Genomic DNA, 142,822 nt, shown 5'->3' with positions numbered 1-142,822 from the left:
TTTAAGTTCACCCCGTGGGAAGGCTGCCTGTGCCAGGATGCCCTGTGTTCTAACACACTAGTGCAGCCTTTCCAAAAGACATTAACCCGAGAGCCTAGCTTCAACAGTCAGCTTAAAATTTCACTGATCATCTGTAACAGAATCTCTCTAACTGGTTTTCACAGATGAGTAAGACCATAAGACCAGATACTGGTGCTCTTTTTTTTTTTTTTTTTTTTTTTTAATTGCTACCATCAAGCTTAATTGTACTTTCGAGCTGAATGAGTGTAAGTATACACAGATGGGTGTGGGAACAGGTCCCAGATTGCACCCACTGCATTCTTCTCGTCTCCTCTGGAAGGAGATATTGTCATTATAGTAACCAGCCTCAGCCACCTCACAGGTTTGGGGCTGGATGGAGCCCAGAGCCTCCCTTCCCACCTGTGCTTGTCGGCCAGGGACAAGGTGTGGGAAGCTGACTTTGCCCCCACCCCATTCTTGGGTCTGCGTGCACACAGCAGCCTCTGTCATTTTGATTTTTTTGTCTTTCGCCAGACCTAAATTCACAGACAAGCATCCACCAGGAGCAAAGAAACCTCTGTCATGGAGAAGACTGCAGTATCACAGGGGCACAGGGAAGCAAGGGACCCTGTGCTGGGGGTCAGCAGCATCAGGAACAGACCCAAGGAGCTGCTCCTTGCCCAGCCAGGTGCTGTACTTGCCAGGACCACCATTTCCCCCCCCTGCATCTTACAGTGAGTCCATCCATCAGCAGGTGCACCTGTGGGCTCTGCAAACGTGTGCAGCCATCCGTCCTGGGCAGGAAAACACCACAAGAGTTGCTGAGCAGAAGCAGCCTCTAATAGGAAATCACCTCGATTGCTCTTAAGTGGAACACGCACTGCTCCGAGAGGAGCCTTCCGGTTCTGGCCTGCTGCATTGTGAGTTGTTTTGCAGATGAATTCCCGAGGGAGAAGGAAAAGTGTTTAGTTTGCTTTTATCAGCATTTCTTCTGAAATTCTTTCAGTTCTTGTGAAAAGATAATAACAGGTAAAAAAAATAGAGAGTCCTGGAAGAATCTCCCATGGGAAGTCATGGATGTTGTAATCACCTCTTTTACCTCCTATTATTCCAGGAGATTTGAATCAAAATTGCCCATGTCACAGGGGAAAAAGGACCCCAGAGAAGGCCTTTCTCTAAATGCCTTCAGAGAAACACTCATGTTACTCTTCTTGCAAATCTCCCTGGCAGGAAGGGAGTAGGGCATGCCCTGCACTTCTTGTATGACCCCCAGCTATCCCGTAAGGAAAGTCTAACCGACCAAACCAGGGACAGGGCTGTGGTCAGACCCAGGACGTGTGCCTGGGAACCAAGAAGTGGTTGCTGATACAAACTAAGGGCTGCCTAGCTCCTGGTTTTCTCCAGGAGTGACCACACCACAGCCAGAGAAACAAGACCCCCTCCTCAGCCCCCTGTCTCCAGACACTTCCAGTGCAGAGAATTTCCCCAGCCTGTTGTGAGTTGTGCTTTTAACAAACCTCATAGGATTTATCTTCTGAGTACTGTCCACTTTGGCACTAGTAAACTTTAAAAATGTTATGAACAGTCAAGGTGCCTCTTGAAGGGGATTTTGGGTGCTGCAGCTCGTGGTGTGTGCTCAGGGATGCTGGACACCACACTACTTGCTTCACAGAGCCCTTACTGGCCTTCAGTCATGCATGAGCAAACTCACTGAAATGCAGACATTTCATTCTGTCCCACCCTTGATACAATCCTTTATTTATTTATTTATTTATTTATTTTCCAGCTTGGAGCTGTTTGCACAGCACCTGACACAGCTAAACCCAAGCCACTGATCGGAGGGGCCGGGGAACGACGGTGTTTGTGCGATCCTGGAGGAATTAGGGCTAGCAGGGCACTGATGGGAAACTCTGCCAGTTCACAGGCAGCCTGTCACTGCCCCTTTCGCACAGTACAGATTTCATTATCCAGGTGAAGAATAGGAGGAAAGGGAGGGCTAAATTCTGAAAACCAGGACACAGATAAGCAAGTTTGTCAGTATTAGGAGGGGGTGAACAGACTTGGACCAGGTACTTTACGGATCAGCTTGAATCCCCTCCAAAGCCCTTATGTTTGGGGGCCCAAGCAGACAAAGCCATGCAATCCTTCAAGTATTCTCAGTGTTGACACACACTGCTAAACACTGTGCATGCCAAGATAAAAAGAGGCAGCCTCCACTAGCCCATTATTCAGTGCTAGACAACTTGATTGTGATGGAAACAAAATACACTTTTGCAATATTGACATTGTGATCTAGGGTAACAAACAAGTCCTAAGAGGCCTGTTGCATTTTGAGCTACTATTATTTCTGTAATTGATGTTTTTAACTCAATCTGATACACCTGACCTGTCTTCTTTGGAAAAAGGTTCACACAAAATGTGGTTCTATCGCTGCAGTTTTTGCCTGCTCCTAAACAGGGGTCATGATGTCATCACATTTCAAAACTGGCCTGAATCTGGTTCTGGGGAAAGATTGTAAGGAAATTCCTATTAAAGCATGGTGGTGTGGTGATAAGAGCTGCTCTGGGTCAGGAATAATTCATGCCTTTAGCAGAATTAGGTGTGTGCAAGGAAAGGCTTGTCATTTTTCTGCAGCCTTGGCCCCTGCCTCCAGTAAAACTCCAGACAAAATCTTAGCTATTTTATGTTCCAGTTTCTGAGAAATTCTGCAGAAAGCCTGTGAGCTTCGCTGGCCTGCAGTGCCCTGGGGCTCACCAGCACTAAAATCATGGTCCTAACCTACCACCCCACATTCCTATTTTGCCCCTGAGCTGAGGGGTCTTAGCCCTGCTCCCTGCCTGGGGTTGCTCCAGTCACCATCATCCTATCCAGCACCCCGAGCCAAGAAACTCATCATCTGTAGAGGAGGAGGAGAAGCACCAGCAAAGACAACAGAAAAGCTTCAAATCCTCCTGGGTCTGCAGGCACTTCTCAGGGGTTTAAGGTTTGGGGCTACAGTTTGCCTGCTGCCAACCTGCAAGCAGCATGTACACATCTCCTGCACTGCTCAGGAGCTGCATGATGAGGAATTAAGGTGTGCAGATAAAACATAAAGAGCCAGTCAGTCCCGTGGAGATAAATACTCCATGTTGGCTTGTATTTCAGACAAGTATTTTCTCTGTCTGCAGGGCTTAGTCCTGTAGGCTTACCCTGCAAAAGGAAGCAGGCAGCCTGGAGCAGTCCCAGGGCTGCATAGGTGTAAGTAATTATCGATAACAAATCTGGTAGGCAAATGGGGAGGTATGCTTGAGCCACGACAATGCTGTATCCCAAAGCAGGACTGGCTGACAGTGCAGCAATTATTCTCTCTCTGCCTGGTATCTGTGCGAGGTATATTGCCATGGCACCCCGGTCTGTGCCTTGAGATCATTCACTGCTGCTCTCACTGTTATTAACTATATAATTGCCATCAATATCTGGAATCAAAAAGCAGCAGTTAGGGGACAGGTTGTAGGCGGGGGCTGGAGCTTTGCTTTTTGATGGTATCACCAGGTTTTGGGGCCAGTTCCAGAGTTTTGGGAAATATTGCTTGATCCAGTGCTGATACCCTGGATCTAATTAACCTGGGCAGTAGCTTTTAATGAAGATCCAGCATTGCTGCAGCAGGTGCCAGGATGGCATACACACTGCCCGGCCCCGGAGGGCTCAGCAGGCTGCTCCTACCTCCAGGCAGCCCTGGTAGCTCAGCTCCAGCCCAGTTCCAGCCCCGTTATTTTTGCAAGGCTGACCCAGCCCTGGCCCAGCCTGTTGTTGTTTTTCGTGCTGATAGAACATAGCTCAGCTCCGATGTGAGCAGGCAGGTTAACATCAACAGAGCCTTTTCCCCAAGCTAAACATATTACGGCATCGGCAAATTACAGGGCACTGTAAATCAGACTCCCTCTTGTGCAGACTGATCGCATCCCTCCCTGAAGGAAGGCAGTGACAGGGGGGTGTGTTCCTCCTCAATCCCATGTGTACCCCCAAAGGCCTTTATTGTGCTGCGTTGCGCCCATAAAAAATGCACACAGGGAGGGTCTGGCATCCCCATGCTGTCCCCTGTTTTCTGAGCACCTGGAGTAATGGAGGGCTCAAACAGCCCCCCACCAGAGCACCTGAATCAGGTAAACAAGTTTGTTGCCTGGCTGACAGGCGTGTTTCGGCGGATATGATTTTACCAGGCCTTTTCCAGGGAAGTGCAAAGTGTGGAGAAATCCTATCACAGGTCTCGGAAAACAAAAAACAAAAAACAGAATAAAATTAAAATGAACCCTTGAGCTCTTTTCACTGGAAAAACAACCAACACAGCCCACACTGTCCCATCCCCCTTGCTGGCAGCCTTGCCTGAAAGAGCAACCCGGGGCCACCAGCTCCTGCTCTGACCTGCGGCTGGTGGCAGAGCCCTGCACACACACACGTCCATGTGGCTGTCTGCATTTAAGAAAAAAAAAAAAAAAGTTCCCTCTAAAAAAGCAGCAAAAGGGGAGCACACGCAGGTAAATGATTATTTACAGCTGCAGCGTGGGAAGCGTTACACAAGTGGAGGGTGGAGTGCGTTCCAGCGCCTGTCCAGGGCTGTGGGCAGAAAAGTCTATCACGGCTGTGTTGTTCCTACTCCCCCAAGACAGAGTTAATGCTGTTTACCTTGTAATAAGAATGCTATTTCTTGCCTTTTTTTTTTCCCTTGGCTGAGCTTGTTTTCACGGCTCCCCTGCTGCTGTCCTGCTGAGGGAGCTGGCTCTGGAGGCAGGCAGGAGTGCGAGGCTGGGAGCACCAGCATCCCTCCCCTCCCACCTGCAGAACCGAGCTGTGCAGCTCTGAAATTAAAAATAACAGCCCTTGCCCTGCAGCAGGAGGTGAATCCATGGCAGGAGGAAACAAGAGGCAGCACTGGGCAGCTCTCGGATAGCTGAGTCTCTCCCAGGACAAAGGGAAGTAGGAAAGCTTGGCACGAGCTGCTGTGTGCTATGCTTCCCTCCCTGCCTCCTGCAGCACAGCCTCAGCTCTTTTTTATTTCTTTTTATTGTTATTTTTTTCCATGGAAAGCTGCTTTAAAGCTGTAGGGCCTAGGTATGCTGGTTTTGTACCCCTCAGTCCTGGAGGTCATTGCTGGAAATGCCAATGTAGGTCCGTACCTGTGATGTTTTGTTCTCAGCCCTGATGTGAAAACACCGCCCTTTTGTCATGGCAGGGACATCCTCCACCTTCCTGGGCAAAAGCTGGTGATGTACCTTCCACAAGCATGGTGTTTGGTGATGGGGTAGGGGAAGTACATAAACATCAGGGTACAAACAGGACTTGTGCAATGACCCAGAATGTGCCAGCTGCTGACATGGCCCAGCCTGGCAGCTCTGGCCAGGAAGAGCCTGGTATACTCAGATGGAGCTGGTGGTGCCAGGGCTTTGGAAAAGTCATTCCTCAGGGAGGGCATGGGCAACTATAGAGAAGTTTTGGAGACAGCTGGAAAGTAAGGGGTTTAGAGAGAAAATCCTTTTTTAATAAAATGATTATGGTTTGGAGCAAGGGAAAAATGATCACACAAAAATACTGTAACATGGGAAACCTGACAACAAAGTTCTGGTTCCTGATATGAAACATCCTTCTGGGCCTGGCTGATGGACCAGAAAGGAGCAGAGGGCAGCTTCTGTACCCCAAGATAAACCCGGCAGGGACTGCCTGGTACTCAGCCCCTGGCTGCAGCTTATTGCAGCAAAGCAGAAGCATCCCCAGCTTCCCATGGCCAGGGGCTCCTGGGGTCTCCAGCAGGCCTTTTTAAGAGCTGTAGACCCTAAAAACACCAAGTCCCTGACGCAGTATGCTAGGAATCCAGGCAGGGCTTTTCTGAAAAAAGCTGTAGGAGTTGGGATGTTTTCCAATCAAGCACATGAGGCTCAACAAAAGTGTTTTTCACTTTCTGCTCACTGATGCAGATGCCATAGTGTGCAAGGCTTCTGCAGGGACTGCAGGCAGGGCTGGAAGGAACGTGCTGCAGAAGAACAAACTCTTGTCACAGGCTGGGCTTCTGGAAGCAAGGAAATGGCAACTAAGCACACTGAAGAGCCTGTGGGGTTGAAGGAATGAAGAATCTAATAAATGAGGATAATGAGGAAATCCTTGCGACTCCGTGTTGCAATCAAAGGGCCAGTTTTCTGAAAGCCCAGGTCAGTTGCCAATTTGTATGCAAAGTCCCGGATGAAACGTAGTTGTTGCGATTCTGTGGCTGGTGGGGTGAATTGTAGCCCTCTCTGAAAAATGGGTGCACTTGGACCAGGCCTGTGAAAACAATCATATTCCTCTGGGACTTCTGCAGGGGCACCAGACACCTGAGCAGAATGACTGAGAAGGGGAATTTTACTTGAATTCAGTGGTGGGGCTTATGGAAAGCTTAGAGAAATTTTGTGAGAGGCAAAATCTCATGGATAGGGTATAAATATAGGATATATATTTATCCTCATGGATAGGGTATAAGACTCATGCAACTCAAAGGGGAGGGAGGAACGAAAAAGCCTCAAAAAGAGCAGACATGCACAGGTAGCCATAAACACTGGAGATCTTAGTCTAGGTCTGCTGTCTGAGAGCAGCCGTTCCTGGGGGCAGGGAGGGAGAGAGGACCTATTGCAAGCACCTCTCTGCTCTGCAGGACACCTCCATCTTCTCACTGGATGGTGGGTGTGAAGGTAAAGCATGCAAGCAGCCTCCAACAGAGGAAAGAGACCTTGGTGGCACACGCACATTGGTGTGACTTGCTGGCAGGACCCTGACTACTTGAAAGGTTTTGCACTGCAAGGGTTGACTGCCTTTTCAGGTGGACACTGGTGTAAAACCCTGAAAGAAGGTGCTGATACTGTTGGCAGCTTCTAGAAGTCTTTTGCCAAAACTCTGAGACAATTTTACAATATTCTCATGTCACCATCTGCCCTGAAGTTACTCCATGTCTATGCATTCAAGACAAAGGCTCTAGCTTTCAGTCTAGTTCCCCACCTAAATTTGTAAAAGTTTGTTACTTTTGAGCATCTTCAGGAAGTTACTGGCACTTCTGGGATTTGATCTTAAGAAGTGATACATAAACCTCTTTTCTTCAGTAACACCTTCATTTCTGCTTTGGCCTCATTAAAAAAAGATTCTGAGCTTGTATGAATATTTCACAACCATTTACCACCAGCTGTTACCAGCTCTATTGGCTATTTCTGGGATCTCCATTGTCAGAGTTTGGAACGCTTTAATACACTGCATATATGCTCAGAGCAGTACAGAAGACAAAGGCAGATTTATTACAAAGAATGCTTGTGTAAATCAGAAATTGAATCTGATAAACGGCATTAGCACAGACAGCTTCTGATTGAGTTGTAGAAGCCCAGAAATCCAACAGTATGGTGCTATTCCAAAAACATCTTGAGCTCTTACTTCTTTGAAATACCCAACCGGTACAAACAAGCATGTAATTCCCTCACGTGATGTTCCCAGCATAGCATACACAGCTCCGGCACCATGTGAGTAATAAATATGGCATGGAAGAAGACATTGAGAAGCAGTCAAAGTTCCCATTGTCTCTACAGACAAATGCCATCATTTACTACAAGATGGCCTTAGCAGCAGGAATGCCAGGGTCGCATGCAAGGATTGAAATCCAATGGGAAATTCTCACCCAACTCCCAGTGTGTCACTCCTTTTTTACAAAACCTAGAGCAAAGATTGCCAAGGGACAGCAGAAAATGTGACAGCCAAGCAGAACTGCTTGATTCAGTGAAATACATGAGAAAAGTGTTGGAAAGCACCTTTCTGAGCAGGGACAGCTCCTGACACTTCTGCCCTCCAAGTTTGTCTCCCTTCCTGGATAGTAAGGGAAAAGATACTGCCCCTTGTCACCACTCAGTTGGGATTAGGATTATAAAACATGGGATTATTTGCCCCCAGACTTCACCCTGTCTTTTCGGCCAACCTGATGGATCCCACAAACCCAATGCCAATGAAAGTTTACCTGCAGACTTTGTGAAATAAGAAGCACAGCAAGTAAACAAGCCAGCCTCTGTCTCTTCCTTGTGCTGGTCTCACACAGATATGTCTCCCACAGGGGCCTGTTTGTGCCAACAGCTGAGACATCTTGACATCTATTTATGGGGGAGCACTTTCCTTCCCCATTCTCCTGCTCAGGCCCTTACTCCTATACAAGGAACTTCAGACTGAAACTTGCAAAAGTCCTCAGAGAGGGAGTAATCACAAAAACATGGGAAAAAATTAATCTCAATGGAAATCCTTGACTAATTGACAGGTTGGAATAAGAATGACCACAGATCCCAAACTATGCCAGGCAACCAGTCTGCTCCAGGCACTGCAAGCTCACTCAGCCACATGCCTGCCTGTTTTGCTCTGCCAGCTTTACAAGGCCTAATTAGCTCTATTCCTTTTGTTTGTATCACAAAAGCAAATAGCCCTTGGAAAGAGAGGGAACAGAGGAGGCAGCTCCTTGACTGAGTGTAAGAACAGGCTTTAAATAAAGTTTGCCTCTCACCACATGTACTTGAAGTGATGAAAAGGACGAACACAAGAGCCTCAGTGAATGGAAGGGTTTCCAGGCCAGGCAAAAGCAAGCAGGGGGCTCATCCTTGCTGCCCTGGGGACGCATCAGTACAGACTAGAAGAGACCATCCTCAGCTGGAACCACTTTTAACTGACCTGCAAAACTTCACACCTGGCAAATCATGCTCCTTATCATAGCTGGGAGAAGCATAATAGCCTGAAGAGGGGCTTTAAAGTAAGACAGAGCCTCCCAGGGCACATCTCTTCATGACCCTGTTAACTCAATTGTCAAGGAATTCCACAGAAAAAAAAAATCTTCAGAAGTCACATCCAGATCATCTTGTGTGGAAACTGCAGCCTGTACATAGCCTTCCTCAGATAAAGCTAGAAAGCAAAGCACTACTGCAACACAGAGCAGCCCTCCCAGGAGGGCTGCAGCTCCACACCCCATCCCTTCCCCATTCCTGCAGCTCCTTCTCCCCTCCAAGGGATCCATCTGCCTTCTCCCTGCCCCTTCCTGCTCCACCCAGGGTGCAGCCTGCCTCACTGAGGAGCAGACCTTCTGGTTCCTGGGCTGCAATCATAGCAGATTACTGGGTGAGTTTGTGCCAGAGGCCACAACTGCCTGACTCACTGAAGAAGATCTGTCCCCACCTACATCTGCTGTAGATACACAGCTAAACAAGTTCCATTCTGGCAGGCAGACTCCCAAAAACCCAATTGCCACTCCTGTCTTCCATGTACACTGTCCAAGTTCTCCTCAAAACAAAAATGAAGCAACGCAGTCTGATTTTCCTTAAAAAAGTCCATTTATTGAAATTGTTTAAACACTTTATACAAGTTCCCAATACAAGCATCTGCTCCCTGGCTCAGGGTTAACGCAAATACACGAGCACAGACCTCAGCAGCTCTGATGTGACCTGAGCTGCCACCCCTTAAAACAAGGTCTCAAGAGGCAGCTCCTGTGCACAGGCAATCAATCCCCCATGGAGAAGTGGAAGCCTTGTGACCCAGCTCAAGTACAGGCCAACATCAGACCAAGCCTGAAGAAAATGCTTTGGTTGGTTTAGTAACTTTGATTTACGTTGCAGAGAGTCAGGTCAAACAGAGGTACAAGGCTTATACGAACCACTAATGCTGTGGTTGTACATGCTCAGCCCTAGAAGCTCTCCCAGTCTACAAAGGAAATCAAGAAACCTGATGCCTCTGAACATGTACACCATCGCAAAGCCTGGTCAGAAGCAACCAGCTTTCTTCCTTAGAAAAATCAAGGTTGAGCTTTGGAGAGCTGGTACCATACTTCTAGGAATATGAGACTTAATTCCAGCCAGCCTCACTTGTGTTGGTCAGACACTGGTGACAGACTGGGTGTTTCAGAGGAAGGGGTGGGAACCTTTGAGCTGCATTTTTCATGTAACTTCATATGCAATGATGGCTTTATCTTTAAAATGATGTGTTTCTTCCTCTTTGGTGAGCTTGGATTAAAAAAAAAAAAAATGCTATAACCTTTGGGTCAGTTTCCTTGGAATTTGCCTTCATATCACTGAAAATGTTTGCAGGAGTAAAGACAGGGTCAAATGGCAGCACATGAGGTATCTGTGGGGAAACATCAAGGAGTGGCAGTGCATTCTGTTTGGTTTAACATTTTTAGCTGCATAAGGCAAACAGATCAGTAACTTGTAACTAAGCCCAAATGGGAATGACTTAAAGGAATAGGAAAGAGCTTACTAGAAGGCAACCTGTAACAGACAAGGGAATATAGATTCGAGCTCAGGTAGGTGTTAAGGTGAGAATATCAGAAACAGCCACTGGCAACGCTCAGTGTCTAAGGAACAGCAGCAACAGCCCCACAGAGACACCAGCGAGAGCAGAGGGAAATGTTTCTCTGCCTCTTCCCTGGCACCAGGGAAACCTGCAGCTGCTTTGGGTGTTTGCTAGCTGCTGCAGTTGCAGTGTTGCTGCCGCTGGCCCAGACACAATCAGCTTATCAGATCTTGTCAAGAGTGATGACATACAGTTAAGCCGAGCGGCCTTACGCACTACATCTTGGCCAACAGCACATGCATGGACAACTACGATATTTAGTTTAACTCACAGCAATTTAATTCTCTGACCCTTTGTCATGCCAATCTGCACAGAAAAGAAGGTGCTGAATATGATGCCAATAAAAAAAAGTACAAAAACATTTTAGATCTCTTCAAACATTCCCACATGTAAAGTCATTTCCCCAGATTATGTTTCCCCCCAAGCTATTGGTTTTCTCTTTGTATATATGCTCCTTTAATTTCTATACACACCACACTGGGCTCTAACTTAATGGGGTATGGGACTGAATTGTTACCATCTATTTAAAAAAAAACTAAAAAAGCACCAACATCCATCTAAAAACAGTATCATTTTCCCTTTTACTCCCAAATACTAAACTCAACCCAAGCTTGGAGGCTTCATCTTTCAAGTGGCAATACCTACAAACCTAGGCTTAGCCTTCCTCCACAGGCTGGGAGAGAAAGGAAAAGTTATGTCCAGTAGCAAAGATGATTACAAAAATATACACATTTCTGGGAGAAGAGGAAGGCAGAACCTAGAGTCTGAACTCTGCTCAGGACAGCGGCATTGTAGTGTCCTCTCCGAAACGCTTTCACTACTAGTGCTGGTGGCTCCTCATCCTCATTCCATTATACGTAATCCTTCCCTGTGGAGGGGGCATTTTTGGGGTAGCCTCGGGTGGGTGGATAGGAAGTTTCTCTCCGCGGGCAGGAGCAGCAGAGGAAGGCTCCCCCCAGCATGGCCAGTGAAGCAGCTGCCCAGCCGATGAAGAGGGCTGATCCAAATTCAAATCTGGGGAGAAACAAGGAAAAGAGTTACAAGTAAGGCCAGGCACATCCACACAAAGTAGAAGGCAGCAGAAATCTATACAGAGTGGCTTCCTGCAAGGGTAAGGTTTGAAGCTTCCTGAGACCCCACTGACTCTGAGACCCGGAGCTTTGCCCATACCACCCAACTAACCGAGCTCTGCAGACTAGGCCTTAAGTGTTTAGTGGAAAAAAACTATAAGACAGCAATTATTTCTCATGCAGTACAAGTAGTGTTAAATCAAATGAGTCTGTACCTGGTGTTAACAGGCGTGAAAGGGTCATAAAAGGCCCGAGCCACTCTGTTGCCATACCACGATGTGGCCACCAACGCTGACAAACCTGCACGTGAAGGGAACACAATGCCATGCCTTATTATTAGGAATAGAGTAAATCAACAAAATCACTACAAAAAGCAACCACATAGCAGAACCAACATCTGAATGACACTGATATGCTGCTACTTTGAGGAGATGCAAGCCTTCCCCTGCACTCACATCCTATGCAGTACAAATCATTTAGGTACTGGCAAATTTTAATATTAACACATTTGTAAGTTACCAACCTGCAATTATGAAGATGACCCCACCAAAGACAGCCATCCGCATCTTCTTCACCTGGTCATCTTCCATGCACTTCATGCATTTCATGCCAGTCACGGCAACAAATACGCCAACGAGGCCCAGAAGTATCGCAGCCACCATCAAAGCCCGTGTGGCCTGTAGACTGCCTAGAAGACAAGGCATAAGGACTTGAGTTACCACAAAGAAAACTCAAGGTACGAATAGGAAATTCAAATCCCTGGGTTCAGCAATCACATCTCAAAACACCGTAGTGTGTTGTACAGGATACAGCCAGATTTCTTTATAGCTTTAAGCTCCAGGACTGTCATGCATGAGGATCAGAGGACTTTCAACCTCTTCTAAAAATGCATGGCAAACAAGGGCATGCAGCTCTTTGCAGGAAATGACCTGGGAATTGCCTTCAGACATCTTTTGTTCCCTGGTCATTTGAATCCCAATTGGAAGGACATATCTGTTTATCAAAAGGAGTATTCAGATTTAGGTTCCACCTTGACAAAGCATTTAAACATGTTTTAATATGAATAGTACCATACATATGAATAGTCCCACAGCAGGCCACAAACACCCTTTATTGCTCAACACTTCCAAAACCTGTCTTTTATACAAATACCTCAGTGCTGATTTAGATATTTTCATTTAGAGTCTTCTGTAGGAGCCCCAGAGGGCTTTAAAAAGTCACAACTGCAAAAGAAACAGGATTTTCCCAGCCAAATTAAAAACTTTTTTGCCTGAAATATTTAACTTAAACACAGATAAACAAATGTTTTAAGAGCCTCTTGTGGTTTTTGAAGAATTGGATCAAGGGATGATGCCTTCCCACAGGCAAAGGTTGTCTTAACCCAGGTTCTCAGCAGACAGACTCAATATACTTCCTTATCCAGGATTTGGCTTTATATTGACTCACCACGCTAACCCGATGTACAATAGCTACTGAATTCAGATTTTCTTGATAACAAAGGAAAAACAATGACAGAAATTAAGCCATTACTGATAAAAATTTTCAGGTGACAAAACACTGTCAGGAAGAGTAAATAACAGTGAAATGAGCCTGAGCTTTATTGCCTGGCAAATCAGGCTTGTTTGAACAGCACGCATTTTAATATGCAGTCCTATAAAGACGTGTGAACAAACAGGACTGGATAATGACGGGAACAAGCTCCCAGGAGCATGCCGTGACCAAGGCAGAAGTGTCCCCTGACACAGAGGATTATCTAGCAGTAAGCGTGACACGCATAGCCTTAGCAAAGTATTGCCAGAATCTACTCCCCAGTCTGAAGCCCAAATTCTGTAGACCTGTGTGTACTTGGAGCTTGAACAACAGCAGTTGCTACTTGACTATGCTTTGCAGGAAAATTCTTCTGAAGCACAACAGCCTACTGACCTCTAGTTCTGCCTTAAAATCTGCACTAGCCGCTACGCACAACAACTGCATTGTTCTAGTAGTTCATTAAAAAAAAGAACAATACAGTAAAAAGGCATTATTTGGAGCAATTAGGAAGTGACACACTTTCTTAAGAAGAGTCTTGGCTTTCTTAGGAAATATCCCACAATCAGCTCAGCCAATTGACATCTCACTTCCTTCAAAGGGGAAGGGTGATACACCTCTGCACCACCCAGCTGTTAGTCAAAGCCCATCTACTGCTTCGATTGCAGAAACCCATTTACAAAGCCATTTGTCACAAGTCACAGCAGCAGTATCCAAACACATTCTTGAAAAGATTGCCATCCCCGGTGCTGGGAGAGCACACTAAAACTTCTAGCTTACAGAATTTATGCCAGTTATTCAGAAGTGCTTCTTCTGATGGGTCATCACCTACTGCCATACATTTAAGGCTAAACTACATTACAGCAGCAGCTCTGGAGAGGCTGATGGCTGAAGACATCAGCCCATCCTTTGCATGGGAAAGTACACATCCTACAGAGATATGAAATTATTTCAAGTCTGCAGTAAACCAAGCTTAGTTTTTCTGCAAAAGTTACTCTTCCAAATCTTCTACAGAGTTTCCATGAAGCTAAACAGCTTCAGAATGTTATCTTAAAAGCAACTACAAAATTAACCAAGAGAGAGATCTCCCACCTTCGAACATGGGACAAAGAAGTTTAAGCGTGGCTTCATAGTAAGATGTGTGAGAAATTTATATGACCTCAGGAGTCCTACCTATGAAATCAGCTCAAACATTAAATATGCAAGTATTAACTGGATGCATGCCATGACAGCTCTGCAGAAGCAGTTCAACAACAACAACAAAAAATAATCTTCCTTGAGGTAAGAAAACAGATTGTGAGCTTTTCCCAGAGCCACCCTCTTCCAGCATGGGACCCTGTAGGAACATCCTTGGTGCTCCTCACCCCCCAGTACACAAACCATTCCCTTATCCATGGAAGAGAACAGAGGCATTTAGAAAACTTGCAGCATTAGCAGAACAGACTGTCCCACTATCTGAAGAAGTTTTAAATGTGACACCACTATTAGCCATCCGCCCTCCTCTTCCCCCAGACTGGCTGCCCTGTGCTCTGGGAGGCAGCATGTTTGCCTGTGGTTAATGATAAAACAACTGATTAGTTATTCACTCATTAACAACTGCATTAATGGAAGCTGCAGATATGGAGGATGAGGGAACTAGTTTAGTATTACAGCACCATGTGAGCAACAAAGCAAAAGTCCCCAGATTACACAAACATGCAGAATTGTCTTAGGCTGCTAAACTGGACGTGACAGCAACAGCAGGCAGAAGTACTCTACAGCAATTTAAACTTATAACTATATTCTATTAGAGAAAAACAGTTTTTCCTCTGCACTCCTGACTGCAGCAGCCACCTGAGGAGCAGGACCCAGTGCTGCCATGCAGAGCCTCCCACACCAGACCAAGGCTGCCGCAAAGCCCAGGCTCGGAGGCCCTTGGGACAGAGCAGCCCTGCATCACGCTGGACAAACTGGCTGGACACCTACCAACAGATGTCAACAGTGTTTTGTCAATATTACCCACTATTTACTTAGAAGCCAAGCCTTTTTATTGCTAGTTAGCTGAGACCCGGCCTGAAAATGCCTGTAGCAAGAAAGCAGTTAAGTAAAGAGTCTTGAAACTACTGAGAAAGGTTAATAGCAAACACGAATCCTGCAGGCCATTATAAAATACCATACAAGTCCTTGTAGGTGACATAGCAGCTCTCACTAGTTCCACACAGTGAAACCAACATTTTTAAAATTTGCTAACAAACCTGCTCTGACTTTGGGGATTTGGACACAAACTACATGATGCAGTTTTATCTGAAGCCTAAATAAGATTCCCACTGTCATTACCAGACAATGAAGCAACCATTTAGTTACAGAAGAGAACTTTATCACCACAAGTTTGGGTTATTTTTGTCACCACATTTCCTTATTTATTCTATCAACTACATGATAGAAAAAAAAAAAACAATTGGCAAAGTGCCACTGGATTTTTGTAATGCCTATTTGTAATGCAAAATTGCTGTAATGGCTCTGTGTGGAGATTGTTTTCTGATAAGAATGCTCATTGACTGTCTCATTTGCATATTTTATATGGACTTTTCCTTCCTTTCCTATGGGCCTCCATGCAAAGTGATGACAGAAGACAGGTGAAGCATGGATGCTGTACAGCTCCCGCTAATGTGTGTGTGGCAAGTTCCCTGGAGTTACAGGCATCCCCATAGCACAAGGAGCATGTTATACCATCCACCTTGAAGAAAAGTCAGCCGCCTTCAAAGCCTTCCCACTGGGGTTTCATCAGAAAAGCTTGATCTCATTGAAGGAGCAGATCTGATATCCTGCTGCTCTGCCATAACAGTGTATAAGCACAACTTTTGGGAGGCTGGCAAGGGACTGAAGGTCTGAGCAAGCAGTAAGAGCTTCAGAGGCAATTAGCAAGGCTGACACACTGCAACAGTTCTGGATGGACCTAAAAGCCTGCTGATGGCTTGCAGGTGTTATGAATCTCAAATCCATTACCAGCCCCTGCAAAGACCCAGCACACCCCTCACTGTCAGATATCCCAGCCTGGACTCCTCCAAAGCAGCTCCCCACAAGTCTAAGAGACCACACAAGAGAATCTAGGCAGGATGCAGACTCAAGCAGGGCATGGGAAGGCTGGAGAGCCCCCACTGCACATCCAGAGCAACAAAAACACGTTCAGCAAGCAATAGTGGCCTTGTACTCTGCCTGCCCCAAAGCAAGCACAGTTCAGTGCCCTCCTGCAGTCACTCAAACAGCAGAGAAAGCTTATGAGTGAGGCAACCACCATTTCCAGATTAGTGGTCAGAGGAGACCTGGGCAGTCTGTTTTTCTACAAAACCTGGAAATTCCCTTGCTGAGATTTAGTGAGGGACTAACACTAACCACAAAAGCTGCTTAGCAGAAGCTGCTTGTAGAGCAATAAAGCCAGTGTATTGCAACAGACTCCTGTCCCCTCTACAGAGGCAACACTGCACCGAACAGGAACAGCCTCGGTGGCATTCCAAGTAACCCTCTACCTTGTCAAAGCACAGCACAAATGAGACTACTTTATCACTCGATCACAATTTTTCATGAGGCAGGGAACAGGGATTGAGAAACACTGGAGCAAATTAACCCTTAACCCACATGAAAGAACACATACTATCAGGTTCTACCTGCTTACTCCAGATGAAGGGGGGTGACAAGTGATTAGGACACATTTGTCCCTCCTGATAACTGAAAGACCAACCTGCCAGCTCCCCCCACCATCACAAACAGCAACCTGAGGATGAACCTTCCTCCCTCCCCCTCGCTCCCCCATCCTTTCCCCAACTCCTGGAACAGGCTCAGCCAGGGTGGTAAAAATGTAGGAGGGAAGATTTCATATTTCCATGATGTTGTTTGACCCAGAGGGCATCCAAACCCTTGTTTATTTTCCAAGCTAGGGCACAAAGACTCATTGTGGATGTACTAGGTTTGGTGATGAAGTAGTAGATGAGTCTCAGCTTGTTTCAAGCACGGAACATCTCCAACCAACACCATCAACCACGGCAATGAGTGTCTGCAGGTGAAACAGCCTAAACAGAACCCTGAACAACCCCTGCTTTGAACACAAGTGAATGGTCAGACAGATGGTGCTGAGAACTTCCAAAAGACAGACACCAGGAGCCCCTGACCCTCCTGGCTGGTCCCATTCCCGAGACTCTGGAGGAGCACAAAGCTGAGCTAGCTCCATGGACGATGCTGGAGGGCTACAAGAACAATGCTGAGGCTGGGCAACAAAGCCTGGTTGCAAGGGTGGCTTTTGTGCCTCTATGCCTGCATGTGGCCACGCTTTTTTCCCCCAAGCCAGCAAAACACAGCTTGAATAGGAGCACGTCCCGGCCTGACATAAGCCCTCAGCTGAATGCAGCTGTGGGAGAAGAGCCAGCATGGGTGCACTCTAGCAGCATGGTCACACAGGGAGCCAAAGGCCCCTCAGGTGGCTAACGGTGCCTCTCAACCTTGTGCCAACCCCATCTCGGACATGCAGCATCAGCCCAAGCCGAGATGGATGTATCTAACAAAGTGGCAATAGATAATAAATATCCAAGAGCTCACTGGCAAAGTTTTTCACCATTCCCATGGCCATGAATTACTGCAGGTGAGGAGACTCAGCCCTTTCTATGGGGACTGAATCATTGCAGGATCTGTGTGTGCCTCTCCCATCTCTGCACAAGGCTCAGGGCACTGAGGGCACGTGAAGCCCTGGCAGAAAGGCACAGCCAGAGAAATTTCCCTGCCCTTGTAGCTGTACCAACACAACCTAAACCAAAGCAGTAAGGGAGCTCTTACTGCACAGCTGCACCTGTCCCAGGGCACAGCTGCTGAATTGGGTAAAAGCTGGGGGGTGTCACACCTCCAGCCAAAAAAGCATTACTGTCACTGCTCAAGCCTTTATGGCTGCACAAAGCCCTTGAGGGGAGGACAGGCTGGGAAAACAGCAGAGGTGTATGTCAGGAGGCACGAGTGCCTTGAATCGGAAAGGGCACAGCCTGATGAAGCAGGGGTGCCAAAAGCAAAAGGAGCATTTAAAAACTTTTGCTGACTTTCCCAAGCAGGCATCCCCTGCTACTTCCATATTTCTTCTGGGAATTTTCAGCCCCCTGAAGGGCCAAGGGCTCCATAAGGGGATAAAAGGCCATTAACAGCTCAGCCTCAGTCCCCAGCACCTCACACCTTCCCTGTAGCCTTGGAGGAGCCTTCATTGTCCGCAGAACAAAGGTGAAGGGAGCAGCTGCTATTGAGCACTCAGCCCTCAATGGGGCAGGTCTGGAGGTCCTCGGGCAGGTTTTCGGGAGCCGGGCAAGGCTTGGGTCTGGTTCTACAGGCAGGTTTCATTTACAGCACAATGGGCTGCAGCCACAGCCCCCCAGGCGAGTTTACCTTTCGCAACTGATCCAGGGGGTGGCTGGAGATTCCTCAGCCCTGCTGGCATCTTGGCCCCCCACCCCCAGAGCGAGATAAAAGGCTGGAAGCTGAGCTTACACATAATTACCACTCCACCACCCCAGAGCCTGTGCTCAGCCCAGCCCTGATTATCCACAGCCCCGCACCCTGTCGGTGTGAAATGGGCGCACCGTGCTCCCGAGGGAGTAATTTGCACCTCCAGCCGCTGCTGCAGGGCCCACGGGGGTTGAACGGGAGGGACCGATGTGGGATAGCAGTGCAGGTGGGGCCAGGGCGGCCAGCTCCGCTCTGACACTGGGAAAGGAAGGGCTGGTGACAATCGGCCTTGGGGACACTCCCAATGGTCCCTCTGCGGCGTATGCGAAACTGCATGCTCGTTCCTTCGGGAAAGAAGGTGACCAAGCTGATAATTACTATTTTATTAATTAGGGAGGGAGAAGGCTGATGTTCCAGGACACACTGACCTCACTGGTGTGTCCTTACTGGACGGGGAATGAAGGGAGGGAGATTGGTAAAGGACTTATTTTTTAACCCTTTTGTAAGTTATGGTGTGGAACAAGTGCTGTAACACTGCAAGCGCTGGAACCAGCCGAGATGGGGGCAGCTCAGTGCAGACCCCCAGGTACTGCCCCAACAGCAGGGCGCAGCTCCTGCTTTGCCACCTCTGAATGGGAGCAGAGCCCCTGCGATCACCTGGATGGGCCAACCTGCCTAAAATGTGCTGGGGTGGAACCCAGTTCACCTGCCAACCCTTTGCTTGAAGCAATAATAATAATAATAAAAGAAGTATCACAGGAGCAGAAGTGGCTTTCCCAGAGAACAAAATTATTCCGTACAGGACTGCAGCAAAACTTAACAGTCAAACGCCAAAAAAAAAACCCACAAAAAAACAAAAAACACAAAGATACAAAATTTAAAAATAAAATTAAAAAAAATATAAGGATCCATGCCAAAAAGACAACTTTAGCGCTGTTTTCTCGAGCTTTGCTCGCTGCTGAGCCATACCTGAACAAAGACAGCCCCTGCCTGAGTGCCTTGCTAAAGCTCTTGCTGTCACGGCGCTTCCCCGGACACGCGTGGAGGACCCGATATCCGCCCCAACGCTTCCCCGAAGTTTTTTGGGGGGCTGCGGGACGGCCCCGGCTCCCCCCCAGGTGCTTTCCCCACCGGTGCCGGGCGCTGTGGAGCCCCGACGGGGAGGGCAGCGGGGACGGAGGGGTTCCTCGGCGGGCTGGGACACCCCCAATCCCCGCCGTCACCCCCCCACCCCAAGGGACAGGTGGGGATGTGGGGGCGCTTCAACAGGGCAGAGACACCTTGAGACCAGCCCCCGGTCGAGAACCGGCGGCAACGGGAGCCGAAGGGGCGAATCCGACGGCACCCCACAGGGCGGGCAGAGAGTGGGGGGACCCGACAGGACTGGGGTCTCCGGTCCAACCGCTTCAACTTGAGCCTCGACAAGACCAGAAAGGGCTTAAGAGGGGGAAGAACGACCCGATGAGACCGGCACCCTCATCCCCTACCGGAGGGGCATAGGGGTGCCGGGGGTCACCCCGACGGGACGGGCACCCCGCAGCTCCTAAACGCCAAAACCCCGACGGGACGCGGCCGAGCAGCCCCCGTACCCCCGCCCCGACTTACTCTCCAGCTTGAGCAGCGAGTCGTACACCTTGCACTGGATCTGCCCCGTGCTCTGCATGGCGCACGACATCCACAGCCCCTCGTAGAGCGCCTGGGCCGTCACGATATTGTCCCCCGCGTAGGATGCCATCTTCCACTGGGGCATGGCGGTGCTGATGATGATGCCGATCCAGCCCAGGAAAGCCAGCACGAAGCCCAGGAGCTGCAGACCCCCGCTGGCCATGTCTACGCGGGGCTGCTCCGCACCTGCGGAGGGTGACACCGGAGGGGGGGGGACACACACAGGAGAGCGCAGCCGGCTCCGCGCAGCGCACTGGCACCCGCGCAGCGCCCCGCGCAACTTTTAAAGCCGCGCAAAAAGCGCCCCCTGGCGGCCCCGCCCCGGCCCGGCGTGGGACACCTCGGCCATACCCCCCACCCCCCACCCCCAGGGGTGCATTGGTTGTGTTCGTGGGGGTCCCCATCGCTTACTGCTGGGGGTCCCCGGGGAGTGAAGCCGCCTCCGGTGCCCTCCACAGTCGGGTGGTTTTGGTGGAGAATGGGGCAGGGGGAGGTGGGCTGTGCGGCTCACCCCACTCGTGTCCCATCCCCGTGACACCCCAGTGCTGCCAACGTGATGTAAGGGTGGGGGGAATTTCCCACCGGGGTCACAGCACGCGTGGGAATAAACTGCTGTAGGGGAAGCACTGGAAATTCTCTGATTTTAAAGGGTTTTCCAGGAGGCAACTCACCAAACCCTTGTCATCTGGGTACAAATGCACCAAGACCCTCAACCCAAAGTTTGGGATCTGCCATCTCAGTGGGGACCATGTGCTGTGCCTCTTGGCATTACTGGGTCTCTCCTAAAGCAGAAATTTCACTTTTTGAACGCCTCAGTGAGCCCAGTGGCTTAAAAAGGTTTATTGAACAAGGGGATTACAGACCAGGAAGGAGTGTCCTCTTTCTCAAGCATGTATTTGTCTGGCTGCTAGAGTTTCCCTTTCTCCTACATGAGTATTTGAATATGATCGCTCCGTACTGAGAACAGGTGGGGTGAGGAAATAGTGTCTCCTTCGGAGAGGAGCACATGGCGGGGCTGGGTGGTGCTGCCTGCCTTTAACCCTGGGCTGGACGGAGGGCCCGTTCAGCCTGGACCTGCTGTAATTCGGGGCTGTGAAATAAACAGGTGATAATTACCGATAAAGGTCCTGCTGGAGGTGGGGATGGGGTTGTATTGTTTTGACACCGTGGTTTAGTGCGTTCTGATGACTTAGGAGATTTTGCTGGAGCTGCTTCCTGGGGTTTGCAAACAGACAAACAAACAGGCTCGTGATTACCTGACCAGTACTGCGCAACGATGGGGGGGGTCAAAGGGGAGAAAAGCTACTGCAATCTGACCGCACCGGGCAGGGACAACGGCAGGCTGGCTTGCTCTCAAAGCACTTGCGGCTGCCGGTCCCCGGCTTCCACGCAGCAGCAGCACTGCTGTGATGAAATCGAGCCTCGTTACTCGGTAGCAAACTTTTCCAGTCCTGTCGTTTTTCACTCGCAAAGGAATTAGGCAGCTATGAATCTGTAGCTGAAGGAATGATGTTTTTCTGGGTCTCTGTGGGCCCCGGTTTTGTAGGTACGGGAGTGAAGAAGAGGGAAACAGCAAAGTTTTCTTTGGCAAAGAAGAGAGAACAAAGTAGCTGCATCACTCTGCACGTTCATCAAAAGCCTGCTACACGGAGCAGAAAACCCAGGGTGGTGCTGGCTCGTGGAGCTGCTCCCTGGGAGAAGCAGCCCCTTGCCTGATGAAGAGGCACGGCAGAAACCCACGCTACCCTGAGGAGAGCAGGGTTAGAAGTGTCTGGACCTGATCATTGATGTCTGGGTAGTCATATCAGCCTGATAACGTCCGTCTGCAAAGGAGTGTTCAGTGTTCCTGGGTGCTTCACAGCCCTGAACTGACTCACCCCTCTCCTGACCATCCTGCCACCTCCCTGCTGACTCCTACAGCACAAGGGCAGCTCTGGACAGGGAGATAAGTTCCAGAGGTGCTTTTAACAGGTTAAGAACCTTTGGCTACAGGCTCCAAGCGGCTCGTAGGAAGTTTTGCGGAGGAAGGACTTGGAGTTTCTACTGGAGCTTATAGGAACACAAGGGGAGGATTCCTGGGTGGCAACAATCAGGCTGCACTTGCACCAGGAGGGACAGTGTGCATACAGGCATGGGCTTTGTCAGGTAGCACTCTGACCGTGCTGCTGCCTCCCTGAAGGACTGCAATCTGTGCCCACCCTGTACTTGGGAAAAGCTGGGCTCAGTGTGTGTCCTGATGGCACTTTTGGGCCACTTTGTGCCAAACCTGCCTGTAGCATGAGCCTGACTGCTTGGACGTACAGTAGGACACCATGAGTCCTCATTTTTTCCCCCTTCCAGAAGCCCACAGAGCTTAGATTGAAGACAGCTTTACTCTGCGAGGGGGGCTGTGGGTGTTAGAGCCTGCAGCTGCCTGGAGGTGGATGCCTGAGGGGCTGTGCAGTGGTCCCATTGCACCTCCATCCCCAACAGGTACTGCACTGGGCAGTGCTACTGGGTGAATGCAAGACAGAGTTGGGTCATAAAAAGCTGATGTAAAGCCATGCTGAGGTATAGCCATGTGCGCTTGGCCTCCTGATTTACAGTTTGTTTTCCAGGGTCAATCTGAAGTTGATACTTCTTAGTCACATTTCATGAAGGATTTCAAAACCCAGCAACTCTTTCTGTGGACATCACAAGGAATTTACAGATCAAGATAAAGCATTGAAACTGTGCATTTCCCCTTCATCACTCATCAGTGTTCTCAGCACTCTGGAATTTGCTGAGAATTTTACAGCATTGCTAAAATCATCAGGTCTTCTCTCCTGGCCTTCCCTTCTTTGTTTGAGGCATTAAATATCTTCTTTCTTCCTTTTTATTCAAATGATTTTCTGCAGTGGTTCAATGGGCAAAATATACATCCTCTTTACTCAGTAGTCACTGTCTTTCCTCCTCTGCCTAGGATTATTTTTTTTTTTCACTGAAAGTCCCTAAGAGTTTTCACATGCTAGCACCAGTTTTTTTTTTCTACCTGGCTTCTAAGGAAATACCATGCCTTCACATCCTTAATCTCAGCTGAAATACCTGGTTTTATCCAAGATGTTGCAATATCCTCTGTATTCTCTAGGCAAGAGGTATTTCTGCACTGATGGTCTTTAGTGACTGATCTTTTCTTAGATAAACAGGTGAGTCTTCATTCTTTACAAAAGCAGCATCAAGTGAGAAGATGCTAAGGTGCATGTATATAGCTACTGAGATCCAACTGCAAAGTTTTAGTCTGCGAGTAGACAGACTACACTAATTGTTCATAGAGATTTAGAGATTTTCCTCCTGCTACATAGGTACTGTGTTGTTCTGCGCTGAGCAAATGCTTAGCGCCGTGGCCATGTTTTGTTCCCTTGGGTGGTGTCGGGCAGAGGAGCAGCCTCACATTCATGCTCAGCAGAGATTTGTGCTCTGTGGGTAGTTAATGATACCCATTTCCTCTGCTGGCAAAAACAAGTTTTAACGCTTGCCAGGACTTGCAGGTGAGAAGCCTGGTTTCCTTTTCTGCGAGATACTTCTCGGGGAAGGACTTGCAGGTGTGCAGAGCAGGCACAGCTACACAGACCAGATTTCAGAGCAAAGATCCACTTCTGGATCAGAAAGTGAGAATGACCAGACATCAGCCTGTATCTGGTGACAGCCAGTGGCAGGGCCAGGGAACAGCACAAACACATAGTGACCCTTCTCCAAAATGTGCTGCAGCCAGCCTTGATTCACATCTCAATGTATCCCGAGCCATTGCTGGTACTTTTAATTTTAGCTGTGCTCACTGGAATTTTTTCTCTATAAATTTGACTGTTTAATTTTTGAAATTTCTGGCCTCTACAGCATCCTGCAGCAAGGGGTTTCACAGATTAATTCTTTGTTTCATAAGGAAAGTACAACACTTTGTTTATTTTTAATCCTAACTTGGTTTTTCATTAGTTGTCCCCAAGTTTCTGGGAAAAAAGGGGAAGACTGGTGGGACCACATGCATTTAGTCTGGGTTCACATTGCCTAGAAAAACCTCCAGCATACTTTGCAGTACGTCTGCAGGCAGCTTTTTCTCCTCTCTCTCCCCACCACTCCCCCATCCACCCATCCACCCAGGAGGAACAACCCTGCTGAACCCTAGCTCCAAGCACTCTTTTGCAGCCAGCACTGCTGTGTTGTCTTTGCCCAGATGTCAGGAGGATCAGAGGCTGCTGCAAACCTTCCCTGGGATTAGTCAGGGATCGTGTGAGAATGCGTCCAACCCAGTCTGCAGTGAGGGGCAGACGTCGTGTTTGACCATAGGGGCAGCTGGAGCAGCCAAAGATCACAGCTAGCAGGGCTGGAGAGCACAGCAGCACACGCACACATAAAAGCTTAACCCTTCATCAGCTGCTCACTGTTGCAGGACCGCAAACTCAGTACAAAGTTTTAAGGAAGGTCATTGGAGAAGACCAGCTCCAAATGACTCACTGCCTAAAAGGCAACAGGATAGCAACCAGCACCAAAATTGGAGCTTTTCCCTGCACACCCAAGTTGAAATTTCCATTTCCAGTAGGAAAGCTCAGATTTCCTCTTTGGAATTAAAATACGCAGTTGATGAAGGAAGAGTCAGATGGATTGGCTGTACTTCTTTGACACTGACTACGCAGGGGTATTGTGAAAATTGGATTTGAAATGGGCTGCAGGAATTATTCCTTTTCAAATTCTGAGGGTCAGAAACAGCCTAAACCACCCAGTGTTTGGTCAGCAGACACGACCTGGAATTTCTAATCTGCTAGAGATAAACCAAGCTAATAATCAACCCTCTTCTCGCAGTCATTCAAACATTTGTGTTTCCTCACTGGCTGTAATAAAGCTGCAGTTTTGGGAGTAGTTTCACTCTGCTCTTCACATGATTGATTTCATCTGGCTCTGGTTAAAATGTGCTTATATGCCACGTACTGAGGTTGCAGGAGGCTGGAGGCTGTTTGATTGCTGGCTTCTCCAAACCACCCTCTGGTGAGGGCTCTGGATGGGATCATGCCTGTTCCCTGTCTTTTTGGTTTTCACCTGTTGCCGTTGTTTTTCCTCCTCTCCTGAATCAGCAGCCCACAAATGACCACAAGGCCTGAGAATGTTCCTCAGAAAGCCCCAAAACACTGAAATCATTCCCATCTGTAAACAAGTGGTTTTGGCATGTATAAAGCTGCATCGTGTCTGTCATTACCCGCAGTGCTCAGCTCGTAGGGCTTGTCTGTGCAGGGCAGCAAGCTGCTGAGACACAGACGTGGTCCTGCACCCTGCCACTCATCTGTTGTTTTCCAAAGTGATACTGGAAGCTCTGATAAAGACTCCATGGCATGAAACCTATCCCATGGAGGCCAAGAGATTTAACCCGTACGGTAGGATTTGTTTTGCTTTGGATTTTTCTATTTTAGGATTGTTCTTTTGCTGGACGTTCTGTACCAGAGGCCAGAGAGAAAACAAAAGTTGGACACGGCCAAATTCATGGAAAAGATGAGCTTCACAGTACTAGAGAGGTAAGGGTGGGAAAAGCAGGAAGTTATTAAACTGGCTTCTGCATGCTGTTGACAGAAGGCAGCTCTATGCCACATCACCAACAAATGCCTTTCGCAGATTGTGAGGAACCCTAATCATGGTGTCAGATGGTGGGACAGGTGTGGTGGACCATCCAGGGTCTCAATAGGTAAGTGACAGGTGGAAAGTTTGCCTTGTTGGAAGGGTCAAGCAATAAAAATGTGGCTGTTTTCTGCCTCAGTGGGAAAACATGTGCCAAAAGGTGCAAGTGGAGCACAGCAGCTTATGGTGTTGCAGTTCTGGGGCAAGGGAGGCGAGTAACCTGTGTGAGTGAGACTCAGAGAGGGAGAGAGAGGCAGATCCATGCATTGCAAGTGTCACACTCAGGGCATGAGTGCATGAGATGTACACCAAGGTCCAAACAAAATAAAATTCATCCCTGGTACCTGCATATCCAAAGAAGAGTTTTCTAAGAGCAGTTCAGAACACATCTCTGAGGTCCTTCAGAGAATGGGCTCTGTAAAGATCTAACCCTTGGCATGCAGCCATCCTCCTTGCTCTCACCATGTTCCTGATGCCTGCAGGGTCCCAGTTCTGATCCACCAGGAACCAGCCATAGCAGGGACCCCCTTTCTACCTATATCTCCCCAAGCCTCCACCAGAGGCTCAGCAATGTCTGTGCTCATGTATGAGCTTGATGGATGAGCTATGGAATGAATTTCCTGAAACTGGCACGTGAAACATCTGATCCCTTCAGAATCACCACTGAAAAATTTTCCTCATGTGGTTCTTCCTGAAATGAGATGTAGGAAAGAGGAGGAACTGGAATGGAAGAAAGGTATAAGAAACAGACAGGAGGCAGAAGAGAAGATACCTAATGCAGATGCCTAATGAGATCTGAATGTTCCTGCAGGAACTGCCGTTAAGCCAAGGTTGGAGACAAAGTCCTCACCATGAAGCCAGAATTACCACCCTTTATGTTGCTCACCCAGGAGAGTACCTGTGAGTCTGGTTTCGGGGCAACCTTTATGTCAAGGAAAAGCCCAAGCTGTAGTCAGCATTTTAAAGATTGCTCAAAGATTCCCATCCCAATGTATATCTATGTCTCACCTCTTTGTACCTGGACCACATCCTCTTTCCACTTCCTCAGACTTTATGACAAGTCAAATAACTGACGCTAGGAAGATAAAGTAATCCAGGGCCCTTCCTAGAAAGGTTGTGCCATGAACCTCTGCCAGGGTTGTAGATCAGACTGTTCAAGCTGCTCATGTGCAAGGTAAAGGCTAGGGCACAAGTTTACAGGTATATTGGGATTTCTGAACCCAGCCAATTACACATATTGCCGTGAATTCCTCTGGGGATCCATCAGGTGTAACGCATTTGGGATGTGTTTGGATATTGGAATGATTCAAGGTACACAGATTATTGTGTGGTAGAAAATTTTATGAGAGTCTGGGGCTGGTGAACAATTGCTCAGCATCCTCACAGTTATGGTCAACCTGTACAACCATCCTCCAACAAGCTGTTGCCTCTGCAATAAATGAGCGGAACATTATGATGGGATTTGTAAGCCCCGACATTCAATACGCTTCAGTCCCTCACTGAAATCAGAGCCAGGTATTTCTGAAGCACTCAGCAGCTGCCGCTGTGGCACACACGGCTGGATTTTCCAGCGGGGAGCAGGGTCAAACCTGCAGAAATCTTTAAACGTACACAGTTATTCTAGTGCCTACGTGAGAATGAAACACTTGAAAATCCTTTGCTGACTGCAAGACACATCTGCCCGGGAAGCAGCATGTGCATGCCCGGGTGTGCAAGGAGGAGGAGGAGGAAGGAAGGAGTGTCTCGCCTGGACTTGGTGGCACACCCGTCCTGCTGTCCCTGTTGTTAGGACTGGGAGAGCACACTGGCAACCAAGGGTCATGTTTCAGTGCCTCGAGGGAGTTGAAAGCCCCAGCTACCTGGCTGCAGGCCAGAGGCTGTAGGTGTGTTCCTCACAGCTTTGCCTCTCTTTGTTCATGAAATCCCTTCCAAGGTCTGTGTACACCAGAGGTTTGGGACCTGCGGCCTGTGGGGTTGACAAAGGCCTTAATGAAGCATGAGTAGAAGAAGCAAAGCAGAGGAACTCCTCGTGGCTGGTGAGACGAGCTCGAAGCAGCGGGACAGCCACTGTGAGCTGTGGAGGCAGGGGCCTGGTGGGGCTCCCACGTGTGACACATGAAGTGAGAGGAGCCCTGGCACTTGGGAGGACAGGAGAGGGATGAGAACAATGCCTGGTGAACGGGCAGGTTGGTCCAGGTCCCCATTAGGAAAGAAAAGTGAATGCCCTCCTCATTTATCTGGGATGCATGTAGGATGCAGGGAGTCGGCAGTCTGCCTTGGGAGAGCTTAGATGAGAAGCAGCGCACCTACAATAAAGAACAGAAAGGGAACCAAACCCTACCTGGACAGCCAGCTCTGGGGTACAACAGGGACAGAAGAGGAGAAAGAGGAAAAGAGCATGCCATGGTCTCCTCTCTGAGTGCACAGAGGGACTCCAGCGCAGAGGAGAGGCCAGGGCAGGAGAGAGAGGAGAGAAGGCCCCTGCAGACACTCCCTATCTAAATGCCTTGGCCAAGATGAGCTCCAGAGGCTGGAGTCACCACTGCCATCTCCTATCCTAGGGCTGGGGCTGCAGCTCTGCCCCTGTGGTACCCATTCCTCAGGGAATTTCCGTCAAAGATTAGCCTGTCCTCCCCACCTTCCATGCCCCCACTGCTCCCTCCAGCCTGCAGCAGGGCTCTGCTCTCAGGTGCTAGCAGAGGGTGCTGGGCTGAGTGTGAGCCACCAGCGGCTCTGCTCAAATTGTCAGCTCGGCAGCACAGGCAGGGGCATTTTTGCCCTGTCCCCTCCTGTGCAGGGACAGGGCTGGAGCCAGGGCACAAGATGCTCTGGCTCTGATCTGCAGTACAGGAGCTGCCAGGGTGCACCAAAACCTTGTGGTGATGACTGACAAGGGGAAGGGTGCCTCTGGTGAGGGGGCAGGTGAGTCCCCAGGGTGTCTGCAGGTGGCTCTCCTCCCTCGCCAGAGCCCACTGTGATGGGCAGACCTGGGGTCGCTGCTGTATCTGCTCTGGGTAGTGTTGGATGCGCAGCAGGGATGCTTGGTGTTAAACTAGGGGACAGAAAACAGGTAGCAAAGGACCGGTGCCAGGCAGGTCAGTAGGCACTGACCCACACTCACCCAGACAGCTCCAAAACCTTTCCCATGCTCATGGGCCATGAATCACGGCCACAACTGTTTTCTCCCAAGCTTTAACTCTTGCCCTTCTTGCTTTTCTATAGCAGATCAAACATCCTGAAGCCAAGCCATTTCTAACTGAGCAGTCCCTTTTATCCCCCCTTGGTGAGTCTCCTGGAGGGTCTTTTATCATTCTCTGATAAGAAGGTCAGCTGAATAGGAGTGGAGGGGGGTACCGTGGCCCAGAGCGGATGCTTCTTGTGCAGTGAGTCACCGGAGGGGCTGGGCTGCAGCAGGGAGCACGGCAGGGCGAGAGGCACGCACACAGCTCCCCTCGGTGCCGTGAACGTGAGCCCTGTTCCTGAGAAGCAGAAGCCGGAGAACAAGCACAATGCAAACTCCTTCTGTGGAATGACTTCTCTTCCTTGGCTTTTCCCTGAAACCATGGAAAGAGTGTAAATATGCTCCTCACTCTCCATGTCCTTCCAGTATGATTGCAATTAGTGGCACGGACCTTGTGTTTCACTTGCATTTTATCACCTTTGCATCAGGGTGCGGGAGACTTCAGACTCATGCTGGGAAACCTGTGCTTGGAAGAGGATGACGACGATACAGGGAAGTGGCAAGGCATCAACAACCCCCAGGGTGCCTGGGGACAAGGGCTATTCACGGGATCTAGTGACATGCCGAGAGAAGGTGTGTCTGATCCACTGCCCTGCTCCTCTGTCCACACACGCCTGCGCGAACCTGGTATGCAGCGCCGGCACTGTGTGTTCTCGGTGGCTGCTTTCAGGAACCCGGAGCTGCTGTCATGCATGTTTTGGCAGATAAGGATCTCACCACTCCCATGCAGAGAGTGCAGCCACCGTGCTACAGGAGGAGCGGGGCTGTGACTCCTCGCTCTCGATCTAAGTCACTTGCTTAGTCACCGCCTCAGTTTCCCCGCTCTAAAATGGGGTTAGTAATACATCCCTGAGATCATGTGTTTGTCAGCTGTGGATTTACTATGCTGCTATAAAAGAAAATGTATCTTACTGAAGAGAGATTACAAGGCATATCAGAGCCTGAAAAAACTATACTGAAATGCTTGTTTTATTATTGTTGCATTGGAGTGACTGAAAATACTGTTTCAAAGGAGTGTATGCAGGCGTCATATCTACACGTGTATTACTCATACACACACAAACACACACACAGTTTTTACTTACTTTTAAGCCCAACTCTAATAGAAAATGCATTTATCTTCTTACTTTCATTTAATCCTGTATATTGCCTGCTTGAAAAGCAGCAGGTTGCTCAGAAATTTTACTGCCCTCCTTGGGGTTACCCAGCTAACACCAAGCTGGCTCCCAGGGCTCTGTGACCACATGAGCACAGCAGGACAGGTATGTTGCAGCTGACACGCACTGCCCAGATCTCTCCATCACCTCTGGCTCCCACACTGTGCCTGTCTGACAAGCCCCTGGCCCTGAGCATGACAATTGCTCCACTGACGGTGTGCTCGCTTGCAATTAGATCTGTATTTCAAGTATTTGATGGGCAGCATCAGAACATCCCTCTTGCTCAAGGTCCTCTGCTACACTGTGTGTTAGATAACATGGCAGCAAAGGGAGGACACACTTTTTCCTGCTCATGGGACTGCAGCCCCACTGTGGTGTTGTTGCAGGAATGATTTTGTGGATATGCAGCTGAAAACCAGCTATGATCCTCCCAAGTGTGGCAGTAGTATCTATCACTCTCTGTAAGTACATCCATAACAGAAATGAGACCATAATGGCTTGCCTTTGACAGGGAGCACAGACCACCTTGTATTAATGGAGTAATAAAAGCAATCGACCTGGAGTGCACTCATCTCATTGCTAGGAGCATGTAGACCAGGTGATAAAGCTGTTGCCTTAGGGAAGTTGTGCTGCATTGATGCCACACAGTTTAAAAGCCCTACTAAACCAAGCTCTGATAATTATTAGGATACCCCGATGCTTTTGTTAGTGTTAAAATACTGCAAATGTTAGATTAGCTGACAGAAAACGATACAGTTTGTGTATATACTGCAGCCTACAGATCCACTTGAAAGCTATACTGAATCATGTCAGCCTGGTTTTAGGCTATACAAAGACATCTTGAGATATTTTGAGAGAGCTGATTTCCAAAGATGAGGGGACATCTGCCATGCTAAGCTAGGAACGCAGTATATAATGAGAAACTGCCACAGACTTTGCTTCATGAAGATGTGGATTTGTTTTAAATAAAGACTATTATATATTTACTGTCAGTTTCTATTGTATAAGAATTCTGCATTCTTTCTAATAACTCCAGCAGTTTCCATGGGACTGTTTAGAGAGGTGAGCCTAATGAAGGAGCAGATACTGTGCTGGTCTCTCTGTCAGGTGAAAATCACAGACCATCATATTGCACGCTCTGGAGCACTCTTACACCAGGGAAAACTGGAGCATCTTGACCTGCTCTGCCACCAGAGCCAGGATGTTCCTGAGCCCTGAGTGAGATGCAAATAGCTGGTGTGAAGCCACTTCATGTCCTTCAGTGACTCATGGCCAGAGAAGCACTGGCATCCTGCTCTAGGAAGGGTCATTCACATGCCCTGCCCTACAGGAAGGGGACACAGTGAGAGAAGATGGAGCTGGAACAACAACACGAATCACTGGACATGCGGAACATAAACGAGATGTTGTTAGAGCTATGGAGAGATGGAGCAAGCCACTGGGAGCCCTGCACCTGAACACGCTGCCTACAGCTCTTTGTGGAGTTTGCTCCTTGGGCTGACAGGCACAGACAAGTGGTGTGCTAAGCCAGAAGAATTGAGTGTGATGGGCTCATGACAAAAGCTTAGAAACTCCACTCTGGCTGGTAGTGTGGTCCTGGTATTTTCCTGGGAGCTTTTAGCTTTCCACCTCATGCTTGTATTGGGAACAATTGCCCATTCTCCCCAGATGGGATTTTGATTTGATTTGATTTGATTTGATTTATTTCTGAAGGAGGCTTGTGTCTGAATTCAGGACAGAGTGAGAAGGCAGGGAGATACATATGGCCATAATACATTGTTCGGTTAGTCCAAGCTCTGCTACTCTCAAGCTCTGCACTTGTCCTCTCTAAGGATTCAGTTCTGCTTGTGGGAAGGCTCACTCCAATTTTCCAGGTCTTCTCTGAGCTCACCACACCACTTTTTCTGAGTTACTACTAATAACAGTTAGCCACAGTACCTTACTCTGAAAACTGGTGCAGCCACAGGTTAATTAACATAGAAGAAGGCAGGTACAGGAAGGTTATGCATATGTCAGTACCTGTCTCATGTCAGTGCAATCCATATACATGTGGCTAATGAAAGTCATTACCCTTTATGAGGCCGTGTGGCCAATGCCATGTCCCTGTGGGTCAGAACTGTTGGAAACACAAGCTTGCCCTTGTCATAGAAAGCGATAAAGTGAAGATCATGGTATTTTTTTTGCCTTATATAGGCACTTGGAAGCAAGAAATTTCAGCAGAAAGCTTCATACCCACACAACCGTATCAAGACATGCGTCTGGCAATGAAGGAAGAAAAGTTCCTCGGTGCTCAGCTTCTAAGAATGGAATTAAAAAACACAGCAGGAAAGGTAAAGCAGCCCAGAGCCCTACAGACCCTGCCTTTTTGACTTGGGCACTTTGTTCTTTATCCAGTGTCTCCCAGCAGCACATACTGAGGAATTCTGCAGTGCGTCCTCTGAAGCACCGAGTGATCCTGGGGTAGAGGCAAAAAGATACCTCTGACAGTAAAACTGCCTCGTAAGGTTATGAGAGGAATTCTCCAGGTTATATACTGCTGTAACAACAAACAAGTTATTGCTATTATTTTTGGAGGGAATTCTTGTAGAAGAGAAAGCAAGCTTTGAACAGCTCTGTAAAAGTACAAACTGGCTCCATCTTCAGGTGGCAGATGAGGTGACAGACACGCTCGGTTTGGGAAAGCAGATTGCAAACAGCAAGAATCTGCTCCTCAGCCCTGTGCTGAAGACTTGCCCACTAAAAGTAAATCTCCATATTTTTTTTTTTTTTTTTTTTTTACAGCTTCTCTTTCCAAAAATAAAGATTATTGAGTATGTGATGGTTCTGTACATATGGACCTTCAGGGTGGAAGGATTTTCTAGTCCTTCTCCCCCTTGGTTTTCCTGGAAGCTGGCCCTGTGGCCTAGCTTGAAAAGTTCCAGATTTCCATGTGTGATCTGCAGTAAGGCCATGAACGGGGCATGAGAAGTATGTAGGTTCGGCTTAAATGCAGAGTAAAGAGCTCCATATCTGAGCTGGGATAGTTGTTTGTGGTTGTTGGTGTTGGCGCTGAGGGTCCATGACTGCTACCCTTTCCCTTCCCTTCCTGCATTGAACTGGATCATCAGGGTGCTGGAGCCCGACAGGGTAACCAAAGGGCCTGGAATCTTCACCTGTGCACGCTATAGTTTGTCAGTACCGAGGCATGAACTAGTATGGAGGAATAAATATTAATGTGCTGCATGGGTGTGCACATGGATGCACTTGTGTATTACACGTAGTGGTGCTCAAAACTTCTTCCCTGAACAAGTTTTGATCCTTTTACAAAATCTCTACTTTGCTAACCCCTGTGACGATACCTTTTCCTTCCCTTGGAGGCCCAGGACTCCAGCTATGTGTGTGTCACTTCTGCACAGCCCCATTTCCCTTCAGCCAGGCATGACAAGACCTCCAGCCGTGCAGGGCTGATTGGCTGCAGCAACTCCACGTTTGGTGTGGGCTCCCTCCTCCTGTCCCTGCTTCGGCTCTGCTTTTGCAGAACTCAGGAGTTCCCACTGTTCATGGCCACTGGAAAGGGCAGTGGTGACCTGGACATGAAGGCTCTGCTTCTATTCCAGCTTTAAGAAAAAAGACCCGGGCACTGTTTTTCCCATGCCGCTGGATGTGCTGCAGCCTTCTGGGATGAGGTTTTTCCTCCAGTATGCTGGCTGTTTTTTTGCTTTTTTTTCTACTGGGTTTTTGATAGTATCTACCTGGACAGACTGCTGGATGGTGAATGCTGATGATTCCCTGGAGGTAAGATCTTTCAGGGTACCAGATCTCCAAATCAAATGTGTCCTAAGGAGACCGTGGCATCGTTGCTCCACTCTCATCTACATTTCCCTGGTTGGGCTGGATGAAAGTGGATGAAAATGAAACAAATGACTCTGGCAAGAGCAGGGGAAAAGTGGTCATTTTGTGTAATTCTCTCTGCTAGGCTCTGCTCTCAGGAAAAGTCTAAAGACTCCAGATTTAAATGTGCATGAACTGGAGCACATTACCCAGCATCTCCAGCCTGCACAAAAATTTTGGAGGTGTTTCTCGTTCTGTAGGTCAGTCTTCTTGGTGAAGAAATCCAATATATACATCTGTGCTCCACAAGCATTTTTCTTAATAGCCATTGAGCTCTAGGGCTAACAGAAATGTGTGGGGACCATGGGGACTGCTGTCAGATCCAGCACGCAAAAATATTTTCTTGAACTTGTGCAGACATTAGCACTTTCATGTTAGAGAACGGTTTTGGCAGAAGTAAGTTGAAAGAAATGAAGGGGCAGAATGGCACATATTTGCAAGCTGTGCCCCAGACTCCAGACCCTAAATCATCCCTATTTCCCTAGGATGTGGTACTGCAGTTTTCTTCCCCAGGCAGGCATCATTTTCTGCACATTGAAGGGCTGCAGGGCCACAGTGTGGAAATCTGTTGTCTGGAAAACTGGGTGCTTTGTGCTGAGGTGAAACACTTCCCAGGACAGAGACTTCGGCTGAATTTATCAGGAGGAAACTTTCTATCTGCAGGCTAGCAGAGGAAATCAGAGGAGCTCCTCTGCATTCAGTGACGGTAATGGGATGTTCAGCAGTTTGAAGGAAGCACAGTTGAAAGGGCGTAACAGGCTCAAGGCTGCTGACTTGAGAGGAACTGCCAGTGAACCCCCAGCAGGAAAAAGAGTGTGGACCCACTAGTTCTGGCTGGGATATCGCTCTTTGTTTGTCATCCTAATTTGGGGGTTATTTTAGATTAATTTCAGGAAACCGTGAATCATTTGGGATCAGCTGAGAATATCAGTATGTTCAGAAAAGCCAAATGGATCCCATATTGAGGCTTCATTTCCGAGCAAAACAGAGGAGGGACACCCAATCTTGAATAAAGTGAGTCCGGGAAAGAACTCAGCCCGATACCCCAAGGCTGTGTAACCTTGTCTTCTTGCCACAAAGGCACCTGTGCTGGGCTGTCCCTAAGTGCTCCATTAACACCCAGTGTGGTTATTAGCAGCCTCCACTCTCACATTCCTGCTCTGAGTGTGAATACTAAATACTGGAGCAAAGTGCCCCCAGCCTTAATACCTGACCAAATGACCTCCCTAATGGCCCTAATGACTCATTGCCTCTCACAATATGGGAATGCAGGGAAACTGTCCATGGCCAGGAAAGCCTGGAGTGCACAGTAACTCCTATTTTCAGCTAGGAAAAGGGTTATTCAGACAACTTTCAACTTCAGGAGAAAGCACCTCCATCCTCCAGCATGGAAATCCCTCTTGCCTTTGACCTTGGCCTACAGCATCTCGTCTCCACTGCAGAACTCTGGATCCAGCAAGATGCAGCACCACAGAGCGGGGCTCAAACTCTTGCACTCACTGTGAGCATTAAGGCAAACCTGGGCTAGGTTTGGCAGTGGTTTGTGCTGGAAAAAGCCATAAACTGCTTCCCAGCGAGCACTGTTGTGTGCACTCAGTCCCTCCCTGTTGTGGATGGATTAAAAGTCTCACCACCACTGTTAAACACTGCCTGGTTCACTCTCGTGCTAGGCTCATCATCACTGTGTGCTGGCACCTTTTACAGTGCGGTAAAACACCATGACTAACGTCTCTCACATGTTTGTCTTCTGTGCTTTCCCCAGAAGGGTAAGCGTGTGCTTGTTCTGTCATTTTTTATATTAGATTTATTTTAGTAGTAATTATACATCATGCATAGGATATGATTATATATATTACAGTCATTATGCAGTTTATGTTTTACATGCATACCTGTGTTAGGGAAAGCAGGTCGTGGTGATGTGTTTCATAATCAGAATGGGAGATGAGGAGTTCTGGCCAGAAATTGCAACTCCTTGGGGAGTCCTTGGCTGGGCTCAGGAAAGCTGGAGTGGGTTTGCTACAAGAAGAAAGAGGTGACGGGGTGCTAACAAAATGGTGCATGGCTGTGACCATGGGATGACAACATCAGTGTTGTGTCCCCATGATGGCCCAGGTGGCCTTGACCCCTCCATTTGCAGCAGCGAGTTTCCACGTGCCAGGTGTGTGCCTGCCCAAAGGCAGATGCCCAAGGCTAGCTGAGGAGCAGACTAACAACCAGAAGGACAAACAGAACACAAAGCAGAGGGGAGAAAGGGATGTCCAAGGAAGTTAAGAAACTGATAACAAAATCTGGAATAGTTCAGCAGTGGCTCAGGCTAGCCACAGGTCTCCCCCTCCGACATCTGTTCCCATCACTCTTGCATCAAGAAATGAAACTTTTATCCCTGGCTGTGCATGTGCTGCAGAATTCCTTGGTTATGCTCATCTTCTGTGCTAGCAAGAGTAGATGACAGGTGGCACATCCCAAGAATAAAAAAAAAAAAAATCTTTTTTTTTTTTTTTTTTTTCCAGTCTAGGAAGGAGGTAGGTTCACAAGCTAGATTATGATGAATTTTTTACCTCTAGGACCTGCCTCTGTTTTACCTGGAAGCAAATGAAGCCTGGAATGCCATTAGCCTCTTTATAAATAATTTAGATGAGGATGCTGCCTGTAAGATTTAAAAAACAATACTAATGTGAGCAAGTGCATGAGAGTAGTAGCTGAATATAGAGTAGTACGAATAATCCTACAGAGATTTGAGATGAATGTGAAATGGTATAAACACAAGTGGAACAAAATGCAGTTTAATAAAAATATGTTAATTTCAAGCACAGCCCAAATGCTGATAAATAAAGACCAAAGAGGGGCTGCAGCTGTATTGAGGGCCACAGTAAATGCTTACGCCTATGCAAATTGGTTAACATGAAACTGTTCTCTTGAAAAATAAGAATCAATGAAAACAGCTTTTTTTTCTTTGTTTTTTTTTTTTTTTTTTTTTTTTTGTGATATTTTTCATTTAACTTGCCCCCAAATTCTGAGAAATTGTAAGTAGTTTTCATCTTCATAAAACAAAACATGTAGATTATTTTCATTGAAACTTGAATAACAACTTTTTGCCAGCCTGAAATAGTGAATCATTTTTAGTCACCTTTAGTCCACCCTGCAGTATCACGGAGAGCTTGTACAATTTGTACACTGTGCTGTGAAGAAAGTACTGTGGCTGGCTACAGGTTTCAATACATCACAGATTAGACTTTATTAAGCAGCTGAGATGTGTTATTATCTGCTTTGAGATTTACAAAGCATAGGAAAAATGAATTTTTCACATCACCCAAACCAGCACGGTTCCTGTCCCCTGTGTGAGACCCATTCCCCCTAAATTTCTCTTTCCACTAGCAGCAGTAAGGTGCCCCTGGCAGCAGCAGGGGTAGGCTGGAGCCCAAAGCTGCACCCACATTATCTCCGCTCCTTGTATGAGCAATCCCAGGAATGTTTTAGAGGCGCTCGTTGCCATATTTGCATTGGTAATTAAAATGCCTCCCATATTAAAGCGATTTATGAAAGGCTGGGCTGGGAATGCTATCTAAGGCTTCGGGAGGACAGAAAGGATGAGCCATGATGCTACTGCAAGGTCTGCGAAGTCTGGATGTCTTGGCGATGAGTGGCCAGGTGCATCGGTCCCACAGCAGCACAGCGGGAGCCCCAGGGCCAGGATTAACGCTGGCTTCCTCTGCTTTTCCAGCCGGTGTTCAGGGCTGAGTCACTTGGGGCAGCCCTTCAGAAACATTTGGGAAGGGGCTCACACCTTGCTCTGCAGCAAAACACTCCTGTATTGCGCCAAGGCCAGCTCTCCTGGTGTGAGGCTGGTCCCTGTGAGTCACGAGCAGCTCCGTCCTCCTGAGCCTTCTCCGCAGGAAGGTGGGGGAAAGAGAGTGTGATGGCAAACCCATGGGTCGTCTGGTCCACAGCCCTGCCCAGCTCAGCCTGGGAAAGCAGCTGGCAAGGCTGCAAGAGCTGCAAGTGCTGCAAGAGCTGCAAGGCTGCAAGAGCAAACATCACCTACCCCCAGCTTCTCCCAGACATTCCCTTCAGAATTTTTATCCTTCCCAAAATGATGGTTTTGTGCCCCAATGTCTCATCTGAATCTATTTCATTCTAATTTAAAATCATGAGCAGGGACATAGAAAATTTCTTTCTTTCTTTCCATCCTGACCCTTTTTCAGTTCTTCATACTAAACAAGTCCAAAGAGCCATTGACATAACTGGACCAGGGTTCCTGCTGAACAGCCTAGCTGCCCGTCTGCTGTGTTGGTGGATATAGTAATTTATGGTCTTTTTTTCTCCTCTTAACCTGTAGGTGAGTACAAAATGCCGTGGCCTGTGGTGGGAATGTGTCACAAATGTTTTTGATGGGATCCAAACTTGCGATGAGTACGACTCCATCTTCGCTGAGCACCCCGGTACGTAAGAGATAAAGGTATTTCTATGAGCAGTGGGGAGACCTGAGTGAAGAACAGGGAGACAAAAAGAGCAGATAATTTGGTGTACCCATGTATTGCAGCCATCTTTCTTTTCTCAGTTGAGTATTATTCCCAGGGGAAGCTGGAGAAAGCTTCACTCCAGGAAAAAATATTTCCACAGGACCTGACCCCATTACCCACCCACATGGCCATTCCTCACATGCTAGAACAATCTGCTTCTCTCCTGCAGTGAAGCTGGTGCTGACCCGAGCCATGATGATCACAGCAGATATCCTGGCAGGATTTGGATTTCTCTTCCTTGTCCTGGGACTGGATTGTGTGAAATTCCTTCCAGACGAGCCACTCATCAAGCTGCGCATCTGCCTGGTGTCTGGAGTTACCTTGCTCATCGCAGGTATTCCACTGCACCCCTGCCCTGCACAACACCCTTTAGCAAAAGGGGAAAGCTTTAAAGCCTTCCCTTATTTGGGGACAGGAGTTGGTGATTTTCTAGAGGGTAAACACAGGAGAAGGATGTTTATTTGCTTTATTTGTGCAATATAGCTTCCACTATTCACCACCTGCCCCTAGCAGCACATAGTTGAGTTTATCTGCTTTCATTTCATTTATTGGCCAGATGCCTTGGCTGCTGTGTTGACTGAGTTCCATTTACTGCTGGTTTGCTGTGAGGAACTCAGTGTTGTTGATAGAGCAAAGAGGCAGAATTGCTGAAGGATTAGAAATGCCCTGGCATCCTGGTTTGGTTCCTTGTTCTGGCACAGACTGTGTGACCTTGGGCAAGTCACTTAGCCCCAAATCTCTGCAGTTGATTTGTAATAAAAGGATAATAGCACATCTCTCCTTCCCAGGTGATAAGTACCTGGCTGACCTAGGTGCTTTGCTGTTACAGCCAGTGGGAGGATTTTAAACACAATATAAATAGACAGCTGACTAGGTACCAGATCTTTTCATTTGACTTTTTGCCAGTATTAACCATCTACCTCTACTTTAGCATATGCTGATTTAACATGTAACTTACCCCAGCTACTGGGAGCACGTGTACTTTGGGAGGTTCTTTTAAACATCCTCTGTGTACCTCACAAAGTTGACTTGAAAAATGCTGTTAAAGTTCAGAAAGTCAAAGGAGATTAGAAAATTAAAATCTCAAAGCAACTTTACAACAAGCTAAGAAAGAAGGAGCTTTCTGCCTTTTAATGCAAAACTCTAAGTGCTACCAACTGGAGCTTATAGTGGCTGGGGCCATGAGGTACAAACGTTGTCTGAAAGGGCTCAAGCTGACATCAGTAGGGGCAAGGATAAATCAGCCAAAGTGACTGGGCTGAGACAGAGCAGGGGCCAAAACCTCATGTTCAAGGAAGTTCTTCCTATCCTAAAGTCTGCCCCAAAAGAGAGCAGGCTGTAGCTCAAAATTTTGTATTTGTGGTCGCTTTGATATCACTGCAGCCTGTGTGGGAGCTCCGTGTGGCACCTCCCTCCCATCCTGCAGGTCTCCCAGGCATTACTGGCTCGGTGTGGTACGCCGTTGACGTCTACGTGGAGCGCTCCTCTCTGGTCTTCCACAACGTGTTTCTGGGCATCCAGTACAAGTTTGGCTGGTCCTGCTGGCTCGGCATGGCGGGGTCGCTTGGCTGTTTCTTGTCTGGGGCCCTGCTCACCTGCTGCATGTACCTCTTCAGAGGTGAGGAGCTCTTCTAGGGCTGAAATGCACCAAAGAGACAGATGTTTCTCAGGGCCTACTACAGGCACATGGCATCAGGAATGTCCTTCAGGCATGTCCTTCAGGATGGCTGCTCATCCCCTGTTGCAGCATCCTCAGCTGTAAAATGGGAATAATGCTATTTCAGCAGCACTATGAAGCACATCAAGGGCTTTGGGTGGGAGCTGAGGTGTAGGTATGACATAAAATGTGTTATTACATCATATCTTTGAATGCTTCTTTCTCTGTATTTCGAGGCTTTACAAGCTGAAATTCACCAAGCACTCATTAGCAGATCCTATTTCTCTCCTCACAGAGACCAGCTCTGGAAGGCTTCACCCTGCTTACTCCTTGAGGAAAGGCTATTCCTCAGCTGGGACAGTTGTAACCAATGTGCACCTGCCATCCTCACAAACAGCTACTGCCAAAATGTATGCCGTGGATACGAGAGTGTGAGGAGGAGGCAAATGCACCAGAAAGAGCTCCACTCCAGTGGGTTGTGCAGGAACCTGAGCTCCTGGGGTTGTGGTATAGATGAAAAGTTGAATTTTGACGATGTACTGTGTGTTACAATATTTGCATTATGACAGCTTCACAAAAATTGCCTTCAAGAAAGTAATCTCCAGGAAGACTTTGCTTCAAGGATTCCAGTTTTCTCGAGTACTGGGGCTGCTTGCATAAGCACAGACTGAAATAGCCAACACAAAATCTTCCAGCTTTTGGCTCATCACTATCAGTGCGAGTGAAATAAATCAGCTGCTCCTGGAATCAGCCACCAGTGTTCAGTGTGAAGATCCCCAGACTGCAAGGTGGATCTGCTCCCTGTCTGGCAATGTGTTGAAAGAACATACAAAGCAGAAAATACATGCTCCTGTGGAGAGAGGGACTGATCATCTGGCAAACATCTGGGCCCCGTGCAGCCAGCACGGGGGATGTTGCTCCTGAAGGTAGCTGGGGAGCTCAACAGAAGATAAAGAGCTGTGTTAAATGCCTGGCTGCATTTTTTGGCCCATAAACCTCTGCACTGAGGAAACACTGGAAATTCAGGTGCATTCTTTCCTGTAAAATACAGATTTTCTCTGTAGGTGCTAAAATGTACATTAGGGATTCACTAGATTTCACTGAGATCTGGAAATTGCCAGCTCCTTTCTGTTTAGTAAAAGTTTTGCCTGGACAGACAGTGAGTGAAGATCCAAGACCTGGCCTTGTGCATGACAATGAACCTATACCAGCTAGAAAGCAGGATAAAGGATTGTAAAAACTTCTCCCTCTTTCCATCAAAGGGTATTTAAATCCAGTTCAGGACTGCTGTCTCCTGCTGCAATCCAGGCTGCCTTCAGCACATTCCCTAAGGATGGGTGCAAAAGCACTGACAGCCCTTCAATACCTCTGAAGGAAAAAGAACTTGAGACATGGCTTTGTTAGGTTGGGTGGGACCTGCCCAAATCCAGTCCTTTCTGCCATGAGCACCACTTTATTCAGTGATGGGCACTTTTCTCACTGAGAGTGAGAAAAGGCTTTCAGCACAGAGAGGTACCTATCTGGGGTGGTGGAGAAACATCAGGGGTTTCATTAGGGGTGTGCACACCCTTGAGAACAGAGGGCCCACCAAATGGAGGCTTCCTCCACTAACCACTTGGTGGACTGGAAGGAAAAACTCCTTCCTCTGATACAAAGTGAAGCTTGATGGCCACAGGCAGATGGGATGGAGTGGGTTGAGTCTCTCTGAGAGCCCCTACAATGGAAGATGAGGGGCTTAGTCCTCTCATGGGTTATCCATGGGTTATCTTTTTTTTTTTTTTTTCTGGGATTTTTTTTTCTTGTTCAGAAGAGGAGGAACAGTCGGGTATCACCTGCTAATACAGGTGTGCTGGCAAATCTCAGGCCATTGATTTCTCCTGCTCTTTTTCTGGGGTATGCTGTAGCTGGGGAAACTTTTGGGCCTTTGTCTTGATGGTCTTCAGTTTGCTTTAGGATGCCAAGAAGTGTTTTGTGACTTGCAACACATGGGTCACAACAAGCAATCATTCAGTAGGCACTTTGGGATTAAACGTTTAAACTCTGGTCAAGGGTAAATATAGAGGACTGATCTCATTTGTTCCTTCAGCCTTGTGCTCCTCCAGGGGTACCAATAAGGCATATGCATACCCCAAATACTGTCTTAACTCAGGGTGCACATTCCTCAAATATACACGTACACAGAGATTGTTGCATAAACATTCACGAGACTTTCTTTTCTTCAGTATATGTGTGGAATAAGGGTTAATTCTGTTCTTCCTGTGCTATACAGTAGCTTTTGAAGATCTACATCCTGCACAAGAGGGCTAAGAAAAGGTCACAGCAGCCCTTAGGTTTGCTGGGTTAATGTTTTGTAACAACCATTCCAGTGCTGCATTGGTTCATTCAAATCCCGCTGACACTCCATCTGATGTTTTGATCAGTTGTTAATATTTAATTGTTGATTCACTGATTGATTGAACTCTGATTTCATGACTGCAGCGTGAAGTCTTCCTTAGCTTGTCATAATGCCACAATGCCAATCTATTTCAGTATGGTCATTTACTCATTTGCAACAAATTCCCCCAGAAAGTACAGAGGTCTTCCTTTCTCTTTCAAAATCACAACCAGTTGCCAAGACCTGAGGCATTGCAGCTGAGCTCAGGTATTAATGTGTTTCTTTAGCTCTTCCAAATTCCTATCTGCATCCTACTCAGCTCACAGGAGGAGTGGGGCAGGATATAACAGACCACCCTTGCCTTCCTGACAGCCACTGGTGGCTTCACAAGACTGTTCAGCTGCACTTTCCAGACGAGGCCCAACATTTAATCCTTCGGTTCCAACAGGTTTTTAGCCTTCTCCCACTTTTCACTGACTCCTAAGGAGTGTTTTTGCCCATTGGAGCATCTAGTCCACTTCAGTTTCATCGTTTAGTTTCTGAGGCCGCAGACAGAGGTGGGGACTGAGCCAAGACCTCCCTTTCTTCCTCCCTGACATCTCCTCAACTGCAGCATCTCCTCAACCCTGGGGCTCCCCATTGCCCTCCCTACTCACACCACGCAGCCCAGCACAGTCTGCCAGGCCTCCAGATGGCCGCAGGTTATGGAAATCAATAATGTCTTGTAGGTAAGCTCTTTACAAAGCTGATTTCATACCCTACAAATAGGTATTGATTTCCCATTTTGATTTATGCAAGCAAGAAATAGCCAATAAAACGATGACATCTGCAGTCATTGTCCTTCTCTGCCTGCAGCATTTTGTCCTCTCACCGTCTCAATGAGCCTTGTTCACAAGGGCTCTTACCCCAGCACTAATGAGGACTCAGTCTCCTGTCCTTGTGAACTAACATCTCCTCATGCAGGTACACGGATATGTTCCAAAATATGGATTTCCCCACTTTTTGCATGCATTGCAATGTGTTTTTTTTTTTTTTTTTTTTTTGTGTGTGTGTGTGTGTGTGTGTGTGTGTGTGAATGCCATAGATCTGAACAATTATTTTCATTACATAAGAATGTTACTTCAAAAATCTTTTTTCCTTACAGATTGCCATATTTTTGAGATAATATAAATGCAGTTGCCATTGAGTGTCAGCTTCCTCTAACACCACTTCCAAGTTTCACCCATAACGGTGTTTTGCCCTGATTCCTGGAGGGAAATCATTGTTCTGTTGTAAGGAAACCAGCCTCTGGGACAGTGGGGTGGATTCCAGAGGCTGCCCAGACTTTCACCATTACCTGCAGATGCCAGACCCCAGTGCACACCAGTAGCAGCAGCTCTTTGAGAGTTGGCAGACTTTATCTCTCGCCACATCTACTTGTAGTTATTTTTTTTTTAAACTTGCAAACAGAGAAAAATAAAATCACACCAAGAAAACCAGGCTTTCTCTCTCAGCTGGGGCTGGGACACCACAGCTTGCTCTTCTGCATCTTTTAACTACTGTGGGCAAGCAACTAATGACCGAAATATTCTGCCCAAGCACTGCTACAGGGAGCAGAGGACAATTTTGTCCGTGTAGCTATTGGGTTCCTGCTGTAAGATGCCTTTGAGCAAGAAAGAAAGAGCCAGAACTTTCCTATCTAGTGACCCAGAGAGAGAGAGAGCATCTGCCCGCAGCCTCATCCTCTTCCTTACACAAAAGCCTTCAGATGACAATCATAATAATAATAATAACAATAAAACACATAACAGATGAAAGAATATTTCTATTTTTTCACATCTTTTGTTTGCAGCCCTCCTGGCAGCCCTGGCCAACCCCCCATTATGACTCAGCTGCCTTTCTTTTTGCTCTGTTTTGCCCGAGAGCCAGTTTATGACTTTATTATTCAGCTGTTGACGTGTGGAGGTGAAAGTCCAGCCCTTCACCTCCCCACGTTCCCTTTGTCTTTTGCTTCCAGATGGTCACCAAGCAATTATCTCCTCTGCTCTGCTCCCATTTCCCCCTGTCAAGGCTTGCTGATGGGTTCCCTCACAAATACTCCTGCCTTCCAGAGTTCTCCGTGCTTTTCTAGAACAGTTTGCTGTTTCCTCTCAAAGTCAATGGGAAATATAAATTACAAGATGTGTGGAAGTCAGAGGGTCACAGCAGAACAAGTGCATTTCCAAAGTAGACCCAACTCCAAAGGTGATGAATTATAAAGAAATGGCTCATCTTTCCTCATAACTCAGGAACCATCAGCCAAACTGCAGCAACTGACCTTGTTAAGGGCTGAGTGCTTACAAAAGCAGAATATGCCAAGCAAAGCTGCTGCTGTTGTAAGGATGGGAACAGGGGGCTGGAAAAACCTCGCCCACTCTGCTGGAGCACCGGGGAGTAGGGGAGCGGGCTGGTAGAGGCAGCTTTAGTGGGGCAATGTGTGGTTGGTGTGGCCATCCCAGCTACATTGCCTGAAGGAAAGAACTCATCCCTTTCTCCATTTGCATGGCCAGGAAGCCAAGGACCAGGTCAGGTCCTCATGAACTAGGCTGCCCTGCCCAGGAAGCCATCAGCCCCCCCTCGGGGTGCTCTCCATCTCCACCCCAAGCCAGCAGCAAGATGGGTTTATACCAAAAACCCACCAGCTTGCCCCCAAACAATCCCACATGGACCCTTTTTGGAGATGGCTCCTGGTCATCTGCAGATGCTGGAATTCCTCAGGGCTCCTGCTGTGTTGCACAAGTACTGCAGTGCACATGCAGGTGCTCCATGCTGGTGGCTGCTGCTGGAGCCTGACTTTGTAACCACTACCTCACTTTACTGTAAGCCACTTGCTGTGATTTTGATTGAATTATTTCATTTCTTTTTTAATAATTAAAGCACCTCAAAGATGAAGCAGAATGCAGTTGAAGGCATGCTAGTAGCGCGGGAACAGAAACCTGCTCCCGGGAATGTTTCTGCAAGAGCAGCAGCCGCCTCGGAGCACTGCTGAAAGTCTCGCTTGCCCTCTGTTGGGTGGCTGGGGAAGGATTTACCACCTCGGAAACAAATGCTGAGTGCTGGACCTTGTGAAAGAGGGACTCAGAGTGATGGAGGCACTGCAAACAGATCAGTCCTTGCTTGTTAGCCTCTCCAGTCATCTGATTAGAAGGTGACATTCAGTGAAATTAGAGGTGGCAATGTATTTAGAGCCGAGCAATTAATAAGCAGGAGACAGCAGTGTTTTATGCAGCATGTAATGCAGACAGCCTGTGGAGTTCACTTCCACAAAAGGGTCACTGGAGCAAATGCCGGGTGGAGGTTGGAAGGAAGTGGTGGCTGATTTAATGCCCACGAGCAGGCTGAGCAAGCTGAAGTGACAAACATAATCAAATCTCATGCTTCAGGGCATAAATTGAAGGGGTTGAGTGGTGGAAGCAGTTATGTATGTAAGAGGTCTGATCCCGAGAGGTGCTAATCACCTGCAATTCTCACTAAGTTCAGCAAGCGAAAGGAGACTCAGGAACTGCTCGACTTCTCCGCTGGCTGACTCCGTACTTGCTAATTTTCCTTATTAATAAACCCTGCAATATTTCAGCCTGCTGGCACAAACATTCATTTTGCTACAGTAACATTTATTTCCTTTCACACAAGCGTCAAACATTAAAGCTGCTTCTAAAATAAGATTTTATGGAGATAATTTGTGGTGGTGCTGGCAGAGAATTTGTCTCTCAAAATATGCTATTATTCTTTATCTAGCCAAGGTACTTATATAGTCTCATTATGAGAATATGTGAGCACTTCATAACCTTTACTGGATTTATCTTCCCAGTTTCCTTCCTGAGCAGGGGAACTCATACCACCCCCACTCTACAGGTGGGGAGCTGCTCTACCAGGCAGGCTGTGGGATTCAATTTGTCTTTTGTGGTGCCTAAGATGGACCCAGGTGCCCACTTTGACATAGAGCTCACAGTTCCCTAGGCACACAGTGTGCACTAGGTGTGACATTTGCCTAGGTGACTCTTAATGCAGCCCCCAGCCCTCTTCAGTGAGAGAGCAGAGGAAGAGAGGTCAGGCTGACCTGAGGCTTCTGTGGCCACCTTGTGAAAAACAAAGGAAATCTTTGCTTTTATCTGGAATCCAGCTAAGGGGGAAATTCTACATCTTTTCTCTGTAATTTGAGAAGAAGGCAGACCGTGCCTCCTAGGAAGGGCCCAGGTAGAGCTGATCCCAACTGAGTATAAGGCAGTCTGGATGGCTTCTTGAAGTCTCTCCCCATCTTGTCTGCAATGGCCACTTCAAAGAAAAAGACAGTCTTTATCCTCATAATTTTCTGTAACTGAACACCAAATCTCTGACCCCGTAATTCCTGTGTGTGGGGAGTGGCTGTGTGGGTCCTGGGCCATACAAGGTCTGCAGGCATGCTAGGGCAAGAGAAGTGAATTGGGGGCAGTCACCATGAAATTAAGAACAGCTCAAATGAGCAAACTCGCTTTTTTTGTTGTTTGTGTTTTGTAGCCTGCTCCTGCTGCCAAAATTGTCCCTATAACCTCCAGCCCTTGCTTTCCTTCTTCTGGCCTTAAATTCACTGCTTTTTGGATTAGACAAATCTGATATGCTGTGCTAAATATTTTAAATGTGGCAAATGATCCTTCATCGCAGAGTGGCATGATTGCATTACAATGTATTAGAACATCATGACTTTGCCAGAGGGTGTTTGCTGGCACTGTTCCGAGTGAAGGAGGCAGCCCAAGCTTGAGAAGTAACTATCGAGTCATTTATCAACATCCAGTCCTAAAACACATGGGGTTGCACCAGATTGAGCAGCCTTCAAGAGAGAAACCCTCAACACAGACAGACCTTTGAGGGAGTTTCTCAAAATTCAGTCGTATCATAATGTCAATCTGAACCCCTGTGACAGATTCAACACGTGCTTTTGGTATTTATTCTCTTGCATTTTGGCTCCCCTTTTAGGTTCAAATGAAATACGTGCTGCTTTTCAGTCTCTTGGCCAACTTGTGGAAAGGGCTGGTCTGCTCCCACACTACTGCGTCATCACGGAGGGTCTCCGATGAACCAAGTGGGATCGCAGAAAGCCAGCGCGTGGTGTCTAGAGCTTGTCGATGACCTTGAGGTCTCTTCCAACCTAGAAATTCTGTGATTCTGTGATTCTGTGTGTGATAATATCCTCATAGGATGGAGGCAACTCAGTTCCCCCAAGGCTGAACCGGGGGGCAGGAGGAGAGGACGTCTCCATGTTCACACAGGGGTTCGGAGATCTGGAGAACGGGCACTGAGGGGCTTCATTGGCTGAGGAAAGAGCAAAGACGAAACTGTAGAGCAGACAGTGAAGAGCAGACGTGGGGGTGAGAGGGGTGAGCTGGGGAGGAGCTGCCAAACCACTTGGGAACAAGAAAGGCATGGATGTAATTTTTAAATCACAAAACCTCTCACCACAAACTCCAGATGCAAGAAGTGAGAACAGAGGAATTTGGGTGGGTTTGGGTGGGTCCTCCCAGTGGAGACATTGTTTGTGGCCACCCAGAAAGCAGGCCGTACTTCCTCTGGGAAGGGCTCAATGCTGCCTAATGACAGAACTAGCTTTATTTTTCCTGGGGGGCTGTTGTCTGGCCCAGCCTGCTGGCAGTACTCCAGGTCAGTACTGAGTGCTGCACACAGTCATTATAGTCCTGTCCTCAAAACTGTGGGTGTTTCTGGGGGAATGCTGAGAGCAGCTACTGTGATGAATAACATCCACTGAGACAGCCTCCTGACAGACCCCAGTGTGCATCATCCAGGCCAGCTGCCTGCTGGGGTGGCTCAAGTAGACCAGTGTGGTCTTGTCTGGGTGAGAAATTCAGGTCATGTGTTGGAAAGGGCTGCCTGACCCCTGAGTATGTTGGGCTGCCAAGTGCCCTAATATCAAGGAGAAGGCCCCACACACCTCTAGTATCAGCGTGGCCAAGCCTAGAAGGCATCTTCGGGACATATGGATGCACAGGGACAGCCACAGCCCGGCTCCCACTCAAACCTGGCCACCTCTCACTGGGTTTTGGATGGGCCCCGTGGGACCTTGCAGAGGGCAGGGAGAGGACTAACCACAGAAAGCATCCGAGCTGCTGAGCGCGAAGACGGCCAGGGTGCGTGGGTGAAGGAGGCAGCTCCGCCGCTTCAGCCAGCACTGCAGGCAGCAGCAGATCCCGCAGGACAGGAGCAAGGCCAGGAAAAACAACATCAGGAACCTGAGGCAGAGGCAGCAGAGGAGGAACGGTGCCATCACCATCTGCGGGCAGCACCGACAGATGGCCGCCTGTCTTCAAATTAACATATTCATTAACGTATTTTGCAAATAGCCGTTAAACGTTGCGGTTCCCCCATCAGCGTGCTGGACATGATCAAAGTCCTGGGAAACCAACGTCTCAGTGCTGCGTGCTGGCTGGAAATTCTAACATTTCTCTCTGAAATCATTCATCAGGTCTGCCCAGCTCAGTTGTCAGTGTACAGTGAGGATATGGATTAATGATTCCCATTAGTCAGTAAAGACAGAACACAGGGACAGCCCAGGAGCAATGCTCTCCAGCTATCAGTCTCTCTTAATGCTTTTCTCTCCATATATCCATCAAAGAATATTATTTGCCAGTTTTCCCTCTAAAACAGAGCTGAGCTGAAACTTACCACACATACCAGCTGCTGAAGTTTTCATCGTCCTGCCCAACGCACCTAAAAAGGGAGAAATAAAAGGAAGCTTCAGTCCAGTGAGTGGGGACCAGACTGGCTCCAGCACACATCTGTCAGCATAAAGAAAAACATCATTGGTAACTACATGATTGAGAAGTTTTCCTCCATCGAGGGAATCTGATCAGAAGTTTCTCTGGATGGGAGCAGATGCAGATGATGTACAAAGCAGCGTGCAACTGGTTTGCTTTTCAACACCAGTACCCACCACCAGTGTTTCTTCTGAAAACCCAGAGGAACAAACAGCTGCTAGCTTCCCCTTTGGGAAGAAAAACCAGGCAGCCAGTCCCTGAAAGCCCAGTGTGGGAGCAGCCACGGCCGCCTGCCCGTCCCTGGCTGGCAGTGCGAAGGAAACAGGAGAGACACACTCACCTCTCACCAGGCTCACAGTCGGACTCGGAGCCTGCTAACTGAAAACACACATAAATCAGAGAGGGCAAGTTGTGCTTTCTGTTGTTTTCGTTGCTTTGTTTTAAGTCAATATAATTACTGATCTTGTCTTGGAGAGGAAGAGCAACAGAGGTACTGGCTCCTGCAGGGATGAAAACTGCTGCTCTCTCCAGGGACTGCTGCATGTGTATTGTGCTCTGAGCTAGCCCATATTAAAATCAGCCGATAATCTCCCTGACAGCTCAATAAATTCAATAGTTAGCAGATGAAAGCTAAACCAAGGGGGAAGCATTTCATTTTATGTGAAAAGAGAAGGCTGAGAGCAGGGAGATACAAGCAGGTATCAGAGATCTGTTTACAGAGCTGGACTTTACTCTTCAGAAATGTCTGCTGAAGAATTTTTCATGATTAATTCTTGGTCTGTAGCTATTTTCCAGAGGCTAATTGTGAATGTAGCTGTAAATTGGAGTTGTTTTGACTGAATATGTGCTATACCCAGCATTTTCCTTTTTTTGGATAGTAGTAGTGCATCATTCCCAGAGTCAGGTTTCAGGTATGTGTATTTGCAACTGCAAATATGTGAACCCGAAACTTGTTCTTCAGGTCTATTTCCTACTCTCCACTAAAGCAAGTTTGCTTTTGCAAGCCTTGTTGATCTTAGCCTCAGTTTCGTATTATCTGGGCACAAAGTAATTGGAGTGGTTCATCAACAAGATTGAATCAAATTCGTTAGAATTTCTGGACAACTCACATTAGATGTGTTTTAACACTTGGCCATCTTTGCTACAAAAAGAAATCAAGATAGGTATAGAATTGCGATAACACCAGGAAACGGAATAAACAAGATGGAAGAATGCAAGTGCATTTCTTGGAGAAAACTATTAACATAAGTCATGTATCATTACTTTACTTTGGATTTCCTTGTCTGTATACCCAAAAGATATGGAGATTTCAGACTTTGAGTGAAACTAGAAAGCTCTAACGAGTATTAGAAATTCGTATCAAATATGTATATTCGAGAGATCTTATATAATAGCTCTTATTAACAAGACTTCTTGTGTCTCTATAAGCTGCAACAAATGACTCCACAAATCAGTCTGATCCTGTGCATACTGCTTTTCAGTTTAATGGGGGCAGGATCAGTCCCTAGTTTCACCAGAAGTCTTTAGGTATAACTCTTTCATTATCTATGAAATTTCATGAGCAGTTGAAACTAGAATGAGGAATAGGGAAGAAGAAAGAAGCTTCAAAATGAACTCTTCCAGACGTGTCCTTTGAAAATTGAGCTAATTTGCCGTGTCACACATGTACCCTGGTGCAGAATATTTAAGATTTTTTTTCCACTTCAACTGATTATTAGAATAACAGGTCAAAACCAGACAGCCAATTGCTGTGATTACGTGTGCCCTGAGTATTCTTCATGGCTGAATGACAACCTCTGGGCTCTCCTTTATCATTCTTCAAACTACTTCAGCCCAGCTACCACTGCATGGTTAAGCTGCAGCAAAGAGCATCTGCTCTGAGGCAGCAATCCATCAATGCAGCCAAACGCCCACCCTTGCTGCAGAAGACTCACGCTCTTCCATTTCAATAGCCATAGATAGAATAAAAGATTAAGGCAGTCATGCTTTCTTTACCCCTTAGCTGGAACTGTTGTGAATATTAAACACTCCCCAAATTTACCAAGTAAAAAAACAAAAACAACCAACCAAACAAAAAACCATGTTGAATAAATTATATAAAAGCTGAATCTTTCTCCCACCTCCAATTCCCTAGAATCCCAGTGAAGGGTTTGGTTACCTGGAAGAAGGTAAAACACAGGACCCCAGCTTCTGTGATCCATGAAGTGAAACACAAAGCTCTGGGTCTCTGCATCACTAACTGGAGAAACGCGGGAAGAGCTGGGTTTGCAGCACTGTTTTACCCTCTGCAATTTGAAGCTTTAAAAACTTCTCTGCATATTTAGCCACAGAGCATGCTACCCAATGGTTTCCCGCCCTTTGGAAATTACAACTAACCAGGAGGGAATGAACTCAGGTTTGCATGGACACACTCAAACAGCTGCTACAAGTTAAATGAACATTAGCCTAAGGTCAGCACTTTGCAGGTGTTTCAGCATTTTCATAGCTGTTCACAAATTCCTGTTGCTGAATTTCAGTTCCACATTAACCAACACCGCTATTTAACAGGATCTGCTACAAATAAAAGATCACTGGAGACCATACTTTGAGGCTGTGCTTTCATCAAATGTTGCCTTCAGCTGCAATTCCGACATTGCAGGAAAAGCATCTCTGCCTCCAGCCACCTCCATGCCCCATGCCTCCGGCCTCAAACACATGCATCAGGGATGAAGGAAACCCTTCCCAGCCTGAGGCCACCTCCACCAGCACCACCACTGCTGCACACAGCTGCTAGGGGTTGACTGGAGAAGAAAATGACACATCAAGAAAAGACATATCCTGAGTAGTTTTCATAAGGGACACCAAATTTTGCTGCAAGCACCGATTTCATCCCGACTGATAGCTATACCAAGATGATGAAGTTAAAACTGGGGTGGAAGACCACTTGCACCGTACCTCTGATCACCACGAAGTGGGGATGATCTCAGTGTGTTCAGCAGTCAGTAATAGATTGTCACAGAAGTTTACAGCCCTTGGCAGAGATGCATCATTAGCTACGGTTCTTCCAGGTTTAACACAAAGGGTGTTGCTGTGAATATGTTTAGCCGTCGCTCCAGAAGTTAAGCATTATGTAGTGGTGCTATTAATTCAGTAATGATTGACAAAGCTAAGTTGATCTGGAGGCATGTCTCCACAGTTTTTCTTCAGCTAAGAGGTCAAGAACTCTAACCAACTAGATACATGCTCAAGCCAGGTTTCTTATTTATCGTTAAAGTTTTAAATAAACACAGTCCTAACACTGGTCTTCTCAAACGTGTATTTCAGCTGACTGCTAATTAAAAGCAAGTTTCTGAAATGATGCCTTCTGAGAAAGCACTTCTTACGCTGTTGCTAAGTGGATGCACTACACAATATAAATGGTCTGAACATGTTGGTGTCCTGGTTCAGACCAGTCCTTTTCAATTTCTTTCAAGAGCGAAATGCCAAAACAATTTCTGAGCTGTTTTCTTAAAAGAAAAAGGTCCTGCAGTATAAAAACGTGCACAGCCTTGCTGGCAATCTTGTGACTCTTACAGTTTCAAGCTTCAAAGAGATCATCCGTCAGTGAACTAATTTCAGATTTCTTCCTCTCACAATTAATTCCCTTGAAGCTCCCTCCTGTGCTCCAGTGAGATGCTTCTATCCGTGCACCGGTGCCAGCACCCAGAGAGCTCCCAGTTTACTGCTGCCCCATGCATTATCCCCAGTATTTAGGGAGGAAGTTATCATGATGAGCTCTCAGTACTGAAAAATAACGCATAGCTGCTGTTTGGGGCCTACTTCTAGAATAAAAAGGTGAGAATTGAACTCTGCCACTACTCAGCTTCCTGGCCCAGGGGCAAACTTTGCAATTTTCTGTTGGTTGGTCCCATACAGAGGTTTCAGATGAGCAGACAAGGACCTGACACAAAGCTGAGAGGAGCTCTGCACTGAAATTCATAGGAGGCTGCAACCCGTCCTGCCTCATCCTCTGCCTTCTGCCTTGGGGGCTTTGCAAAGCCCAGAGACTCATCTTCTGGGTAACCTTGTGTCTGAGGGTTATTTCTCATCTGAGGGATTTCTCCAGACTTTTTGTCATTTCTTGAGGATGTATATACCTATACATGCATATATGTACACACACATATATATGCTTATGAAGGCAATCCCTACTCCCTTCTCCTTGGGTTGGGTTTCACCTTCTCAACCAATTGCAACCACCCCCATCAGTGGACTTTGCAGGCTGGTCTCTCTGATAGCTGTTGACTCATGGCCATTAGATTAAAAATCTGTTATTTCCTCATCACCTTGTGTCGTTGCTAGGTGATAAATGCATCTCCCAGGCAGCAAGAGGGACTCCTGCAACATACGGCAATTTATGACTGTCCATTATCCCTTCTGCTTAATGGGCCTGGTCCTTTCGATGGGAGGAAGACGTGCAACTCCAGGATCATCCAAAGGGTGATTTTTAAAGTTGCCACAGAAACCAGCTCCTCCAGGGTCTGGCTCTTGCTGGGTGCCACGAGAGGGGATGCAACAGTGGGAGATGGGGAATCTGGGGAGGACCAAGACTGGGTTAGGGGTCTGCATTTCAGGAACTGAGCTTATTCTTGCATGTACATACCTTGTTTGCTTGAGTGTCATAAGACAATTTTCACTTGTACTTTTGGTTTGAGCCAAAATTGCAGGGAATAAGTTGAGGACCTCTGGATTTTGGTGAGAGTGGGAGGGGATTTGCCAGCAAGTAGGAGCCCACACAGAGCCCCTGGCAGCTGATAAGCCCAGCTAGCAGTTTAAATCAATTTAAAGCTCTTCTTTACTTGTCTTCAGAACATTTGGTGGCTGTTGGGGATGCTTTTTGAGACAGCAAACACATTGCTGAGTTCTGACCAACCTTCCAGTAGAGTCCAGCATGGGGCCATGACTTTAAGAGAAGAGAGGCAGGACAGGCATGTCTAGGATGTGAGAAGGATATGGGTCAGGATGGAGAATGTGGAGAAATGTGATGTGGAAAGAAGATGAGGAAAGGCGGGGCAGCCTGATGTTGTTAATTAAACATAGGTTCATAGGTTGGCTTTTTTTTTTTTTTTTTTTTTGTCTGTGTTTTCACATAACCACCACTATCAGTTTCTCTGTCCAGCACATGTCTGCTGGGAGCTCCCCTCCCTGCTCGACCCCTCTGCTGTGGTTGGCTCGGCCTTTGCTTTTGCAGCTGTGTTCTTGGCACCTGGGTTTGGTCGGACTGCAGTCATCCTCCCAGTGTGTCCTGGGAAGGCTTTGGGCAGGTAAATTCAGTTCAGTCCAAGAGAAGAGAAGGATAATGGGAAGACCAAGGGATGAATATTGCCTCTCTGTGACAGGAGAGCTAAAGGAGCATGGTTCTTGTTCCCACAAAACGAAAACTGCAAGGAGCTGATTGCTCTCTCTAAAAAAAAACAAACAACATACCGGGGAAACTGCCTCAGTCCATCCTTAAACCCCCAAACCCATCTGCATATGCAGAAGTCAGCAATGACTGCTCTGGGCTTGTGTGAGCAAGGCAGCATGAACTCTCTAAAACAAACCTTGGTGGAGCTGGCACAGCTTGTTGTCTTTCAAAAGGATTATAACTAGTTGCTGCTCACTGATGAATACGGCCCTTTGTGAGCCTGTGCGGGGGACGTGCTGCACTGGGGGAAGGAAAGACTCCGGGCACTAATTTAAATGAGTGCAAACAAGGATAACGTTGTTCTGCTGCATCCTCCCCAGGAGCAAGGCTCTGCAGGTCACTCTCACATCTGAGTCAACTGCAGCTCGCTGCTGTTCCTGGCAGTCCAGGGAGCCCTTCTGCCTGTGCGGGTGTTTCAGCAGGGAAAATCCAGCAGAGAACAAGGGGTCAGAGAAGCCTTTTGCCTGGCAGAAAGCTAACGGAAAAGGAATCTCCTTTTAGGTTAGTTATTCATAAAAGGGATTTCTCCTCTATGTGAGTGTGTATCACGGACTGAGAAGTACAGAAAACTGTCTTCAGCACTTACGTGTTCACAGAGTCATCAAATCCCTAAATTGCACATTCGTGGGAAGTCCAATCTCTAAAACTCTTCAAAATAAAAAGTCCACTGAGCAGTTGTGAGAAATTGCTGTGAATTGTCCAAAATACCCCCTGTTCCAGCCCCATAATGAGCAAATGAAAAATAGCTACTGCAACAACTGAAATATTGAGCATACATAAAAGGATTTAGTCAGGAACTTTCTTGCTCTAATTTACCAGGGGAAGCAGCCTTGATTAGTGCACCTTTGGAGCAAGTGCCTTGTGTGTACTTACAACTCTGGTACCACCTCTGATCTCACCATGAAAAAAAAAAAAAGGAAAAAAAAGAAGAAAGCCATGAACAGTGTTGCAGTTTTGTGGAGGGCTGTGTTGTGGTGGGGCAACAGCAAGCTGAAAGGATGGAGAAAAGTGTTTCTTTCTCCTCTTGCAGTGGTTTCATTTTGAAAACTTCAAAATCAAGTTCTTAAAGAAAAAAAAAAAAGTGTAAAAATAATGTAATTTGAGCTAAACCTAGATGTTGTTTGGTTTTACAGAAGGTGGGAGAACTCAGAGCTCAGAATTACTGTTTAAGATTTGTTGCACCTGACGAATGAATGGTAGTTTGGCTTCTCTTATTTCTGGCTTGGACATTAGGACTTGAGATAATTCCCAGCTCTGTCACCAACTTCCCATATAACCACTTCTCTGTATCAGAGTCCACCTGAAAAAAGCATGTAAGAGACCTTTCTTCCAGCTCGCTGGCTCTCTCTCCCCTAGAGCATGTCAGAAATCAGTTCAAAGGGTTGGATAACTCTTGAGAATTGGTAATAGAAAAGTACAATTAGAGATAAAGCTGATAAAATTAAAAGGAACTTGAATAAAGAGAAAGATAGGGTATACCAAAAATACATGCAAAGTACTCACCAGCAGAAATTTTCCCCTTCAGGTTTTTAATGTGAAGTTGAAGCTGATTATGGCTACTTGAATCCTGAAGCCTGCTGCTGTCTCTTTGTGTTCCAACAGGTCCTCTTACTTTTAATCAGTTAAAGTTGTATTTGTATTTTAATCATTAGAAATGGTATTTGCATTTTAATTCTTTTTTTTTTTCTTTCTTAATTTCCTTTCATTTTTTGTTACTCTGTTGCCAGGAGCTAAGAAATTACAGTTAAAAAATTAAATGTCTTTTGTATTTTAATCCCTGTAATTTACTTAGCTGCTGGAAGTAAAAAGACAAAAGGGGAATAAATTGCTTGAAAGCAGATAGAGGCTTCATTTTCCCCTGCCTTTGAGTTACTGATATCACATTGGACACCACATGGGAGGTTTTGGCTGAGAAATTAGCATGAGAATATCTGGCACATCCTGAAACACATTTTCAAGTCAATCTTCTAGGCAGAACCACTTAGCAATGAACACTGAAATACATCACGACTGCTGGTCATTATCAGCTGGCACATGCGCTACATAGCCAAGAAACCTCCCAGCCTGGGGCTTTGCCCTGCAAGAGTGGCCACACAGGCACAGGGCCACCCCGATGTGCCTCTTGGTGCAACACCCAGCACCCAGGCTTGATGTGCTGTGCCCTTCAATGAAGATAACTGCTGCCTTTTCCAGCTTTTCCCAGTATCTATTGACTGTCACCACAGTCTGTTGCTGAGCCCTACATTGCATCTTGAATTTTTGCAAAGTGTCCTTATTTATGGGCTTATTTAGAGTTGCTGGAGGGTCTCAAACTGTCAAGTGCCCCCAGCCCTCCTGAGCAGGGCTGAACAGTGCTTTCAGGGCCTCATTCCTCACCAGCAGAGCCAGCTCAGGACAGGCTGCAGCCAAATAGCTGCAAACCCAGAAACTGGGAGGACTCATGTCAGTGCTTATGCATTCAAGAAACGCAGCAGCAGCAAGCTGCTCTCTAACTTTTCTCTTGTTACAGGTGAAAATTCAAATGTTCTGCCTGGGAATATGGTGTGGGGTGAGATGCTGAGGAGCCACCTGCCTTGTGCTCCCCATGAGCTGTGTAGGTGGTTTCAGGGTGAGGATGAACCGAGGGAGCTCTGTGGGACACCCCCCTCCACACCAGACTGCCCTCCAGCAGCTTATCTCCTCTTCTTGCCTGGTTGGTGTCAGGCTAAGAAACGTGGGCTGGAAATACAGATGGAGAGCTCTTGTTTTCCTCCCTACTCTGCAGGAGCTCACAGCACATATACACAGACAGACACAGATGGGGGACTCCTCCAGGGCAGACAAGGATTGCAAGTAAGGCTGCACAAGGGGCTCACTTGGTGTAGCCCTTTCCCCTCCTCACCTTGCAAACCCCCTTCCAGCTTTACTGTTTCCCTTAATCTCACAGTTTTATAGCTATCCCCGGTAATATTTCTGTAGGATGACCTCCTGTTTTTAATTCAGCACGTTCAAATATACTTAGACTGCTGCAGCAGCTCCATCCTTTACCTGCTCACCAGCCAGGCTCTGCATGCTTCCTTTTTCAACCTGCCCCTTGAAACTCATCCTTTGATTTCCCCACTGACTACTCCTGGTGCTACTCCCTGAATTTCCCTCTAGCCAGGCAGCATCTTCCTAGCAACATGAATCTTCCCAAGCCTATCTCCCCTCCCTGGAGATCTGGCTCAAATTCACCAGAAAGCCTCAGTTTTCCCTGAAGCAGGTTTTTATAATTCCCCCATATCTCACAGCCTTTGCAGCTCAGGAAGAAAGGGGTGCAAACACACAAAGCTGCTCTTAACACAGGTGAGGGCTTTTGTACAGGACCTCTTCAATAGGAATGGAAAATGATCTCCTCCACCCTTTTTTAATGATTTGCTCTCTTCTAGAGTAAACAAACCACAGCTGGCCACTTTCAGAAAGTACTTCCTTGTATTTGCAGGGTGGTTTTTTTTTTCCATTTTTTTTTTTCACTATCACTTAGGTTTGCAGAGTTCAGTATAAATGCAAGACTCTTGGTACAAATGGGAGCCTGGATTTGATGGTCTTCTCACTTCTACCTGGACTGCAATCAGCATTAAATATGGATATATATTTTTAGACCTTCACATTCTTACAAGGGGGAGGTTTAAAAGGCCAGTACCTTCCCCTGCAACATGTGTGGGAAGGAAGTGCAAAGCTACCCTGCTGCAAGGAGATGTGTTGGAAAAATGATTTAAACCTATTGCCCTCTGCTGCCAGGAGCAGTTCTCTGTTAGTAAACCTGGAAAAGGACAGCCCACAAAGGACCCAAAGGTCCAGGAAAGCCATGTTGTTCCTGCACCGCCTGTCCCTGAGTCCCTCCAGTGTACTACAGACATTAATTAGCCCCAGTCCTATGAGAGAACAAAATATTTAGCTTGGGTACCTCTTAGGATGCTTGGACACAGTGTGTGACTGAAAAGTCCTCCAAGGACTCAGTGGCAGCACTGGGGCTTTAACCCAGAAGAGTCCTGAGGTTCACCCTCATCTGTTAAGTATCACACCTTGAATACCTGAAAGAGAAGGCTTTCAAGGGGAACATCCTTCTCCTGAAGCATTTGGAAATACAGCAGCACCAGTACAAAATTGAAAACTACAGCTCAGGCACTCACCTCATCTCCTGGGCACAGCCCTCATCTTCTTCAAGGCTCCCATCCATGCTCCCATTTTATCCTTTTTCTTGCAAGCTGTGGTGTAAGAGATGGAAAGAATGGGCCTAATCCTGCAAGATGAGGGGTTCCTGCTCCTGCAGTTACCTGGTGGATGGTGCTGGGTCCACCCTTAGGGTGAAACCTTGGTGGTCAGCTCCTGCCATAGAGGATGTTGCACTAGGGGCCTAACCGTGCTCTGGCTACAGCCAGGGAGAGCTGAGTGGGCCTTGAATGGAGCACAACCATCTGTGAATTTACTATTCCTTCTCAAATGCTAATTAGTTATTTACATAAAACTTTGGAACATTTTAATTAGTTGCGTTAATTTAGAATTCACAGAAAGAGAGCTATAAAAGTCTATTATATGGGACGTTTATTCAAATGAAGCTTGAAATGGCACATGGCAATGTACTCGCAAATCTTCTGCCAACACAGTGAGAAAAAAAGAGAGGGTGTCCGGGCGTCGAGCTCGGCAGCCGGAGGTTGGCATTTTAGCATTTCAGATGTGCTCCTCTCCCACTCCAGGTCTCAGCCCAACAGCCCCGTGCCACCCCTATTGTCCCAAGATCCCCGTATCGTATCTGACATGGCTGACGTAGCCTGCAGAGAGGGGGTGAAAGGCCTTAGGCCATTTCCGTGGGGGTGGATGCCTGTCAAGCACACAGATCCACAAACAGGAGAGCTGGGTTTGTTTCCTGAAGGATTTGCGCTTCATGGGTGAATTCCTCTGTGTCTGATAAGACAGGTATTTCCCTGCTGTGGGGCTGCAGGTAATGCTTTAATTCTTTTTCTATCTCCCTTCCTTGGTGTCCAAGAAGGCCGAGCTCACATTGTTGAGCTTATGGAAGTGTTAATACTTCTCTCTTTTCTTCTTAGTCAGACTTTTTTTTTTTTTCTTTTTTCCCCTAAATTTGCAGAAAGTCACTATTATTTTCCAGAAGATTTTTGAAGACTTATATCAGGCTAAAAACAGGCTGCAGTTTCTGGAGCCACAGGAATGAGTCTGACGGACAGGTTATGATCACACAGCCCTCTTTCATGAGGAGAGTAGGCAATGAAATCAAATGCACCTCCAGGGCAGACTTGGCAGATGAGCTATAAGCTCTCCTAGGACTGCTTCCCAAGCCTCAGGATGCCCTGGGGTGGGCACGAGAAGCAGCAAGCCTCCCTGCTGCCCTGTGCTCCCCGGCACCCTCTGTGCACCCACCCAGGCGCCGTTCCTCTGCCATCCTGCCTGCAGCTCTCACCTGCACTGGCAGTAAGGGCAAGGCATGCTGCTCCTGCCTCAGCTGGACATTCATTCTCAAGGCAGGAGGAGAAGGAGTTCCTTTCATCAAGTTCTTCCTTTCCCAGCACTAAATTCAATTAAAGCTGAGCTGCCCGTATGTGGCTAGACTGATAACTCTGTAAATCCATCTGTCTCAGGTTGTTACAGAATCTAAATTACACCATCACCATTAATCCCAAGACAGAGTAATGCCCAAGCAGCTATATCAAATAAGAGACACTCTGCCCTCAGATTTCATCTGGCAGGGAAAATTGTTTTCTGCATAAAATACAGCATGTTACCTCTTGATGTTAAATACTTGATTCAATAAATCTAGATATTTTAAACACCAAATATATTTTTGCTTGGAGACCCTCTTCCTTGAAGCGTGGTAAGTTCCAGCATCACACCCAGCTGTGACAAAGCTGCTGTCTGCCTAAAGAGCTTGACAGCATGGAGCAGGGGGAACACAATGCTCTATTCAAAACATTACAAACAGAAGTCACTGGCAGTGAAATTAAAAGTGAGAGGGAGTCACAAACTCTTCTCTGCTCCATGACAAAATACCTGTTCTCTCAGGGCTCACAAGGAGTCTAGGAGTATTTTTATGTAATTTACCAAAAATAAATGGAACTGCTAACAGTAGGAGCTTTGCACTAAAATAGATCCACTCCACTAAAATCAATGGGTCAGTTGGGCTTCATATACTTTGATTTCCCACAGTCTGGACTTTTGCAGGCTGTTGAGCAAATAATGGTAGAAAGATAATGTTTTCAAACCAGAAGGAGGGTTTTGGCTGCATAGACTCCAAGGACATCTGTTATACTGCAGAGATATTGGAAAATGTAAGTCATTGCCCATAGCAGGCAAAGATCAAAGGACTGTCACAAGAGGCATGAGGTGGCTATCAGGAGCAAATGACTTGTTCGTTAGCCTATGAGTAATGGTTGCAGGATAAGAAGAAGGAATAAATCCTGCTATGAAACCTATTAAGAAGGAGAGTGGAGAACATGTTATAAAGTTCAGTTCTGTCTTGTCAGGGAAAGCAGATGGACCAGTTAACCTGAGGATGGACTAGCTAACCTGGACATGGCTGCTTCCATCTCCAGTGGTTTTTGGCTCTAGGAGAAAGGCTTACAGCGTACCCAAGGCTGTGTAGTCCCATTGGAATAGACGTGTTGATTTGATGGATGTTGTTTCATTCTTTATGAAGAGCCTGAAGATAACCTTTTGAGAATCACTGCCACTCTCAAGGCAAAATGTGATATATTCTGAGGCCAAGAATTTGCTTTGATAGCAACAACAGAAGGAAGAGAAGCTAGAAGACACTGGCCGCCAACTGGCAGGTAGTTCATGGGTGTCAAATCCTTTAATCCAACCTTTAAAATCTCATCAAAAGATTTCACAGCTATTGTATAGATGTCCTGTGAAATACGAAGCTGCTGGAAATTATTGAGAACAAGAGCCAAGCACAACTGTGAAAAGAATTGGACATCAACATAGAAAAGGAGAATTTGCAGAATGATGGAGTGTTATTTGGAAAGCCTGACCATTTTGATGCATAAACTAGATTCACATTAACAGAGGTAAAGAAGAAACATAACCTGTAAATTCTCCCTTCACTTTCCTCTAGCCATTGTGGGAGCCAGGACACCAGAACAGTGCTCAGCAGAGCAGCCCCTATTTCCAATTTTAGGCTCTTGCTGTTTATTCAGAGCTCATCCATTGACCCATATTCTTGTCACAAAATGATTAAGTGCACATGTCAGAAGGACTGCCTGAAATATAAAAGCAGTCAGTGAAAAGGAAAAGGGATCTGGAGGGTATGAAACAAGCAGCTTTGTACTAGCAAGTTCACAGTGGTGTAGCTGGGAGTCATGGCAAGGCTTTGGTACATGGCAGGACAGACTGGAGGAAAGACTTGGAAATGGTTAGGGTGCTTAGCCCAGAGAAAGCACCTGCAGCTTTGCATTGTCCAGAGTACCCATCCCCTTCCCCAGGTATATAAAGAAAGAGGGCTCCCAGGGTGTGCTCCAGAAAGGTAGGCACAGCCCAACCCCACCGTGTGGGAAGGGTGAGCAGGGCTAACTACACTTCATCAGAAAACTGTTTTGCAAAGCTTGTGTATTCAGGTGCTGAAGAATTGCTCTTGGCAGATAGCAAATGCACATCACATCCTGTAAATCTTTTCTAAAAGGGCATCACAAATTAATCTCCCTGCTGGAATTCTTCATTTTTAGAACATCGTTTATCAATTTAATTTAACATTACTTCAGTTGCTAAGGAGCCATGATTGGAAACTTGCACCAAACAGGTTTGAACAGTAATGCCTGGTCACTAATGAGAAAATATTAAAAAAATCTAGCTAAAGTCTATCGCTTCCAGCCATACTGTGCACAGACACATAGAAATTCTCCCTGTTATATATAATAACACTTTTTTATTAGTCAAGACTTGTAGTTGTTGGAGAGAATAGCAAAATCACAAAAAGTTCAATAAAAGTGACTTGCAAATTAATCTCATTAGGTTTGAAATTGAACTGCTTTCCATGCTCCTGGCAGAGAACTCAAGGATACCATAATTGCCTGTGCCTCTGTATTGCATTTCATATCATGATCCTTCTGCCGTACAAAAAACGCAGTAAGTCTCTACCATGCCAGTGATCGAAGGGGGATGTGTTCGCAGTGATATGTGAAATGGTGCCTAAAACTTCAGGAAGCTTTTTGGGGAAGGGACAGTGGGGAGAGCTTTATTGTATTATTAGGTCATCACCAACACTAGAAACCTAGGAATTTTGTACATCTTTCAAATAATGAGCATCAAATGGGGGGAAAAAAAGAAACACTCGATGCCAGTTCAAATTTCTGCACATCTAAGAATGTATCTGCATTTGAATTGAATCTTGACCTATTTTCAATCAAAAGAGCCCTCTTTTCCTTGCTCCTTCAGAAGACCTGCACTTTCAGCAGGATGCTGAAGTCTCTGGTGCTGGGTCCCTGGGTCTCCCATGGCACTGCATTGTGCCTCTCATCATGGGCATGGATGTAGAGCAGGGCTAGAGCAAGCACAAGGAGTGAAATCACCTATCTGGTGTGGCAGAGCAGGTCTTAGATCTATCAGCAGTTGGACCTTGGAGCAGGAATCAGGCCCTGCAGCAGCCTGTCCCCGTGCAATGGAGGCTGCAGCACTGTGCTGAAGCCCACAGTGGGGTCACACAAAGAGTCCTGAGCTGTCACTGAAAGGAACAAGGCAGAGACACAGATCTGTGATTTTTCTACATGAGTGTTTTCCAAAGAAAAAGATAGAGGGATGTTTTGAATAAACTCCCACAACATAAATAATAAATAAACAAAATCATATCAATATACAGACACGCACACATATACACATGCATTATGAAGAGCTCTTCTTTACTCGTTAATTCCCTTGAGAGGTAGAATATCACAGCTGAAAACAATCACTTACATGTGGAAATACGGAATTTTCTGCTTTTAACTAAGGAGATATATTTTTGGTTAAAAAAAAAAAAGTTAGTCATAATAGTGTAAAAAAGTGGAAAAAAAAAAGTTGAAAAAGGAAGGAATGAAAAGAAGATCAATTTTTGTGTTTGTAAGTCATTTTTTATAAATTTTATCTTTATAATGGCATTTATATTTAAACTTTATAATGGGACATTCAGTCCCATGTCTGCCCCAGCCCTTCCACTTGTCGGTGGGATCTTCAAACCACATCCCACGAATCTTCAAGCAATAGCATTCAATCTGATATTGCATAATCTGCTGAACATATAGAAATCAGGGAGACCAGACTAAATTCTCTCTTGGACCAGATGAACAAGTTTGATGTTATCTCCTGGTTTAAAAATAAATAAAGTAAAACAAAACAAAACAAAACAAAACAAAACAAAACAAAACAATAAAATAAAATAAAATAAAATAAAATAAAATAAAATAAAACAAAACAAAACAAAAAATAAAATAAAATAGATATTTTCCCTGGGTCTGGGAAGACAATATGCTCCCTAACACTTGAAATGATTTCCAGCCAATGTTTCCTGCAGCTTTCCTGGCCTTTTGCAGAATCCCACAACTTTATTTCTGATCTTAAACACTTAAGATTTAATCAATCATTAAATGATCTTGGAAATTTAATCAATCATCCAGTGCTCTTGGAGTAAAGCAGTTCAAAGCACTTGCATTTGCTGAATGTCATTAGGTCACGGTGATGAAGTGGCTCTGCTTGTGTCCTCAATCCCCAGCTTATTACAGGGGAACACAAGATAGAGCTATCTCTGCCCGGTAGCACTTTACTAAGTTAAGCCATGGACTCCGTACCGAAGCACAGTGATGGGAGGAGGAAAGGACAGATCTTCTACATTTCTTTAGGCTAATCTTAAAGGTTAATGGAAAGAGGACAACAGATTTCTTGTGAGTTATTGCCTTGCATATTAAACCTTCTTTCCCATGTTGAATGCAGGGCTGGAGTGTTGTTTGTTTTGTTACAGCAACTCACAGTAGCTGATTTTATCCATAGTGCCACCAAAATTTATCTACCTCTTGCCTGGAGAGCTGTTTCAGGAGAAGATGACAGATGCTACCAGCAATAACAAAAGCACATGCCCTTTGGAAATATAAATGAAATGCAAAGGACTCAACAAGCTGCTTCCAGAAGTGCAAGCACACCTGGCTACGGGGAGAAAAACATTCAGAGCTGCTCCCTGGGGCTTTGCAACATCTCCTTTCCTCTGCGGGCAGGCAGAGGAGGAGGCCTGAGGGGTTCACCAGCTCTGTCAGGCTGGGTGCACGCACCACTCTTTTGGGCATATCTCTAGCAATCCACCTGGCTCGGTGTTTTACTGTCTAGAGCACGATGCAGAGAGGACTTGTGTGATGGTTGTTCCACAGACCCTGCACCACTGAGCTGCAGAGCTTCAGGGGCCAAATGCTCCCTTGGTGGAGCTCACCAGCAGCTCAGCTAACTACAATATTTGTTATAAATGCTGTCAGGAATGACTAAACTTCACCTCATGTTGCAGTTCAGTTGTTGGCTGTGCCATGCTGTTCATAAATACAAGCTGAATATTTTGAACAAATCAACCTTAAACTATAGATTCTTCCCTCCAGGATATTTCCCAGTGACAGTTTGTGCTTTACATCGAAAGAAACTGCTTCCTCATCCAAAAAATGAAATGTTTTCCAGAACGGTCTAATAAAACCAAACTCTCTTCCCATCTGCCACCAGGCAGGAGCTGCTTTTAGCAGCCTGCAGAGGGGACCATGCTGCTGTTTTACCACCAGCTCATCCTTCGAGATTTCCCCAGAGCCCTCCTCACGGTGCTCTCCTTGCCTGCACCTCCGGCAAACACCCCCACAGCCAATGCATCGAAGGTCACCATGGCCTCTGGGGACTGCAGAGAACAGAGATATCTGCCCAGAGACAGTACTTATTAAAGCCAAGTACACACAAATTCTTTCACAAGCATGTGCACCATCTCTGAGCTCTTTTGGTCCAAAGATCTGGAACATTTCTTTCCCTTGGACAAGTAATTAAATAGGTGTTACCCTTGCTATATACAAAAGAGCATTTGCGTTTGTCCTTTACTTGAAGAATAACATTTAAGGTTAAGATCATGTTTAAGTAACAAGTATTTTTCTTTTAATTAAGATTTATACAGGCTCCCATCTGCAGACTAAACGATGAAATCCTAATAAACAGCAAGCCTAATTATGGTCATTCTGTAACTGAAATAATGGTGTGCCTCAGAACAAGGCTATTACGTTTCCAGTTAATGGACTAATGAGCTCCAAAGAAGGACTAACAAAGGTCTGTAAAAGACTTGCAGTTCTTATGAGGACGTGCCTACTTGCAAACACCTCATTGTAGTATTCATACATGTACAACATGATATAAAGTATGACATGTCTAAAGATTTATATCAAGGTGTTGGTAATGGCTGCAGCCCAAGAGCATGCCTAAAAGCAAGGGAATCAATTATTAATGCAAGTCAGAAGAAGATATGCCAGAGGAGATTGCATGATGTTATGTAGGAGACAGATTAAATGTATAAAAAGGGAAGTCAGTGGGAGTCAACACCAGGAGAAACAATCAACATCTGCCACAATATTGGCCCCATCAGCTGAAAACAGCTCCTTCCATGCTCTTATTGATGAAATATGCTTGACTCCGATATTTTTTTCTTGCCTAAATGACCAGCTCTAATCATGAGCTCCACACATTGCTTCTCTCTTCATCGTTCAGCTGGCCAGGAAAGAAAAGGTAATTACAGAATGTTTGTTTAGTAATTGTCTGGTTCTATTTTGGAGTTTGTTTCTGGTGCTAACGAATGCGACTCCATTATGTCATTTATCATATGAACAGTCAGGTTGAGGAACATTTTAAATCAGGAACTATTTTGGTTTGCATGAGAAATAACCCCACAGAACGACTGACAGCATGTGTGAGCAAAAGAACTCCATGCCTGTAAATGATAGGTGAGATGATTTTTTCAAGTAAAAAGCTTAAGAAGGTCTCTTTTTTTCACCAGTAGAGCAGAGAGCTCATGGGGAAGGGAAGAGTTGCAGCGCGCCATATTTACCCGCACAAGGAAATCCAAATTACAAGTTGTTTAATTGGCTTGCTAGGAGACTTCTCTGTAGAAAACTGTCACCCAGTGCAAGGTAAAGCTTTTATTTAGAATGTGAGCTTGCTAAATATTCTCCAAACCTGACTTAAGTACAGATGGATTTGGTTGTAATTACATCTCAGATGGGGCAAGAGCAAGAAATGGGAGCACTCATCCAGTAGGGTGGTATCTCAGGTGTATCCCCTGCCCTATGGACAGGAGTCATTCACCAAGCATGGTGACTTGGGCTCAGACAAAAAATAAGGCAGCTGGGAGCACAAGCTGTGTCAGAGCAAACTGAAAAATTACTCTAAGGGTATTTTTGGCCTCAAATTGCTAACTGATTGCACAACTGTGGGTTGAGAAACCTGTCTCAAGTGACTGGTCAAAGCAAAAATATCCATTCAATAGGGTGTCTTCCCAGTAACAGTGGAACAGAAGTTGTTTGACAATACTCTTTGGATAATATCTTGAAGGCTGTAGGTGACTAATAATAGCAGCTTTTTTTTTTTTTCTTTTTTTTCTAGAAATATGAAAGTCAAAAAAATGATGGTTTAGAGGGACCAAAACTATTTATAAACTGAAGAAGAATTCAGTGAAGAGCTTTGACTAAAAAGAAGTGGAGGGGAGAATTTTAATGTGCTGGAAATAGAAGTCAAATCTTAAAGTAAAAAAATGCAAATTTAAAGTATTTTAAATGGTTTTTAAAAGAGTTGAGTGGCACATACATGAAAGGACACCTTTTGTTTCAGATTAGATGAAGATTTTATGTTTATCGGGATGAGTAACCTTGCTTTGAAATGTCCTCTAACTTTGGCCTTCTGAGGATGGGCAGAGGCCTTCATTTCACTCAGGACCTGTCATCCGTGCCATGCTCTAAGACATAATAAGACATGGCAATGTAACTAAAAAAAATAATAGAAGTTCCCAGGAGTGTTAACTGTGATTGTAGGCTTTATCGTTAATTCCATTTCGGCCAATTACCTTCCTCAGAAGTTTCTCCAGCATATTATCAGAAGTAAGTGTTGAACTCACGAGGTCATTTAACCTGCAGCCTGTCGAGCACATCTTCACATCGCTGGTTAACGACTTGTGAACCTCAGTGTCGGAGGCTGCCTTGCGACTCTGCCTCTCCCAGCCGATGGCTTCTTGCCACCAGCTGAGCAACTCGAGGTTTGAGGACGCCTCGCGCCCTTGTGAAATTCAAGTTCATTCTTTTTCTGCTCCCCTCGCTTTCTCCCTGCAAATTTATGACTTGCTAACAAATGCATTGCTCTTGATTCCCTCCTCTTCAGTGATCTTTAAGATCTCTCATTTCATAAGGAAGAGGCAGGTGGGTAATCTGCTTCCAAAAAAGAAGAGTTACCATAAGTATGGCTTGTGTCTTAAGGCTGCCTGTATTTCTAACAGTTTTTCCTTGACTTAATTCAGTCTTTTTTTGTCAAATTACATAGCAGTAATTAACTGCCCTAACCAAAGCTTTTTCCTCAAAGGTGCCCACATTCCTGTAAGAGCTGTAGGTTGCTGTACCCACACACGCAGGCAGCATCCTTTCATCATTTTTCACACAAACTGAATACTTCCTCTGCTGATTTTTAAGGCTGCTCTCTGAATATCATCCACAATTAATGAAATATTACTGTGGCTCAGCCAGTCGTTCAAAAAACTTTGTCCAACCTTGTTATGCCCTAGGAGGCTAATAATATTTATTGCACCTTGGCAAATTTTGGCTCAATTCCTCTTCATGCTACAGGAAAGAATATAGTACTAAGCACTGCTGATTTTCCCTTGAATACAGAAGAGGAAACCCTGTACTGGAAGTTACTGCAAGCATCTCTGAGTCCTGCCCTGTGTTTTCATGGAGCTCACAATGACATTTATAATCCCACTGATTTCCATTTAGAAATTGATCACTCTGATAGGCTATTTTACTGCCTCTTACCAGGAGGCTGCTCCAGAAACTTTCCTCCCTGGTTCTTCAGGAGGTGAGGATAAATGTGGGGGGTTCAGGGTTCACCTGCACCCCTGGTCGAGCTGCACCAGCACAGTGCTGGCCCTCTGCAGCTGCATGGGCTGCATTGCGCTGCTCCAGTGCCCGGGAAATCAATAGCATTTGGTCTGGGAGGAATTAGAGCACATTCCTGGTAATTGTACAAATGCAAATTTATTACTCTGAAGTCCTGTCTAATGTAAATCCAGTGAGGTCAATGGAGTTAAAGCAAAACCAGCCATTTTGCTTTGTCTGTTATGCTCGTTTTTATAATGATGGATCACTGCTATTGAGAGAAAAAGGAACTTTCAAGTGCCTGGAAATACACTAACCTGGGAAACAAGCTGCAAGGATGCCAGGAATCACTCTTTGTGAAGATGGTTATGCTGCCTAACCACAGCACTGGCCATTGCCAGAAATCTCCACCAGCATGAGCCACTGCAGCTCCATTAGCAGACGGTCCTGCCCTTTGTTTAAAACATGCCAGCCTGATGTGGAGGAATTCCCAGTTTTGGGACCATGTGTACCTCAAAGCCTTTCTAACCTGCAGCTGCCCTCTCCAGGGACCCTGTAAGGTTTTCTGCAGTTTCTGAGTTTGCTCCGAAAATCTTCTGTTGCTTGTGTAACCTTTCGCAGAGTTACACAAAAGGATTGTTTTCCTTAAGAAATCCTTAACTTATGCACAGATAAACTGAAAGTCTAAAGGTTAATGTTGTTTCATCTGTGCTGAAGTGAAATCAAAGATTTAAAAGGCCATTCTGCAGGATGATCTTGCATTTTTAGGGGGAAAAATAAACTATTATTGATTATAATAAGTCTGTGGAATGTGCTAATGGGATTTTTTTTCATTTCCCAGACATGATGTTCTCTTTCTTCCATAACCATTGCAGTTCATTATGGGACAGAAAAGTTACTCAGAAAAGCTGGGTTGTGTTCAGAATAAAAGACTATCGAAAGGACTATTAAAGCATCAAAACATCTACATAGGCATATGTCAAAACGGGGAGAGGTTTTACAGTTAGATGAGAACAAACCATGATGTACTAAAGCCTTTCCTTCTTTTCTTAGATCTTTTCAGCGGCTCCATTGACTCAGGAGAGACAGTGTGTTACTTCAGCACCTTTTCCCTTTGCAATGGTCAGGCACAGCACTGTCAGCAAACCATCAGACAGAAGCACGGTGTCTGAAAACAACTCCAGAGACTGCTCTGTGTAGAAATACCCAGTGGTAGGGAATTGTCTAGACGGTCAAGGCTGTATCCAGACTATCTAGCTTTATTAATCTGCTGACAGCCTGCTGCTTCTCGCTGGCACTGGTGAGCAAGCGAGGTGAGCTGCAGCTAATTAATTTGCAGGTTAGAGGCTTTCTTCAAAGGCTGGTTGAGACCGACGCTGCTCTTGCCCAATGAAATTCCAACCCAGTTGAAGGGTGCCTACAAACTCCACTGTCAGACAGTTTATACAAATCATACATGATTGTATACAATGAGCTGTGCAGAAGGATGTTCAGGCATCCTAAACCCAAACTGTGTCCTATGTGTGTACTGGTGGGTCAGATACCTGCCAAAAGTCAAAACCTTTTGGCAGGATGAGAAGATATTCCTCTCCATCACTGAATTGAAGTGGTTTTAGTTTGTGTTAAACACAGACTCACAGGACTGGAAAATCTCTCTGGCCTTAGGCAGTATCAAACCATTTGTGACAGAGATTTGAATGGACTTAGGTGCAAGTCATGTAAGGTCAAGTTTCCTTTTGCGAACTGTTTGCATTAGCAGTGCTACCACCGTGGTAATGCAAAGGAAGAGACACTAACGATGTTTAGCACATGAACATGGACAACAGCTATTTGCTACTTCCCCAGGAATAAATGCAGGCAAACTCCTAATGATGCTGTGCTTCCAAGCCCTCCTCACACAGCAGGGCTTTTGCAGAGGCTCACGCAACATGCTTCACTGAGGGGAGAGGTGATTTGAGATCTGGTCTGGACATAGCCAACACGGCAAATAACGCATGGTGTATGTTAGTCAAGATTACCTGGCACCAAAACAATTGCAATTCTTTGTGTGTTTTGGTAAAAGAGTAGCAGATATCTGTGGGAAAGCCACGTGTGCTTGCACAGCCAGCACAGGTTTCTCACCAGAAAATGGTCTCAGCAGAAAATAGCCATCCCTACATGCGTGTGTGGGTAACCTCAGCTTCCTTGACACAAGCAGATGGGAGGTGCATGTGCTGCTGTGTTAGCAACGTCTGTCATTCTCCGGTTTCTCCTGTGTCCTGTATCTTAGGTTATCAGGCATGCTCTTCTCAATGCCTTTTAAAACGTAGGTGTAAAACACAGAAGGCACGTTCATTTATAACTACACAGACTATAATTATATGTAGTCTAGGGCTTGTTTCCTGAGCTGGGAAGGAGGAAAAATGGGTTAGGTGGGTGTGAGTAAAGTAACAGGCATGAACATGTCTTTTAGAGGTTACAAAACTGCCTTGATCTCCCGGTATCAGAAACGCTGGCTAAGAACAAACAAACCAGAAAACCGTGTGCAGGCTGGGAGCTGGGACAAATACAAGAGATTTGGGAACTGACAGGGGGAGAGTAACAAGACTCTGATCTAGCCTGGGAACTTACCACTGGAAGTAAAAATGGAGGAGAAATATGAGGCCACCGGTATGGCTTAGCTACAGAAAGATAAATGCAATCATGGAATTAACAGGTGAGATATTTCAGTGAGAAATGGGGATCTTAATATCGTGTATAAAGCATCAGTGAGACCTCCTCCCACTTAATGCTATAACTGCTTTGGGTCATCCATATGCACTTTGAGATTAATTTAAATGAGAACGCATTCAGAGAAGAGGTCTGAGGTGAATGGAGAGTCATTTAGGAAAGAAGATTGAAAAGCCAGTCCTGTGGAGCTTGGGGGGAAAATGATCTCTGATCTCTGTAAAATCCCTGAGTAAGGAGCCATGAGCAAAACAGCTTCCGAAATGAGAGCCAGAGCTGGTGCCAGAACGTGAGGGAGCAAACTGGCGATGGAATGACAAAAAGGTTTCTGTTCATCAGGGACATAGACAGTCAAATTTGCCCAGGAAGAATAGTGGCCAGAAAACAAAACTTGTTTTTAAATTGGAACATGGCTTGTTCGTGAAAACACCACACACCACAGTGCCTGATGCGACAGAGAAGTGGGCTGCACGATCCATGCTCCTTGTGTGCTTCTAGCACTAAATCAGCAACAGGAATAGCAGAACAGCAGCAAACCAAGGCCCAATTTGGCCACTTGTTACTGAAGTTCTGTGGAATATTTTTGTTGCAGTTGCAATGCCAGCAGCTCCAGTGTCCTGGCTAAACACCAACACATTCCACTGCTATTTAAGTCCCCCCCTGTGGTTTCACTTAGTAATGCTACTTTTTGCTCTCTGCCCAAAAATTGTGGCATAATGCTGCTTTTTTGTGCTTAAAAAATGTTTTCTATTTACTGAATTGCTCTGCAAATTGTAGTACAATTCACTCTGGGGTGTAACTGTGTTGCATTTTAACCTGCACAGAAATAGCATTCACAAGCATAGAGAAAAGATGGGAGAAAAAATAGCAATACAGAAATAATCCTTATGAAAGCCCTGAGCCCAACTGAGCAATATTACCCTCATTTTACAGTAGGGAATTGCAGAAGGTGTTTTTTTTTTTTTTCATCTATAAGCAAATAAGAATCTGAAACATTTCCTATGAAAACACAATAAGCAGGTGTGGCCCGGGGCTTTGCTATCAGCTGTCGCCTTAAAACTCCCTGGAAACTTGGCCTTGAACCTGAATTTGTGAGCCTTTCAATGACATCTAATGTTGAATTCTAGCTTCCCATCAACATCAGGGAAAACTGATGACGTTGGGGTAAAGACCCTAATTTGCACTGATGAAGCCAGGCTAGGAGTTTGGAATGGAGGGAATTTCTCAGGGTATTTGTGTAAATGACTGTTAACCTGCAGTGCTAGTATTGCAACAGTGCCTGGATCCTCCCAAAAGTGAACAATGACATGTCCTATCCGAGATCTGTATCTATGGATGGATTACATTGCACAGAACAAGGTAGCGTTATTATTATTATTTAATTCTTCTAACAATCAGCAGAGCAGCTGAGCTACTCCCACAGCTGCATTAAATATCTTGACTAAAATATGCAATCCTTTTGTTATTTCATCTTCTGTGAGAAAAGTGGACTGTCTTGTTTCAACAGATTTTAAGCTTATATTTCTTCATAAAAATGCTGCAGAATGCAGCTCACAAAATGTGCCTGGCCATTCCAGTTTTGTGCATATTCAGTATCACAGCTGAGTGTATGAATACCTAAAGTAGTTCCAGACAAGATAGCTTGGATCCTGGAGCACAGGGCAAAACACAGATTAATCTGCTCCAGGTGGGGTAGATCAGTCCATGCAGAGCTCTGCCTTAACAAGTTGCTTGTGGCACTGGGATGCATTGGGTTAGAGGTGGCTTGAGTAGAGCTGACTCTAAGCAAAAGCCAAGCAGGCAGTTTTTCAAGGGCATTCACCGCTGGGACAAGAAAGATGCTGAGACAAGAAGCTTTCTGCCTAATTTTGCTGTTCCAGAGCCCTGGTAAGGGAATGGTAGGAAGGTGCAAGAGGAAGAGCTGCTCCTGCCTCCCACCACAGCTCCTTCACACCCAGTGGCCCAACCTTGGGGTGGGGGAAATTGCGGTGACGAGCTGGGGTGGGCTGGTGAGGAAAAGTCCCCCGTTTCACAGCAGCAGGGTGCGTGCAGTGGTGCCTCCTGTGGCCTCGAGGGGAAGGTGGGGATGGCTGTGTGAGGCTGCTGCAAGCTCCTGCCCAAGCCCTGCTCTCTGGGTCAGGTATGCTGCAGAGGAGCTTCAGCAGGTAGAGTGACATTCAGTCTCCTGGATCTCCTGGAGCCCCATCCTGGGGATACCAACAGAAATCTCAAACTCAGTCCAAGGTGGAAGCAGTGCCATAGCCAACAGTGCCAAGAAGTGCTGCAGCACTTTGAAATGATAAAAGTTTCCTCAGCTTTGTGTCCAGACACATCACTTTGCTGTCCGGCTGCCAAGAGGTGACAAAAGCATGAATTAAGCCAGGTCACTCGCTGGCAGGAAGGAAGCCTCCTGGCCACCCTGCGAGGGGGGAGAGCTCTGGACCCTGCCCATGGTAAGGGCACTCCTGAACTACAGGCTGTGTTGGTCATTGCTGCCCTATTGTCCCACAGAAGGTGCCAGCCCCAATTTCTGCAAATTCTTCTTCCACTCATCAGCCTCGCTGTGCTTTCCCTAGGAGTCTGCTTCAGGCCTTCCCTCCTCATCCACGAGCAAACTCAAGCTCATCACCAACTCAGCACCGTGCCTGGAGCAGGGCTGGGGCAAAAAGTACCGGTGTTGCAGGCGGCGAGCTGGGGGCCAGGTGTGTGGGGCTGCCTCTGGGGATGTGGAAGGGGAGATGCAGGGATGAAAACCGGCGGAGCAGCACCCGCAGCACCCCCTGCAAGCGCCCTGGCACAGCGTGCATGTTCCCTCAACACCTGCAGCACGGTGCCACGGCTCCCACCCACGCCCCTTTCCCTCCCCACGCTCTGCGGTGGGCAGAGGGGGCTCGGCACGGAGCCCCTTCGCCCCCAGCCCTTTTTCCTTTCCTCGGGGGCTGCCGCAGCGCTGGGGCCGCGCCTCTTCCTCCCCCACGAGCAGCTCCAGGCTGGGAGCGCAGCTCGGGCCAGGAGGGGGAGCCCTGGCCCACGCGTGGCCGTGCCACCCGCCTCCTGCCGGCAGGACCCCGCCAGCTGCGGGAGGGACGCGGCGGGGACTTGGCTGCGAGCCCCCTGCCTCCCTCCCGGGGTCCCCCAGCCCGGCTGCTGCCGAGTGCCCCCCGCGGGCCGGGGGGGGGGCCCGGAGCCTCCTCCTCGCCGGTGCAACGAGCGGAGAGGCGGGGCTGGATAGTGCGGGCCGAGGAAGAGGAGGAGGAGGAGGAGAAGGAGGAAGAGGGAGAAGAAGAAGAAGGAGAGCGCGGCGCGCGTGGGGCGCGCGTTCTTCGCGTGCGCAGGTGAGCCACGGTGATCGCGCGTGGGGCTGGGGACGGGAACGGGGATGGGAATGGGACGGGGATGGAAATGGGACAGGGATGGGAACGGGACAGGGATGGGAAAAGGGAAGGGGATAGGAATGGGAAAAGGGATGGGGATGGGATTGGGGATAAAGTCGGGGATGGGGATAGGGATAGAGATAGAGATGGGGATGGGGAAGGGGATGGGACCCGAGGGTGCGGGCAGCAGGAGGGGGGCGCAGCCCCACTGCGCGCCGGGACAGGAAGGGTGGCCCGGCACGGCTCGGCTCGGCACGGCTCGGCTCGGGCCGGCCGTGAACTTCCCGTACTCGGAGGGAAAGTTTTGGGCGGAGGAGGCGGCTTCCAGCGTGGTTGCGAACGGTCGCGGCGCGCCGCCGGTAATCAGCCCCTTCTCGGCCGGCCCGGCGGGGGAAAATCACCCCTAAAAAAAAAAAAAAAAAGAGGTGGAAACACTCGGCTGCGGTCGGGAAGGTGACGGGGAGCCCGAGGTCCCCGCACCGTGGGAACTGCCGGGAGGGACCCGCAGCTCCGCGCCCCCGGGCCGGCTGGGGGACGGGAGCACGGGGACAAGGGGACAAGGGGAAGGGGAAAGATCCCTGCGGCGTGTGCTGCTGCCGGATTTGCACCGCGGCAGAGGACGCAGCCGATGCTAAAGAAGGCGTAGAGCCGAGCTGCGGGAGCCCCGCTGCCCGAAATGCGGAGCGGGTCGCTGGTGGCCCTCCTCTGCGCCAGGGACGCTTGGATTATCCAGCGATAAACGCAACTTTAATTTTCGTCTGCATTGCAAACGCACCGGCCTGATACGTGGTCTCTCCGGTTAGAATGGAAGGGGGAGAGGAAAGGGGACAGCTTCAAGCCGCGGCAGGAAAATAAAGTGGAAGGGACACGTCCAAGGAAGGCGCCTGCAAGTGAGCAGGTGCTGGCGGCAGGTGTGTGCTGGGGGCAGCGTGTGCCCTTCTGTTGTGGGAGGGGGTCTGGTGGAAATAGGTCGGGTGGGAATGCTTTCCTGAAAGGGCAGGGGGGAGAAGAAACGATCGGGGCTCCAGTTCTTCAGGTGGCCTTTTTCTGTGCCACTGCCACTTCCCCTCGGTGCAGTGGCCGTGCTTGTTCCTCAGGCTGCTTCCTCGGACTGTGTCTGCACGGTGCTCAGCATACCGGGATCCTGTTCGCAGGGCCTTCGGATGCTGCTGAACACCAGATTATAAATACACTTTCACAGGCACACTCTCTCTTTCCATCCCAGCCTCTGCTTTGTGAATAGCTGGTTATAATGCATGGAAAAAAAAATGTTTTCTTTTACGGATCTTCTTTTCTTATTAAGTACATTTAGTTTTGTTGTCATAGGAAAGATATGAAAGGGTTTTTATTTCTGGATTTGGGAGATCGCAGCAAGCTTCTTATCTTTTTTTTTTATTATTTTATTTGCTATGTAATTAAAAAGTAGTATTTTCTTGACACTCCATTTTTAACCGTGTCCTCCCTCAGATAAGCGAGCTGTCACACAACTTATGATTCCATACACAGAGGGCTCGGAGTATTATTTATGAACCGTGCAGTGGAGAGTCCATATCTCATAACTTAGAGGGCCATTTATAACAGGTTGCTTTTGGCAGCTCCAGAAGATTTACATGCAGTATTGTGTTCCGTGCAGGAAGAGTCTCTCCTGCTTGCATGGAGAGAGCATCACTCCAGCCCAAGGACTTTCTGGTGGGAACGTTCATTGCCCAGATTTCTGCCCCTTGCCTGCTTGGCTGTGGTGAGCAGGGAAGGGCGACCTGAGAGGGTTAAGCTCTAAAACCCAATGTCCTCCTTACCTGGATTTGGTGTAGAGTGGTTCGAGTCACTCGCAGCATCCTTTCCACAGCAGCCTTCGTTCCATTTCTGGATGGTCTGAGTTGCAGGATATTTATGGGCTTGGGGAATAAGGCTGTGAGGATCTGGCATGGTGGAAGCAGTAAGCTGGGAAGGTAGAAGCTGCTGCATGGAGGTGGAACAGGGAGCTGTGGGACAAGAGGTTAAGCTGTTAACAAAGTGCCAGCATGCAAGCATAGGGCAGCTTTACATGCGTGCAGCCCTGTGACTTTCTTTCCATGTTTCTGGGTGTAGCTTGAGTTCAGTGTCTACACAGTGCATGGGAAGAACTGTACTTGCCCGTGCCTGGTCCCTCTGAGAGTCGGTGAAGGAAAGTTTGTGTATGAACATGTCTGGGCTTTCTCCTTCCCCATCTTTGAGGTCTGTGCAGGTATCCTGCATCTGAGTGCTGCTGGTGTGCAACGGGGATGAGTGCTGCCAGGTCTGGGCTAGAGCAGGCTCATACCTGGGCCAGGTCACCCTGATGAGCTGGGAAGGATTGTGTAGGTGGGAGAGACTTCAGGGGGGTGGGTGAGCAGTGTAGCAGGAGGTTAGATGATGCCTGGAAATGTGGAGGGATGGGGAATGCCTCCTCACTGGCCCTGGCGCTCTAATGTTGTGCTCATAAATATGTGTATGGGAAGGAGGAGGTGGAGGGAGAGCTTGTCCCAGCTCCGTTCCTCCAAAGCCAGCATGTGCCAGATGCCAGCACCAGGGAAGAAGCGTTTTGCTCCCACAGAAAAAGAGGCAAGACCATGCTTTTTTAATTATTATTATTCTTTCTTCTTTCCTCTCACTTATTATGTTTGGATTTTTATGGTGGCTATTTTGGCAGGCACATGATTCATATGTCTTTTCCCATCTGTCCCGGGTTCCCCACTGTTGTCAAATGCCCTCCCTTTTCGGCAAGGCTCTGACTTGCAAAAACTTGCCATGGAGATGGCCCCTGCAGCTGGCAGCATGGCCAAGGAGTGTCCTTGCTTGGCTCTCAGAGCACAGGTAGCATCAGCAAGGTGCACAGTTAGGAAGATTACAACCAGCATGTGAACGTGTTCAGATAGCTGAGAGCATCCGTGCTGTCCGATCCTTCTTTTCATCATACAGCAACCGGGAATGCTTCGTGAATAAAAATAGATATATGGAAAAGCCTATATAAGCTGAAATCTGTGAACAGCGCCACGTTATCTGGGAACTGAAACACTTTCTATGGTGAAGCTTGCAGTTCAGACATTGCCTGCGCTCCTCCTTCCTCTCCAGCCCTTCTCTTGCCACAGCGGATGGATTTTGGTGTCCCCACGAGCTGTGCCTGGCAGATGAGAGCTGGTGGCCCTCCGGCTGTGCAGGGTGGGCCAGCTGGAGAGCAGGAGGAAAGCAGAGCCCGTGGTTGTGTTTGCCATGCTTGAGCTGACTTCCTCAACGAAACCCTGTGGGCTGGGTGTAGCTCGGGGGCCGGTGGGTTTCCTTCCCCACGTTGTTTGTAACCGCTTCGTTCGGCTCCACCAGCAGCAGAACGGATGGCTGAGATTTGGTCGCTGTAAAACTAGAACAAAAGAGCTTCGTGTTCTGGGAGGTGTTTTAGGGTTTCTCCTCCCTCCTCTCCAATGTGTTTGCAAAGCAGAAGGCTCATCTCATGTTTCTCACCGAAGATTTGTTACACGTGGGGCTTTTGCGTGCGACTGAGCCATGTGTACACTCAGAGTGCAAAAAGGAAACAGATTTGGGGAAATTAGCTCCAGAGGTGCCTACGCCTTTGGGATCTCTGAGGTCAAGGGTAGTAAGTGCACAGGCTGAGGTCCAAATTCCCAATGAGAAGCATAGAGAAATCCTGATATTTGTAGATTTAGAGTCTTATTTGATAGAAAATAAAATACAGGAACATGAATGTACAAGCACACATATTTTGTTATAGGGTTCCTTACAAATAGTTGCTAGTAAAACAGGATTTCTACTATGAACAAAGAATCATTTCTTCAGTCAGTCCCTTCTTCATTTATCAGCTCTCAGTTTTATCAAACAGGAGCTACCTCCGCAGGAATTCCTCTGACAAAGGGTTTCCCTGGGGTCTGGGAGATTATCCAATTACAGTTTTAACAAAATTGCAGCAAGGATATCTGGCTGAAGATAGAAGTCTGAGAGAGCATTAGGAAAAAAACAAGAAAGTATAAGGGAGCCAGAGCTTCACTTTTGTGTATCAGTAAATCGGGGAGAATTATTCCCATTCTTACCTTCTGTGGTGAGCAGAGCAAAGGTCCTGGTGTCATGTATACCTGCTTGCTTTCCTTCTTCTTTCCTCCTGCTTCTTGCACTCCATATTTACATGTATAGGAAAACCCTACATTAATTCTCACGGAGTCCTTTTAGACAAAAAGGGGCTGCTAACCTAAAGGCTGTGTGTGGTGTGGGGGAGTATGGGCAGACAATAAGAAATTGGTTTGGGTCCTAGGCTGAGTCAGGGGGTGGGAGGAGGCTTTTCCTGGGAGCAGAGACCCTTTACCCTGGAAATCCCACCTGGGGCAGGGTCTTCCAGAGCAAAATAACTCTTTCCAGGTGCTGGGAGGTGCCTGAGAAGGAGCACTGCGTGGTCCTGCACTCCCACCCTGCATCCATCATAGCTGCAGGCATCCCCAAGCTGCCACAGGAGGGTGCCCAGTTGGTGCGGAGCTATTTGAGACTGCCTGCCATCGAGCTCCTTTACTCTTCTTTACCACTAACATCTCGCTTACCACGGCTGGGCAAACCTTACTGTTTAACACGGTCAGCTTGGGGCTCTGCCTGGAGATACCCCACTAAGAGGTGGGTAATTGCCTGGGCAGGCAGCTCCACGGACAGTTTTGTGGTGCAGCTGGGAGGCAGCAAATCACACCCTCGCACAAATAATTTAGAATAGAAGTCTCTTCAGCTTGAGTGAGCAGAGGTGTTATCAGAATTAGAATAGGACTTTAAAAAAAAAAAACAACAAAACAAAACACAAAAAACTTTTAATAACCCTGTATCTAACTAGAAGAGCTGCTGTTTGTTTGTTTGTTTGTTTTTGGTTTTGATTCCAGTTTTGCTTAATCCCTTTCATTACTGACATAAAAGTGTAATGGAATATCTTGGCTCTCTTAGACCTGATCCTGTCCACTCATGTGGTATTTTCAGATCTTCAGAGAACGATTCTTATATGTTCAGTCAACTTGTGTGTAAAAGCTTGCAAAGCTGTGACCTAAATGTTTATCCTTAGTGCTGACAGGATGCTGCGGAGCTGTTTAACTCGATATTTATAACAATTATGTTGCTTGGTGAGAAAGATGTGACACTTTCTTCTTAGAGGGAGTTTTTACTTATTTTTTGCCTTTTTCTGCCTGTTATTTGTGGTCACAATTGCCTTTCTTTATGTTTTACCTTTTGTCCTACATGTAAATAATGAGCTAATTACAGTTAATCTCAGAGCAAAGGAATGAGACTTTTAAAGAGTGAAAAATAATTCCCATCTGTTAGATCTGCGGTAGCATTTTGGGGTTTGCCTTCTACTCGGAAGGAAGCCAGAACTTATCTTGCTCAATTTCAAGTTTTCCTTGCAATATTTAAACTGGATTTTTAATCATTTAAAAAACAAACAGAAATGGAAATAGCTTTTCAAATTATGTTTGGCCACGTTCTTAACACATTGGCTGATAAACCTGAACAGCTCTGTTGTACTCCTACTGAAATGAGTTGAAATCTCACTACCAAATTCTATAGAAACAGGTTTGAGGCTTTATTCTGGAAAGGCATCTATTTTTCATAGTCATATATTGCATTTCTGTGTTTCCTGTCTGCTGGGGCTCCCAGTGCCCAGCCAAAGAGGACTTGTACCAAGGGAACTGCTGCTTAAGTACTTACTGTTTAAGACAGGCTCAAACCCAAGTTTTCTGTGGTGGGTATGTGGTACATTTATCCCCATCAGCTCCAGTGGCTGCTGAGCCTGGGGAATTAATCTATACTTTGCACTCATATGTCATCTTTCATCTCAGCATCTCTAAGCATTTTAGAGACATTAAGACGCACAGCTGTGGTGCGAGGTGGGGAGAGGCTGTTATAAATGTGGCTAGAGAAATGGAGGCACAGATTTTAGGAGCCTCTGCTAATGTCTTCAATTCAGGGGATAGCCGTTTGTACACTGCCTGATGCCTGATTACCAGGGAGGCACTACATCTTTTCATACACTACACGCAGTGATAAATGGCTCCGTAGGCTTCATGTAGATTAACCAGATACTCATATTGGTATGCTAAACTAGTGGACTATTTAAAAACTTCAGTGTTAGGGACTAACAGGAGCACGGCACAGGGGTGGGAGCCCAAAATTCCACTATCTCTTTTCTTTTTTCCTTAAGCAGACATTATTGCAAAAAGCAAACTTCACCAAGAACCAGAATTAAAATAACCTCACCTCCATCCCACTGTGGTAACATCCAGGGCCCCACCTACACATGTTGATCAGCAGTTTGTTGACTCAAAGCTCCAGGATCTGTAGAAAATACTTATCCTGAACAAGAAGGCTGTACGAATTCACTCTAATATATGTAATTGGATTTGTTCTGCTGGGATATAGCTGCCTACCCCTCCCCACCCCCAAGAACAACCTCCTTCCAGCCCATGTTTACAAAAGGCATCCTGATAATGAGAGCAGATACATGTTGCTGCCTAACACGATAATGGTGGCAGGCTGCAAGGGCTAGTAGGGCACCCAACCTCTCCAGACAAGCACTGGTGTGCTGCACAATCCCAGAATGTGTCACTCTAGCAAATTGTGCCTGTTACAGTTGAAACCCCATGGGTTGTCTTCCCTTCTCCTCCATCAAGCAAAACCAGCCACAGCCTCAGTGCATTTTCTCTTTTTCTACCTCCCCGGTTCTGTCTGGCACTACAGTGGGGACTTTGGGGAGATCCTGCTTAATCTGGCTCCCTGGGAGGCTGCAGAGAAGGGAAATGCTTTTCTCCAGGCTTGTTGTGCCCTCTTCCATCACACAGAAGAGCCACACCTAGCAGCCTGGCATGCCAGTCCTATTGAATGGCCCATGCTGTGGCTACCCAGGTGGGCCACGTTTCCCCTCTACAAGCCTTTTTTCCTTGCCTACCAGGTGTGATGACTTTGTAGTTGTTGACAAGAAGTATCAAAGAGCAAGAGGGAAACTCAACCCAACTTTCCAAGGGCACTCAGCAGTTGCTTCCTCGTGGCGATGGACCAGCCCAGGGCAGGGGTCAGTGCAGCTTTGAGAATATCGAGGTACCCATTTCCTGGCATTGAGAGAGCTCAAGAAAGACAGTGTTGGAGACTTTTCAGTGTTATATCCCTTTGCAGCAGGGTTTTTAATGTGTAGTGGTATTTCCTCGTGTCACTGCTCCTTTAGAAATGTCAGCAGTGCTTATATTGCCTTTTGTTTGTCATTCAGCTGGAGAAATGAATTCATTGCCCTCAAGAGATCACATTCTCCCCAAATAATTAATACCGATGACAATCACAGCTTGCTGCTGCCTGCAGCTCCCTCTTGGCCTTCCCACCCTGTAGGTGCAGGGGTCACAGAGCGGACAGGAGAGCCTTGCAGGAGGCTGCTGGACTCAAAACTTCAGGGTGCCATGCTTTGAAGGCTGGGGTTGGTACAGACAGAGCCCGGGCAAGTTCTCTGTAGGGACCAGCCCATTATAAGGCTAAATGCAATTAAATTAACCTGATTATAAGTAATGCCAGGTTTGGAAACCCTGTGTGGCCCAAATTTGAGAATGAAAAATCTCAGTTGGCTTGGTTTTACCCTTGAATATCTTGCTCATCCCAAGGTAAATGGAGTCACCTGAGGAAAATCTTTCCTTATGCTGTAGGTAGGGTTAGAGACCAGCTCTTCATCCCTTAGCAGCAGTGTGGATAAGCTTGTCTGTAGTGTTGGAAACATTGCAGTCTGCATGGGGGGAGGGGGAGATTGTGGTAATTGCACAGTAAGAAGGTTGCTTGGAAGGGGAAGTGAGACGTTGCGTTGTGCCTCAGGGTGCTTGGGGTTTTTTGTCTGCTGTGGGAAATTAAATGGGAAAGAGGCTGGAGCTGAGTAGCCATCCTGGAAATGTGGTCTGCAAGCACTGAGGGGTATAAAGGGAAGGAGGCAAAGTGAAAGAGCAGGTATGTACCTGGCAGTAAGTGCTTGAACTTAAAGAGAGTGATTTTATTTTTATTGTTTTGATATTGAGAGCTTATTACAGCTAGTGCTTAGCAGAGCTTGTGCAGTCCCTGTTGTGACGGGTGGGTTGTGCAAAGACACTGCTGTTCCCTGGCATTTGGAGCCAAGCACTTGCTGTGCTTAAAAGGAGATGCTGTTGGGAAAGCTGTTCTGGGTCTGAGAGTCCCAAGCTGCTCCTATGAAAGACGGTAAGCCCAGCTGAGGGACCTGCCCAGGTCTGCATTCTGCTCTGGGTTTAGAGCCTTGGGCTGAGCAAGCTGGGGACTGCTGCTGGGTGCTCTGTTGTGCAATGTGGATGTGCTGCCGTATCCATATGGAGAGTGGAATAACCTCTTAAGGAAGGCAGTGGTGTTGCCTACATCTAAAAGCTATTAAAAAGGTCAAGGGGAAGAATGTATAAACGAAATGCTCATTCTCAGATGTCTCCAGATATTCCACAGGAGCTCACCAGGGCTCTTGAAGAGGGGGAGGAATCTGAATTCCTTAAGTTTCCCCAGGTCTTTAAGCCACATTGGTTGCAGATTTATATTTATTTTTATTTTTTCCTGTGCAAAGATTATTTTGTCAGTTTATTTTCTGCTGGGGCAGCACACTGGTGTTTCTTGGAGCTCTTCTTTCACTATAACATCGCCATCCAAAATAGAAGCATTGTCTGGCTTCGCAGAAGGTCTCAGCTCTCTTTGAAGCTCTGTTGGAAGCTTTTCATTCCCTGGCTATTCAGACTTAAAAAATAGAAAATCTTGGCTGGATACCTTTTGCCTGAGCACAGAAGTGCTCTTGTAGATTGGTGTTTGAACTGTTTGGTGGCCAGCATGTATACATTAGTAATCTGTGCCGTTTGATTTCATAGCTGTGGCTCAGCCTGTCCCTCTTCAGCCCACTCCACAGATCTCTCTGTAACAGTCACAGCTGTTTATTTGTCCTGTCCAGGTGTGCATACATTTCTGAGAGATGCTGGATTATTGAACTAGTTTATTTTAAATGTATGAAATGCAATGTGCTCTGCCTGCTAAGCAGCTGCCAGAGTATAATCGGTGGCACCCTGGGCTCCAGCAGAGCAGTGTGTAGGATCTGTAGCACTTCTGCTTTGCCAAGCCCTGAGAGGACCCCACAAGAACTGAAAAGGAAAGGTGGCAATGATGGCTTTCTCCAGATGTATCTTCAATACCTCTCTTTTCCTCTTCGCCTGTCTGGGTCATTTTCCTTTTTTATTTCTTGGTGTGTGTGTAAATGGCCACTTCCTCTGAATTCTGATTATTAGCTTTAAACCTTTTGAGCTGAAAGGACTCTAGGAGATGGTATCTAAATGTCAATAATACATCACAAATTTCCTGCTTGGCAGTCACCTGTTACCTAAGCAGATGAGCATTGATGGAGCCAAAGCTTGCACCACCAGAAAGCTCCCAGAAATGACTTGCTCCCAGGAAACCTCTTCCCACTTTCCCCTGAGCCTCTGAGCTCAAGGCTGCTCTCTGCTCACTGGAGCTTTTGGTCAGCCTTCGACGGGCACCTTGCTGCTGCAGTTTGCTTTGCTGGGTTAAAGCAGAAACAGCCTGGGAGTTGTTCTGTCGCCGCTTCCCTGTGTGACCCCTAGGGTGATGCACCTCTGTTTTGTTCATCCACAGGATTTGCTGTCAAAAAAGGCAGAAGAAAAAATGTTTCTAGAGGTCAATACGTCTTGCCTCAAAGGATGTCCTTAAAATCAAGGTGATGAAAGGATTGTGTCCTTTCAGGACAGCAGGGCTTTAGGATGACGTGCAGGAGGAAATGAAATCCTTCCTTCCTCCCACTCTGATGCCCTTTGTGTAGGCAGGCTGGCTTTGGGCAGGGCAGTGAACTCCAGCTTTCCTTTGGGTCGGCTGCCAAGCACCAGAGGCGGGTGCATGGGACTCCTGTGAGGGCTCCCATGAGCCTGGCTTTCCCCTGGGATCTCAGGCAGGGCATGGGATGCTCGAACCTAGCAGGCTGCTGCCCTGCTAGCCTGGTGTTGTGACTGGGAGCTGGCAAGGAGCTGGCTGAGCTACTGACTAAGAAGATCGCTTCCAGGTCAGGTTTAATAGGTTTGTTTCATTAATTATTATTTTTTGGTTGGGTGGGGAGTAGTTGCTGTAAAGCTGAGTGTGAGTGCTGTAGCTCCCAGTGCTTCCAGAGATGGTGTAATGGAGACCAGCTCTGGCCAGAGAGGACAGAAGATGCTTTGTGCTAGCAGCAGGGGAGCTGTCTCACCAGGGCAGCTTTCCATCCGACTCCCACTAGTTTCCTTTGCTTCCCCTCTCTGCAAAAGCAAGTGTGTAATTGTTGCTGTGATTTTAGCTGGTAGAGAAAGTTTGTCTGCCCAAATCTGTTTCCTTTGTTTTTGATGGCATAAATTGCCTTTGTATTAGAAACACCTCAGAAGGAAATGCTTTCAGCCTGCTCTGCTGTCAGGTGCACAATTGCCTGCACAAGTTTCTGAGGATGGGAAAACTGGGGGGTGGAAGGTCTACAGGGACAACCATGGGTAATATGCAAAGCTTGTGGTAAAAGTGGGATTTCCGTGTTGGTCTCGCAGTCTCCGCAGCGGATGCGTCACCCAAGATGTGCTGACTGGGTCATGCTTGCTGCTCTTGTGCTTGTCCCTGACTGAGGGATGGGTTTAGCCCTGGCACAGCCTGCCAAAATGTGCCTGGTTCATGGAGCTGCTGCAAAATGGGCTCCCTGCACTTAGGAGAGGTGCAAATATGTTTTTGAAGGAGAGCATTTGGGACCCTTTGTTGGTCAGTGGGCCTGTGTTTGAAGTGATGTGACAAAGCTTGTGAGAGCAGAGAAAGTGTGCTCAGCTGCTTGTGGTGGTCATTATCAAACCACTGCTGGTTTAATGTTGATAAATGTGCTGCTTCATCCTGGAGAGGGAAGGCTGGACTTCCAAAACCTGTCACGTGTCCTTCAACTCATGTCTCCAGGGGCTTCAGTGTAATGTTACGTTGCTTGGGAGGGCTTTCCAAGGGGCTGGCAAACTCACTGCAGGAATGGCTTTGCTTCAGGCAGGGATGAGAGTGGAAACCCGGACTCTGTAGCAGAGGCTGGTGCTGCTCAGCACCCCAATGGCCTCGGGAGGAGAGGCAGGGGCAGCATGAGCTGTGCAAGTCCCAGCTAAGTGGCACCAAGCTTTATGCTACAATAATCCCCCCTATTGTCTGCCTTGGTCCTAAACGTACTGAAAAGCAAAAATGTTCCCTGGAGCCTGAAAAGCCTTTTCCCACTCAGTGTTTTTCTCTTTCTGTTACTTAGGCTGCAAAGGCAGCTGCAGATACCCTTTGTCTGCCTTTTGGGTTCTCTAAATTTTGCTTTCATTGTACACATAAGAAACACAGTAAATGCATCAAGCAGCCTTCTTTAGCGCTGTGTGAGGATGCAGGGACCCTGGGCTCATGCTCACACGGTGACATGGGAGCAGAGGAGCCCTGCCTGTCTCCTGCATGCTGGCCCCGCTATGCAGCACAGCCCTGCACAGCCAACTTGCCTGCCAGCAAAGGGAGTGGGGCTCTCTTGCTGATGCGTGCTTTGAAGCCCTGGCAGCATCAGCCCAGAAGTTTGTTCCCTTACTGGTGCCCTGAAGAGCCCCAAACCTATTGAGTTTAGAAACAAAGCAACTCTGAAGCTGGCCTACTCTGTTTTTAGTTTGTCTTCCGATGTCAGCATCCCTCTTCTTAGAGCCAGTCCTGTATTCTCAAATTCCTTTGACTCAGAGGGGCTTGGGACAGAATTACATAATGAAAAATATGTAACACCATTCAAATGACCAGAGCAGTTTTATTTTTTCCCCCTCTTCCCAACAACTGTTTTATTTTAAATGCCCTTTCAGCCAGAGCACTTAGTGGCTATGTTTTGAAGGGTGCTTTTGTTCTGTGTACAGTAGTGTGACTTCAGTGAAAAGGAAAAAGGCTGTCAGATCTCTCTGGGTGCCTGTAGTTAGAAGGGGCAAAGGCAGTTTCTTAAAATATGGCATTGTTCTGTAGAATTAGTAGGGTTGTCTTTAAGAACAAGTGTACAGTAGCTACTTTGAGAGCAGCTCTCTTCATTAATTGTTTGATATGTCTTTGTTTTTACAGTTGTTGGGAAAAAGCAGAGGCTTTGTGGGGTCCATGCTGCTAAAGGCAATAGTGAACAATCCCTCACTTAGATCTGTTTGGGAAAGGTGTTTTAAAAAAATGTTTTATATGAAAACACCATGTGTTTTGGTGACAGTAAGTCTGCTTTTAGTCAGTATCAAACGCAAAACCAACCCTCTCTACCACCTTGGTTTTGAGAACAGGAGACCCCACCATGACCATGCTCCCCCTGCTCCTTTTCTTTCTTGCCCAGTAGCAGACAAGGTGGAAGGTGAAAGTTTGAAGAAGAAAGCACTCAGAAACAGAAAGAAAATAAATTCCTTAATAGGATTCTTAACGGCGGTGGTGAATTGTTTTCCCCAACTGCTCTATGAATTATTATTAACATGTTAATTTATGGAGGCATTAAGAACACTTCAGAGTATATTGGTCTCGTGAGAAGTTCCTGGAGTGCTGAGGATGTATCTGAGCTATCCAGCCTTCTTCTGGCTTCTCTGATTACCTGCTGTCTAGCTGCTGTGTGATTTCTGAGCCGGTATGCTCCTCTGCTCACTGATTTATTCCTGGCTCCTGTTGGGGTTTGCTTTTTGTGCAATTTGCCTGTGTGCCAGAGCTGAGGTCTGTGACCAATTTGGGTGAACACAGCTGGGGGAGCCCCACCAGCGCAGTTTGGGGTTTGCACTCCCTGATTTCTGGCTCCTCAGTTGCAGCCGGGGGTGCTGGTTTTGCAGGCAGCGATGCCAAATTGTGCAAGAAGTTAACCAGTCACTGCTGCAGTTGTCACGTACTGGTAAAATTACAACATGCTTTCCGGTGTCACGAAACAAAGAAGCAGGTTGCTGGAAAAGGCTGAGGAAAAATCCTTCTGTTCCTGGTAAGAGCGGGTGGGTTTTAGTGCGATTGCTTACAGCATTACAAAACCCATCTCTTCTGTCTGTGACAAAATGGGTGCAATGCTCTTTTCCTGATGTCACGGGCAGAAACATGTTGTGCTTCTGGGGATAAATGACCACACTGCGTGACAACGGGACTGTTCTGTGAACACCTTTCTCTTTGGGGCACATCACAGCTTTTTGGGCCATGTAAGTAAAGCATCACAGTTCTAGCAGCATTGAAGGGGGTCTTTCAGCTTTTAAGTGCTGGGGTGGTCAGGGCATCGAGGAGGTTGTCTGCTCCCCTCAGCCAGCCTGTGGTTCAGTGCCCTGTGGGTTTCATAAAGTGTCAGAGCAGCCAGGGCTGAGGAGAAACGATTCACAATCCAGTAATGGAGAAATTGCTGTAATCTGACAAGCTCTGTGTCTGTCTGTCTCCACTGATAAAATCTCTGGAGAGCCTGGAATGAACCAGAGGTAAATCAAGCTGTGCAGGACTTCTGACTTCATAGCTAGGTAGAAAAAGAAATGAGAATTTCCATCTTAGCAGGCAGAATATGGGAATTCTAGATACCTTGCTCTTGGGAACAGACCTACTGGCTCTGAGACCGCTGAAAGGAGTGTGTTCTTACAAGCAGTTAATGGATGTAAATATTAGCTCACTGCAGAGTTTATGTATCACAGAGCGAAACGTAGTAGTTTATTTTGGCCTCAGGCCACATGAATGGCCTTGCTCTAAAGGGGAGAAACTCATCCAAAGTCAGTAGTTGCTCCTGTTTGCCTGGTCAGGTCTGAATTCAGTCTGATCTGTGCAAAACACAGGAGAGAATCGGTGGAAAATAAGGGTGAATTAGGACGTGCTGTGCACTTATCTAATGACAAATGGAGAGGGAGTTGTGAAGAAACTTTATTATGGAAATGATCTCCTGCTGTTTATATGTCCTCTGTTCCAGCATCTGAATCCCCAGAAACTCTTAAATTGCCACCAAAGGTGTAACATACTGGTTCTTTCTCACCAAGCTAATGGTGCAAAGATGTTTCAACCGTTCTTGATCATTTCCAAAGGATGGATGTACTTAACTGTGTTTCTTCGCCATGGAGGCTTATTGTGTGACATTGGAGGTGGTTATAGATGGTTGTAGCAGGGGGTTTGGCTAGTGGCTGCCCTGTCAATTTGGGTGACAGAGGTAGGGGATGACCGGCTGTCTCAGCTGGACCCCAGGGAATACAACTGAGCAGCTGCCCGCAGGTTTCTGAAGGACTCCTGGCTTCCAGGGCAGCCAGGTGCATGGGCTGTGCAGGGAAGAGCAGGCTTGCTCCAGATTCCCTTTTGTCTCTTAGAGATGAGCCCAGCATAGGGAAAGCATTGTTCCAAGGCTTTTCAAATCCAGGCGTTGAAAAGGAAGGATTAAATATCTGCTGCTGGATTTCGAGTAGTTCACACATCCCATTCTTGTTAATACCTGCAATCTGTGCAATCTTAGCCGCTCTCCGCTTGTGCCTGAAGACCTTCAGCATAATGTGTGTATTATGGAGAGGCTTCTGAGGGACGTGTTTCAGGGAGCCCTGTGGCTTCTCTCCCTGCCCTTGCAGCACACTCTGATGGAACAGTCCTCCATGTCACCTCAGGAGCGTGCTCCTGGCAGTGTCACCGTGCTCATTACTACATCTGCCTGGCAGGGCTGAGCTGCTTTGAGGTTCATCCTTTTTAACCATCTCTTCTCCCTCTGTGCTCTGACGGCACCCAGGAATATCACGTGCAACCTTTGCTCCATTAACAAGAGTGCCTGGAAAATGTCAGCTTTCGTGACTAGCAACTTCTAGGTTGTGTCCTGGAAAGCCTAGAAACACAGGGAAATTAAATCTAGCGAGTGAGCAGCTCTCAGAGCAAGCCGAATGCCAAACACCAGAGCACGTGGCAAGTGAAACTGGCAGCGTTCGTTCATCTCAAATTACAGGAAACGAGCAAATAGCAGAAGCCGAGAAGCCTGGGATTGTTTTCTGCCTGCCTTAGGAAGTACAAAGGTTTGTCTGGATTACTTCTGAAGTGTGCACAAGTCAGGGACTTGTTGCCCCGTGTGGGGAGGTTTTGGTGGGCTGGCTGTCCTGTAGGGCCACAGCAGCGTGCAGGCCCTGTAGAGGCTCTGTGTGGGCCTTTGTTGTGCCCAGCAGTCAGGTTTGTGTTTGGTGCAAATGTGCTTCAGCCCTCTTTTTTTTTCTGAAAAGCAAGTGTGTGCACTGGCAGAATGACTCCTGAAATATTGAAGTCCTTTGCTGAAACCTCAAAGTTGGGATTTCTCCCCTGCTGTATGTGACAGGCAAGTAGCTTCCTTACTCTTTGTGTGCATGAATATCGGCTGTTCCAGTGAATAAAGAGGCTTGGCTGTCCTCTTCTGAGCTGTCACCTCCTAGGCTGGGAGAGCTCCCGTGGGCAGGACAACACTGCCATGCAGATTGATGCTCTTCTTAGAGTGTCTTAATGAAAAATATATATATACAAGAACTAAAGGATCTGTGGGTGGGCAAAGGATCTGTGGGAATAAACACATGCTCAGTTTTCTTAAAAAGTAACAAATGCCTGCAGCAATGAAGTGTTATGGAATAACCAAAACCCCTTGGTGTACTGTGTTGGCAGGATGAAGATGGTCGGTGCCCTGCTGGTGACACTGTGGCTGTGCGTTATCCCCTTCTGCAGCAGCTCTGGTAAGTGCCTGCTTATTGCGGGAATTAATCAGCCGAGGCCAGCAGAAGAAAACTGACTTTTGGTTATTTTAGGTGTTTGCACATATTCTGGATGAAATGGACATGTGTAAAATGCTTTGTCTTTGTGCATTTTGCCAACACTGGCTGTCTTTAGGGGTTGTATAGTGGTCACACAGTGGCTACGAGCATGTTGTGAACGGGTACGTAAGCAAACTGATAGTGGAAACCACCATCTCTGACTAAAAGCGTTTTGCAAATTCAAGTCTCCCTGCTTGGTCAGCATTGGTATTCCCCTTCTGCAAGGCATGAAACCAGGGCTCAGCACGTGGCAGCGACTTGTTGTGGAGTTGCAGGCAGGACCTGGGCTTGAAATCTTCTATTTCTGCTTGGATCTGGAGGGGACTGAAATTCTGGCTCTCGGCTTCTGACTCATGCCTCAGCAACGCGAGGGGAGAGGGGAACTTCTCGGGTAAGAGGAGCTCTTGCAGCCGTCTCACTGAGTCACTTTCCTGACAGGAAATATGCTGTCATGCTCGCGGCTCCCCTGGCACGCAGTCAGCCGGGCTCTGGTGAAGAGGCAGATTGTGTGCGTCTCGGCTCTGGACTTCCTATTTGGGGGTGGAAGGAGACAGCACGATTTGCAGAAGGCAAAGGGGGAGGGAGGAAAGAACAGGCAGTGGCTTTGAGGGGACAGCAATCAGAAATAAACCCTGGGGATTTAGCAAGCCCACCCCCCAAAGTGCTTGCCTCTCTGCAGTGCTGGCAAACAAACAGCAAAGGAGAAGGAATACACTGCCCAGGTCTCTTCCTCCACTCCCCACGTGTTAGGAGTGCCTGGAAAAGAGGGACCCAGCCGTGAAGATCCACTGCTCTCAGGGAAAATCTGTGTGGATTTCTGGACCTGCCGTTCTGTTGCTGCTGACGTGACGTCCTTCTGCTGTCACAGCAGCATGGTGACCTCCCCAGGCAGTCGCTGTGGGGTGTTGGGAGCTGGGTCTGACACGGTGGGGACTGCCCAGGAAATGTGGCAGCAACTCTGAAGGCTCAGAGAGTGAGTTTGGCATTTGGGTTACACAGGCTCGTGCCAAGTGATCTGACAGGGCCCTCCCTGCTTTTCTGTGTGGTGTTTAGTGCTTTTTAAATATTCCTCCTCAGGTTTTCTGTATGGTATAGTTAAAGTTATGGTAGAGTGTTGCAGGAAGATAAATGTCAAAGGGTGATGCATGGGACACACGATCACTTGAAACATCCCTTCAGCAAAGCTGCTATAGTGTATGCATTTAATTTTCTGGATGTCTGTGGATGGCAGACCCACTGCTCAGTGCAGAGCTCTTTTTTGTTTTGTGTATGCCATAAGCCACTTTGGCTGTCAGAACATCTACTGTCCTTACTAATGGGCTTTCATGGTTGTTTGTGTTTGGATGGAGGGGCAGCCGCCTGTGCAACCCTCTGCTATGCTGTGTGGTTTCCTGTGGCTGGCACCTAAAGCTAAAGCCTGTTTCACCCCAGGAAAGCCGTAAATAGTCTAGTGTGGGAGACTGGAAATGCTCTGGTAATGTCACAGTGTTTGGGCAGTATAATTTCTTCCCTAACTGCAGAAGTTGGGGAGGGAACTCAGAAAGGTTGGATGTGTCCTGAAGCTGCCCCAGTGCTCTCCTGACACCAAGCAGCTCCATGCAGGTGTGGGCCTTGCACCACGGCACCTGGCTCCTGAATGCACTTTATTAAGTATCCCAGCTGAAGTTTTTCAGATGCCTTGGAGCCCAGTTTCACAGGACATTGTGTGGATGAGAGCTGGATCTGTGTATGGGTATGAACTGTTTGCCTGGGCACCTCTGCTGGCTCAATCGTCATGGAGATGAGCCCCGGCTGACAAGGTGGGTTGGATTTGTGTCAGGGCATGGTCTGCCTGGGGAGGACAGAAGGAGAGATGATGAGTGGAAGGAGCAGGCAGGTGAAAGTAGCTACACAGTGTGGGATAGAAACAGGCTTGGGGAAGGGAAGGAATTTGTCATTTCAGCTGGATGCCTGAGTCTACTACTTGTTCATGCTGTGCACATGGGCGAATATCTTCTGGTCTTGAAACTATATATAATCTGCAGTGCCTGGGTTTGATTTCCTTACATGTGACCTCTGGGACATTGTTTGCAATGGTATTCAGGGTCTTCTGTTTTCCTTGTCTCTGCTAAGCTATCCTTAAGATGGAAATAAGGCTTAGATCTCTACTTGTGTTGTAGATGCTTAATGAACCCAAATGTTTTTTTTTATTCAGAAAAAAAAAGACAGCAAAAACCAATGAACCTAGTTTCAGTCTTCTAATGACTTCTTTGACAACACTGGGGTGATGTAGATACACAGTGGTTTAAGAGATGAAAAACCAGTCTAAGACAGTAACAGTCAGTATGAATACAAAGTAATGTTATCCCTTTGTCTTCAAACAAAGCTGGACTATGTTAGATACTGATTTAACAGGTAACAGCAGTCCACAGATAATCCTTCAGTGCCAGGAGGCACCGTGCTTGTGTAAGAAACTCCTCCGAGAGCTGCTCTGGGGGTATTGGGCAGGCTGTGTTAGGGTGAGCCCAGCATGGGCTCAAATCCTGAATGGATTTACACCTGCAGCTGTAGGGCAGCCAGGAGCTCTGGTCTGGCCTGGGAGGTTAGAGCTGCCTTCTGCACTCCCTCTCGAGTGTCAGTCTGCACCCTGTGTCTCCCTGCTCTCTGCAGAGAGGCAGAATAGTTACTTGTGGCCAGGGGAAATCTGCGGATTAATAAATTACTGTCTGTAAAACACTTTGAAGATGGAAAGCCCTGCGCAGCTCCTCAGGATTATTACTGTATCGCTCTTATTCTACTGATGGGGTTCCAGTGGCCTTATTTTCCTTATGATTTGTGACAGCCCCAGAAGCTGAGAAGCTTATTTTAGTGTGTAAAGTCAAAAGAAAAATAGATTAAACTGCATTATTGTCTTCTAAAGAGACTAAATCCCTCCCCCACCATCTTCTCCTGGGATTTCCTGACTTCCTCCTACTCTTCCCATCGCAGCTTCTTGCTGTCCTAATTTAGGACATGATTTTATAACCATCCATACCAGTCTGAGTTACTGCGGTTGTAGAAGTTTATGGCACTTGGAGGGCATGAAGTTGAGGGTGTTGAAAGGTGTGTGTGGCCCTGAAGTAGAGACAAAACCTCCAGGATGGAGCTACCCAGGGTGTCTACACGTAGCTGCAGCCTTCAGCCTCTCTCCGTGTCAGCCAGAATCATGCCTGACAAGGAGAGAGGAACAGTGTTCACTTCCTCTTCTTGGCCACAGAGGCCGAGAGGGGGTGAGTTTTGTACAAACGTGAATGCAGAGTGACCTTTCTGCACAGAAATGCAGAAACGTGTGGAAGAAAGCTCATTTTGGGAATGTCGCTGTTACAGTATTAGATGGTCACTTGTGCAGTCACAGTGCAGGATCTTTTGCTGTTTTTTAAGAAGGACGGGATGCAACCAAGACCCTGGCTCAGTGCAGTAACGAGGCTGCACAGGTTTAATTCTGCAAGTCCATGGTAGGGCCAGGAGTTCAGCCTGGACCTTGACTTGACTGGATGTCCTGGGTGTGTGGAAGAGTCCCTGCCAGCTTGAGCATGGTTTTATCATGGCATGAATCAGGCAAACCACCTCTGCCTTTCATACAGATAATATTGCAACAGGCTGTTCTGTTTTCTCTTTCTCTCTCTCTCTCTCTCTCTCTCTTCCTCCTGTGCTGCTCTACTTTGCTTCATGCAGCAATTTCCTCAATGAAGTGGGATGGAAAGTAGCTATTTGCTCCTTTTCTCCTTCAGGCTTTGAAGCAGTTCATACCCATACCTTTATCATTTTGATCTCATGGTGTTTTTTTTTTTTTTTTTCCTCTAAAGCCTTCAGGAAAACATGTCAAGCTTGCTAGAGAAAACTGAACACTTTTTTTTTGTGTGCCTGGTTGCTGGAGGTAACCAAAACACTCTGTGCCACATTCAGTAAACACAGCTTTAATCACAGATAGAGAGTGAAGGCACAGAGCTCACTGTGGAGGAGTCTTAAGACAAACAACAACCACCCTTCTCCTCGTTACAGACTGCTTGATCGGTGAGGAGGCTCTGAGTCGAGTGCTGTGGGCTCTGTTACAGGTTGGTCATTTTTGGATGTCATGCTCTGGCTGCTTCCTCTGAAGTCCTGGCTTGTGCTGAAGTCAACAGAAGTTCACACAGCTTGTTTTTTGTGAAGCTGGCACAAGCACAGGCTGTCACACCTGTTTGAACTAGACTCGCAGGACCTGAAGTTTATCAACCACACTGTGTAAGTGCTTCTGGAAACACCGAGTCTCTTTCCTCCTTCCTTTCTTGTCCATCCTGTGTATTGAAATGATAAGCATTCAGAGGGAGATGCTGCTCTGTCAGCAGCATCCTGTGGAGATGCTTTCACAGCAGCACTGCAGCTCAGCAGCACGGCAGGAGGAGCCCTGGGAGAAGTGTGAAGCCCCACTGCTGGTGCCGTCGCAGCAGGAACGCACGCACGGGGCTGGGCTGCACGCTGTGCCTCCCAGCTGATCGCAGGAGGTTTGTGCTGGCACCGCTTTCGCTTATGTTGGAGAGGCTGGGGGAAGGAGGTAGTGAGGCTATGACAGGCTCTTTTTGATGTGTTCACACTGGAAGTCAGATTATAAACTCCCGCAGAGTTCATGCAGCTTCTAGGCTGAGCCTCCAAGGTGGTGCTGAGCTCCTCCCGATTTCCAGACCCTCTGACCAATGTCTCTGCTTTGGAGATGGTGGGAATGAATGCGAAAAGCTAGCTGATCTAGGCTGGGGCTACCCGAGTCCTCTAATACCCACTGATTTCAGAGTGTTTGGATCTGCTTCTTCTCCCAGCACAGGGAGATGTTCCCTCTCACTCTGCTCAGTGCCACCCTTCCTCGGTTGTGTGCGTGGTCAGATGGGGTACAGGCCAAGTGGGAGATGCTCTCCTGCTACGCTGCCTCATTTCTCAGCTGCTGAACAAAACATGCTGTCGTGGAGCACGCTGTGCCACACTCCTATGCAGGCTGCACGTGTGAAAGCAAAACCCCAGGCCTAGTGGAAGCGTGGGCGCTCCTGGCACCCGTGTGAATAGAAAGCGCACCCACGCGTGGCGGCTGGCCACAGCTGGTGCCTCCTTTACTCTGAGAGCAGCTCCACCATTCAGCCTGGCTTCCTCTGCTTCCCACTCGCTGGCAAACTGCTGTGCGCTTGAAAGAGGGTGGGGGAAATTTTTTCTTAGAGGTGGTAGTGATTAATTCAGTCTTAATTGCTTTCCTGGACCGGCTTTCTGCCTTATTGATGCTCGTATCAAGCTAACCATTGGTGTGACTGCCCTCTGCACAAAGAGATGGACTCAGCTCAGCTTTGCCTTAAGATAATGCAGAAGGAAGTAGGAAGATGGTACAGCCCCCTTTAGTACTACTGGTGGCATGGAGTGGGGAAAAGCATATCCCAAATGTCAGCACAGCCCCTCTCTGCGTGGGGTGGGCCCCCTCCTAGGGATTGGAGATGACTACAAAGGATGCATCAATTTGGCAAATAGCAGGATGATTTGTGCTGGTGTGATGGATGGCCTGTCACAAGAGTGGCTCTATATTTCTTTGCAGAAGTTTTAGCTAGTGGAAGGCTTTTGTTTGTAGCCCCAGGGGAGGGACAGAGAGATGGGGTGGAAGCAGGGTGGAGCTGGTGGTTTTGTGGTGGAGATTTTTTTTTTTTTTCTTTAAATGGAGGTACCGTGAGCATACTTAAAATGACTGCACAGAACTGCTAAACAGGAGGGAGAAAAAAGGGCATTGTGTTTCTTGATGTGGCCTTGCTCTCTTCTTATTTTTAATCCGTGGGTTCTGCAGTTTGTCTCCCCTTGAAAATCCAAATAATTGCACCAATTTTATCTCATTTTTGGCTGTGTGGGTGCTTCTAATAGGTGCTGCAGACACATCTTGAAGGGAGCGTTTCAGTTGGGTGTACTCAGTGTTCAGTTCCCTAGGGGGTAAATCAGTGCGGTAAATTAAAGGTTGGGAAAGGTTTCCAGAAATGTCTGTTTTCACCTCTGTGCAGCTAAGCAACATCATTATTTTTCTCTCCTCTCATTTTCTGCTTTGCGTGTGGAGAAGCCACTTTCTTCAGCTTTGTTTGGCTTCTGAGGAGCAGTCTGTACTGGGATGCCTGATGTTGAAGGGTGTTACAGCACCAGATTTTGAAATGGGGCAGATCAGGCTGCTTCTGTAACAGAAGAGCTTGCTGTCCCTAGTACAATAGTAGGTATTCCTATGAATGAGGGCTGCAATATACACACCAAGCAAGGAAGACGCTTTGAATTAACTTTGCTGATTCACCTACGTATGCAAGCTACTTCTCAGTGTGCATCAGGGCAGAGCCATAGTGCAGCAGCATGCTCATGTATTTATCTTGAGGCACGTGAAGCAAGGTGGGCATCCGTACCATGGCCTTTCTGCCTGCACTTTCTCTTCCTGTGCTGGAGGCATTTTTTCCTACCATGCAGCCTACCACTTCTGGCGCTCTCTGGGACCTGTGAAGCACTGGGGCCTTTAGGTGGATCAACCCCTGCTGGCAGTTTGCTGTCAATGCAGCAAATATATTTAAAAATATACATCTTCCTTACCTCTATCTGCGTTTTCTGTCAGGGAAGGTGTTACGGGTTATAGATTGCTTTGCTGCATGGTTGCAGAGCACTCAGCATAAGGGGGTCAGCTGAACCATGAGTAGTAAGAAGAAAAGGGGGGCTGCTTTCAAGTGTTCTGCAAAGGCATTTCTGGGAAGATTCATTTGTGTGATGGATTTTTTTTATAGAATTTTCTCTCCTTCTGTTACGGGAGTAGTGCTGTTTGCTGCAGTGTGGAAGGGACTGTGGTGTTGTATATAGCTCCCGTAGCTTCACTGGGTTTCTGTTTGTCAAGGGAAGCCCGGAGTTCGGAGTATGAATGCTGATCCCACTCGATTTAAGCCTTGTCAGTGCAGTGGTAAGCACAACCTGCAGGCTCAAGCCACAGGTCTGCTGCTGTCATCTCTGTGTAGCAGCTTGCTCTTGGCTTGGTTACGTGCTGCGCTTGGGGTTGAGCTTGGAAGTGTGCCGGACACCTGAACACGACCTGATGGGGCAGCCTTAGGGCTGGCCACCTGGTGTGTTGGCATTCCTGAAATCATGTGAACTGGCCAGCTCCGAGACAAAATCTCCATGTACTGCTCTTACGGTGCAGAACAACGGTCTCTCTTCCTCCCCCAGCTAAGAAAGCAAGGCCCATACAATGATGTATTTTTTTCCCGTCTGCATTACTCAAAAGCAATATATTTATTTTCAATTACTCATTCAGGTAGAACAAGTAAGTAGCTTTACAATGCTGATTTATGAGCTCTTGCAAAATGCAAGACCTGCTCATGATTGCAAAATTCATTGATCTTTACTCCAAGAATTTCAATACGGTAATTTTTTATATAGTTTACTTCCTCTTCAGTCCTGCTATTTGAAGTAATAAGGATAATTTTCCTTTTTGCAACCCAAGAGGACGCTGCAAAGTCAGGTGCAGGGAAGAGAACCTGGGTGTCCTGATGAACAGGCACAGGTCTGCATTGAGACCTTGCTCCTTTCAGAGGGGAAGGCTTTCTTTATGAAAACAAATGCCCCTCACGTGAATGGTAATGAGATCTTCATCATGCAATTAGAGCCAGGCACTGGCAGGCTCATTTGTCTTGTTTTTGACTACATGGAAACTTGACCTAATGCAATTGCCTGACCAGCATGAACCAGCATATTGGTTCCAGTTGGCCTCCACCATGGTGGTGCAGGGTGACTGTACCTTCTCATGGTGTGATGCTTCTGGTAGTGATTTTGGTCTTTCATAATGAGCCTTGTCACTGGCTGCAATAGCAGTGGTACAGACTGATGGGTGCAGGCTGAAGCAGAGTAGCTCTGAAAGAAATATCTGTATGTCTGAGATGATGAGCTAAGGCATTCCTCATGGTTCGGGTTGTTCTCCTAATACTTGGACTCTTGCTAGCCTTGCTACCTCCTCCCAGCCCATTTCCCTCTGTCCAGAAGTAGCACTCCATCACATGGGTGTTAGCCATGCTGTAGCAGCCGTGCAGTTTGTATTTACATTTATGTATAAAACAGCCAGAAAGCATTTCTATTATTATTGGCCCAAATTCTGTCTCCCCATGACTAAACACTGCTGAGCCACATGAGTTAGCATTGCTGCCTTAAAGCACTGTGGGCCTGTCTTCTCAAAGGTTTCTATTTGCTTTTTTTAATTAAGTATGAATTTGGGGCCAAGCTACATCCTACTGTCTATTTAAGGAAGATAAAATGCCAGAAATTGTGCTTTGGGCCTGTGAAGTCAGTTCAGAAGAACTGGGCTCAAAGAGCATATTGTATTCTGTTTTTCCTTTCTGTCCAAGTTCTTCTAAAATCTGCAAACTAGAGAAGCTTTGCAGTGCTGTCTCTGGAGTGGCTGCGATGCCTCTCCTGGGGCAGCTGCAGGCAGCAACCCCTTTTCTGTTGGACTCATTTAGGGCTCAGACATCAGGCTGCCCTAGCTAATGCCTCGCTGCAGCTGCAGGGGTGTGCTGGGAAGTGTGCCGTGTCACCTCTGCCCTGTCAGCATATGGGGATTTGGGAAGTGCAGGTTGTTCCCAGGTTAGCTGGCACCCTGCTTTGCTTGCACCCCATCCCTTTGTGATGGGGCATCCTCATGGGTGGGAGGAATAGGGTGGGAAGGAGCTCTTAAAAGATAAATGGGTGTTGAGTGTGCTGTTTGTCTTGATCCTGTTCACTAGAAGCAATTTTAAAAAATAATAAAAATAATTGAACAGCTTTTTCTCTTACTGCCCAGTTTCTGTTAGCTGGAGTCTGCTGTGAGCCACGCTGATCCTGTTGGACAGTACTTGGGGAAAGCACTGGGGGGCTGCTTGTGATCCCCAAGTGAACCTGCTGCTGTCTCCTTTGTAATGTCTCTCCTGATCCTTAGCCTCCCTTCCCAAACTTTGCTGTGAACAGTCACTATGTGTCACTTTGTAGTTTGTAGTGTTAGTATGGCATGCACAGGAGTTGCACAAATCCATCACAGAAGAGGCAGTGCCTGCTGCCAGCTCCTCCAGCCCAGCTTCCTCTGGCAGGGGCAATGGCCCATAGCTCTAAGGGATGGTTGATATTTGCAGTGCTCATTTTTTCCTCTTCTCAGGACACCTCTATTTCCATCTTCCCTGTCATTCTGTGTGGATGGACGCACCTCTAGCATTGTTTTCATGCAGATCTTATATTCCCACAGCAGTTATTTTTTAAGGTTGTATTATCTTGGAGCTCTCTAGGAAGCCTGGTGTTAGGCAGGAATATCCTATCATATTTATTTCCCATCATGACAGTACATTGGAAGAAATGTAGCAGGTCTGCAAATGAAAGTAGAGGTTTTCAACTTCTCTAGAGCTCATCACACTGTTCTTGTTGTGCTTTGTGAAAACCAAGTTTGTTTCCACTTAAAACACTAGATTTTTGCCTCTGACTTCCTTGGAGACAGGACCAAGGGCTGTAGGAAACGGGGGGCAGAACTGATTTTTTCCTGGAGATGTGCAAGCTCAGGCACCTTGTTCTTCCTGCTTGCAGAACGCTGTGATGACTGGGGTGTGGACACCATGAAACAGATCCAGATTTATGATGGGGAACCTGCCAAGATCAAATGCCCGCTTTTTGAGACCTTCTTGAAGTATAACTACAGTACAGCCCATTCTGCTGGCTTAACCCTGATCTGGTACAGGATCGGGCAGGACCGGGATCTGGAGGAGCCCATTAACTTTCGTCTCCCGGATAATCGCATCAGTAAGGAGAAAGACACCCTTTGGTTCTGGCCTGCTCTTCTCAATGACACAGGGAATTATACGTGCATGCTCAGGTAGGTCGTGTGGTACAACTTCTGTAATCAAAGGACTTTGATGGAAGCAGGAAAACAATGCTGTTAGCATCATATCTTTCTGCAGGAAGAAGAGCATTTACAAAAGCATTAATGGGAAAAGAATGTTACAATTATAAGACCACTCAGCACTGCGCCAATTTACATCGTAATGGTGCTTAGAGCCTTGCAAACATTAATGAATTTTTTTTGCAGGGGAAGCAGGCGATCAGGCCCAGTCAGCACGGCTTTATGAAAGGCAGGTCATGCCTGACGAACCTGATCTCCTTCTATGACAGAGTGACGCGCTGGGTAGATGAGGGAAAGGCTGTGGATGTGGTCTACCTTGACTTCAGCAAGGCTTTTGACACCGTCTCCCACAGCATTCTCCTCAAGAAACTGGCTGCTCTTGGCTTGGACTGGCGCACGCTTCGCTGGGTTAGAAACTGGCTGGATAGCCGGGCCCAAAGAGTCGTGGTGAATGGAGCCAAGTCCAGTTGGAGGCCAGTCACTAGTGGCGTCCCCCAGGGCTCGGTGCTGGGGCCGGTCCTCTTTAATATCTTCATTGATGATCTGGACGAGGGCATTGAGTGCACCCTCAGTAAGTTCGCAGATGACACCAAGTTAGGTGCGTGTGTCGATCTGCTCGAGGGTAGGAAAGCTCTGCAGGAGGATCTGGATAGGCTGCACCGATGGGCTGAGGTCAACTGCATGAAGTTCAACAAAGCCAAGTGCCAGGTCCTGCACCTGGGGCGCAATAACCCCAAGCAGAGCTACAGACTGGGAGAGGAATGGTTGGAGAGCTGCCAGGCAGAGAAGGACCTGGGAGTGATGGTGGATAGTCAGCTGAATATGAGCCAGCAGTGTGCTCAGGTGGCCAAGAAGGCCAACGGCATCCTGGCTTGTATCAGGAACAGCGTGACCAGCAGGGCGAGGGAGGTGATCGTCCCCCTGTACTCAGCTCTGGTGAGGCCGCACCTCGAGTACTGTGTTCAGTTTTGGGCCCCTCGCTACAAGAAGGACATGGAGGTGCTTGAGCGGGTGCAGAGAAGGGCGACGAAGCTGGTGAGGGGCCTGGAGAACAAGTCCTACGAGGAGCGGCTGAGGGAGCTGGGCTTGTTCAGCCTGGAGAAGAGGAGGCTCAGGGGTGACCTTATCGCTCTCTATAGGTACCTCAAGGGAGGCTGTAGCGAGGTGGGGGTTGGCCTGTTCTCCCACGTGCCTGGTGACAGGACGAGGGGGAATGGGCTTAAGTTGAGCCAGGGGAGTTTTAGGTTAGATGTTAGGAAGAACTTCTTCACTGAAAGGGTTGTTAGACATTGGAACAGGCTGCCCAGGGAAGTGGTGGAGTCACCATCCCTGGAAGTCTTCAAAAGACGTTTAGATGTAGAGCTTAGGGATATGGTTTAGTGGAGGGCTGTTAGCGTTAGGTTGGAGGTTGGACTCGATGACCTTGAGGTCTCTTCCAACCTAGAAATTCTGTGATTCTGTGAATATGACTCCTTGCTAACTGCAAGTGTCCATGAAAATATTATTGCTGAGCCCATGGCAAAGCCCACAGGCGCTCACCATTAAGAAGTGATCTGTATGCCTGGAGTAAAAATAGCTTCAGATGCAGGGGTGATGTTTTGACTGCATGCTAATTTGGCAAAGATTCATGAGTTTTAGACTTCTAGGAAATTAAGTGTCTTTAAGTGTGGTACAAAATGAACATAGCATCTGCTATGCACAGAGCACAAGAGCTCTTTCTGATCTTCCCTGTGTTGTTTCGTGTTCATAGTGCCTTTGACCCTATTATCTGCTTTACCAGCAGGAGAGTTGGATGTTGCTTGTTAATCGTGTTTATGGGCTTTTCTGAGCTGGCGCAGCCATCTCTGATAGCACTTCCTTTCACAAATGTAAATGAATCAACTAAGGCTGTATATACCACATCAGAGCTACGATGCTCATTATTGCATATGTGATTCCTATTTCATTCCCCTGATAGAGAAGTAAGCCACTCTCATTTAATCAACCCTATCCTCCTCTGTCCTTAGAAATACAACCTACTGTAGCAAAGTTGCCTTTCCCTTGGAGGTTGTTCCAAAAGACCAAGACTCCTGTGTGAGCCATTCAATAAAACCCACTGAGCAGAAGTTCTACCTGGAGCATGCTAATGAGAAGATCATATGTCCAGATATTGATGGGTTTTTCCCTGCTAGTGTGACACCAACTGTCAAGTGGTACCAGGTAAGAAGCACTTTTTGTCTTTACTTGGGCAGTGGTGGGATGCAGTGTTGGATCTGAAAAAGGAATGTGTGGCAGAAGAATCATGGAGTTGTATTTCAGAGTCTGCCCAGCAATTAAAGCGTTAAGATGAGTAAAGCTACAATAAAAGTTTTATTTCTATTGAGTTTGAGAGTAAAACTGTCCTTGGATAAGAGAACTAACACTGAATTTTTTTGACTGGTGTGCTTAAGTGGAGAGGGCTCAAGCAAGGGGTTTGTATGCTTGACCTGTAAGGCAAGCAAATTGCTATCTCTGTGAAGAAAAACGCTTTTCCATTTCTAGTTAAACAAAAAAGCAATTTCTTAAGCGAGGAAAACAATTTCCAAATCCCAGAAGATCAGGGAATGAAGCTGTACAACAAGGCTCTGCAAGGACCATGGATGCTCTGTTTGCCATAACTTGGCAAACTTCTTTTCTGAAGATGGAGACGTTCCTACCCCACTCTGCTCTGATAATTAGGTTGTTTCCAGCTATCCTCAGGCACTTGCCTACACGACTACTGCCTAATTTTATTAAATTTTGACCTCCAGTGTTTTTTTCTAGATGGATGCCTTTAGTCAAGAGAGAATAAGAAATTCTCAGGGGATGCACAGCCAGGGGGTGTGGGACTGAATTTTCTGGCAGCTTTGTAGAGCACTTTCAGATTTCAAGGTAGAAGGTACTGTATGAGCAAATTTAATAGTAAAAAAAAAAAAAAAAAAAAAGTTGGCAACAAATATATCTGCAGTTGAAAAGAAAAAAATAAGTTAAAGAATACCAAACTCTAAAACCCTTCAGGAGAGAACTTAGCTTTGTAGCCAAGAGGAGCAGTTTCACTCTTGTAGTTGAAATGCTTTACTTGTACTCTTCATTGAAATTCACATCTCAACAATCAATTAGCAGAGTGAAACAAAAAGCCCCATGGAAGCCATTTTTTAGGTAGCAAATCATCCTATGCCTAATAAAAACCATTAAGAATGGTATATGACCCCTGTCTTAAGCTGCCCCATCAGGATATATCTGATTTGGAAATGTACCATTCAGAAATAATCTCTTATAAAACTCAAAGATATGCACATTTTCTGACAATTAAGATGTCATCTGCATAACCCCTTCCTGAAAAGGGATCTCTAGCTTGGTAGTTGGCCAAGGTTTTCCTGCCTTACCTAACAGAAAGAGAAGAGTTACTAAGGTTTATGTACTATATATTCTCATTTGCCAGTTGCCAGTGCAGGGGCCTCATCCTCAGCTGATGTCAGTCAGGGTAGCATGATTAGTCCCAAAAGAGTTAGAGATGCTGACATCAACTGGGGACATGTCCTTTAGTGTGAGTATCAATTTGTGAGTACATCATCATTTTCTTGTCTCTTCCTGCTTTCTCTCTTCATTCTGCTGAGGTGTTCACTTTGATTGCAAATGCACTTCTAGATCAGAGCTAGATTTGTCTTTTGAAATCCTCTATATTTTGAGGTGGGATAAAACCATTAGGGTCATCACCTCGTTTTCAAGGTGAATGTACTAGTTTGTGTTCCAGGGTTCATGGCATTTAGGTCTGACCTGTATCATATACCCAAGTATTATATCAATAGTCCCCAAACAAATATTCTTAGTGGGATATAAACCAGTATCTCTTTGAGTCCTAAAGCACAAATGTTGTTTTCTGCTTGACTCTAGACCTGCAAGTTAGTGGATGGCTTCAACAACCGATACCCCCAAGGGCCCAAGCTTGTCATTAGCATTGTCCGCAGTGCATATGAAGGGAATTACACTTGCATTGTGACGTTCAAGGACCACGGAAGAACATATAATCTCACCAGAACTGTAATGATGAAGGTGGTGGGTAAGAATGACTTTTAGAAGCGTAAGCTGCAGGTGGCTAACACCAGAAGCGGTGAAAATGGCTAGTAAAGTCTGTCACGGAATCTGGTTGTGTTCAATCTATATTACCCAACTGACCTGTCACTGGTTTTTGCTTGCTGGGTTCAGCCTCCTGTGATTGTCCAGGGCATGTCATGCTGGAGGTCCTACCTACCATCATGTCCTGCGCCCTGAAAAACAGAGGGACCGAGGGTGACCAGGCTTAGGAAGGTGAGGTACAGCCCATGAGATGGTCAGGGGTACCCTCTGCTGGCGTGTGAGTGCATTGCCCTGGCACTCTTGCTCATTTTTGTCTCCAGTTCACTCTGTTGATCATTATTTGATGTCCCAAAATAGCCAACTTGTCCCAGTCTTCTTGCAACCTCAAAGCCTTGTGCACTGAGGTTGACTGCCAGTTGGTCAGACGGGATTCCAGCTACCCAGCCTAGTGCTTGGACGAGTCTGTGCCGGGATCAAAGGCTCAGCCTACCTGCAAGGGAATCGTAGATGGAGCTTAACAACCTAGTGAACAGTAGAGCATGTGCTGAGTTCCATGACAACTACTGCTTTAAGAGCAGAATTGAATGCTTAGGACAAGAAATTATGTTTATTTTTTAGGAGCAGAAATAAAAAGAATTTCTGTGATAGGTTGTAATTTATGTGAGATGCTGAGTATTCAGAGGAGCGTGGGCTCTTCTGATTTGAGAATCCCAAACCGTGCATCTAGACTTCCCTGAACTTTGAAGGAGCCTCAAAATCTGGGTCTGTTTGGGAACTAGGGTTAGATCTTTTTGTGCAAAACTCTGCAGCAGGATGGTGTTACCATAAAATTTGTGATGTGCACCAGAGCAGGAGGGCTTCACAAGCAAGGCTGCAAGGACCATGTGCTTCTCACAGAGCTCCTGATGGAGGCCTATCTGTTCTCTCCCACAGGATCTCCGAACAAGGCCTTGCCACCACAATTCACATCCCCAAATGAGAAAGTCATCTACGAACTGGAAGCAGGTAAATTGCAATGAATGCCTGCAGGGATGGGAAGGCATGGCCAGCTGGGCACAGAGGCTCTTCTCTTCAGCTGCTTTCCCAGTGCTTCCCCTCGCCAAGCACTCAAGCTGCCACAAGCCGTCTGGCAGATGGTGTGGGGTGCCAGTTCTCCATGACTGAATAGAAGAGCACAGCTTTAAAGTTTTTGTGCACACAGATTTTATTTTATTTTTTAAAATAATCAGGCATGGATATTGAGGACTCCAGCAAACTGGTGCAGCTGCAGAAGCAGATGAAATGGAGGACCCTCAGCTGCATAGAGGAATTCCTGTAGGACTTTGTATCAGCCCTGTCCCTGGCTGTGGTTTGCTTCCACCCTCCTTTATTCAGCACATAGTGGTTTCAGCCTTCTGGCCACTTCTTTGCTCATCTCATCTCCCTTTTGGCTGGTTACTTCCTAATTAATGACAGCTCTCTGTTTGCTGGCCTTACAGCATTGTGTAATGGGGTATTACACCACTTCCCCCACCCCATCTGTTTAGACTGACAGCTCTTTGGAGCAATTCCCTACTCTGAATGGATCATGTCCCGTTACACTGCTGTAATAAATGTCATGCCGATGATGATGATTAGCAGTAGAGTCTTCACTTTAAAGCACCACTTCTTGGCTGAGAAGATCAGACTTCTCCCACTGACTCTCTGAGACAGTCATGTATGGGCTGATCACAACTATATTCAGGCTCCCAAGCCTGATCTTGGGGGGAAGTGAAGTGCCTGAACAAGTGTTTCAACACCAAAATGCTTCTCTTCAAGGTCGCAGTCCCCTGTGCAGAGGGGATGATTAGGACTGCCAAGCTTTCTAAGAAGCGGTTAGCATGGAGTACCTCCCATTGGGGGATCACTTGATGCAGTCAAGAAGTTTGAGTTATTTAGGAAAGCAGGATAATTTTTCCTGTTTGTCTGTCACAAGTCAATGTGTCCAGGATTTTCAACAGTTAGATGTCTGAAGGGGTGTGCTGCCCTCAATGCCTCCTGAAGGGGAGGCAGAGCTCAAGTTGATAGTGTCACCGGGAAGCTCAGCAGTCACTGTGGTGCTGTTCCTGCTTTGCTCTACTTCACTGTGGTCCTTTCTTCCCAGGAGATGACCTTGTTCTGTCTTGTGAGGTCTTCTTTACCTTTCTGAAGGACTCCCGGACTGAGGTGTGGTGGACCATAGATGGGAAAAACACAGATGACATCATGGACCCTAAGATTAAAGTCACACAACGGTAATGCTCAGTAACGTCAGCCTAGGCTTGTGTCTAACCCCCTTCTGTGTCCCACAGAGGAGTGTAGGTGCAGGTGTGTGACACTACCATACCCCTGCTAGAGCTGCCCTTGTTTACTGGTTCACATCATCACTTATTCGGGTCCTGGTAGCAGTACAAATAGCTGATGGTACTGTCAGATTTCTAAAACAGGGGCAGACACAATTCTGTTTAGAGGAATGCTCTGTAATACCACAAACGATAATGTTTCAAGAGACAGAGGCTGAAAACAAATATATAGTATTATGCATAGTATTGATCGGGGGGAATAGAGAGAAATGCAATTACGTGAAAAACCCAAATGAGCTTCAGAAACCTATTTGTTGGGTGCTGAGTTAGATATGGAAGGCAATCACTGCCTGATCAGCTTGCAAACCTATACAGAAAAAAAAAGCAAAGGGAAAAACTTATCAGGCTTAAAAAAAAAAAAAAAAAAGGATAAAGGGATAGCTGCAGCTGCATTAAAAAACTGAAGTCTTTTTCAATTTATAAATACCAGTTTAGGTACCTTCCAGATAAGTTGTATCAGGAAAGGAGTATTTGTCAGTAAGAACTCACTGCAGTTTCATGTGTGTAATACTCTATTTTTTTCTTACAGTGAAACTATTGAACGTTTTGAAGACAAAACTATCGTAAGGACTCTAACAGTTGCAAAAGCCACGCCAGAAGACTTGAAACGAAATTACACTTGCTATGCCAGAAATGCCAGAGGGGAGACCTATAGCCAGGCCATAGTGCGCATGAAAGGTAAAGTACTTGCAGAGCATAGTTGTGAAATGAGGTGTGCTCAGGCTGGGCTGTTAATGCAGCCTTGAACCTTGCCTTGCAAAACAGCAGGGGAACAAATAACTTGTTCAGTCCTTTTTCCCCAACAAACACTACTCTTTATGCATAAATGTATTGTTACTGCTTATGCTGTACTTCTTCTCAGAGGCCGGGAGCAATGTCCACGTGTCACACATTCCCATGCCATGGTCAAGTGTCTGGGGAGAAAAGGGAGGGGTAGAGCTGTTCTCGTCCCATCTGTGTACCTCGGTTGATGTAGACCCAAAGGGACAGGCTGTTTGAAATGATTTCAGATTCCTTTATTGTGTGAGGGTTTTGTGTGATGCAACAGCTACCTGTTGGCATCCTGCAGAAGGCAAGCTGCACTCTGTGATATTGCACAGGGAGTAAGGTGTTCTGAGTGCAATGCTCTGAGGTTTTATTTCTTACCGTGATGATGCTCCAGTCTAGATACAACCATTTCTGTGGGACTGGTATGGACTGATCTAGCTCTGTTCAAGCTTTGTTCAGAGGGGCATTTTTTCTTACATCTCTTCAAAGGCATTTTTCCTGTTTCACAGCCCCATCTCTGAGTAATAAGAACCGTGCCTTCACCACAGGTATATGAAATTTCCTGAGTAAGGCGGATATTTCTGCCTCCTTATCAATCTCATCTAGAGATTCAGCACCTGTTTGCTGTAGGTCAGACCTCCACTTTCCCATATGAGGTGCTACTCTGCCTCGTGTAGATCATGCTAAATACAATCTTCCTCACACTTTTCCCTGTTAGCGTGGAAAGGCTCATAGACCTGTTTTCTCGGGGTTCTCTCTCTTCCTTCTTGATCCTCATCCTCTTTACTTTTTAGTCCTCTTTGAGATGGACCTTTTCTGAATCATTAGGAAGGAACAATAATCCCAAAACAGAACTGAAAGACTGAAGCAGTCTGCTAGTGCATTCACCCTACATCCCTAATTCTTCTGGGGTGATGATATTGGTACAGAAGTGATTCTAGGGCCTTCAAATTCTTTCTCTATACAGCAGTGCCTAAATGCTGTTTCTAGTGGACTGATCTGCACTGTCTTCTCTCTTCCTCCTCCATATGCTTCTGCTGTTCCTGCAGCAGTTGAGTGGGTTTGTTCTGAGCAGACCTTGTTACTCACCACACCTCCTTTCTTCTTCATTCCACAGCAAATTGCAAGGACCAGCTGTGACCACTGTTGGCAGAACAGTCTTAAGCTAAGCTCACTGCAGACCATCCATCCCACTGTACATAGGAATGCTGCCAAGCAGGCTACAACCTAACCCCTCACCACTTTCCTTCCAGTTTCTAGCAAGTTGCTATATATTTTGGCTCCAGCTATTTCATTACATTAGGCTATATATGTTTCCTGACTTTTCTGGATGCTTTCCCTTTCATCCTCATGCACTTTTGCTCATCACCTAATGAAACTTGTTAAATTCCTTGTGTTTTCTCTTTGGTAATTAAGTTTCAAATAAAACTTAATGAATCTTGGAATTTGGTGATGTTTGTTCTCACTGCTGTTCTTCTGTCATCCAGTTTGTCAGTGTGCATGTGAGCTGCCACCTGAATCACCATGTAAACCTGAGTTGCCCAGGGATACAGTTTTATTTTATGCCCTTAATACAAAGAAGCAGCAGTGGAATGACAGATGCTGTATGAGTTGGGGGTGGGTAGGGAGGGCTGTGATTTTTGTGGCTTGATGCCCACAGGTTGTCCTGTTTGTTTGCAAACGTTTAATCTTTTTTGGTATGAACTCTGATTCTCCTTTCCTGATTGGAAACAATATTTTGTGGCTAGTTATATCCATGCTATCAGTCAGGGACAAGACACAAGAACTGTGTACGTGTGATGGGGGGGAGAAGTGATGGCCATTGCCTTTATTTTGCTGCAGATGAGCTTTAGCTGGCTCTCCTAGAAGTAAGTGCAGTTCTGTTACCCTAAGAAGATGCATATCTTCACGCTCAGAGGACCATGCTCATGAGCTGTCTTTGGACTTTACAAGTGACGTCCATGTGCAGGCCATTCTACCATCCAGCAGCTCCCAGGGTTGTGCTCAGAGGCAGAAGCCCAGCCTGTGCTTTGACTTGCCCTGCTAGCCCTACCAGACCCGGTATCCCAGACTGGGGACACCTGGGTGGCCAGCCACCATGTGTCGTGCCAGAAAAGCCTTGGCTTAGCCATATTCCTCTGAAGGGCCAGTGTTTCGGCTACATGTGATACAAGCTTGTTCCTACTTAGCTGAGGGCCCATCCTGTTTGGTAAATCAGACCTGCTTTTTTGTTTTGAACCCAGTTATAGCACCAAAGTACACCGTGGAGCTGGCCTGTGGACTGGGAGCAACCATCCTGCTCGTTGTTGTGCTGATCGTTGTCTATCATGTATACTGGCTGGAAATGGTTCTCTTCTATCGGGCTCATTTTGGAACAGATGAAACCGTTCTAGGTAAGAAGTTAAAGGCTTACAAAATAAGTAATTCCCTGGTTTCTCTGGTGACCCTTATGTAGGATTTCATGAATTGGGAGCAAATCACTTTAAAATGTAGGAAGGCATCCAAAAGGATGAGATAATTAAACACCTGAAGTACAGGGTTTGGAAATCACTCATCTGCCCTCAGTTTTTCCACAGCTTCCCTGTGCTACCAGGAATCCATCTTAAGAGACTGTGAGCTGAGATTCCTTCCCCTGTAGGATGAGTAGGGCATTTGAGGACCCACCGCTTGTTGTGTGAACCTGCCAGGGGGGTGCTGTGGCTCTGAGTATAGGCAGGGTGCAAGCCTGTCTGGTGGGATTGCTCATATACGTAGACAGCAATGGGAGGAAGCAGTGGCAGAGCTGAAAGAAGACAGAAGGATGCTGGACAGAATGGGGTAGTCAGATTGCTGCAGTCTGATGCCTACAGCAACCCAATGGTGTCTGGATGCTTGCGTGCTCGGGGTGAGCAGTCAAAGGCAGCACTGCTGTCTCATAGCTATGGAAACTGATGTGTACCTGCAGTACCTCGGCTCAAAGTGAGCCTTTGTGTTTGCTTTTCCTCTGAAGCAAGTCAAAGGCTCAGCATGCACAGTATCATAAGTGTCTCTTCTGCTGTTTGTGTTTCTCTGCATTCCCAACGCTCAGATGGGAAGGAGTACGATGTGTATGTGTCCTATGCACGCAACGCGGAGGAGGAGGAATTTGTGCTGCTGACGCTGCGGGGAGTCCTGGAGAACGAGTTTGGGTACAAGCTGTGTATCTTCGACAGAGACAGCCTCCCTGGGGGAAGTGAGTATTTCACAGGGGGCTGTGCTCCATGCACATCCTCTCTTTATTGGTCTTTGAGGTACTGAAAATTGATAGTTTGGAAAGGCCAACTCCTAACTTCTATATTTCTTCCTTATCTCCAAGAACAATCTCTTGTTGGTATCTTCTAACATTTTTGCTTCACATTACAATGTCAGATGCTCCAAGCCACCAGAAATGTTTCTATGGGCAAGTGATTTTTGATTGTTTCAGTTGCTCTCTCCAGGCCAGAAGTTATGTGCAGGAGTTGTCGATCTATCAACATGAAGGAACTGGTCTACTGACCTTCACAGAAAACCTCTGAGTTGCCTTAAGAAAGGGGGAACAAAGTCAAGGCTAGAAAGAAAAGAGAGAGGGGAATGTGATATTGGGCCAGACTGGTAGCTCACGTAGGGTGTTGGTGAGCGCCTGTAAAAACCAGGATTGTCCGCTGCAGGGAGGCGTGGGGAGCACTGTTCCAGCATCAGTGAGAAGATAATGTGCCCTCCCAGGAGGCCTCCCACTCACCCTCGTTAATTAGAAAGTCTGTGTCTAACATAGCGTAAAATTAGTTGCTATGGTTAAGAATACTTTGCATGTAGTGACACTCATCTCTTCATTAAGATGGAGTGGGTTTTTTTGTTGTCTCAAGCTAAATCATGCACCAAGTTTTTAGGCACAGTGTCTGCTAAAGGGATGCAGGAATCACCAGGAATGGAAGTTTGTGAAGCTCTCCAGATACGCGTACAGTCACAAACTGCCAGAGCTGGGGGTTGGATGTATGACCCCTGATGCCTACTAAGATTTCAAAGGCTGAGCTATTGCCAGTGCAGAACCTTTGAATTCATGGGCTTTGGGCTTGGACCCCAGTGGTCAGAACCTGTGCAGACGGAGTCTGTTAGAGCCTCTTCTGAAAAGGGCAGGGCGGATTGGCAGAGTCATAGCCCAGCTGTGAGACAGGGAGCAGAAGCAGTCTGAGGTCCTTTCTTCTTTTTCTCCCAGATCACTGCCAGGTCACAGCACCTCTAAGTTTGAGGGCAGCTAAGTGCAGGTGCCTCAGGGGGAAGGGAGGCAGCTGTAATCCTGAGGCTGCTCCCTCTGGAGAGCACCTGGATGAGGTGGCAGGTCACCCCCCAGGCTCTCAATGCTAGTTCCAGGCTCAGAGCAAGTTTGCAAGCTCTCACACCTGAGGCTGGTTAATCTGGCACTGACAGAGCTTATTCTACCTCTCTGCTATTTAAGGTTGCTGTATGCCAGAAGTGTATTCACCAGCTGCACAAGGAAACTCAGTTTAGTTTGCAAGTCTTCTGGGGCTGTTGCAAAAGTTGCCTGTTAGCTGTGCTGTCTGTAGCCCTGCTGCGCTCAGCACTGCCCACCAAACTGCTCCTTGCTGCTGGCTGCTCCCAGCAGAGCCCTGGGGAGCAGCAGTTTTGACACGACAAAGCCCCAGAGCAGGGCTGCTGAAGGGAGGATTGCAAGAAGGGCACTTTAACTTGTTCTGTAAATGATCAATAGCTGAGTAAATACTGGATGTAACTTGACGTGAAAGGCTTGCCAGATCATTAGGAAGGCAGAATGGACAGATGCTAGTCTGGTGCTTCCTCCCTTGTGCACAGACATGGGACTGTGAAAGGGAGAGACATGCTGTACCAGGCAGCCTGACTTCCTCTGGGTTTTGCAGGACCACTGCTGATGCTGAGCAGACAGACTTATTCCCACCAGTTGTTCCTCAAGACATCCATGTCCTTTCTGTTTCAGTCTGCCACTTCTTTCCATCCTTTCCCTCTGGACAGTCTCGTTTTCCTCCCAGCACAGCTCTCCTGGGCTCCCTTGCCTTCACCACCACCCAGTGGGTAATGCTGGCCTCAATCCAGCGAGCTCCACGAACCAGCCCTCCCCAGCTCGGCTGCGGTGGCTCGTCCTTGCTCTGTTTGCAACACTGCTGGGGCTTCCCCGTTGCTTCTGAGCTGGGATTTGACTAATCTTCTTGGAGAAGCATGGCAGGCCAGGAAATAGCTTTTGGCAGCTGGTGTCATGCCTCTGGAGTGTACATCTGTGTCATAGGTAGAGTTATGTTGTCCTTGATGGAGAAACAGTAGGAGATGGATTATCCTCTGAGTTTGCTGACAGGAATTAATCAAATGTTCTTGACAGCTAAATGAAGTTGCCTGTCAGCGTAGTTTTATTCTCCGTTGTATTTTCTGCCCAGTCAAGAGCATTCTCTTGTCAATGAAGTGTGGGAGATCCTGCAGCAGAGTGAGCACCGGAATTCACACTTGCAAAGGATTTTCACATTAATTACAGAAAGGTGGCTAAGGACAATTTACCTGCAGGTTTTAGAAAAACAAAGAGGATAGAAAGCTACCATGACATGCTCTGAGGCTGTCATTTTTTGGACTTTTCATTAAAACATTCAGAGGACTTTTAATGAAGTTTTACTTGTCACTCTTAGAAATGCTCAAATCTGGTTTCATCAATGACAGCAGCAGGAACAGCTGGATGAGTAGCACTAGTTGGGATGACAATGTTTCCAAAATAAGTTAACCCTCGAGGCTGCTCAGGGTGAGTGTAGATACTTATTGTATGTATTTGGTGTGGGAAACCAAGGTGAGAGGAGCAAAGGGATTACCCAATTACCCTGAGTCATTCTGGACATCTTCCTGATGAGCGTAAGCATGCTGGCTTCCTGGTGCTTGTTCAGGCTGAGTCTTGTACTTGAGGTCCCATGTTGTCCATTTGGTGATTTTCCTGCTTTGCTCCAGAGAGCCACTTTTCCCACTGTCCCTAGAACAAAGCTAAATCTCCTCCAGAGCAGCTCTCGTGCCAGATGGCATCCTTGTAGCATCAGGTGCTGCCAGGCCAGCACCTTCCAGATGTAACTACATCAGACACTTCTACAGAACATGAAGAAGAAACACATCTGTAGGCAGCCTGGGGCTGGGACCGGATGTCCCTCTGTGGGCAGGGGGTGCCAGCCATGGGGTAGGAGACCCTACCTGAAATTCCTTGTAGGACTGGGAAACACCAACGTAATCTCTGGAGAGAGCCTCTGAGGGATTTTATTGTCCTCTTCAGGAGAGATCTGCTAGCGTGACTCCAGGTCAGCAGTGTGTTCTCAGCCGTCACTAACCACCTTGATGTTTCTTTCTCCCAGTTGTCACAGACGAAACCCTGAGCTTCATCCAGAAAAGCCAACGCCTGCTTGTTGTCCTGAGCCCCAACTACGTCTCACAGGGGACACAGGCCCTGCTGGAGCTCAAGGCTGGTCTAGAGAATATGGCCTCCAAGGGCAACATCAAAGTCATTCTAGTGCAGTACAAAGCCATCAAGAAGAGCACAGTGAAGGAGCTGAAGCAGGCCAAGGCAGCCTTGACTATCATTAAATGGAAAGGCGAGAAATCCAAGTTCCCCAAGGTCAGGTTCTGGAAGCAGCTGCAGGTGGAAATGCCAGCAAAAAAAATTGCTACACATTCAAGCTTTCATGGGAAAGACCCCTCATATGTTTGACACCATCAAGAAAAGCAAACAAAAAAGCAACACAAAACAAGAAAAAGTCAAGCTGGGGAGTGGCAAGGAGTTCAGGTTTTGCCATGAAAGGCCTCTGGGCATTTCAGAAGATGGTTATGCTTCTCTGCAGCTTTTCTACTGCCCTGGCAGTAGAAAGACCAGAGTACATACCCTACCTCTCTGCAAATGCACACCTCTGTAATCAGCTGCACAATCCCTGGTCTCAGTCTGAATTTGGGCTCTTGGGGTGGGATGCAGCTAGCACCTTTTGGTAGCATGGCATTTGTACAGGCCAGTACTCTTCCACCCTGTCCCTCTTGGGCATTCCTGAGCTTCCAGGACAGGGCTCCTTTCCTCTCATCAGTGGCTCTGCTCCTTCCTGGTTGTTGGTCCCCATAGCAGAGCATGGGGTGCAACTTAACTGGTGTCTCCAAAATAGAGCCTTTCATGTGCGTCCCAGCCCTCTAGTCCTGATGGTGGTAGGACACAGATTTCCGCTTCGGTGGGGAAAGCATAAACTCTTAAGGCTCCTCATGTTTTTTCCCTGCATTTTTATAGGAGCAGATGCATTCAGGTAGTCTGGCAATGTGAAATTGCTTATACTGAAGTATTTTTTATTTAAAAAAAAAAAAAAAAAGCTCTGCTGGGTGCTTTTTGTACTGTAGCATTTCTACTAACAAGTGGTCCATCTCTAGGACACTGCAGTCTTCCAAGTATCCTAAATCCTTTAGGGCCGTAATGCTCATAATCCAGGGAAAATCTCTCATTAGCACAGGCCACAGAGCATGTCTGAGAGATGTTTCTTTGTAGCGTAAACTCAGGGACTTCACAAGTACTGCAAGGAACCCCAATATATTACTGAACCTGCCTGCTGTCTCTGAGCTGCTGGCTGGGGGAAAGCATTGTGCAGGGCGCTGCTGAGGACTCTGGGATGACACTGGATATAAGCCCAACTCCTCAGGGAGCCCTGCAAACTTATTTGAGCTTACTGAAAGCTCCGTCCAGCTGGCTAAGATTCAGTGTGCCCAGCCCAGGTATGAGCAGCATCGCTGTTCACCATTTGGGGCTGAGATTTAAACTAGCCTTGGTTTTACAGAACCTCCACCTGTCTTGTTTCCAAACTGGAGTTGCAGAACAGAGCATGTATCTCAGCTTCTGCAACCTTTGCACAAAATGGAAATGCAGAAACCACTGAGTACCAGTCCTTGCTTCAATAGAAGGCAGCAGGCATTGGAAAAGACGTGGTGGGTTAACCCCCAGCCGACAGGCCTTTCAAAGCAAGGATGGGGGTGTCCCCTCCCTTGTAAGACAGACCAAAGCACAGCGGGACCCTGGCATTGACTGGTACTGTTGTTCACAACATATTCACGTAATACTACAAGCTCCAGGGGTGCCTGCACTCCTGTAGCTCCCCATGCGAGGTCCTTCCCACTTAATTGTGGAATTCAGCACTACGCACACTACATGCATGCTTATCTTTTGTAGGTAATGGTTACTCCTGAGTCACCTCTGACTCATGCTTTCACTCTGTTGGTGTCCAGCAGGTGAAGTGTAGCCATTGTGAATGGCATTAAAAAGCACTATGATGTGGAGTCTATGCACTATTCGCTCAGCCAGGCAGTGAGCTTTGAGGACGTCCTGGTGAGCAGCCCAGCCTCAATGGTGTGGGTCTGAATCCTGGCTTCAGCAAAGTGTCCTGCTCGTAGCATCTCGTGGTTAATAATAAGAATGCCGGGGCAGCTGGCAGCCCCAGCCACCCATGTCACTGGGGAAGGTACTGTACAAACGTGGAACACGTAGCAATTTCTTCTTTCTCACCTCCTTCTCCATCCCTTACCCACTCTTCTCCTCCACCCCCAAATGAGCTTTGCTTTAAGCAAGTGAAAAATTGCAGTCAGCCTCACTACAGATTGTGGAGCTCCTCGTCTGCTCCGAGTGCATCAAAGCTTTGCTGTCAGTGAGCCTTTTCCTGTGGCTGTCTGTGGAGGGGCAGGGCTGCTTCCCACGCTCCAGAAAGCTTTGTTTGGATGAGGTACCACCCAAGGCCATGCTAAGCTTTGCGAAGCCATTCCAACAGCATTATTTTGCCCAGCTTCCCCTTTGCGTCAGTGATTTCAGCATCCTTGTAATCAGCTGCCAGATCTGCAGGCAGAGGGAAGGCCCTGAGGCCAAAGCAGGACTGCGTTAGATTCCAATTTGATTGTTAAAAAGTTAACTCAAAAATACATGTACATTCAATTAATATCCCAGACCTCACCACATCACACCACACTTTTGGCTGAGGTACCAAGAGATCTGCTGATGTTTCAGTAGGTCTGATTATTTTAGGAACTAAAATCCACTTCATCTATTATGCTGACTTTGTTCGGTTTTCCAAATAAACAATGCACTGGGTCTTTCCCTGGCATTCATAGCAGCGGCTTTTGGTGCCACTGCAACCCCAGAAGAGGATTACTGAGAGGCGTCAGCAGAGCACCCACCAGGCAGAAGGTGCAGTGGTGTGAAGGGGGCCTGAGGAGCACTGTTTCTGGTGCTGCTCCCCCAGGATCATCACCGTGGCCTTCACTGGGAGCTGCCAGGCCAGGGACAGACCCCAGTCCCCGCTGTCATGCTGATCTGAACCACCCCTCAGGTACACCCAACCATTCCATCCAGTGCCACCTGTGGCTTCCATGTGAGGCTTCTGTCACAGCCTCTGTCCAGTTTCAGTTGATTCATTTGCGTCTCCGTGCTGTGACCTAACATTTATCAATATGCAGCTCATACAAAGTTCCTCATTGTTATTTCATGAAGCAACAGCATTGCATGAATTGGAAAGAATATTTATCTCCCCATGCCATTTGATGTCTTACAGCTGTTCCAGAGTTTTACCTTCTCTTCCCTGTATGTTTTTGCCTTTGTGTTATTTGGTCTGTGAAGTGTCAGTATTATTTTATTTTGCTTTTCAATAAAACATTTTCACTTTTGCATTTCAGTCCTTGTGCATTTCTCATGAGTATCATTTCCCTCCCCCCCCCATCATGTCTGCAAATGGTTGTGAAAGAAGGATGACTGTGTGTAGTCCCAGCATCAACACCATTTGGGGATGCTGCGTTAGCGGGGGGATTTTCCTGGCTGTTTCATGATGCACCTGTACAAATCCTTAGGCATTACCACTGCTACAAAGGCAGAAATATGGAGATGTACAGCATTCAAATATCACCCAGCAGTCAACATGCACACACACCAAGCCTCTGAACCAAAGAACAATCGCAAGATAGGAAAATGGGAAGGAAACGTCATCCCTTTGCCTGAGGTACTGAGCCGTGAGCCAGAGTTTTGAAAATCTGCCCTGAATACCGAAATCAAACTTAAGCTTCTTTGCCCATCACTTTCCAGGTATTTGGCTGGAAAATGTAGTGAGCTTTCTTGTTGTTATCCAAGCCACTTTTTTAGCTTCTTCCCTTGACTGTATGCTACCAGGTAATTTCAGAAAGAGCCCCAAATGTTAAGACCACCAGCAAAACAAATACTTGTGATCATCTAGGGATTTGGGGTCAATGAGGTGTGGTGTCTGTGACCCAGGCAGAGAAGTTTTTTAGTGTGAGCAGATTGCCAGGAGTATTGGTTTTCCAGCTCTGTTGTTACCTGGAGCCCTGCAGTGTTGTTCCTGCCTGTCCCATGCTGTGCCGATGGTGGCACTGGCAGGAACCGCCCTGCCTGCATGCTGTGAAACGGCCACTCGGTGGTTTTTGTGAGCTGGGATTACACTCTAATCTGAACATCCCAGACTGCCCTGGTCCGCCACGTCTAAAGGCATCCCATTCTCAGGAATAAAATGTATCTTTGGGGATTTGAATATCAATGCTGCCAGAAAACGTTGAGTCTGAAAAGGCTGCAAATTTTAAATTGATAAAAAAGAAACCTTCACTGTCAGCTCAATAAAAACATTTCATTTCAGCAGTTTCAGAGTCATTCACATTAATTGAACCTGTCCTTTATGAGCAGGAGGGTAGAAGAGGTGACCTCCCAGGGGCTGCTCCTGCCTACATCCTTCTGTGATTCTGGTTTCAAAAAGATAGACCTTTTAATCCAGCAAAGGCGCTTTTTCTTTCAGAAGATGCTGAAGCTTGGCTGATTTCAAAATAGATCTCAATCAGTTACAGAAAGGTTTGAGTGAAGCCTGGACTCAGTAAATTGAGAGATTGCTGCCAATTCTTTGTGCCTTTGAAATAGGGTGTTTAGAGTGCTTCACGTCTTTCAGTTCCAGTTCTGACAGAACTGACTTTATCATCTACTTCTGATTTCGATGAATCAGTGTTTTCCTGTACTTGTGCTTGTGGAGGGGGGAAATCCCCCAAACCTTTTACACAACAAACCTTTTTACACAAGAAAATAATAATCCAAATAGTTTGATTCAAATTCCAGTGTTATATTAAAGAACCAAACAGTGCCCTACTTTCTCCAGAAGGATATTAATTGTTCAATCATTTTTCATATCCCAAGTCTTTGGTCCCCACATAATCTAGGGACATTGTGCTTTACAGCTAGTCACGTCTTTGAAAAAGTATTTCTTTGCAGAGTGTTAAAATAAGATGCATTCAGGTGCGCAGTGCACCTTCAGCTGTGAGGTAAGGAAACAGACGGCCAAGGGCTCCAAGAATAAAGGCATTGCCACCGCATGGAAGGAGAGGTATTTTTATGTGTATAAATCTCAGCTCACAGAAGGGAGCTGGGTGCTGCTGAGATTCCTCTGCCTGCCTTTGCCTAGCCCCTCTGCGGCTTTAGCAGCAGTAGCAGTGCCAGCTCTCCTCCCCGCTGCGGCTCTTACCAAGGCGCTCTCACCCTGCCCTGCTTGAGCACTGCCTTGTCCTCAGGTGCCCCCATCTCAGGCCCCCGCCTGCAGTAAGTGGGTGGCCTTTCCACCTGTTATCTTTTAAAGTTTCACAGTTCTGTTAATCAGCCGGAGTTAATTTGCTAAGTGCCACAGCCCTATTAATTCCCATCCTTTCTGCTGCTCAACCATGAGCCATGACACCTTCAATATGCTTACCGCATCCCAGGCCGTAGATAGAAGCCCAAGGACATCCTTTGGGTTTGCTGCTTTTCAATGTTTATAATGAAAGAGATGCTGCCCTTGCCTGGCACCCTTCCAGCCAAGCATCTTGCTGAGCTTTCCAAACTGCAACCAGCCCCAAGAAATGCTTTGGAGGACAGTATTTTCACCTCCCCATCCCACTTGGGGAACTAATGCAGATGTTTAAAGCTGGCATTTTCCTCTTTCTAAATTTGGAGGCTTCTGTTTCTGGGTGAGCAGCACGAGAGGGAGGTGGATCTCCACTTCAGCAGCATGAGCTGTGGCACAGTGGGGCAATCGCTTCTCTTTGATGCAAAGGTCTGCGGGCAGGTGGTCCCCAACCAGGACCTGTCTATTAGCAAGCTCCTGCCCTTCCCTGGCAGGGGTGGTGCCGTGTGGTGCTGAAGTCAGAGTATGGTCCTGGCTTATCCTGCTGTCCTGGCCTCTCATTTACCACTTCAGCCTTCTCAAAAGCTAACTGCAGAGCGAAAATGCTGATACTGCTCCTGCAGTCCCGGCTGGCAGGAGTGTGGGCAAATGGAAATTCACTGGGCTTGTGCCAGGCTCCCTTCAGTGGGAAGGGAGGGGGTGTGTCTGTGCAGGTTTGCCATCCAACAGCTTCCTTTGGCTTTTCTCTCCCTGCTCCCCCACCCCTGTGCACCCCAATTCCTCACCCTTGTGCTCCTAGATACCACGGAAGCAGTGTTCGACTTCATTCAGAGGAGCCGCAGGATGATCGTGGTCCTGAGCCCTGATTACCTGACGGAGAAGAGCATCAGCCTCCTGGAGTTCAAGCTCGGCATCATGTGCCAGAACGCCATCGCCACCAAGCTCATCGTGGTGGAGTACAGGCCGCTGCAGTGCACCCACCCCAGCATCCTCCAGCTGAAGGAGTCCGTCTCCTTCGTCACCTGGAAGGGGGAGAAGTCCAAGCGCTCGGGCTCCCATTTCTGGAAGGCCCTGCGGCTCGCCCTGCCCCTGCGCAGCCTGAGCGCCGGCTCCGGCTGGAACGAGAGCTGCTCCTCACAGTCCGACATCAGCCCAGACCCCGTCCAGAGGAGAAGGAGCCGGTTGAAAGGCCGGCCTGAGCCGCCGGGCATCGCGGCCACAGGCATTGCACCCAGGGGGACAGCCGCAGCCTCCACGCCAAAGGCCAAGCACCGAGCCAAGCACTTCTTGGCCTGCCGGTGCTGTGGGACCTACTGCGATGGTGGCAACAGACTGAAGCGCAAGCACCGGGCGGTGGCGGAGCCCTGGTGGGAGACCCAGCTCTGCAAGCCCGGGGCGCAGGGGGGGCCGGGCAGCAGTCGCCCTGAACCCCCACCCTCACAGGCTCCTGCTCTTGCCCTCTGCCAGTACAGCGATCTGTCGAACAACAATGACTTCTACGTCCTCTAGCCTCGGGGCAGCGCTCGGTGGCACTGCAGGCGGTGTGCCCAGGGCAGAAATTCACCGTATCAGACATTTGTGCAGTACTGCAGGCTGACTTGGTGTCTTTCTGCACCGCTTCACTCACTGCCAGGCACAGGGGACTCCTGGTCACCTTGCTGCTGCCGATCTGAGCCAGGGACCTCTGGTGACGCACAGAGCAGTGGCTGGGGGCTGCCTGTGTTGCTGGTTCCTGCTTAATTCACACAGCAAACTGGAGCTGAACACTCCTGAGCATCTCCCCGGTGTTTCTTTTCCCCAGCTGTGGTCTTGTTAGCTGCAAGGCTGCTGCTGGGAGGGCAGGGCCCACCAGTGGGGTGGGAGGGTTGCAAGGGTACAGGGATGCAGGGATGGACACAGAAGCAGCGCGCCTGGTGGGAACGTCTGGGAAATGTGGAGGCTTGCAAAATAAGAATAAAACTTTGCAAATGAGTTCATCGGGAGCCCCAGCTGCACAGGAGTGCACCATGCAGCATGGTGCTTTATCCACTGTGGTTTAAAAGAACTTGGTCAAAACCTTAAAGTTCCTTCTCTCTAAATAAAACAGAGTTCTTTAACCTGCTGTTGTTAAGTGTACAGTCTCGGGAACAGGTAAACGCTGGAGTCTTGCTCACCACACAGCGCCTGGGAGGCGATTTGCCCACTCTGGTTGAGGTCTCCCTGATCCCAGCACCTAGAATCTGTTCCTGGGCTTGGTCCCCTCCTGGCTTCCCCAGTGATGAATTTATTCTGTCAGCTGCATGGCCAGTTTCTGGTTGCTGCCTCTCAGGTTTGTATTTTTTTTTTCCTACCTTGGAAATATGAGCTGAGCCTGTCTGTGCCTCCCAGGACAGACCCATATTTGACATCCTCAGCCACAGCCCTTGTAAGATTGCTGGAGCAATCCACTTAAAGCCACATTTCACCCATGTTGACAGTGCTGAAGCCCAGGTATAATTCACACATCACTTTCCTTCCTTCAGCTGCACCTCATCCCCAGCAGTGCCTCGACTTTTTCTGCCCTTTCTCTCTGAGATCAAGTAAAGCTGATGGCTCTCCCATTACAAGTTTCTGTGAGCTGAATCCTAACAGCTCTGCTGCAGCAGGCTGAGAAAATGGAAACCAAAAACCTGGCGCTGAGTCAATCTACATAAAATAAGGGCAAAAAAACAAACAAACAAACAAAAAACAACAAACCCTACCAGCTCAGAAATTCAGAATCCAGCATACTATCCAGACATGGATTTCTCTGTAAATTCAGGCAGGTGCATTTTAAAAGGCTCAGAAGTTTTGTCCATACATGGCCGTTCTGGGTGATCTAATAGGAGAGGGAATGAGATATTTGGAAGGTGAGCTGATAAGTTGCAGAATGCTTTGTGAGAAATTATCAAAATCACATTAATTGGTTAAATGTTTCTGGTTGTCTACAACTAGATTGTCAGCAAGTCTGGTGGAGCTGAACACAGAAGCTACAAGATACAAATAATTTGCAATCAGTCAACATCCAGAGCCAGCACGTTTGTTATTTGTTGGCATTTACACAGCTTTTACTTACAAACCTTGTTCTTATTTGACCGTGTTGCTGTCTCAGTCAACTACAGCAATCCAAAACTGCAGGAAACAACAGCTGGAGCTTGTAACAGATGTCCTAACTGGCCTACTCCAGCCTTTTTGGACTAAATGTCATCCCTTCATGAAAAAAAATAAAATTAAATAAAAAAAAAGGGTAAGGATCATTGTTACTCCTGTTGCTTCAACAGAGCTAGCTTAATTTTATTACCTTTAGACTGCCCACCAAAGTAACCCAGGGCATTGGATGCTCTCATAACAGATGCTGAGAGACGCCAGACTCCAGGGTGTGCAGAACTATGGGCTTTTGCCCCTGAGGCCAGGCTCACAGAGCCCAAAAGCACACTGTGCTGGATGGCTTATCTCTGCAAGGACACAGGGACGAAACCCTAGAACCCATGTCAGTTGTATTTGTTTCTCTTCCCAAGCATGTAGCTTAGAAATACCCCCAAGCACCCAAACAAGGTCCCAATTTAGGATCAGAATAGACTTTTCACATGGTTTGAGTTCTGCTCTGTGAAAATCAGTTAAATCTGTTCATATCCCATCTGACGCTGACTGGTGCAGATGGACTGTAGTCACCGCTCTCCTCTTTGGTACGCGTGTATTTATCAACTGCATAAAAAATGCAATCGTCTCTGAAGTTACCAGTCAGCACAACACTGTTATCCCCTCCACTCTTCTCAGTCCTCCTAAGAAATGACTAAAATTGGTACATGTGGAGGATTTCCACTATATTCTAGTTTAAAAACAAAACACCTATTTAATATTCTTATAACCTGGCATATCCTACCTATGGCATGCAGTGTTACAAGGCTACTAGGCCGTAACATGCAGAGCCTTTTGTACAATATTTCGGCTGTTACCTAGATGTTTTTGATCCGTGGAAGGCTGGTGTCATCATGAAGACATGGAACAGAGCTGGCTAGGAAGCTCAGGAACTTAGTCCCTGTGAACATCAATCTATCTTCATCTCAGTGACTGCAAAGCTTGGGCACCCAGGAGGTCTCTCCCTGGCAATTTCCACTGGACATGCCAATATTGGGCTGCTCCTCACATCTACAATCCGGATATCAACAACAAGTCTATTCTCGTCTGTTAGAGAGCTGCTGAGCTTGGAGCATCTGATCTAAACATATTTATAGCAGACATTTTCCCAAATGATAAGACTGTGAAGGAACTAACACATGCCAGAAACAGGGGAAAAAAATACCTCAGATCCTTAATTCTTGCTGCACATAAATACACTTCTCTCCTATTGTTGATCCACCACAAAGCTCTGTGAAGGGTGATTCCACCACTGAGATGGGGTCTGCCCAGTGTGACATCCCAAGCACAAGGTACATCCCAGAGCCACCTCAAGCAGGTGGGGGGATTTCATTGAGAGGGGGCACCCACAGCTCAGAGCTGCACCTAGGGGTGTAGGAGTTCCCTGGTCACCTCCCAGGCACTCAGCCTCATCTGGCACCCAGGATCAATGAGAAACCATGGTAATCCATGAGTTACAAATGCTGCCAGGAGCAGGAAGACATGCTGCTGGGTAACCCTGTAGTTGCCTGCCCTTATCTGTAGGTAGGAGACAAAGCTTGACACTTGATCTCATGGGTGTACTTGCTACCTACCATTACTGACCATGCTGTGGAAGGGCTGCAGCTCTAAAAAGACAATGCACACTCAGGCACCTTCTGTAAAGATGTTAGTGAGACATACATTTTGTAGAATGATTTGTAGAAGAATATGACTTTAATTCTCCATAACATTGGACACAGTGATGGTCAGACACAGGGGAAGCAACATTTACACTGGCACACCTGTAATCAGTCTAATGATTTGTACTTCACTAAAATATGTCAGCCACAAGGTCATTTGATTGCCATCAAAGAGTCTTCCAATTCATCAATAGTTTCTTCAAGTGAATAATCAGTTGCCTTCTTAAAATCATGATTGATTTTTGTGTTGTCTGTTTTTTGCTTCCAAACAAGGTTCTTGTTATACTTTGCTCTGCTGCAGCAAAGAGACTTCTTGGGGATTTTTCTGTCTATTAGGGTATTTGCACATTGTCTACAAGTCATCTGCCAGTCTATTGCTCACGAGAGGTTTCTTCTCAATTTTTCTGAAAGCTTTTCTTCCTTTTCTTTGCCATTTAATTTTTCAGTGTCATTTTCAGAACATGGGTGGTGGAGAGGGGGCTCCTCTTGGCTGTGCAAGGAGGTGTTTCCCTGTTATTCACTGCTTCCTGCTGACTCCTTCCTTTGTGCCACCACAGCACGGTGGGAAACCAGACTGCATCGCTCGTCCACTCCAACACCTTTCCCAAGGAGGTGTTATGGCTGAGGTGTCCCCCATCACTCTGCCGGCATGGTCTCAGCTGAATTTTCTGTTACGCTGCACTGTATCTGCCTGGGGCCAGTTCATCAGGCAATCCAGATCACGTCGCATGCTTGGTGAAGCGGGAAATAGTGATGACAGGCAATCTTTGTGCCATCTGCCACAATTATTAGTAACTGATGTTTTATTTATCTCCAAATCAGCCATGAAGATGCTGACTTCCATTAGAAACATGTTCAATGACAAATTTTCATCTTTTGAGATCTGCTGGTTAAAGGATGAAGAACCACAAGCCTGCCATGAATGTACACAGGGCTGCTTACAAAAGACTGCCATGTCTATGCATCTACAGTTACCAGCCAAGCTGGAAATACCATTGATTGGAAAAGGTCATTTGGGAATATCTAATCCCATAAAGCCATGTTCATTGGCTATTAATTAGTTACGCTGACACCGTGAAATTCCATATGTAGACAACTCCACACTTACCTTCCCAGTACTGAGATCCAGTCTGGGAATGAGCCTGCAATTACTCCTAGAGATTCACAAAGTATTTGAGTTTCCTATTCATAGGAAATTCCATTGTTCTGGTTAGTTTTCCTCTACTGATATCAAAACAGAGCACAAATAGCAGATGATGTTATTGTTCAGCATGAAGAAAATGTTTTCTTAGCAATCTGCATCCATAGTGAGAGGAAAGCATTTAATTCCCAATTTAACTTTTTTTTTTTCTTTCTTTTTTTTAACATAAACATTTTAAATGTGCTATACCAGAAGTGTCAAAAACATGTTGGCATTTCATTTCTGTTTTATGTACAGCATGTTTTGTTGAAACTAGTCCCTTTGAAAACACTTCAACTGAAACAAAAACAGCATTTTCCTTTGAAAAACTTCATTGTAAACATGCCATCAGGTTTGCTTTGGTCATTGCACTGGCCTGTTTCTACATATTGGCCCAGCATTCTCAGTTTTCAGCATTGGCAGTTTCTCAGTATTCTAAAATTTGTTGAAGAATTAGGTCAGTGATGCCATGAGCTCCTCAACCAACACTTTAGCAACTGAAAAGCCTCCAACTGTATTCTTATGGCTAGCTGGAATAAATCAACATGTTTGCATATCGGATCATATCAGCTCCTCAAATTGTACTATGTTAGTGTGTCAGGTCCAATTCTCTCGGCTGCAGAGAATGTCTTACTACCTCTTCCTCTTATATATATTGCCAACACAAATGGAGATGTCTCTGAAGACAGTAATCCATGCCTTCTGCTTCACTCACTCTCTTTCAACGTACACTGTTGCCAGTGAAAGAAAACCCTGTTCCTTTCATGCTTATATTTTAATTGCATGCTTCTTTCTGTAGGCAGGCGAAAGTAACATCTATCGTTTTGTTTCCCGTCTCTGTGTCAAATACATCTGCTCCACTTGTGGCGGTGTACTAGAGAACAGCTGTTTGCTCCCATTCAGCATCAGCCCTGCTGACACATGTTCATTTACCTGCATTTAACAGCCTGATAGAGTTGGAAAGCATTTCAAACTCACTCACTATCCTCTTCAGATTTACATGCATGAAAATAAAAATCAAGTACTGGCGAAGTCCCTTAATATCTGCATCTGTTTTGGCTACTTTCATCTACTCAGCAGCCTGCCAGAGCCCTGGCTCATCCAAACAACAGTAAATGTTCAATTGGTCTACTCTTGCCCAGAATTTGACAAAAAGCTGGACCTGAATTAAGAAAACTGAGGGCATCTGGGCTATGTCACAGACACCACCACCTTGCATCTTTACTTTGCTCACTTAGAAGTGAGCCAGATCACTTGCACGCTGCTTTCTTAGCCCTGCCAGGCTCCCGCACACTGACATTACTGGGAAGAGGCCCAGAGCTCACTCAAAACCTTGTGCTTTGCTCAGTGCAGCTCTGTTACTTGCAATTCCTCTTCCATGAATTTTATGTTTTGAGATCACCACCTTTTTGACTAGATCAAAGTGATTTAACTTCCCATCCTCATTGCAAATTTATCTGCCTTTCTTTCTTGCCTGTCTGTATCTGAAGCCTCTTGATAGCCATTGTAACACATGTAACAAGCATCCAAATCCTTCCAGCTGCTCTGCACACTAGGCTGGGTATTAGAGGGAGACAGACTTAGCAGGTGGCTGGGGCTCACTGCCTGGCTGTACTCCAGCCTGCTGCCTTTCTTTGTCTTCCCTCATTTACTCCTCTCTGAAATCCAGCAACGTGCACCCTGCCCTTCTACCCCTCCGTTGTCAAAGTATCTGGGCAGTTCACAGTCCCTAGCACATTCTTCCTCTCCATCCTCCACAGGTAAGGACATACATGCCAGGTGCTACGTAGATGTCAGGAGACACTTTCAGTTCTAAAGAGTTTCTGCTCTTATTTTGAGCAATCCCAGCTGCCAAACAGCCCGACAGGACAGCTCCTGCAGGTACAGCAAATCTCCTCGGGTTTGGTCCTGCATAAAATGAAGAGGTCAGCGCAGCAGATGCTTTTGAGCAGTGACTTCATCAGCAAATGTGGTCTCAGCCTGTGTGCAGACACCTGTCTGCCAGTTACCAGCCCAGTGCTGGAGCAGCCGGATCTGAGCAGCCTGCAGGGTGTCACCTCCTGTCACTGCTTGTTTCAGTTCGGTGCACAGCTTATATTTAGCCTTTAGTAGGTGATGTTACAAGAGGAGATGGAACAAGGAAAGACGTGACAGAGGAAATAGATCACATCGTTCCCATTAAAAAAAAGTATTAATTCTGGCATTTTTACTTGTACTTTTATTTATGGTAGAGTAACATTTTTTTTTCCTCCCCAGAAAGAGAGTTGACAGGCAAATAGCAGCTCTCTGTTACAGTACTATGAAGTGAAAGTCTGGCCCCTCATTTCACAGACTAAAGCTAACTCTTATTATCCTGCATTTAGCCAATGCTTCTCCTGATACATTAAAATAAGATCAGCTTGCCCAAAAGCACACTCCAGGACTATTGTTGAGAATTCACAGCTGCGTGGCTTGCACCTTAACAGCATTTCCCATTAGCTGCTGTCACCTTTATTGTTCCATTGGAATACCCACTACATTATTTGATTTTCATCACTTTCCTCTGAGGTTGGCATTTAACCTTTCTTTTTAAATACCACGTCCTGGATGTAGCGAGGGACAGTTAGAAGCTCTTGCTCTACCAAGCAGGAGCAGAACAGATAGCATTAACGCTACACCGTAGTACACCAGTATTTTCCTTGCTTTCTGAAGGGTGGAAAGCACCAAAGAATGAGTACAAAGCTCTGCTCTGAGTTACTTGGAACCAACTTTTCTGTCGGCAAATAACATTGCTAGCAAATGGCAGGGAAAATCCTTACAAGTCCCCATCATTAACTAATTAATCACAGCTTGTAGGTACCATCAGCTGTGTCTGAGGATTATAGCAAGGCAAACAAGCCCCCTCATAAATGGCTGAGAAGCAGGGTTGGGTTGGGGGTAGATTGTTACATGTGTGCTTTAGAAGCAGTGGTTATTGGAGGTTCTTATGGATCATTATGGTAAAGTACCAATTATTGTTTCCTTTAAGAAAAAAAATCCAGATATCTGAGTATTTTTGGATACTTTACTCTAAATAACTGCTCTTAGTTGCATACAGACCTCATTGCAGAACAGACAAGAATTTTTGTATCTGTTAAGCTTATCTTGCTCAGCTTGAGTATAGATTCTGTATTTTCTTTATGGAAAAAATGGAAGGCATGTGTGCTAATACTTCACCCTGCTATTTTCAAAATGAGCTCCTTTGAGTTTGAGGGATCTGGATTCCTAGTGCTTGCATAAGTGGCTAGGTCTCTCTCTTCTGTGTGTCCCCAAATCCTGTTAATGTCAAATGGGTGTTCTTACTACCGAGCTCAATAGTGTTTAGTGCTCATCTTCCTCTCTGGATTTTTGTCAAGTTAGTCCTTATCAAGCTACCCTAGATTAGCTGTCACAATGCAGAGCTTATTCTGGACAGTCCCAGCCTTGATCAACTCCCCCTTCCCCCCCCCCCCCCCCCCCCCCCCCATTTATTTATTTATTTGTTTTCTTTCTGACTGTCTACAACTCCTCTGCTGGTCCATTTGGTTTTGGCAAGAGAAGGGTAACCAGATCTTGCAAAATCCTGACATTGTGTTTGTGGCTCATGCTGCACAGCAGTTGGATATTCGGTCAGGATAAATACAAGTGAAATCCATAACCACTTTGCACTTTCCCCACCGTGTCATCAGATATAGCTAGTACAGGCTGACTAACACGATGGAGGATATCACACCCTTCCGAAGTGCCTGGAGGGTGGAGGATGTGAGTGGGTGATTTTGTCCTGTTCTGCCTTTTCAGAGATGTCTGAGAAGCCCTGTGCTCCTAATGTACAGCTTCTTGTACAAGGATGATGTGTTCAGTCTTTTCCTTGCAGCTGGAGCCCCCAGCAGCTGTGCTTGCCTCTTAACCCTTGCTCTGCCTCCAGGGCCAGACAGTCTTCTGCAGAGATTAGTGGTGTCATCTGCAGATAGAGGCAGACAATTTCCCGCAGGTCCAGCCTAAAAGGCAGGTTATCCTCAGAAAATGCAGCCAGCAGCGTACACTTCTTTCTGCACTAAGTGCACATCAGAGGGGACACAAAGGGATGAGCAGGGTATCTTTGGATAGGGTTGGTAGCGTGGGACTCAGCCGGGTGCTGCCCTGCTCAGATCTCTCCTGCCAGCATCCACCTTTTGTGGGCATGGGGTTTGTTTGCAGTTCTACCACGAGACAGCATACCTTGCCACTCTGATGAGGCAGCTCTTTTGAAACATCTTGCTTGCTCAGGACACTTCTGCATGGAGGCGTCAGCTCCTATTGCATTACCATGGGTACTGGGAGTGCTGTGATATTTGCTCTGTGCTCGGGATGGGAGCTCTTCTAGCCTCCCCCACCCACTTCACATGCAGATACACACACTTCAAGCTGTCCAGTATATCTCCAGAGAGTGGAAAGTAGTTGCTAAAAATACTTATGTACAAGTTATTTATGGCCCACATCAACCCTGTGGCACCCATTACACAATGCTGCACAAAGAAGCCCTTATCTGGAGGAGCTCAGAGCCAGTTTTACAGCCCACAAGTAACCAAAGGGCAATCCTACTGGCTTTTCAATTGAATCGTAGGAATTTGAGGTCCAGGCATTCAATTTAGATGTCAAATCTTCTTCAGCGGGATCTGCCAAGTTGTTTTCTTCTGATTTGCATGGAGCTCTGGTAGAAGGGATCAGAAACTGTTGTGCTACCAGAAGGCATGGTATCCTGCTACCAAAGAACTGGGGGCAGGCAGAGCAGATCTTCCCAGATGGAATTTAGTTCAAGATAATTATTTTCTTTCTCTCTTTTGTATAAAGATTTGCAATCCTCCATGGAAGAGGAGGGAGGCTTACCCCTTAGCTGGCACTGGGCAAATATCTAGTGTCAGGCATAGAAATTCCATTTGGTTCACAAATGCATATCTGGTCTGGGTGACTTTTGTCTCAAATCCTAATATAGCCATCGGAAATTCATAAAAATCTTTTTTTTATTCATAACTAGGTTTGAAGAACCAGAATGACTCAAAACACAGTGCAAGGAAGATCCATCCTTTTCTTCTGGACCATATCCACTTTTAGACAGCTTCTGATTACATTTATGTTCCATATTGGCCTCATGGGTGCTGATCTTTAAAGGTCTGTACTTCCAGTTTTAGTATGTGAGGACATGAGAAGCAAGCTTATGCAGGTAAGAAATAAGATGCTTTTGATATAATGGTACTGGTGGAACAAAAATATAGAGAGGTTACAGGAATAATAGTACTTCTTGGCCTGCCAGCTCACAAGTCAGAGGTGGTCGGAGCATAATTCCTTGGTTTACTTATAAAATGACAGTGAAACAGCAGTGGAAGCTTCACCACTGTCAGGCTAGGGCTGCTCATATCACGCTCCCGTTCCCCATCAGGTCACTCACCATCTCAAGGAAATCAGATCGATTTGACACACTTGTTCTCATCAAATCCCTGGAGGTGGGTCCTTATCTTCTTATTCTTTTGCTACTAATGATGGGATGCTCAGTAATTGCTTGCATGTCCTGGCTCCTGGAAAGGCTAATCCCCAGAGCCTCTCTGCCCTCTGAGGAGCATTACACTTACCGTCCTCTACTCCTTTGGGACCCTTACTGTCATCTCTGCTTCCTCAAATGCAACTGCTAATGTTTCAGAGGTTTAGTTCAGCTAATTCTTTAAGCACTCTAGGGGGAATTTCAGCACTCCTTGCCAGCTTGAGCGCATGCTTTTTCTTTAATCCTAGATATTTCTTTAATTCTTTCTTCCTCTATGCTGCTTTGGAGTAATCTATTCTCTTACAGTAATTAGCCATGCTAATTGCTTGGTTAAAATTGACTTGTCAATTAAAAATGGAACAAAATAATTCTGAGTGTTTCAGCTTTGTGTGTTTCACTGCTGGCACTTCTGTTCTGTGCAGTGGGCAGGTAGCTCCTTTTGTCACAGCCTGTTCCTCCCCCCCTGCACCTCTGTCTCCCCTCTTACAGCTGACCAGGCCAGAGCACTCCTTCTTCAGGGCCTTTTCATAGCAAAAGGGATAGAAAGAAGCCTTCAGAGCTGGAGAACTGGGCAGGATGTACATGCTGGCAACACCTCTCTGCTTCTGAGCAAACCTTCGCAGGACTGCAGGACTTTGCCTGCAGCACTTGTGTGTTGGTGAACAGCTCTGAGGGGAGTTTGTACACTTTTATGTATTTGCTCCTCCTGGTGCTATTACTTCTGCCTTGATTAGATTTCAGCTGAGGCCACCGGCAGCTATGTCCCTCTGGTCCACAGGGGTACCTGAGCTGGTGTTTGTGTCTCACCTGGGTCCCCCACATTGAAGAGAATGGCAACAGAACTGCCCAGCAGTACTGCCCATGGTTTGGCCACCGAGGACATACCTCTACACAACATGGCCATAAAGCCACCCCATTTAGAGACACGTCTGGGAAATAGGAGGGGAATTGTTTCTGGTTAACACTTCATATTGCTTGCTGGCATTCCTGAGTTGTTCTGCTGGGTGATCATCAGCTACTACTGAATGAATTTGGAAAAAAGCATTAGATTTATTTTTCTGATGTTTTTCTACCTCTTTCAGGTGTCAAGAGCTAAGGAACATAATGTGTAAAAGTCAAATGGCCAAGTTCTTGTTGTCTGAATCTAAATCAGTTACTAGCTACTAAGATCTGTAGCAAACTGAGTGTGAGATTATCATACATCTGCTGCTGTGGTTTTCCTTCCTGTGAAGCACTTGGCTATTATCTGATGCAAGTTCTTGAACTCCTGATTTGGGTTATGGAGCAGTTTGTCTTGTGTTTCTAAAGAGTCAAACAACAACAGGAATAAAAATTTAAAAGCCTTGTAATCATTCTTTTAATCAATTGTTATCTTCAGGCTGATCTGCTTTTGGAAGCATGGATTGCCACCTGCACGTGCTGTAGTTGACAGTGGATGCAAGCAGTTTGCCCGTCCGAGGGCAGCCAGTGTCTTACAGGTACCTTCTAGGTGTGTAGACCCACTATTAAGATTAATTTCGGGGCTCTTAGAGCAGGGCCATCCTCAAAGCCGAACCACCTTCCAACTCTCCTCACTTGATGCCACCTAGTGGCTGCTGGCAAACAAGAGCTCTTAGCCCAAAATTTTGGGGAACACCCCATCTTTAGGAAAGTAGCACTGCAAGTAGTAGTTATTCTTGGAGTTGCAAAGATAACATCAGATGAGGTTACTCTCAATTATCTGCTGGCATTAATCAAGTTATTGAATCCATGGCAGAGCCCAGCACAGGCATGGCTTATCAGAGTTGGCCCAGCTGTCATCTCAAAAAGCCCAGCAGGAAACAACCTGTAAAAGTGAATTATTTGTAGGGGTTGTCATAGAAAGCACAGAAAAAGAACTTCCTTAAAAACTTATGCCCTATCTACAGCATGGATGTGGAGCCAATGCTCATCAGCAGTCTCAAACCTGTCCACTCACACTTCATGCAAGTCTATTCCAGTTTCTTCCAAATTCTCTTATGGTAGATCTGAATGACTTAACAAGGGGAGCCAAACACTTTTCTGCAGCCATCTGTATCCCAACTGATTGCACTGATTTGCATCAAATGCTAATTAAGGATAAGTTTTTGGGTGCAACTGTGGGTAATAACCAAATAAAGCATATTTCATTTGGTTAAAATTTGCAACTGAGCAAGTCACCCAATGAAACTTGTCCTCTTTTATTCACAGATTAGTTGAGGCAGACTTTAATTTTTACTGAGTCTAGTGATGATTTCAGACAATGGCTTACAGCCTGCCTGGAATATCCATGTTAATAGATATTTGCCCAAAAGCTAAAGATTATTTCTGGCTTATGTTTTCCAACAAAACTCATTTATGGTCTCAAATTTTTGTTTGTTTGGCTTAGTGAGCACTAGAGCTGTGTCTTTTATTTTTAGTGTTTTTGCCTGAGTATTTGAGAAAATACTAATATTTACTCATCACAACATCTAGGCAAATACAGTCTGAGCTTCTGTAGAGTGTCCAATTTATACATAAAAAACATGAAAAGGTATGTTTTCTATCACATGATCATAAACCTGTTTTCTGATAACAAGAACTGACTGTATGAGAAAGTCCAAATGGAAATTTGATTTCTTTCCTTTTCTGTGATGCTAAAAACTCTAGTTGCATTTGCTTTCTTGGATTATCTGTAGTAAGTTTTTCTAATTTAGCAAGGGCAGACTAGCATTTTCAAAATGTAAAATATTTAGTATTTATTCCTATAAAGAGAAATAAATTATTTCTGTACAGTACTTTTGAATAATTTACTTTCCATACAGCCCAGCTGTCCCATCTATCTAGCTATCCTCTCTAATCCCTCTCTTTGCCTGCTACTGTTTAAACAAAGATCATCTTTATTATTTTTCCAACTAAAAGCTCTTTTAATAGCCACTTACACAGAGCATACATCACAAAGTCTATGGCCCCATAGATCACAAATTATGAGATCATTGGCTGATGAATTGTCAATTGTTACCAAAGGGTTTGTAGGCAACACAGTTTTGGAAAGGAATGTAGAGAGCCTATTTTTGCTTCTATTATTCATCCATTCCTTTTCCCCCTGAAATAGCCTCTTTTCAGTTCCAGTGCATGTGCAAACTAGAAATAACATCAGCCCTGGAGGATTTTCCTTTGCCATTCCCTCAGACATTCATTCCCCAATTTAGGGTGTCTGTTCTCAACTTTTCAGAATAGCATCTCCTTCCCTTGCTTCGTGCCACATGCATCCCATACAGAGGCAGTGACCGGGCTGCCTCGGGAGAGGGATGTTCTTATTTAAGCCAAACAAAGTCAGAACAACCCCTCTGCTTGTCTTCTGCCCAGCAGATGCAGAAGGGACCTGACTTCATCCATCAGAATGGGTGGTGCAAAAGTCCTTGTTCTGTGCTTTGTAGTCACTAGAGGGCAAAGCAGGTCTCTGTAAGGCAATGCTGCAGCCCGAAGGGGGCTGACCTGGCACAGCTCCTGCCTTTGGCTCAGGAGGCTCTGGTGTGGGGATCCTGCCTGCAGGGGCAGAGCTGGACGTACCCAGCCCGGCTGCTGAACCTGAGCTTACTCTGTAGCAGCCACAGTGCTGGCAGACCAGCAGCAGTCAGGGAATTTCTGGGGTTGCCCAGGTTTACCTGGGACATGGTCACGTTTGCCCAGAGACAGCAGTTCTCATGTGTTTCTTCACTAAGTTGTTGACATCCACTAGGTCGTTCATCCTGCACAGCAGATCAGGAACCACCCCCTGAAGTCAGTGTAAAGCTAACTTGGGGAGGCAGAACAAAATCTGGAGATGGCAACTCCAGAGCACGGGAAGGGTTTTCAGTCTATAGGGCTTTACCCCCAAGGTGGAGAGTCAGCTCATAAATTGCCTATCAGGCAAGTCTGTACACCTGACCCTGAGCCCAAACTAACAAAGCTTGTGCGTGGGCCTTGCTCCTGTGAAATGGTAATTGCTTTTGGAGTTGTGCTCAAAATCTCCAGCTAGAAACAGGACATACATCTCCTATCCATCTCCTTTAATTTCCATAGCACTCTTCACTATTCTCCTCAGTCACGTAGGTATCAGATATTGTTCAATAAGTGCAAGAAGTAATCAAAAACACAGATGTGGGGAAATGGCCATTGTTTACTGAAGGAGTTTTATGACAAAGCAGAGTCCCATGACACTCAATAGAAGGATGTGTTCCATTCTGTTATGCAACATGTGGCCTTACTGTAGAAAAGATAAAGATCTAAAGCTTTTTTTTTTTTTTTTTTTTTTTTTTTTTAAACCCATTTAAAATGATGCATCTGAATGCCTAGTCTGGGCTTTTTGATTGCTAAGCAGCCACAGCTCACACTGAGCACAGGGATAATTTTAAGTTTTCATCACTTCTGGAAAATAGGCCATTAAATAGGTCATTAAGTATAGCATTAGCTGCCTCATTTCAGCCACCCAGGCTGAAGAAATCTGGCTGTTGAAAGGCAAACAGAGGCTCAGATTAGCACTGTGTGCAGACTGGCTGGCCACACTGTTGTTTTACACAACATATATGACACTGCAAAAGCACAGGCATCCTGGCAGCCTTCAAACAGATACCGTGAAGTCCAGGCTGGTATTTAATAATCAGTCTCCTCAGATGGAATTGCACCTGTTCTGGAAGTGTGTTTCTAGAACACAGAGGAGATCCACATCAGACACAGCAACTCTAGAAGTGGCGATCAGTTTTATGGTTTCAGGTTATTGATTCATGCCTGGTTCAGGATGGAAAGTCATTCAAACAGTGGCTCTCGGTACCCTGCTGTGAAGTGAGCTGACTGTTGTCCCTTTTGGAGCCTGGCTGTCCACCCAGGTTCCTCTCACAAGCAGCCATCAGTTCCCTGGGAAGATGAGACTGGCTGTACTGACTTAGTGCAAAGGTCCATCTATCCTGTCTCCAGCAGTGGCAAAAGCAGACCATGGGAAAACACGGAAGAACTCAGCAAGGACATACGACTTCTCCCAGCTCCAGCTAGTTGCTGCTCAGGAACTTCCAGAGTCAGAAGGAGTTACTACGTTGTTAGTAACTTTCAATGCATTCCTCCCTTAGGAAGTTATTCTGTCCTCCATGGTCTCACACAGACTTGTAGCACCCACAACATCCTTACATGGGGATAAGCTAAACAAATCTGAGAAGTGAGTAAGAGACAAGGGATATGAGCAACAGTTGAAAGCAGCATGAGAAAGCAAGCTAGCTGTCTTCTGGCTCAAATTTTCCTTTGTGCAGCTATAAGGAGGTCTTTTCCCAGCATGCTAAATCTCTGGATGCGCTGAAACATTTTGTGAAGAATCAGGAACATTAAAAAAAAAATAAATATGTATTAAGTACCTAGCATGAATGTGAGCAAATGAAACCAACAGTGGCACTATGGGATGTCCCCACCCAAACCCACACATGTTCTATAGGTCCCGGAAACAGAACTGAGGTCTCAAATAGCATCATTGTACTGCAGTGATCTCTTTTTTTTTTTTTTTTTTGAAACATTTAATGATAAATGTTTAAACAGCTGCCCTCATAGGATTCAGGGAAGGAGAGCAGTAAGGCATTGTCTTATATTAAAGCCACAACTGGAGCTTGGCCAGAGCTGAAGAATTTGTAAGTGACCTGAGTACATTTTTCATGCATTTTGCTGAATCCCCTGCATGGCGTAACTTTCTCTGTGGGAGATTTAGCCAAACAGTCCGAAGAAAAGAAAGAAATGTGGACAAACCAGCTTCTGTGATTTATTGCCTCAAAGCCATTCACTACAGATTGTCCCAGCTGGTCATAAACTACATAGTTCCTACTTCAGTGGAGGGGAAGAAGGGTACTGGATGCACATTTTACCAAGATAGAAATCTCCATTCTTTAATTTATCTCATACACTTAGGACAAATGAATAGTAGTGTTGATCTTATCCCCTGCTTAATTTCTAGTTTATTTTTCTTTGCTCTGCTACCCCCCACCCCCCCCCCTTCCCTTCCTCCCTGCCAACATCAGGTGAGATTTACTGAAAGAGAAATAGGCCCATCCCTTATTCAACAAGATGGGAAGTTTCTTACACTAGCTTTATATTTGGCTGGAGGGTTGATAAAATTCATAAATCAATAACCTTGGAGATCAAGGCAGAGCAAGCCTTATTCATCTCAGTTCCTTAGTAACCGTAATGCCTCATCTGGTATGATCCCAGAGAATACAAATATTCAAGTAGAGTTCTTAGTTTTTTTCTTTCAGCACAGCTAATTGCGATTTTCTTCCAAAATACAGATTGAGACTACAGATCCATTAATTAAAAACACTGTGAAGTCCTGAGTGTGTGTCTGCATTAGTGTTTCAGTTCAGATCGGGAGCTCGCTTTGGAAGTAAATTGTTTTGCATTATGGTGTCATCTTAAGAGCACTTGAATTAGTGCCCTTTTGGAGGAAATTTATCTGTAATATGTGCTCCCCTAATCCATTTTAGTCACTACTGGGCAATCAATCCCTAAGGCCAGACCGTGGATAGCATGAACTGGAAAAGGAAAAAAGAAATAAAAAATCCAGCCATGAAATATATGTACTGTGAATGTCAAGTCCTCAGCAAAAATTCTTGTGGCCCATGGCATTGCTTCCCTTAGTCTGCACTACTTAACAATGCAGATAACAGAAAATCCACAGATGGTCCTCAATGAATTTGAAGGCTTCATAGCTAAGCAATTCCAGCATAAACGACAAAGCAACAGTAGGAAGTTAAATGAGTGACAGACCAGGTGATGTCTGGCTCTTCATGATAGGACAAGGGGTAATGGCTTTAAACTTAATGAGGGGGGACGTAGATTAGACATTAGGAAGAAATTCTTCCCTCAGAGGGTGGTGGGGCCCTGGCCCAGGCTGCCCGGCGAAACTGTGGATGCCCCGTCCCTGGAGGTGTTCAAGGCCAGACTGGATGCTGCTGTAGTTTGCATTTCTTTTTCTTGCCCAGGTATCCAGGAAATCATGTAACGTGAAGGCATTCACCCTTTGGAGCACAATCCTGCCCACCTGTGGCACCAGTGTCCCAGCCCCACTGATGGCTCATCCTCAAGGCCAGAGGCCTACCAAGCCCCACACAAGCGTGGGGTCCCCATGTCTCCTGCCCTCCCACACCCTGCATCTCTGCTGCCCCTTCAGACAGCTGTAATTAAATCTGTCATTTGTCAGAGCTGCCTGAGGTGTTACAGGGGCAGAGGTGTAGCATGACCACAGCTGTTAGGAGTGGGGATTAAGTGTTCCTTGCCATCACACCTCTGTTTCTGCATGCCAGCCCCACGCTCTCAACTGAATGTACACACTTGGCTTTTCTTCTGGTGACAAAGAAGTCAATTCAAATCCAGTGAGGCTGATTCTTTTGAGAGGGAAAGAAGAGAAAGCAAGCGAGACGGGCCGGCACACGTCTGATCCTCCCGAAGCTGCTGCGTAGGCGGTGAAGGCCAAGCAGCATGCCCTGCTCTGAGCTCTCTTGGAGGATGTGGTGATGAAAAAGTGGGCACGACCCCTACCACCTCACTGCCCACCATGATTAGAGATCCTCCAGAAGTGAGCTGGAAGGTCATTTTGTTCAAGTGTTGGCAAGATCTCTAAGTTTCCAGTGGCAGATTGTGAAAGGTTTCTTGGTTTATTCCTTGGGGCTTTCTGTAAAATGACTGAATGCAAGCTTCTTTCTCTTTTTCTCTCTTTCTGACACATGCATGCAGGTGCTAATACCCCACCTTACGTCAACCAGCATCTCAATAATAAGAGAATCATGTTATCCTTGATTTTATACCCATGAGCAACCCAGCTCCAGTCGGTGTGAATAATTAAAAGGAAGCTCATGGTGGTGCTGCAAATCAGAACAAAATTGGATGTCTTATATATTTCTTGTTAAAGTATTTTATAATTAAAAATGGCAAAAAAATTAAGTATGTTCTGGAAAAGGTTAATAGCTCTGATCTTTTGCTAAAAAGCACTTTGGCTGAAAGTTTGTTTTCAATTAAGATGTATTACCTCTTCAATAACTTAGAGTTTTAAATATGCTTTTTGCAAGACTTTTAAGGAAATTACAGGCAGTTAAAATGTAAAGGATTGTTAACAACTCTGGCAAAATATCCTATCAGACCTACTTTGTTCTAATTTGGTTTTAAATCTGTGAGGCCTGATGCAGTGATGTACTGTGCCCTCAGCACCCATGAACCCCATGGTCTGCCCTCTCAGTGTAATTGTGGTCAATGCACGTAACAGCACTTTGGGGCTCTATCTTCTCCCGGACCGTCTTGGTAGCAGCCTTGCCCTCTTCTTTCCCATTCTTTTCCCAGGCCTTTGTGGACACAGATTCCATGGAAGCAGGCTGATACAAGAGAATTTATCAGCCAACCTCCACCTTCTGAGCAGACATGAGAGCTGTGTATGGAAATTCATCACAAACACAGACCCTGAAACTCAACGTGCAACCTTAGGATTTAAGGACACGTTCAAACTTAGCAAAAAGTAGTGATTTGTTGAACATGAAAAGTCATGGCCTTTGTTTTGCAGCTTATGATATCCAATGATATCCATTTCTCCAGACACAGTGGTTTATAACAACTGAAAGGAGAAACACATCATGTGACACCCACCAGTTTCTGCAGCTGCAGTATTTTCCAGGGTTTTCCCACCTAAGCACCTCACTGATCTGTTTTTACACTGTCAGAAGGTTACAGCATCATGCTGGGCATGGTTTTCTTTTACATACAAGGTGTTGGCAACACTCTGTTTTGCAAATGAGGCATTTCATAAACTATGATGAGAATAAGGAACTACTCCAGCTGCGGGAGGGTGAAATGGAATGAGAGGGAGGAGAGAGCAGAGAATAACTTTGCAGACAAATCCTCCACACTATTGAATTTTGCTGCCAGAGAGCAACAAAACAAAAAGCTAAACAAACAAGCAAACAAAAAACACAACACACACACACACACGAATCAGAGAAATCATGCTTCAGTTCTCTTTTTCCCTTTCATTTGCTAGCTCAAAATACCTACAAGTACGCTGCCCTCCTTGAAATGGTTTCTTTGAAAATTAAGTATACATTTCAAAGATTGCATACAATATAATTCTTTGTGTTTGGCTTGGAGAAGTATTTGTTGAGTGGAAAGGAAAAAGGAATTTAAGTAGCTGGTAGTAATCAAACGTTCCAACACTACCTGAACAAAACACATTGAAAGTAAGGATAGGTCTTGCCTGTGCTGGACAGGAGTTGCATCTTGTTACTTCAGAAAAGAGCTGGAGCTCTTGACAGGGCACTGCAAAGTCAAACACCCCCAAGACCTGTCAGACACACCTAGAGATGGGTGAATTTACACTTGTGAGTCTGATGGTACCATAGAAATGATGGTGGGACTGCACACCTCAGTGTTTGTCCCTGGTCCTGACCTCTCTGTGGCACAGCTGTATCATTGGTGGGGCTGCTACTGGTGAGTTCGAAGTGTACTGTATCTACATGTGGAGCAGCAGTGACAACATACTCTTCTTGTTCCCCCTGCATTGACCTCTTCATCCTCTCAAAAACTCTGTGAGGTTGAGAAATGACAGTATCTCCTTCATACAGATAGGGACCCGAGGCCTAAAGAGAGAGAACTGGATACTGCTTAGATATTGCCACTAGTCTGTGTGTTACAAATAACTCCACAAGTACTGAAGTTAACTTTGATGAGAGAATGAGAGGGTTTTTTTAATTCCAAACTAGCAACTTGATAGTAAGTCACTTATTTTCTTTTGGTTCCTTATTCAAGCCTAACACTTCCAAAATAAAACTTCTGGTGAGCCAGCAGGAGAACCAATGCTGAAGGAAGGCGACACAATCTACCTGCTCTACATTCCCCAGGTAAAATCAGGCAGGACCAATGATTTGGATCACCTTTTGTTTGCTGAGCAGTGGTACAGATGAGACCGATTAGCTAGAATAAGTGGGTAGGAGTGAAGTTTCTTAATATATATTTGTTTTGTCCTCATTTCTTTTCATTTTGTCTCATGTGCCAATGCCTGCCAAGCATGTTACCATGATGATGTACATACTGAGGTCTTGGAAAATTAGAATTAAGTATGTGTATTTTTAGTAAGTTGAGACAGCATATAAAAAGGTACTCTAAGTCAAGTGTAAATAGCTATCAAACTACTTCTGTTTATTTTTCAGTCCAATTGTCTACATGTGCTATTCCTCATGTTTTAAAATAATAGTTGAGCTGAGCTGATGCCAGGCTTAATTTTATACATGACGAAGAAGTACCTCAGTTAGTGCTTGAAATGTAGGTAATGCTAATTTCTCATGTCTTATAAGACTTTCAGCCCAGGACAGTCTGAAAGTTCTCCAGTTTTTGACCAATCACGGCCTGAAGCTGTCCCAAAGCAGAACTGAACATTTCAAGAGTATTCATAATTTCAGTGTATTTTGAATTAAAAAAAAAAAAAACTGTTACAAAAAAAAAAAAAAAAAAGCTGTTACAAAAGCATTATATAATTTCATTTTGAAAGATCATTTTGAAATTAAGAATAAACGCATTCAATTTTAAAAGTATTTTAATATTTTAAAAAAGCTTCATTTTGGGTTTGGCTTTCCTATGCCACTGATTTTTGTTGTTGTTTGTTTGTTTGTTTGGCTTTGTTTTGTTTTTCATTTAGTTGAAAACAAAGATTGGTTGACAAATATTTCCGTTAAAATCTCCCTTCTAGCTCTCTTCATGAGCACACATCAGGATTGCTTTGTAAATGTTTGTTTCAGAGGGCATACAGGTATTCCTGGGCATGGCCCTGAGTGTGAGTCCCTCTCCATGAGCTGCCAGCCAACACAAGGATAGCAGGTCTCCTGCCTAGGGACCTCAAAATTAAGGTACACATTGCTTGTTTCCATGGGGAATAGATAGAACAAGAGATAGACAATGAAATAAAAAATGTTATGTTCAAAACCAATTTTAAACTACTTTTTCCATTCTAGGTACAATGACTGGGAAGTCAGTATTATTTGAAGTAATTGTGGTCAAGAATATCACAAGATGCATAAAATGTCTTGGACTTGAGAAGAAAATAAGTATATATCTCTGTGTGTGCATACATATCATCAGAGCTATCATAACTCATTCTACCATATTTGTATGCAATACTAAATATTCTGCCACTGTGTTTGTGCCACAAAGGTGTTTAGATACTAGTCTGTATTTAGGATTTATGCTCACATTGAAATCTAGGAGCCTAAATAGGCTGATTTCCAACTTCTGTTGTCCTGCTATGGTGTGTGCATTATTCCAGAAAAAAAAAAAAAAAAAAAAAAAAAAAAAAGGCCAACCTGATGGTTCATATTTGGTTGGAGAGCTGCAGGCTTGCCATACTGGCATGTCATCTATAAAGCAACAGGTCCCGGTGGAGTCAAGTAGCTGGAACCTGCCAAGGATTGTGTGAGCCATGTCCAAGCTGCAAGTTTTGAAACCATTGGGAAGCAGTGAGTCAGCAGAGGGAGCAGAAAAGAATCTGATAAATTCTTTGTCAAGGGCTTGTTCCAGTCCTAATTAATCACATTCAATAACAATTAAATTAGAGCCATGAGTTAAAAATTACCCAGTTAGCTGTATATACTGAGATGGACACATTCAAGGCTGAGATAAAAATAGGCTGGCAGAAATAAGAGGCATTGAATAGAGCAAGGATCTCCTGGGACATTTCTGGAAATTGTTCAGGGCTATTTTCTATGTCCTCATTCTCCAAATGCTTACAGTATTGCTTTCCTTCTCTGGCCTAGGTTGTCCGTGGCATTTCTCCCTCACCTTTTTGCTACAGGGGAAGAGTGGAGACTATTGGTATGAACATGGTCTGGTTAGTTGAAGCAGATTGAAACCTCTCTGAGGAACTCGGTCCCACCCTGTCAAAAACACTCCATACACATAATAAAAAGACAGACACTGGGAAAACTTTGGAAAGATG

General features: G+C 46.5%; 4 protein-coding genes across 5 annotated transcripts; 2 read left to right on the top strand and 2 right to left on the bottom strand.

Annotated features, from left to right (window-relative positions):
- Positions 1–9,383: 9,383 nt before the first annotated feature.
- On the bottom strand, positions 9,384–20,283 carry CLDN1 (claudin 1). Its single transcript, XM_084292228.1, has 4 exons — positions 20,016–20,283; positions 11,953–12,117; positions 11,645–11,729; positions 9,384–11,373 (listed from the first exon to the last, which is right to left on the bottom strand). Exons 1-4 carry the CDS (start codon positions 20,236–20,238, stop codon positions 11,211–11,213), a joined length of 636 nt encoding a protein of 211 aa, XP_084148354.1. The 5' UTR covers positions 20,239–20,283; the 3' UTR covers positions 9,384–11,210.
- Positions 20,284–33,719: 13,436 nt separating this feature from the next.
- CLDN16 (claudin 16) lies at positions 33,720–40,571 on the top strand (the record flags this gene model as incomplete). The annotated part of the gene is made up of 5 exons (XM_084292373.1): positions 33,720–33,863; positions 38,296–38,398; positions 38,649–38,813; positions 39,906–40,097; positions 40,432–40,571. The coding sequence occupies 5 exons, from the start codon at positions 33,720–33,722 to the stop codon at positions 40,569–40,571; spliced, it is 744 nt and encodes a 247-aa protein (XP_084148499.1).
- Positions 40,572–47,650: 7,079 nt separating this feature from the next.
- Positions 47,651–51,504, bottom strand: TMEM207 (transmembrane protein 207; the record flags this gene model as incomplete). The annotated part of the gene is made up of 5 exons (XM_084292139.1): positions 47,651–47,814; positions 48,604–48,746; positions 49,180–49,224; positions 49,612–49,649; positions 51,430–51,504. 5 exons carry the CDS (start codon positions 51,502–51,504, stop codon positions 47,651–47,653), a joined length of 465 nt encoding a protein of 154 aa, XP_084148265.1.
- Positions 51,505–74,723: 23,219 nt separating this feature from the next.
- On the top strand, positions 74,724–120,887 carry IL1RAP (interleukin 1 receptor accessory protein; the record flags this gene model as incomplete). 2 transcript variants are annotated; one of them, XM_084292198.1, is made up of 11 exons in its annotated part: positions 74,724–74,821; positions 90,482–90,549; positions 100,204–100,489; positions 102,523–102,715; positions 104,408–104,573; positions 105,524–105,595; positions 106,713–106,842; positions 107,480–107,628; positions 109,962–110,111; positions 110,786–110,929; positions 120,178–120,887. In XM_084292198.1, the coding sequence occupies exons 2-11, from the start codon at positions 90,483–90,485 to the stop codon at positions 120,885–120,887; spliced, it is 2,067 nt and encodes a 688-aa protein (XP_084148324.1). In that variant the 5' UTR covers positions 74,724–74,821; position 90,482. The 2 variants fall into 2 exon arrangements, with proteins under 2 accessions (XP_084148324.1, XP_084148325.1); XM_084292199.1 differs by lacking the exons at positions 74,724–74,821; positions 120,178–120,887 and adding exons at positions 87,987–88,056; positions 114,081–117,401.
- Positions 120,888–142,822: the final 21,935 nt, after the last annotated feature.

This window comes from Netta rufina (genome assembly GCF_964035555.1).
Source record: "Netta rufina genome assembly, chromosome: 9".
Lineage (NCBI taxonomy): Eukaryota > Metazoa > Chordata > Aves > Anseriformes > Anatidae > Netta > Netta rufina.
The sequence above is the reverse complement of the archived record's forward strand: the minus strand, read 5'-3'. Positions and strand labels throughout refer to the sequence as shown.

Bases quoted from the DNA above. Each gene is read 5' to 3' on its own strand.
- CLDN1 (XM_084292228.1), bottom strand. From the start codon at position 20,238: ATGGCCAGCGGGGGTCTGCAGCTCCTGGGCTTCGTGCTGGCTTTCCTG. The intron at 11,730-11,952 runs GTTGGTAACTTA...CTTCACGTGCAG, and splicing joins GGTCATCTTCATAATTGCAG to GTTTGTCAGCGTTGGTGGCC. The intron at 11,374-11,644 runs GTACAGACTCAT...GTTTCTCCCCAG, and splicing joins TTCACGCCTGTTAACACCAG to ATTTGAATTTGGATCAGCCC.